The following is a 112,746-nucleotide window of genomic DNA, read 5'->3' on the forward strand; positions in this document are numbered from 1 at the left end:
TATATTTTTCTATAAGTAGGCTCTTTTCTATTCTGGTTTTGAGGCTCTCTCCCGCAACACCCTGATTTTATAGGCGTGCCTAACTGGAATAAACACCAATGGCTGAGATTTGAGAAGATTTGCATATTTAACGAGGTTCAGCTCCCACGTCAGTGCATGTGGGAACTGTTTTGAAAGCGTATGGAGAAATGGCAACCGGAATGATTTGTCCCACAGGGCATGTAAAACGTCTTTATCAAACATCCACAATAATTTATCCTCATCCACCCACGACTGGTTGGAATGTTAATTTGTATTACTTGGCCCGTCTGATCGGTGAATATAAGCGCAAACCGAGCATCACACACACGTGTGTATGTATAACACACAATTAATATATCTATATCAAACGATCAGTAACAATGCAATACTATCTCTCTCTCTCTCTCACACACACACACACACACACACACACACACACACACACACACACACACACACACACACACACACACACACACACACACACACACACACACACACACACACACACACACACACACACACACACACACAATCAATCAATCAACTTTATTTATATAGCGCTTTTACAATCACGATTGTGTCAAAGCAGCTTCACAGTGTCAAACAGGGTAATATTGCGACAAAATTAGATTTGGCTGTACAGCCGTACTGGAGAAAACAGTGATGTTATCAGCTTATTTTAATTTATCATATAGCGACAATGTTGGCAGATCAGTATTATAGTTTATAGAATTAAATAAGACCTAATTCATACATTTTATTTGTATAATAAGTTGAATAACTTTAATCATATTTTTAGTGTCCCCAACTGAGCAAGCCAAGCCAAAGGCGACAGTGGCAAGGAACCAAAACTCCATCGGGGCATGATGGAGAAAAATAAACCTTGGGAGAAACCAGACTCAGTCGGGGTGCCAGTTCTCCTCTGGCCTATTAACACACCGTGTAAGATTATTATTCTGGCAACCTTACAGGTCGGAAATCATATTAGATCGGATTATTCAAAATTTTCAGGGTATCACGGAAGAGACAGATTTATTTAGGATGGGGCGTCAATTACACAAGAGTATGAATACATGAAAGATCGGAATTATTGCGCCGAAGACGGGTTTTGAGCATGTCGTGCCAGTGAGGCAAATTCGGAGGAGACACCATTTGACACGGCTCAGCAGACACTCCAGGATGCGTTGGTCATGTCCAGGCAGGTCCACCATCCGATCCGGACAGGGCCCAGATCCGGGATAAACCTCGGGATAAACAGAGAGACTAACATTAGCGTAGATGTCACTCTTTTTATGATGTAACGAGTACATCAGGTGTTATGGGAAGTGTTCCCGGTTCCGGCTGACCTAGTTAATGCAGCCTAACAATCAGTCAATTGATCTGAATAATGAAAGTTAAAAATGTTCTATGTGTATGCCATAGTAAAGAGATGTGTTTTTAGTCTAGATTTAAACTGACAGAGTGTGTCTGCTTCCCGAACAATGCTAGGAAGACTATTCCACAATTTAGGAGCTAAATAGGAAAATGATCGACCGCCTGCAGTTGATTTAGATATTCTAGGTATTATCAACTGGCCAGAGTTTTGAGACCGCAATCGACGTGATGGGGTATAATGCGTTAAGAGCTCGCTTAAGTACCAGGGAGCTAAACTATTTAGTGCTTTGTAAGTAATAAGCAAGATTTTAAAATGTATGCGATGTTTAATAGGGAGCCAGTGCAGTGTTGACAGAACTGGACTAATATGATCATACTTCCTGGTTCTAGTAAGAACTCTAGCTGCTGCGTTTTGGACTAGCTGGAGTTTGTTTATTAAGCGAGCAGGGCAACCACCCAGTAGAGCATTACAATAATCTAGCCTTGAGCTCATGAACGCATGTACTAACTGTTCAGCATTTTGCATTGAAAGCATGTGCCGTAATTTAGATATATTTTTAAGATGATAGAATGCGGTTTTACAGATGCTAGAAACGTGGCTTTCAAATGAAAGATTGGTATCAAAGAGCACACCCAGGTTCCTCACTGACGACGAGGGCTTGACAGAGCAGTCATCAAGTGTTAGACAGTATTCTCGGTTACTACTTGTGGAGCTTTTCTGTCCAATAATTAAAAATTCAGTTTTATCTGAATTAAGTTGCAGAAAATTACTATTCATCCAATTTTTTATATCAGCTATGCATTCTGTTAATCTTGTGAATTGGTAGGTTTCATCCGGGCGTGAGGAAATATAGAGCTGAGTATCGTCAGCATAACAATGAAAACTAACGCCATGTTTCCTAATGATATCTCCCAGTGGTAGCATATACAGGGTGAAGAGCAGCAGTCCTAACACTGAGCCTTGCGGTACTCCATACTGAACTTGTGATCGGTGTGACATCTCTTCATTTACTGCTACAAACTGATAACGGTCAGATAAGTACGATTTAAACCATGCCAAAGCAGTTCCACTAACGCCAACATAATTTTCGATTCTATTCAGAAGAATATTGTGATCGATAGTATCAAATGCAGCGCTAAGATCGAGTAACACTAATAGAGAGATACAACCACGATCAGATGATAAGAGTAAATCATTTGTAACTCTAATTAGAGCAGTCTCAGTGCTATGATACGGTCTAAATCCTGACTGGAAATCCTCACATATACCATTTCTTTCTAAAAAAGAACATAATTGTGAAGACACGGCCTTTTCTAGTATTTTTGATAGAAACGGTAGATTCGAGATTGGCCTGTAATTGACTAATTCTTTAGGATCAAGTTGTGGTTTTTTAATAAGTGGTTTAATTATAGCCAACTTAAAAGTTTTCGGTACATATCCTAATGTCAAAGATGAATTAATGATATTAAGCAGAGGATCTATGACCTCTGGAAGTATCTCTTTTAATAGCCTAGTCGGTATAGGGTCAAGCATACATGTTGTTGATTTTGATGATTTTACAAGTTTAGCCAGTTCTTCTCCTCCTATAGCAGTGAATGAGTGTAATTTTTCCTCAGTGACCCTGCAGTGCTCTGTCTGAAGTGATACTGTAATAGACGGCTGCATGGTTATAATTTTATTCCTAATATTATCAATCTTACTAGTAAAGAAGTTCATAAAGTCATTACTGCTGTGTTGTTTACAAACATCAGAAGCTGAAGCTTTATTTTTTGATAATTTAGCCACTGTATCGAATAAATACTTAGGGTTGTGTTTGTTTTCTTCTAAAAGAGATGAGAAATAAGCAGATCTAGCAGTTTTTATGGCCTTTCTGTATGCAATCATGCTCTCTTTCCACAAATTGCGAAAAACCTCTAGTTTTGTTTTCTTCCAGCTGCGCTCCATTTTTCTGGCTGCTGTTTTAAGGGCCCGAGTGTGCTCGTTGTACCACGGCGTTGGATTATTTGCTTTAATCTTCTTTAAGCGCCGGGGAGCAACTATGTCTAAAGTGCTAGTAAAGAGAGAGTCAATAGTTTCTGTTGCAGCATCAAGTTCCTCTTGGCTATCTGTAATGCTGAGGAGATGGAACTGATGAGGAAGATTATGTACAAAGCAATCTTTAGTCACAGCGGTTATCGTCCTGCCATATTTGAAGCGAGGGGATGGCTTTGCAGCCTTAGGTAAATTAAGTATACATGATATTAGGTAATGATCTGAGATGTCATCGCTCTGCTGCAGAATTTTAACAGTATCAACATTTATTCCATGTGACATTATTAGATCTAAAGTATGATTAAGGCGATGAGTGGGTCCCGATACGTGTTGTCTAACTCCAATAGAGTTTAGAATGTCTCTAAATGCCAATCCCAATGCGTCTTTTTCATTGTCTACGTGGATATTAAAATCCCCAACAATTAGTACTTTATCTACAGCTAATACTAACTCTGATACAAAACCAGCAAATTCTTTGATAAAGTCTGTATTGTGCCCTGGTGGCCTGTATACAGTAGCCAACACAAATGTCAGAAGGGATTTATCATTTACACTACACAGCGTTACATAAAGCACCAAAACTTCAAAGGAATTATATTTGAAACTAGACTTCTGAGTAATACTGAAAATATTATTATAAATTACAGCCACACCTCCCCCTTTACCTTTCAGACGTGGCTCATGTTTGTAACAATAATCTCGGGGGGTGCACTCATTTAAAGTAATGTAATCATCAGGTTTTAGCCAGGTTTCTGTCAAACACAGCACATCTAAGTTATGATCTATAATCATATCATTGACAACAAGCGTTTTTGGCGAAAGGGATCGAATATTCAGCAACCCAAGCTTTATCAATTGTTCATCCGTATTATATCTGTTGTTTATTTGTTGGACATCAATTAAATTTTTACTGTTGAATGGTTTTGATGGTTTTTTGTATTTACTAATTCGGGGAACAGACACAGTCTCTATGTGATAATATCTAGGTGAAAGAGTCTCTATGTGCTGGGATTTAGCTGACTTTGGTGACGTGAGACAGCTAGCAGACGGTTGGTTTAGCCAGTTTGTCTGCTTCCTGACCTGGGCCCCAGTGAGTCAAGGTTTAGCTCTAAGACTATGTGCCAAATTACTAGAGAGAAGAGCAGCACCAGCCCAGGAGGGATGAATGCCGTCCATCTTCAACAGGTCAGGTCTGCCCCAAAAACTTTTCCAATTGTCTATGAACCCTATGTTATTTTGCAGACACCACTTAGACAACCAGCCATTGAGTGATGATAATCTGCTAACTATTTCATCACTCCTTTTCGCGGGGAGAGGTCCAGAGAAATATACGGCTTTTGACATCGTACTTGCGAGTTTACACACCTCTTTAATGTTAATTTTGGTGATCTCCGACTGGCGAAGTAGAACATCATTAGTGCCAACGTGAATAATAATCTTAGAGAATTTACGATTAGCTTTAGCCAGCACTTTTAAATTTGCTTTGATGTCAGGCGCTCTGGCTCCCGGTAAACATGTGACTATGGTGGCTGGTGTCTCTATTTTCACATTCCGTGTAATAGAATCGCCAATAACTAGGGCACTTTCAACAGGATCCTCAGTGGGTGCGTCACTGAGTGGGGAGAACCTGTTTGATGTTCTAATCGGAACGGAAGAGCGGTTTTTTGATCCGCGACTATGCTTTCTCATCGTCACCCAGCCCTGCTGCGCGGGCTCAGCCGGAACCAAACAATGAGTGTTCACTAAGCTAGTCGCATCCAAAGCAGTATCTAAAGCTGTTACATTCTCACTACTCTCACATAAAGCTTGGATGCGTGTCTCTAAATCTGAAATCTTCTCCGTCAGCCTGATTAATTCCTTACATTTATCACATGTGAAGCCCTGTTCGCCAACGGAGATAGATATGCTAAACATGTAGCATGCAGTGCAAGTGACAATGACAGGAGAAGAAGACATGGCTTACCGTATTTGTTGATGAATCCAAAACTTACCACAGTTGTCTGATGGAGTCTTTTTAGTAATCCAACTCACCACAGTTGTCTATAGAACTCAGAAAACAGGAGACCTGGATGCTGGGATGGAAAGCTACCAGGCTAGCGAAAAGCTAACGTGTGGTAGTGATTTAGATTAAAAGCTAGTAATGTCAAATTTAAATTGATAGGCTATATTAAACACTATATGGTGATGAGTAAGTTATATTTAGCAGTGTAAATTACAAAGAAAATATATCAAATAGAGATTCAAACACAGCTATACAGAGCTACAAACACTGTGGTGGCAGCAGCAGCAGGCAGACAGACAGGAGCAATCGATCAGGAACAATCAATCAGCCAGGAGCAATCAGGCGATGTTCAGACACGTTCAAGACACACACACACACACACACACACACACACACACACACACACACACACACACACACACACACACACACACACACACACACACACACACACACACACACACACACACACACACACACACACACACACACACACACACACACACACACACACACACACACATATATATATTCTGTATATATAAATGATGATGTTAAGGGTTGGCATAATCTGAAATCAATCGATTGCTGGGCCTGGAGTCAATAAAATCTTTTCTTTGCCTAACAAGGAAGTTTTCAGCTCTGATATTCTTATATTGCCATGACCAATTATATATATCAAAAGTTCAAGGGAAAGTTGATTTCTCAATTCATCATCCCTTTAAAACATAATGTTTAATATTTAATATTCACTCAAAACTTGCAAGTAAGTTCGAAGAGAAATTCAGAGGACAAAATGTATAATCTGGGTCACAGGAGGATAACACCAACAGGCCAAACTGCCATTAGGAAAAATAAGGATGTGAGTTGGTTTAAGGATGGGGGCATGCAGTAAAACCTGAGAATCTGTCAGTGATGGACTGAGCCTCTAGTCTATCTGTCATGCATGTTTGTGGAAACAATATTGATTTACGGGGTAAATCTGGATTGATGTTTGGTCTGGGACAGCAGAATGCAGGAATAATTGCGGGATAAACGGATCTCACTGAGCACTTAATGCAAAACATGCACTAGACGTGTCAGAACTTGTGTCTGCAGTGACTGTTTGTAAAGATGAATAACTACATTCATTTTGTGGATTTTATGGCAGATCCCCTTTTAAGAATTGTTTTTCAAGCCCCATCCTTATTTTGTAAGATGCCGCATAAAAACAGGATCATTTCCCGGTGGGGTCTTGCTTCACCATGAAGAGGTTTCTTTTGCAACATTCACCTGAATGTACACAATCTCTGGCTTAGCCAGGGTTGGCCCCCTAGATTGAAATCTGTTTGTGATCATCTACAGATGACATTGTTTCACAGAGGAAGTGCTTCCCGCCACAACATCTGATTTATGAACATTTGATACGATTTATTTCCGAGTCAAGCATATTATGCAGTTATTGGGAAACCCCAATAAAAGCTGCCCTCTTTCCTGGCTTTTTTCAATTAAAAAAAGCTTTTAAATGAAAGCAGAATATTCTGTTCCATTCTGAAAGCTCAGATCATTCTTATCTGCGTTATGGCATATAATGTGACTGTTTGATCTCTGAAAGGTTATTGAACCAAGATGTTATGACTTTGTTCTCACAATCAACAGATTGTCAATTTTCTTTTGAGTCTGTGTAATTGTCGTGAAGGGGGACACCTGGGAATGAGTGGGTCCCACTAAGGTCCTCTTAGCCTACTAATTGAGCCCATCCTTAAATGTCCCCATGCAGTGAATTTTTGTGAAGGTCATAATAGTTAGTTAATGCACAGTTAGACGTGCATTGCCATGCACTTTCAGATGCCAAGAAATAGGCAATACAACTTTATTTTATTTTTTATGCAACCAATTGTAATCTCATTTTACCAATATATTACCGTAAAATGGACATAGCTTGTTTGCACATAAATAATATGTGAGGCCATAAAAATATATCTAGAGTTGCAAAATGTCTAGGGATTGTTCATAGAATACAATGTTGATTTCAAACCACAACTGCAACGGAGAACCAGGGGCCAGAGTTTTATTTCAATTTTAGAAAATAAACCGGTGATTGCTCTCATACAAATCAACTGTTCCTTGTTTTTCACTGACATGTCTCTTAGAACTAATGCATCTTTGAGCCTACCTTCATCTGATACTCTAATTGCTGAATTCATGGCTTAAGCATATTTTGCATTTTTGAGCTGTTTTAACTGAAAGCAACTTGCATTGTTTTGTCTTGAGATGCACACATCATTTTTAAGGCACATTCGGTGCTTGAAGTGTGGGGGGAAAGTGCTGTATGTATTCCCTCAGTTGAAATCGTGTTCAGGGGCGATACGAGTATACTGCCAATGCAAGAAGTGTTGTTACACAAGAAAAAGTTAAATAAGTACTGCGTACCAGCTCGCTTCAAGCACTGGGCATTTAAATGTCCTAATTTCTGGTTTAAGCCCTGTCTGTGAATGAGGCTTTTACTCAAGTGTTTTAGAAATTGGTGACTTGTAACTTAATGGAGTCATTTTTGTTGTAAGGTATCTTTACTTTTATTCAAGTAAAAAAAAGAAAGAAAAAAAATATCTTCTTGGTATTCAGGTACTCTTTACAGGTACTCGATGTGTCCTTTCCAACACAATTTAAAATTATATATTGTGTTTGATAACATTCTATGATGGTAATGACTTGATTCATGACTTGAACATTTTTTGAATAAATGGCTAAATGGGTTTTTGCTATGGCTCATTTTATTGCTAGGGTTTTATGTATCCTAAAAAAAGAAGAAAAGGTTCTATTAGAGTATCGGCTTTATATATTTGGAACCCCTAAAGGGTCAATCAAAAGAACACTTTAGGGTTCTTTGTAACCAGGGGTTCATTCATTATCCTTTGTTTTGTCCTTTCCGGATTAAATATTTCAAATTATTAACAACATTTTTACTGCATTATTCAGTGTATTCAAATGCATTTTTGAATGCATGTGAATGATCACAAAATACAAGATATTGGGGTTAATTTTATTTTTATCTAATTATATGTAGTTAATCAATATCACACGAATAGTGCCATTTCAGTTTTTCTCCTCCAAAAATAATCAATTCCAATAATTTCACAACATTGCAGTTTTTAGTGTAGGCCTATTTTTTATCCAATAAATGCAGCCTTGGTGAGCATAAAAGACTTCTTTTAAAAACACTTAAAATCTTCCAGACCCTAAATTTTTGAACGTGTATTTCAACTCAAGCTCTTGGCTAAATGTAGTTGTTATTGATTGTGTTTAAAATGATGCCACAGTCGAGGCACACTTATAATTATATTGAAGAGTTTTGTGGCATTTCACCCTTTGTTAAGTTATATTAACTATAACCGGAAATAATTAAATTGCATATAGAGAGGTGGTCCAGATACTAACTACTTGGTGCAAGGATAACAACCTTATTCTTAACACACACACACAAGCAAAAAATAATAATAATAAAAATAAAAATAAAAAAAATACATCCCACAATGGTCTGTGTATTAATGGAGAGGAGGTAGAGAGAATCTGTTTCTGTGAGTTTATATTACTGAGGACCTGACCTGGAGCTTGAACACATGCATCATTATGAGAGCCTAGCAGAGACCGTTCTTCCTGAGGACCCTGAGACGCAACGCAACAAGCTTCCAGAGGCTGCTGATCAGCTTCTACCATTGCACAATAGAAAGTGTTCTATCATATTGCTGTACTCCAGATGCACTACTGCGGACAAAAAAGACCTGCAGCGGGTTGTGAAGACTGCTGAAAGGATTTTCTAGCCTAGAAATCTAGACGCACCCTAGCGGCAGCAAATCTAATCTGCCCACGAGTGTCGTCTAGCAACTCTCAATACAGCTCTGAGCTGTATTCGCCTAACTCTTGCCAGGCCAATCACATCGTGTATAGAGTCGGTGGGCGGGGCCATAATGGCGACGGCTGAGTTGCGTTTGCGTGCTTTTAGTAAACACAGAAACTGGCGAACAGCGGTCTTTCGAATCAGCTTTGACCGCGACTCTGGAAGACTTGGAGTTAAGCTTTTCTCTGAGAAAAGAACAAAGAACGGCACTGAAGTCTTTCTTAAAAAGGGAAGATGTGTTCGGAGTTTTGCTGACCGGATACGGCGAATGTTTAATCTATCAACGAGCTCTGCTTCACCTTCGTTGCTCTGGTTGGTTGTGTACCGTATACTATCGCATGCAGGGAGTTTGAAAGACAACCGTTTACCCCCCCCTTTGGATTGAGCCCTGTCAATGGTGAGTTTCCAGACCAAACATCTTGAACATCGTGGGTCTGGCTTGTCAGGCTAAGGATTTTCGGCTCCCCACTTCCAAACTTGAGTGACATCCATTCAAACCATCTCCTCACACGGGCCACAAACATCCAACAGGAAACCTCACACCCTGGAAACTCCAAGAATATACTAACAGGCTACAGAACAGTTTCTTCCCCAGAGCTGTGGACAAGCAGCAGAAGTCATAGCAACCTTCACCAACATTTAGTCCTTCTATAAACATGCACATAGACACATTTACACGCATGCACACTAACCGTAACATTTTTATTTTAACACTGCAAATCAGATTGCTCCAACAAAATTTTGTTGCATAAACATTTAAAATGACAATACAGATCTATTCTTATCTAAGCTTCACAAATGTATTAATATAATCATCTATTTTTACATAAAGTTACATTGATGTCATGGGTGCGTGCAGACAAGCTAAAATACAGTTCTAAACGTAGTTTACTCTCAAATACTTCACAGACAGGCAATCACACAACACACTTTAACATAATGACAAGACAAGAAGCGCAGCAGAAGAAACAACTTAAGTAGTGAACACAAACGAGGATGATAAATTACAAACAGCTGACACAAATGAACTAATGATGACCGTAAACAGATGAGCGGTGGGAATCTGAACAAAGAAACACTTGACAAATGAAAACAAACTGAAAGACCATGAACTAAACTAAACTAAACTAAACTAAACTAAACTAAACTAAACTAAACTAAACATAATGGTGAAAATTAAAAGTTAAACAAAAAAAAAACCTTAAAAGGCATTATAAAAAATAGCAAAAATGAGATAATATGGTAAGACATTTCCCATTTTAATATTACCTTCATACTGTGGAAAAAATAAAACAATTTACTACAAAGTGTGATTTGAAAAATAAACACCCTATTTTAAATTTGCATTGTTTTTATTAGATTACTTGCAAGGAAACAAAGTGCACTCCAGTCCCACTGCCAATATTTATTCATTTTAAAAACATTAATTTACTTTTAGTAAAATACTTACTCTTACGCCTCATTTACACCGCTCATGTGACCCAATTCCGATTTTTCCCTCTCATGTGGCACACATCAGATAGTACGTGAATGTGTAAGCAGGGAAAAAATGCATGAATTCCGATATCCTCAGATCAGAATCAGGCCTCACTCATATGTGGTAATAAATCTGATATGATTCGGATACGTGCCATGTAAGCGGTCAAATCGGATATTCCTCAGTAAATGCAAGTCATACATCATTGGAAAAGAGACGGAGACCAATGACGTCAACTCAGGTGGACACGAACTGCGATCACATGACACTAATGGCGCGATGGAAGACGACAGCAACATTTTGCTGACCTATTGAATAATCATTTAGTCTGCATCCATTGCATATCGTGCCATTTTACTTCCTTTTCCGGGTTTAGAACGTCTTGGGCTCTTTCGCCAGTGTATAGTGTAAATGCAAATATCTGATACAGGTCACTTTTAAAAGATGGTGTAAGCGGGTCATCAAAAAAAAAAAATGGATATAGTCACCAAATTGGAATTGTGCATCAAGACCTGCAGTGTAAATGTGGCCTTAGTTACAACTAACCAATACTTAACATCTTCAGCTCTTAGTTGCATTAGTAAGTTAACAAGCCTTTTATCTTAGGAGGAGTTGTCAGATTCAAACAGTTTTATGACAATGGCCTCATGTGGCTGCATTTTTATTGACCGTAGAGACACATGCCCGGATCGGTCAAGACCTGTGCTAATTACGAACATCCCATCTCCGGGTAGGCTGGGAGCCCAGTCTGGATCCAGAGTGTGAGGTTCAGAACCCAAATTAAACAAGACCAAGAAGTGAACACAACCCCATGAGCGCAGGTAAGCTAAAGGAGGTATGTCTGTAGAATTGAGGCCAGAGGATGACATGCTGCCATTGAAGGGGAGGAAGGTGAATCTGCCACAGTGCAGAGCCTCTTCACGAGCACGCGACTGAATCAGAGATTGGAAGAGGGCTAGCGGTTGATTCAGCTGTTTCTGTATTTTTGAACAGATGAATAGAAAAATGCCATTGATTCATTAAACATTCATACAGTTTTTAAACAAACTGATTCGAAAACTTCAAACTACCCTTACGAAACAAAAATATATTGCAGTATATTAGAAAATATCATGTAATACATTAGGCAATATATTCACATATATGGGATTTAATATTTATATTCTCCAATATATTGCAATATAATATATTACAGGAATATATAATATATTGTATAATACCATCATAATATATTATTCCATGTATTTACAATATTTTATAATATATTTCAAGTAATATATTGGTAAATATATTTTCCTTTCGTAAGGGTGTGATCACAGGAATGGTATGTTGGGGATGGTTTTGTCATCTCACCTGAATTGGACTGACCTCATCTCCATATTTGATGACGGGAGTCCCAGGTAAAGTCATGATCAGGACTAGAATGGCTCTCTGGAGCTCCCACGGGACTCCTCCACCCACCTGTGGTGCAAACATGACATTTCATTCAAAGCATACAGCCCAGCTGGCACCTTGATGTTAAATTGACATCAAATGGCCACTGGAAGGATTCTCAGAAACTTCAATTCAACCCAGATTGCATTAAAGTAAACATTTCTAGCATTTTTAAAAGCACTTTTAAAAGTAAACAGATTTTATGAATGTGACATTTTCAGACCTAGAAATCACAAGTCTCCGCTGATATTTCCAGGGTTTCCATTATTGTGGAACCCTGGACTTGATGTTTTTAAACTTTGATAATGACCATGTAGAAATCTAATTTCTCTCTGGGTGAAACGGTTTTCATAAATCAAACTCAAGAGGCTGTCAACAACAAGTCCTCGTGCGGGTTTGTCCTTGATGTCCTTTTTCTGTAATTCATTAATGCTGCTGATATCATTTTTGTCTTGGTCGTGTTTACCGTAAATTAAAGTGTTCCAGTTTGATGCGTCACAAAAAAATTAGACCCATATCATGTTTTTGGCAGATACAAACCCCTATTGTTTTTCCAACATTATCTTGCAGACAAATGATTTGCAAATCACAGATAAAACTAGCCAAGCTGGTATTAAGCTGGTTCAGGTGAAAAACCATTCCCTATCGCGATTGATTAGTATACTAACTGTATAGTAATATAATGGATGTTAAAACCATAAAATATAGAAATATTTAATCGGATCATTTTATAAGTCTTTTTTTGGATTTTGCCATTGATAAACTGTTAAAGGTTTCATGAACTGGCTTTTTTTTTTAATTATACTGTTGTGTTAGGTCAACTAATGATGTTCATGTCTATTTTCTACACTGGTTTTGAGGCTCTCTCCTGAACACTGGCTTTTGATGGGCATGCTGCACTGGAGACATGTGTAACCACTTCTGTTCGAACCCGGGTCCGCCGGCATGAGAGTCAGACGCTCTAACAAGGAGGCTAAATGCTGCAACCCCTAACGTCAGTCGCTAGAGCATCTCTTGAGGTCAGAGGAGTGAGGTTTACTCGCACAGCAACTACTACTAGCTGGCCTCTGTTACACATGGAAGTAAACACCCACAGCTAGGATTGGATAAGATTTTCATATTGTCGCTGTCCGATGAAAACCATGTATGTCCATTTTGCCGATTTTTAGACGGATTGAACGTCAGAACAAGAAAGGAATTTTACGAGATTCATCAGCCTTTGAATCAGGTAGTTGAGCTTTGCAAGCCCTGGCCCATACGTGTCTGAGTCCAGCATGCTAAAGCTAAGGTATGTTCTGTTTGACATGTACACATAAGCAAAATGATCTATAACAATTCAATACTATTACATATAAAAAACACGTTTTACTCACATAAATGTGTTGCACCATTCCTCCTATCGGATCCAATATAGAAGAAACAGCGCTGTGTTTTAATCTCAATGGCCCTCATTTATCAAAAGTGCGTACACCAAATTTCCAGCGTACACCTTGCGTACACCCAAACCCACGGTGACTTTGAGATTTATCAATATGGACGTTGGCGTACGGCACGCTCAAATCCTACGCCAGCTCAGGAGGTGGTGTACGCACGTTTGAGTTAGTGGGAAAATGCGCAGAAAAACAATTCCTAACACCACAAAACGCACTGACAAGATATGCTATATGATCCACTGTAAAAAACCACAACAACAACATTTAGTGTTTATTTTTGTGTAACATGAACGTCAATGTTTAATTTGTGTGACTTTACCAAAGTGTTTGATTTGTAGGCATATGTATTCCTCCAGTCGTGAGCCTGTGCGCTTTATCTGACGGTTCAGGCCCGTCTGGCCCGGCAGCTGCGCACGGACTGGGACTAAAATAATTCAGACTGACAAAATAATAAAAATGGCCTTCTTCTTTTAAATAATAATAAAATCAATAAAAACGGCATTTTCTTCTAAATAACAAGCGTCATTAAGAATAATAATCATAATAATAATAATAATAAGAATCTTACAAATTGTCATGTAATTATTAATGTGAATGAATCTTACTCCACATCACATCATCATCACTATTGTACACCCCAATACATGTGCCGTGATACGAAATTAAATGCTAATTGTTTCAAAACGTGCTGTAAAATAATGCAGTGATGGTAATTTATCATCCAAACAGCTATTTAAACTGCTGGAGTGCGCTTCTCAACCCCCACACTAACAGTAGCTACTCGTAATTTGGGTCCATATTTTGTTTTTGTGAGCGCCTTTATTCCCACTCTTTAAACTCCCAAATAAAACAATTTCGGGTTTTTTTCCACTTCCCTGGTGATGGTCTCGATGGGCGCATCTCAATCATCTCAATAGTTCAGTAGTCAGAGCACTGATCAGGGAGTCAGCCCATTGACTTATGTCCTAATCAGTGCCCTGACTAAGTGGACTAAAGAGATGATTGAGCGCGCCCGATCTCCACGTCGGAGAAGTTTCGTTTCTTTGCCGTCTTCTGTTTGTCCATGGCGTAAAATGAGGGCGTGGGGGAGGCGGAGACTTGAATATATAGGGGCGTGTTATTCTAATGACGATCGTTTTCAGCCGCGGAATTTATCAATGGCAAGTATTGCGTACACCTGAATTGCAGAGGTGCGCACAGTTTCATAAATCAGGCGGTGAGAGGAGTGTAAGCACAATCTTACACCCACATATACACCCGTTTCTACGCAAGATTGATAAATGAGGGCCAATATGTCTACAAATCCAGCGCCAAATAAAATTTGTTTACAAACGATCCTGCAGTGAAATGAAGCGAACACCATTTCTTCCCCACATTAGCTGGAACTTCATTAAAAATAAAGTTCAACCACACATTCCTAATATTATGATCCAAAGGAAGCTTATGCAGCGACTGTGTTCCTCCACAACCATGATAGCGCAATATCTTGCTATATTCTTCGGCATGTTTATTGCCTAGCGCAATCCGAACGGCTCCATGAGTCAGTGGGTGGGGTTAATGAACTACACATTCTTATTATCCTGTTGAGGCGGTGTTTCATCAGTCGATGACGTCAAGATGCGAACACAATATCTATAAAAGCTTTTCTTTGACTAACAAGGACGTTTTCAGCTCTGAAATTTACAGGATAGTCTTTTATTACCATGACCTTTTATATATTAAAAGCTCAAGGGAAAGTTGATTTCTCAATTCATCACCCCTTTAAAGTTCAGTGCAAAGTCGACTCACAGTCCAGCTCGGCCAGTGTCCCTGTGGCATCTGCAGGCTGGCCTCCATGGCCCCAGCCACCTCAGCAGCAGACAACAGATGGAGTGATGGGGGGATCAGTGATTTTGTAACCAGCTCCACCAGTGAACCATTAACAGTAATGTTGGACACCTTTAGTGCTGGAAGAGTGTTACTTGTTTGCCTCACCATCAATATTCTACAAGAATGAGATAACAAGAACTGATTTGTCACCATGACTTACGTAAAGCAAGTTTATGTAGCAAATTAATTAACCTGTTAACTGGCACTGTCCCAGTACGGGACACTTGGCACACTTTTTTGATTGCTTTTTTTCATATCACATATTTTGTAATCATCATAAATTAGGTATTATTCAAAAGCTTAAAAACCCCAAAATTCATCCTGTGGAAACCCTTTGAAACTGGACATTGCTTTACCATGAAAACACTTTAGAGTTCAATTTACTGCACTATTTTATAATCAAATCTTTTTCTAATCTTGGCAAAACACATTGTTGCACTGTAAAAAAAAAAATCTGTTTTTGTTGGTTTAACTTAAAAAAAGTAAGTAACCTGGTTGCCTTAAAATTTTGAGTTTATTGAAATTAAAAATTTGAGTTGATACAATGAAGGAAATTTGTTTAATAGATAGAAACTCAAAATATTATTGTATCTGAACCACATAAAAAACGTGATAAATCATGAAAATAGCACTATTTGGCATGTTTCAGAAATAAAACACACACAATTACCCAATATGCTTACAAAATCTTTTAATTATATTTTAATAAAGGTTGTCAAATCTCAAAAAATGTTCATTGTATTAACTCAAAATTTTAATTTCAATGAACTCAAAATTTTAAGGCAACCAGGTAACTTTTTTCTAAATAATTTTTTACAGTGTGGAAAGGGACTCAAGGGGCCCTATTTTAAGTGCATGGTCTGAAGTGCATGGAGCAGGTGTACTTAGGATGTGTCGGAATCCACTTTTGCTAGTTTAATGATGGAAAAGACGGTTGGTGCGCCTGGTGCATGGTACAAAACCTAGTCTTTTAAGAAGTCATGGGTGTGTTTTGGGTGAAATGTGCAACAAACCAATCAGAGTCTCATCGCCCATTCTCTTTAAAAGCCAGGTATGCATGAACCATGACGAATTCGCTATTTACACAGCGAAATTTGCGAGGGGAAAGACTGAACAATTCTCCAGAGAGGAATTATTATTATTAATATATAAATATATACAATATTTAATAATAATGTGTTTAATATGTTTAATATTTAATGATATCTAAAAATATTTGTGTGCTGTGTATGTAATAAGCAGAGTGTATGCATGTTGTGCACCCACCTATAGGCACATATTACTATCGTGCCCTTTAAATAACAGAAAAAATACTGCACTATTGACTTTAGATCAGGTTTCTGTTGGTCAATAGCGCAATTGATTTCAGTTGCCTCAAAATAGCAACGCACCAACAATGCACCTTATCACCCCTCGCTTTCAGACCAGCATGCCCATGGGCGAACAGGTGAGCATGACATAAAAAAATAAGTAATGGAATGTTGGCTTATTTTTGGTATATAGCTACCTCAATTTTGTGATATCAACTTCAAATTTGGAACCTGGTTAGACATCAAGCAAAGGGAGATAATTGCTTTTAAAGAAATCAATTTCTAAGGACTACAGCAAACGGCTGGTAGGGACTACAGACATTCCTCCAGGGTTGCTGCATCACTAGCCCCAATATTTACATAAACCCCTCCTCCGAGAATATTAAATAAGGGGGGGCGAGGCCATTTTTTATTGCTGTGGAGAAGAGTTGGTAAATGGACTGCATTGATATAGTGCTTTGACAGACCCATGGCTTTACATGGTGCCTCAGATTCCCCCATTCACTCTAGTCATGCAAGGCGTCGGGAGCAGCTGGGGTCAGGTGTCTTGCTCATGGACACCTTAACAATTGGGCAGATCGAACCGGGGATCGAACCAACAACTTTCCGATTTGTAGACAATCTACATGAACCACTAAGCCACTGCCGCCCCAGTTGTAGTGGTATAGTTAGTAGGCTGGAGTGTTGCCTGATTGGATTGTTGCACAATGCTGACGAAACTATGTTAATTTTCATCTGGATTGCAGGTCCACTATGTTCAGCCTTCCAAGGGACAGGGGAGTCCCTTGTAATTATTACCCAAATCTCACTCTCTGCACTGCACGGAGGAAAGCTTCCACAATCTTTATGAGTTCAATGCAGGATTTGCACAACAGCTTGTATGAAAAATAATGCAATTTTTAAAAACGAAGCATGAACACGTTACAGTGCACCCCACAAACACAATCAAGCCTTCGAAAGAATGTGTTTTACCACCCCTTTAAAGTCAACATAAAGGCCAGGTGTGTGCAAATCAACAGTATGATTTCAGCTGAAAAACGTTATACCTTTCGTCATCTTGTGAACTGAACTCCTGCATCAGCACGTTCCACTCCAGTAGGGTCTGTGAATCATACATGCACATTGATTTGTATGCAGGTACCGTGTATTGGCTTCTAACCACCTGCACTGCATAATCATCAAAAACCCACACTTTTTCCACAAAACAAGAAAAGTCTGTTTGTTTTCCGACAGTTTTACCTTTGCAGAGAAGGCTGCGTCTGTATCACAGATCCCAAACCCTGACACACCATACTCCAGCCAATACCTTAATGAGAACTGAGAGGGAAATAATATCACATGAGCAATAATGAACAAAAGGTAGACATAAATATTGACATTTTTGACAGTATTGACAATAATCCTTACCACATGAATCTTTTGTTCATCAAGTGGCAGACTAGCCACAATATCATAATTTCCACACCGGTATGGTATGCAAGTTCAAACCAGTTATAGCCTACTGGTATTAGCGCTGGTATGATGCTAGGTGATGCTAGCAGATCATTTCATTTAATTTGTAATATTTCGTTTACAAAAGGTTTAAACCAAAATTTAAAGACCTGTGTCAGAGACAGAACTGACATATTCATTTTTTCATTGAAAAAAAAAACATTTATATAGCTATATTTTGTGTTATATTACCTTGGCAGAAAAGGAATTAAGGCTGCTGTGATGGTGTTTCTACAGCTGAAGGAGTGATGACAAATTTGCCTCTCTTCTGACCAACATAATAATTTATCAATTTTTTTCTTTTGACATTGGAGCAAATGGAATACAAAAAATATATTTGCAGCACTATGGAGAGGATTTCTTTGATAAAATATGCACTATATTACATAATTATTATATGTTTTACTCAGATCATTAAAATAGTATAGCGTTATTATTATAAAAACAGCATTATATTAATTCTAGATGTTAATTTGAACCTTTAAATAATAATACCAGCTGACAGGGCTTAATTAATGTTTACAGTAAAAAGACTTTCCTCAAGAAAAATGTAGTTCTGTATCTATATTTATCCAAATGAATCAAGATCGGAAGCTAACCACAAGCTTACTAATTTAAAGGGATACTGTAGTTAATTTTTTGAGCTAATATTAGGCTTTTTCCTGAGGTAACTTTTGGTCCATATGTAAGGTTACGTGACATTGTTTTCCAGTTATTGACCTCTTTCCGCGGTTGAAACACTGATCGATACCTTCTAATGTGCATTTGTGTTTATTCACTATAATCTAGTAATGAAGAGGAAGAGATGATCGGCTCGCGTGCTGCGTGAGGTGCTACAGCTATCTGTCACGTCACATTTAAGAGCGGTTGAATTTCATAATTAAATTGACAGAATTTGAAAGACTTTGTTTCATATCAAAGTAACCTGCTCTGTCTTGTCTGTCAGTGTCCTCTTAGTTTTTTTATTTATTTATTTATTTTAAGAAAATGGATGCGTGACGTGAGAGTGTGGTTACATTGTCAATTGCGTAAGACTTTATGCTAAATGCGTGAGAGTTCGCACTTGGCAGCCAAAAAACTTGGCAGTTTTGCAAAAATGTAGGCTAGGCACGTATTTCCAATGTTGGAACAAAATAAGGCTGTTGCTGATATTGTCCCCCCCATAGTAAGAATAACATTCATTACCTGAATGTAGTCGGATGCACCAGACCAAACTTCAGTGTCATTACCCAACTCCTGCTCAAACAGGTCCAGCTCACAAAGGTCCAGCATCACTCTCACACCTAAACCATATGGAAAATCCTTTCAATCAGTTCATATTTTTGCACACAAAAATTCTACTTCAATTTGTTTTCACACTACCACTATTTCACAAGCATATTTGTAGTATTTATTTGCACACAGCTAAAATGTATGGCTGTTTTTGCATTAGATAACAAAGTTGTAAACCAAGCACACATTTCAAGTACAAAAACTTTTAACAAAATATTTTTTATACAAAATTGTTAGGTTTTAAACTGTATAAAAAGGAAATAATGTTTAACATCAAGACACTTCGTGCTTGTCAAATGTGGAACATGTCCGTAGTTTAAAGGATTAGTTCCCCCAAAAATGAAAATTCTGTCATAATCACTCACCCTCATGTCTCTACACCCATAAGACCTTTGTTCATCTTCGAAACACAAATGAAGATATTTTTTGTTGAAATCCGATGGCTCAGAAATAAGGCCTTCATTGACACCAATGTAATTTCCTTTCTCAAGACCCATAAAAGGCACTAAAGACGTTGTTAACAAGCCCATCTCCCTACAGTGGTTCTACAATATTTTTATGAAGCGACGAGAATAGTTTTTGTGCGGAAATAAAAAACCTAAATTATGACTTATATAGTGGGCCGTTTTCAAAACACAGCTTTGTAAAGCCTTAATTTGTAAATGTCTGAATTTGTGTTCTGAAGATGAAAAAAGGTCTTACGGGTGTCGAACGACATGATGGTGAGTAATTAATGACAGAATTTTCATTTTCGGGTGAACTCACCCTTTAAAATTTGATTAACTGTCTACACATGAGGGCTAAAGTGTTAAAAATCAACTGAGAAGCATCATTTATTTGAGCCACTTTAATATCTATGTTATTTTAATGCAATGTACAGCAGAACAAAGATATTTATACAGGTTTGGAACAACTTGAGGGTGATCAAATGATGACAGAAACTGACCCTTTAAGTGTTGAAATACATGGAATCAAATATATGAAACTAAACTAATATATGGCTAAACAGCACCATCTATTGAATGCCAAGATTATACAGTCCTGATCCAACTGCATGCAGAGACGATGTATAATGAAAACATTTAATTTTAATAATAGGGTGAATGCCAATAAAACTATAAAAATAAAATCAAGTAGACTTTTTAATAATGAAAATGCACATGCCTGCTTTCCGGCTTTCATTGATAAGCTGTGTGAATTGTGGAAGCGTGCCCAGACTTTTGTCAATCTCTGTCAGGTTGGGTGGGGAGCTGTTATGCCGGAAGAAGCCCTCCAGGATCACTGCCCCAACCCCCAGTGACTTAAGATACGGCAGCCGCTCGGACACCCCTGAATGTGAAACACACCGTCATGATGGTCTTCACTGCTGGAATTTAATCGCTGTTTACATGTCTTTGGCTACTATACAGTCCATTCTGTTTTGCTCACACTCAGTCACTGACATTTCACATGTACATACCATACTGTCTCTCTTACGAATTCACATTTAGTCTACAAATAAACATAGATAATAAAGTATGTGTATTTGGCATGTCCTAGGAGAGAGTGCTGCGTAATATCATTGCGCCGCTGCATCAATGGTACAGATTACAGAAGCAAAGTTCCTGGATTATTAGGCAGGAATGAGAGTGTAGTCCCTAGCTATATCAGTCTAGAAAATCGCAACTTTAAATTTTCTGTCGGTCTTAGTACACGATGTAACTATACACATCATACGTGTAAATAGGAAAATGTTGGTGTTATTTTTTGTATTTATTGAGCAGTAGGCTAGATGGAGCCGTTAACCTCGTTAACCTCCAGTCTTTGTGCTAAAATAGGCTAGCCGTGGGCAAGGGCGTAGATTTGGTTCGAACATTGGGGGGTTGAACATTGGTGTGCTATTTAAAAAAAAATAGCACACCTGCGTGTTATTTAAAAATAAATAAATTAATTAAAAAAAAAAAAAAAATATATATATATATATATATATATATATATATATATATATATATATATATATATATATATATATATATATATATATATTATGTGTATTGTTATTGGATAATTTCTATCTATCAATCTATCTATCTATCTATCTATCTATCTATCTATCTATCTATCTATCTATCTATCTATCTATCTATCTATCTATCTATCTATCTATCTATCTATCTATCTATCTATCTATCTATCTATCTCTCTGTCTCTCTCTCTCTCTCTCTCTATATATATATATATATATATATAGCCTAACTTTACAAAGCTGCTGTTTTTCTTTACCTGATCACCTGCTCCTCTCCCTCTGCTGACTTTTCTACCCTGCTGGTATATTTACCTCGAATCTGTTATAAAAACATGTTAAGAGATTATAGACCTCGTAATCATATGAAAATTGTGTATAAGCACTCATAAAATTCTAACAGTAGAGATTATAAAAAGAAAGAAATTAGGCTAAGTATTAAAACCGCCAGTAGGCGGCAGTGATTCACTGTTTAAATGAGTGAGCCACTGACTAAAATCGTTCATTCATCCAATTCGTTCAAAAGTCAGATTGATTTAGGAAGAAAACAAACACCGATGTGAATACTTTTGTCAGTGATAATTACAGACACTATTGAAAAAATGAACTAGAAAAACAGACAGCTGTTTTGGTAACTTTTACTGATAGTTATAGCTAAATACATTGAAATGGATGAGCTAAAGACATTGAAATGGATGAGCTAGCTAAATATATGATGTCATGTGTACTTAGATATTACACAATATTCTCATACCTCATTCTCAGTAGGCTACAAGCTTAATTTTTTTGCATCCCTCTCTGACAGGAATTAGTCCGCTGTGCAGCGTTTCTCTTCATTTTGGCTGCTCTCCCAAACATCACTCGCGTTGTTTTGGTGAAAGTGCGACTTGCTGGTTGGGCGTTACCAATCGGTTTAATGGAGGGGGAGTATTTTGTCTGATTTATTATGACAGTCATATTTGATTAGGAACAAAATTATTGTTACAAAATAAATTAATTCTACATATTTTTAATTTGATCTACTGGGATTTTAATGTTGAAATATGGGGGGGGGGGGTACCCCATCCCCCCCATAAACTACGCTCCTGGTGAGTGTGTCAGACAGAGTTATGGCGCGCATGGAGATGAGAATGGACTTATCTAACTCTGGGAGATACGGTAAATAAGCTAATATACCAAAAAGTCGGCGTGTTCCTTTACTGAATGAGACCTTATTGTAAAGTGTTACCTTATTTTCTCGCACACAAATGGCACATTTTCCTTTGAATGACCCCTGTATTTATTGTCTGATTTACTGTCCACTAGACATAGTCACAACATGTGTTAAATGTCCTGTAGTTTGTGGAGATACTTAAATGCGGGTGTAAACATGTGGATGTAATTTTATACTCCAGATGGATGGTGGATAAACGGCTTGAATGTTTTGTGTTGCAATCTACCGTTTTTGTAATTGCTGTAAATGATGTTTTTTTTTTACTTACTGCTGATACGGCTGACCTCTTCACTGTCTGCATCCATGAAGAGTGCTGGCTGCAGACGGTAAAACACATCCTTCTGCCACCATTGTAGTGAAGGAGACGCCATACGCGGGCTCTGAATGATTATTGCGACTGCAGTGCCAAGCATTATCAGCCAACCAATCCAGAAGCAAAGTACCAGACGAGAACGAAACCTCTTCCATTCTGGTCCTCCTGCACACTTCTCCAGTTCCTCTTTGTTCAGAGGTTTCCAGACGTACTGCTGGTGGTGAGTTTCTGGGATAAGGAGAGGTACAGTCTCTGAACCGTCCAAATCTGTGAATCGCCCTCTAGCTGATGCGCTGCCATAGCCTGGATCACCTTCGACCTTCAGTGTCATCTGGTCTCACTAGGAACCACTTGATGAAAAACAATTTGAACAAAACTGAGTTAAGCATGTGTGTTAGTGTAGCTGTATACCACAGCACCATATCTTATCTAATGTATGCCATCAAATTTAAAATACTTAGATTTTTGCAGCTGATGAGAATCTCTGAAACTATCACATATTTCGCATTAAACATACATATTTCACATACAAATCCAATGTCATAAAATATCTATTTTTTTAAAGGTGTGTCTAATCTTATTTCATGCATTCTAACCTATTTACTCTGTTAAAGAGTTGGATTCTCATGGCCAAAATTAAAATAAAACCAAAAAATGATGAGCCTGTATGAAGAAGTAGTTCTGTGCCAAATATATTCCTTCATTCCTTCAAGATTCATTTAAGTTTCTAAAAGTTTTTTTTTTTTCGACTTTTTTTTTTTGTGGCCCTGCATTACATTATAAAGGGCAGAATTCCTTGTATGGGCTTTTCTCCTGGATGAGTGTGTGCGCACATCAACCAGAGCGAGAGCAAGAGCATGTCCATCAACGTGCTTTGTTCGGGTTATGGAAGCCATGTGTTTCTTGGTTGTAAGAGAAAGATAACCTTGTTCACCAACAGTACGGTACGCCCATCAAAATTAAATGCATCGTCAATCCTTTTTCCAAAAACATGTTTGTCTTAATCCTGATTCACTATGGTAATAAGCATTTACACCTATCAGGCATAACATTATTATAATATTGTGTCGGTCCCCCTTGTGCTACCAAAACAGCCCCGACCTGTCGAGGCATGGACTGTCACCAAGATGTTAGCAGCAGATCCTTTAAGTCCTCTAAGTTAAAGTTAGTCCTGTAAATTATGAGATGGGGCCTCTATGGATCGGACTTGTTTGTTCAGCACATCCCACACATGCTAAATTTGATTGATATCTGGAGAATTTGGAGGCATAATCAACAGATTAAACTTCTTGTTTTGCTCTTCAATTCCTGAACCATTTCCCGGCAGAACATTACCCAAATTATCACACTGCCTCTGCCAGCTTGCCTTCTTCCCATAGTGCATCATGCCATGTATTCCCCAGGTAAGCAACGCACACGCACCCGGCCATCCACGTGATGTAAAAGAAAACATGATTCATCAGACCAGGCCACCTTTTTACATTGCTTGGTGGTCCAGTTCTGACGTCAAGTTCTCACGTGCCCACTGTTTGCACTTTCTGTGTGAGCAGGGGTGAGCATGGGCACCCTGACTGGTCTACTGATATGCAGCCCCTATACACAACAAACTGCAATGCACCGTGTATTCTGACACCTTTCTATCAAAACCAGCATTAATTTCTTCAGCAATTTGAGCTACATTAGCTCGTCTGTTTGTTTGGACCACACGGGCCAGCCTTCGCTCCCTATATGTGCATCAATGAGCCTTGGGCGCCCATGACCCTGCCGCCAGTTCACCATGGTTAGTCAAAACAAGCGAGGTTGACATAGAGCAGCTAAACCTCCGGGGAATCAACTGTTTTAAACAAACGGCAAACAGAGGACAGTCTGCTGGTAAAAAGAGAATGTGACAGAATTCACAATAACACAAGAACTGAGGGATTTGATTTGTTGTAAAAGCAACATGGGTGGAGATAGAGTTTTTATTACTCAACATTTGAGTATGGTATTTTATTGAACGGATAAATCTCTAAAAAAGTTAATTGTAAAGCATTATGTATTGTGACAGGGTATTTCATTATGTTTGTTGTAGCTGTGCTGGAATTATTTTCAAGCAAGTACTATATCTGTTAATGGGTAAAGCTACAGTAACGTATTCAGCTAGTCAGCTCGAGATCCTTTCCATCTAAACTGGTTAAGCCTATTAATGAATGTTTTATGCGCAGTAGGATAACTATATTCATCGGCACAATCACACAGAGCCAAAGCACAACCAAAACAAAGATCTTATGCAAAAAGCATTTCGTTTTTTAACTGCTGTACCTTCAACATTTGATAATGACTTAATTTGTGTTTGATCTGCATGGTTGTGACTTCAAGAGTGAGAAATGTTTATTTTACACAGAAAAACATAACTCAAAACAAATGTATGTAATATTAATTTTAGTAATAGTAATGTGTTATATCAGTGGTATATGTATAATGACTACATTCATATTTTAATAATCAAAAATATCATATGATTGACTGGTTCCCAAAGTTACGTTATTACAGTTAACTAAAACTAAAAGAAAAAAAAAATACTTTAAATAAAATAAACATTAACATTAAAATAACCATAAAAAATGCCAAAAACAAAAAATAAAGTTACAAAAACTTTAACTAAAATCAAAATGAACACATGAAAACATAAAAACTGACAGTAATACCTACTTCCAAATTATTTTAATAAAATGTTTTACTGGGAATAGTATTTTTTGCTTTGAGATGGTTACATTTTGCAACAGATTCATGTAGTACAGAACTGTAGTTATTAATGTGTGGTATTTTATGCTAAAACCTTAGTCTTCTAAGGTTAGTATTTAACTTTTTTTTTTTTTACAGTGTTAAAGAAAATGTTTACGCCTATTTCACATGGTTATTTACTAGTATTTCTTAGTAATGACAATGTAAGATTAATGCAGAGTCAGTAAAATGTCTCTAGGCCAAATATTTTACTGTTGTACTTACCGATTGGGATGATCTGGCCGAGTACAAGTTCTCTCTGACTTTGCGCAGTTCTGTTTGTTTCAGGCAGTTTATTGTTATAATAAACACACCTTTAGCATTGCCCAGGTTGTTGCAATGAGAAACCGGTTTCAGTGAGCTCAAGCATGACCTTCTTGTTTTTAACTCTCTTTAAACATTAAAGTATAACAGTAACACCAAAGATGAGGTTTAAGTAATTAGTATATAGGTGTCATGGTCCATAACACTTCAGTAACACATTCTACAGCAGAGTTTTTAAAATTACCTTTCGGACACAAAGTTCAGGATGGCCATCCCCTCCCATCCATCACTCACACAAGAAACTATTTCCATACTACAGAAAACTTAGACTAGAAAAGGAAGCTTCACTGTCATTATAAAGCTTGAAAGAGCCATGATATGTATTAATTTAACTCTGATTGTGTTCATCAGAAAGAAGAAAGGCTATGACTTGATGGTAATGATGGATTATTTTGATTTGACAGTGAACTAATCCTTAAAAGCATGTGATTTCTGAGAACACACAATTGCTCCGCCCCCCAAAATGCACAAACACGCAAGTAGTAGATGTCTCTTTATAATAGCTGAAGCGCTGAAAAATAATGCTTTGTGAAAATTAAGTTAGGATGACAAACAAACGACGAGGAAGCACAAAAAATGTACAGTAAACAAGGTTATTTACAAGCAAGAGTTGGTTGTTAGTCGCCAGCAGCTCTAGATAAACCTTGTCACTCAAACCTGTCCTGTTACTACAGCTAACATTACAACAACAGCATATCTTGGTTCTGTAAAACATCAAAAGCAATGTTACTCACGTATGGAGCAGAAACAACGCTACCTCTGTGTCCATTTTGAGACCTTCCCACACTGATCTCTCCAACACCGAAAAAAGGCTTTCTGATATTAACATTAAAGCTCTTGCCTGATCATAACTTTTCCTTTTCCAGATATTCCTCTTTTCTATTTTCTAATTATCTCAGCCGGGTCTCTTTCTACACTCTTTCTTTAAATCTCAATCTTGCTCTTTCTCCTTCCTCATCATGAGTGGACATGCCCCCTACTGCCGATTGGATACAAGTGTGTTGTGCTGCTTGGTCAGATCCACTTTAACAGCGTTTTACAAAAAAACAGTAAGTTACTGTAAATGTCATTAAAAATACCCATAATGCAGTGCATATTACAGTAGCTAACCGTAAATAATGTAAATGGTATTTTACTGGGCTTTTTTGCGGTAAGTAACTGTAAAATTGCGGTAAAGTCTAACAGTGCATCCTTTAAACCAAGATCCTGACTTCAGTTCATTAATTGCCATGGTAGTGGAGTTAGACTAGAAGAAATTGTGGGAGAGAGTTGCTATATGAGTTGCCAAAGCCTGGCTCCCTACAGAAGCTGAGCAGGTCCTCGCCAGGATGTGGCCTGAATGGGAAACCTTTTTTTTTTTTTTTTTTTGGAAAAACTTGAGTGTTATTAGAGGATGCTATAGGGAGGCAAGTAGTGGGTGTTTATTCCCAGGCCTGCATGGCTCCTAAAGTCAGAGTGCATAAATAGGGGCACTAGACTCTAATAAGAACCATCCTTTAAACCAAGATCCTGACTTGTTGCAGTCATTAACCATAGAAGTTGTTAGACTAGCAGAAATCGTCTGAGAGAGTTAATGCAACTATATCAAGTAACATGAACTAACAATGAACAGTTGCATTTGAATTAACGTTAACCAAGGTCAGTAAATACTGTAACAAATTTAGGCCTATTGCTCATTGGAGTCTAGTGCCCCCCATGATGCACTCTGACTTCAGGAGACATACAGGCCTGGGAGTAAACACCCACTACTGGCCTCCCTAAAGCATCCTCTAGTAACAATCAAATAAAAAATAAATTTAAAAAATGGTCTACCATTCATATCACATCATGGCCAGAACCCGCTTAGCCAGGCTTTGGCCATGGGATGCCACAGCAGAACAGATCTGTTCTGTTTTGATAAAATTGTTCTTACGGAGAAGCAGCAAATCCTGAGTGGCTCAAAATGTCCCTCAGAATGAGCTACCACCTGTATTGCATTACTCTAGCACCTCTCTCCCACAATTTCTGCTAGTCTAACTGCATTGCTGTGGCAATTAATATAAATTGTGTGCTCAAAGTCCGAACTTCTCCAACTTTTGCATATAGATCTCAACATTTTGAAGAAACATTCTCATAGCAATCATAACAATATAGACAGTTAGTGACAGAGAGTATGTGTACTTTAGTAAAAAATAAAATGAGACAAGTGAATTTATAGTTTAAAATATCCTTTATAAAGATGTACAGATGTTAGTTTTACTGCTGTGTACACGTTTGGTTGTGCAAGCCTATGTCCTCTGTAAGTACAGAATTTAACATCTATAAACAAATACAATAAAAATATTTATAATACAATTATACATTGAAGTATCTCAGATATGTTTGAAAATATTATGTCAATTTTGAAGTTAATTGTGAAACAACCCATAACTGCAATGTTACATATTTCAGTTGATTAAAAAAATTAACTGTAAATGTATATTTATTTAAAAGTGGTTTTTGTAGTGGATAGACAATTAAGTAAACCATTTATTATGTTTTAAATTAATTTCTGTGGCATTTTTAGCCACACTGGGATAAGTGTTTATTATTAATGATTCATCTCTGCACATAATTTTTTTTTTTAATTCATGTGCTCTTACAGTAGTAACAATAATTTATTAAGTCAATTACCGATGAAAAAAATCGACTCTCATTGTTTTTCTCATGTGAGAAGCCGTTTTAGCCACTTTAAGCCTGGATATAAGCTATGTCACAAAATGAAATGAAAGAAAAGACGGTTGCAACTTCCGTTTCATGCTGGCTTGTTGAATAGTCAAACGCGACAACAGTCGTTCAAACAATGTTGTGATTTCGAGGCAGGGAAATTCTATTTGTTTGACCAATGACAATGAAGGAAGTTTAAGAAACCTTTAAGTTCAAGAACCTTGTTCCAAACAATTATTCGCTTTGGCGGTGCCAGTGGTGCTGCTGCAATTATACACTTCACTTTTAAAAAGCGTGAAATGTTTATATTTTTCATTAGCACCTTTCCATGGTGTCAACGTTAAATGCTTTACCTTTAGGGTCTTTTGCACTGGGTAGTTTTGACTCTGAAACTAGCCACCAGGGCGGTCCCCCAAGAACTACATTTCCCCTAGGGCCAATAGTTATGAAAACATTTCTCTTGTGCGAAAGCCCCTTTTATGAATGCATTTGATAAATACACCTCTTCTTTTTATTTCTGTTTCTATGTGTACAATACACAACATTGATTTAAAAAAGGAACAATTTGGCTAAACAATTTGACCTCTGTAAAGCAGGTGGCACACAAATATTGTCCTCACATTAATTATTACGTCTACAGAGATTCAAGGCTTGATTCCATCTTCAGGGTAACGGCCACTAGGTGGAGTCATCAGAACCGCCAACATCCTTAAATGATGAAAGAGTATTTGAGAATATCAGCATTTTTATAATGTTGGGTAATTAATAGTTTATTCAGTGTAGTTTAAACACACACACACACACACACACACACACACACACACACACACACACACACACACACACACACACACACACACACACACACACACACACAAATAATATATATATATATTAATTTCAAACATACCATTGGCTCAAGAGGTCTAAAGGCTGCTGCATATTTCTGATATGCTGCAATTATACAATCTCTCCTGCAATAAAGAAAAAAGACAACAAAACAGAGATTGAGAAACACACACACACATCTCACTCCTACACTAAAAACCTTTACCAGAAGAACAAAAAGGGATAGTTTCTTAAAGGGATAGTTCACCCAAAAATGAAAATTCTGTCATCGATTAACCACCCTTATGTGGTTCCAAATCCATAACACTGTCATTCATCTCAATGAAAATGATACAATGACACAAATGGTTTCTGTTCCTCCATTAACAGTCTACGCAATTGAAACTTTAGTGCTTCAAAAAGTTCATTAAGTTTTTTATAAAACTAATCCAAAGGAATTGGAATGTTTATTGGCAGTTTAATTTCTGATGAGACACAATCACTTTATATAATGAACAGATTGAATTTAGGCTTTTTATTCACATATAAGCATTGATCAGCAAACATAAAAAGAAGCTCAACCGAACCTAATTGGTTCTTGCTGAAGCTCAAACGTGTAACATGAGAATGAACCTCATTGGTTCTTGTGGAAGCTCAAACTTGCTGCATTACACATGAATGAACCTCATTGGTTCTTGCTGAAGCTCAAACGTTCTGCATAACATGAGAATGAACCTGATTGGTCCTTGATGAAGCTCAAACGTTCAACAGAATGAACCTCATTGGTTCTTGCTGAAGCTCAAAAGTGCTGCATAACATGTGAATGAACCTCATTGGTTCTTGCTGAAGTTAAAACGTTCTGCGTAACACAAGAGAATGAGCCGCATTGGTTCTCGCACTTCAAGTGAACATGTTTGAGCTTCGGTTTACCATAACTGATCTGTGCATTGCTCAATGTTTATGTGAAAAAAGGATAAATTAAATATTTTCTTCAGGGTAAAACGCAAGGGTATATTGTGTTTTGACTAAACTGCTCAATTCATGCGAATTAGATTTATGATTTCTTTATGAACTTTTTGAAGTGTCATCCAAGTTGCATAGCTGTCAATAGAGGGACAGAAAGCTCTCAGATTTCAATAAAAAATATCTTCATTTGTGCTAGCTCTAGAAAAGACGAACGACACAGGTTTAAATCGACATAAGGGTGTTCCAAAAACAAGTACATACTGACAGAATTAAAAAAAAATTGAGTGAACAAGAAAAACAAGAAGAAAAACTCACTTAACTTTTTAAATAATTTTGCAGTGTATTATATATATTATATTATATATTACGGTACAGTAATACTCACTTGCATGAGATTCCTCCACCCGGTGGGAGACCCTGAATACCTTCAGATGCCAGGAATTTCATCACATAGAGCAGGTCAGGTTCTTCATCTCTAGATCTGATCACATGAATGATCTCTAGGTAATGTGAGAGAAAATACACTTTTATATAAATAGGTTTGACTTTGTATGTAGATGGTTATTTCATATAATCTAATTTGTGTTGTAAATGCATTAAAATTATTTATATCCAATGAATTGCTAAAATTACCTGCCACTTTTCGCTCAATGAGCTGCTCTAACTCTGCCTCCTGTTGCAGTGCCTCTGGTGTCACCTTGGGGGCGCCATCAAAGCAGATGATGATAATGCTGATGTTGTCTAAACTTCCCTGCAAGATTTGAAGACATTTAAGAATGTAAAACCCTTATGATATAACACAATATATAAAAAGGATATTAGAGTATATCAATAATACTACAACGCACTAATACATAAAGATATATGTACTGTATACATATAACATAATACATATACATGTTTACAGACAGCTGAAGTTAGATATCAACCAAAGGAACTCTTTGGCCTGATGCTGCTTTGTAACCATGGATATCCCTTAACCTGAAGTCTGAGTCACTCATAATCCCGCTCGCTCTCTCTTCTTGTCTTCCTTGTAATCATTCTATTTAAAGAACAGTATCTTCATAGAACAGGTCAAGCTGATTCAGTTATGCGCTCTATAAGCTACCTCGCCTCAACATGCGGCATCTCATTATGTGACATTACATAACCCAAGTGCCTGTAATCATTTTGAATAACAAAGCAGTCCTTATTTCAAATGTGACAGTAATTCTGGCAATTTAACATTAACTTAACATTAGACTTATTGGCGGACTCACCAGAGTTATTGACCTCATGGGCTAGTGACTAGCAAAATATAAAAGCACATTGATGCAGTGAATTCTCATAGATACATTTTGGTAGAATGATTAGTTTTTTATGGGCCATAGTATTTGGTTTTACAAAACCAGACGTCTGACTATTGGGATAAAGTCCATACTTTAAAGTTTAGCAGTGTACATTATTCTCACCAAGAATCACCAAATTGGACAGGGAGAAACATTTACAGTTTGTGTTGTTTTGAGGAAATGAAAGGAAAGGAAATTTAGGGGAAGGCAAACTTGAGATCAATGATACCACAATAATAGACCACAGGTAATGGATAAAGCAGTTGTACAACCCTGAATAAAAATTGTGAAAAATGTGTGTAGACTTTGTGATATAATACCTGTAGAAATATTGTGTAATTTTAAAAAGAAGCTTTAGGAGAGCCATTTTGATTGAACCTTTCATTTAAAGGGATAGTTCACCCCAAAATTACAGTAATTTACTCACCCTCAAGTTGTACCAAACCTGTATGAATTTCTTTCTTCTGCTGAAAACAAAAGTTACCAACAGTTGATGGGCACCATTACCATGTGGCCCATCAAATATTTTGTTACAGATATTCTTCAAAATATCTTCTTTTGTGTTCAGCAACAAAAAGAAATTTGAGAGTGATTTTTCTAAAGAAAATCCAAAGGACCTTTATATTCACCATAATGAACATTTTATAATAGAAAGGTTCCATGGATGTTATACATTCTTTATGGAACATTGATGCCAAAAATAACCTTTGTTTTTAAGAATGCATTTTCAATGTAGTCTAATGCGGTCAACAATAAAGCGTACTATTGTTTGAAATGTTTTTCCTATCAATTACAAACTTCCTCAGAACCTAGTATAGGTACCTTGTTAAAAATAAAAACCAAAAAAATAAAACAAATTGGCCATTAGGGCAACTCAATGGGATCCTCTCATTGCTTTTACCAACCTTATAGAGGCAGAGGTCAATGACCTGAGCGCAGATCTCCCTCAGATCATCGCAGACCCGCATGCGGTTGCGCTCAAACGCACACAGCTCCTCATTACCGATGGCGTCCCAGACACCATCACATGCCACTACCAGGAACTCATCTCCTGGCGTTCGCTCCAGCTCATACACCTCTGGTTCAGGCGACACCAGCTGTTCAGTCGGAGCCCTCCATTCCACCTCCTTAAAGTCGAAGTCGCCAAGGGCGCGGGACACGGCCAGGGAACCGTTGATTCGCTGCAGGGTGACGGAGCCACCGGCGTTCTGGATGCGCTCTTTCTCGCGTGGGTTGAAGGGTTTGTGGTCCTCCGTGTAGAAGACCACCTGGCCATCACGGCAAAGGAAGGTCCGCGAATCGCCGCAGTTGATGAAGTAGATGTTTCGTGGAGAGATCATGACAGCAGCTGCTGTAGATCCACTGTGGTCCCAGCTCTCATTGCGGGCCAGGGAGTGCATGTGGCGGTCGATTTCAAGGAAGCCATCTCTGATGCCTTCTTTGACATGTTCTATATCCTCCTCCACCGTCACACACCCTGATTATGCAAGACAGGGTCAAGCACAGTAATATTTGAACAATGTACTTTTATCTGCCCAGTGCCTTCCACCCTAATTTAGCAAAGCTTGTTAAAATCAAAACATTTGTTACATTTCTTTTTTTAACGTTTTTTTTTTTTTTTTAAATTTCCAAAAATATAAAGGCTACAATATATGTAAAATTGGATTGGCTTATTATTTTGCCCTATTTTTGCATATTAATATGACTTTTATAACTACGTTTAAAATATTTTAAATCTTGAAAAAAGGAAGAAAAAAAAAACATTTTTGATTAACATAGTAGGCTACTCAACTTTAAAAGACAACTAAGGCACTTTATTGTTGTATGTTTGCCCCATTTCTCTTAGAAATCTTAATTTTCACCCAGTATCAACAAACTGCTAATTTTTGTTTTGTTTTATAAATATTATAATAAAATGAATCATGCTGGACATTTTTTTCCTCCAATTTTCAATGTTCTAATGTAGTGGTGCTGAAAGTATTACTATTAAGACACTATTATTACCTCATACACTGGCTTACAAGATATTAAGTTTTTATTTTATTTTTATTTTTATAAAATATCTTTAATACATGTGTATTTGGGCTTACCCCACTAGCAGATTTGTCATGTTTTACATAAAAAAATATTGGTTACACTTTATTTTAAGGTGTCTTAAGAAATTAACAACATTCACTTTACCATAGGGTTTGGTTTAGTTGCAATTATAATTTAAAATGTAATTATGCATAACACTAGTAGTATTACAAGTGACGTGAGTGTTGCCAAAATATCTTGCAGAGTGTTGTATTTCAAGAAAATGTATATAGATTTTTACCTTGAATTGCAAACTCCTATAATGTGGTGGCAGTCATATTTTCATCTTTAAATATAAATTCTAATTGAAATTTCTAAAAAAAAAAAAAACATCATCACTAACTCTTTGCATCTACAAATTTCATCCCTTAACTTCAGTATGATAATCTAAGTAAAATTGGTGAGTACCTGTGTCGAGAATAAAATCCAGCAGGTGTCTGGAGCAATAATGAGCCACTGTTCTCCCTGCATGTCCATCGAACACGGCAAAATAGCTCCAGTCTGGCAAGGCATCAGTCATCTCTGGCAAACAGGTGTGGGAATCCTCCATCTGGGCACGCCAGCCCTGCATACTTGCCATGGCATAGTTAATGCCCCATTTTGAACCCCCTTCTGCCATATCTTTCGCCAAAATGGGCCTTTCTAGGTAGGGTCTACCTATATCCTCTTCATTTTCAAAGTAGTCATCATCCGATCCAGACTCCCGTCGCCCACCCTTGAAGAAGAAGGTTACCATCTTCTCGGTTTCCTTCACCAGCTGGCGCAGGAATGAGGGCACCTCCATGTTGCTGGCCCGCCTTGCAGTTCTCATGGCCACACGAATCCTCCGCTTCAGTCTCCGACTGTTCCGTAAACTCCTCTTCCTGGTGTTCCGAAGCCGATCCAGTGCCTCTCGTTGAGTTTGAGCCAAAATAGGAGGGCCAATAACTGGACAAACAGTGTGTTAATTCGTTTAGGGTACTAAATATGTTGTCATTAATGTAATAGCACTCTCCTCTCACTTGTTCCCAATGAAAACCTTTGGACTGCACTAATGATATGAAGTCTTATGAATTCTGGGTGTGTTGATTACTTTTGCCAAGCTGTGTTCTCTCTCTAGCCCAGTTCTGATTGGCTAATCTATTTATGTTCACTCATCCTCAGACACCACACAGTGTTCTATCTTTCCCTTCATCCATCGTCTGTACGCCCTGCCCTCATGTAATCCTTACTACGTAATTTGCCTGGATTAGCTTGCGTCTAGATGAACTGCAGCGTTTCACAGTGAGCATCCAATCAGGATGAGTTTGATTTCCACATACAATATTGAAAATTAGCATTGCTGGCACATGCTCAGGTTATTGATTTTCTTTTTTAATAGTGTGTATGTGGAATATGTCGTAAAATGCATTTACTGCACAACCTGTTCATGGTGTTGCCCTCTTACATAATGTAATCACTTAGTCATTCAACTTTTCGCATGAGTTAATCCAGGTTTAGATGCTGTCATAAACATGTGTCTGAAACACTCCTAATCCACTGCATTTCACTGCTATAAATTGTTTGAAAGAATAAAAGGGCAGTCTGAATTATTGTAAAGCTGGTTAGCATGTCTTTTAATGTAATTTTCCTTATGAGCAGTAGGAACTGGCCTAATTTGGAAAGCCTAATTCTTGGAAGGCTTGCAGATTACCTGTATTTAAGGAGCGTAGGTGTGTGACGTTTGGATTTGAGCCATTCATACACAGTGAGTGATTAAAGTGAGCAAGTACATTGCACAGCCTTGACATTAAAACCTGCATAATAACTATAACTATAATTAGATAACTGGCACGTACTTTCCTTTAGAAATATTCTTATGCATTATTGAAAAGAGTGATATGGTATGTCAGAACAGCTTTGATTAGGTTATATGCTTCATTGAAGCTTATTGTATATGTATTATGAGTAGAGATCGACTAAGCGAGTGTACCTGCATCTGATATTCTTCTTTAGGTCAATCTTATATTTATTTATATTTAAAAAAAGGTGAGGAAAGCGACTTCTTTCTTAAATCTTTCTAAAATTTGTGATCACAACCATGACCGGTGGGTGGCAGTGGCTCAGTGGTTCATGTAGGTTGTCTACAAACCGAAAGGTTGGTGGTTCGGTCCCCGGTTCCACCTGATCAAGTGTCGAAGCCTTGAGCAAGACACCTAACCCCAGCTGCTGCTGACGAGCTACATGGCTGACATCGCCATCGGTGTATGAATGGGTGAATGTGAGGCAAAAATGTAAAGCGCTTTGGATGGCCATAGGGTCTGTTAAAAGTGCTATATAAATGCAGTCCATTTACCATTAAATGGGTTAAGGGGAATTCCCATGACAGCGCTAGTCAATGCATTTGTTGGTTGTGTATTACAAGGTGTTGTTTAAAGTAAAAATATAGCCCTTGTTTACAACCTTGTTTCAGTCCTTTCAATATAAAAGTTTTAGTGGCTGCCTCCTAAAGTCTTCTGAGATGCATTCATTTGATCATTTTTTGAAGGCATGCAGCATAAATGTATCCTTCCATGCCTTTGATATGGTAAATGGACTGCATTTATATAGCGCTTTCAACAGACCTATGACCATTCAAAACACTTTACGTATTACATCACATTCACCCATTCATACACTGATGGCGATGTCAGCCATCATCCAGCTCATTGGGAGCAGCTGGGGTTGGGTGTCTAGCTCATGGACACCTTGACACTTGGTCAGGTGGAGCCGAGGATCGAACTACCAACCTTCCAATTTGTAGAAAACCTACATGAACCACTGAGCCACTGCCACCCCTAAATGCCACCCCTTATATCCTGTGTGCTCCATTCTGTGACAGAGCTTATTTTTAAAATAAAGCTGGTGTCTGAATGTTGTGGATGGTGGTCAGTTTGTGTGTAAGTGTATGTTTTCGACAAATGTTACGTTTTCCACTTCTGTCACGCTCAGTTCATCCTTATGCCTGGCTCACACTACAGGAGTTTTAAAATCCTATCCGATTGTAAAGTCTGGTTGCAGCACACACTTCAGGAGAATCTTTGCAGATTTTCTTCCCTCAAGTCTTAAACATGCTCACACTACAAGATTTGGAACTTCAGGAGCATCACACACTACAAAATATTATTAAGATTATCGTGCTAGAGGAAGTGCGTCACGTGATCTACGCAGCAGATCGTAAGCGGGAAAACAAAATGGATAGGCCTACTGTAGCATGAAAACTTGCTGTATCAATAATGATCATTGTTGTGAGAAAAACCAAAAGTGTAAGAACAAACCAGTGTGGATTAGACAGTGGTCGGGCAGACGGGCTCAACATGGATTGTCAGCTCTTCAGTGAGAAATGGAGGTAATTTTATTGACCTTATGTGATCCTGTTGTTCTGGCGCTCGTTGTGTATAGCTGTGTGTGTGTGTGTGTGTGTGTGTGTGTGTGTGTGCTCGTTGTGTATAGCTGTGTGTGTGTGTGTGTGCAATGTATTTTTCCCCTCGGGGCTTGTCGTATAAAGGTGGTGCATGCACACTTGTACTGGAGTGTAGCGGGTTTTTCAGGCTGGTTATTTCGTGTGTGACTGAGAATAAAGTGAAGGAACGTTCAGACGACTGTCATTTATTGTTTTCTTATTTCTGAGTATTTTAGGCGAACCCTGCACGAGCGCTAGGTCACACTAGTGTGCTACAATGTTTACCATTATAATGTTTACTGCTGCCTAGTTCAAAAGCGATCGTCACCTGTTACAGTGTAATAGATTTGTGCTGTCAAATGAAAAGCAATATTCATTCTCTCTCTCTCTCTCTCTCTCTCTCTCTCTCTCTCTCTCTCTCTCTCTCTCTCTCTCTCTCTGAGCTACAGCAAACTACGGCAACTCAACTCGCGGTCGCCATTTCGAAATGTCTGTCTTGTCGTAGACTTGCTTCCTATTGGCTATTGTGACAGTACTGGCATCATAACAATCTTGCTCATTCTGATAAATATCAAACATGTTTGATATGATCGGGGCGAGCCTGATTTGTGTGACAGCAGATCGGGAGGTGTAAGATTTGATCTGTGAACACCTCACATTACCAGAATAATCTGCGCCGATCATCGGAACCGATCGAGTCCTGGAAAAGATTTTTTCTCTCGGGAGGGGAAAATCGGGCATAAATCGGCCTAAAACTCCTGTAGTGTGAGCCAGGCATAATACTACATTACCCAGAAAAATCTCTCCAGATATTTAGGGTGTGTTCACACTTGGCAGGTTTGTTCCAATTAAAACAAACTCTGGTGTGATTTATACTAGAAAACATTTGGTTTTAAGTTATATTACATAATGTTTAAATCGTATAAGTTAAATACTTCAAAAATACAGTCGATCATAAAAAGCCTTTCATTTTAGTTTGATTAGTATTGGTTTCTCTGTATGTAAACCAGTGTGGGCTGCTGTACAGTTTCTGTTCAGTAGCAGATCAACCCGATCACACATAAATGCGTATAAATAGTACGAGTGTGCAATGTCGTGGAATGTATACGCCAAAACTCATTTTGGCGTGCATATGATAAGCTGTTTTTCGCGTGCATATGATACGCACTTTATGGCGTATATATGACACGCGCTTGGGTAGGTTTAGGGTGGTGGGGCGTATATATGACACGCGCTTGGGTAGGTTTAGGGAGGTGGGGCATATATATGACACGCTCTTGGGTAGGTTTAGGGTGGTGGGGTAGGATGGTTCGTATGTATAATAAACCTACCCAAGCGCGTGTCATATATACGCCATAAAATGCGTATCATATGCACGCGAAAAACAGCGTGCCATAGACACGCCAAAATGAGTTTTGGCGTATACATTCCACGACATTGCACACTCGTACTATTTATACGCATTTTTGTGAGAATACCCTGAGCAGATATAGGCCACATTTCTCATTTTCTAGAATACCGCACAACCCATGAGGTTTGCAACCATTAAAGGGTTAGTTCACCCACAAATGAAAATTCTGTCTTTACTTACTCACCTTAACGACATAAAAACATTGTTAATGTAGCCCATGTGGCTACAGTGGTTCAACCTTAATGTTATGAAGCCATGAGAATACTTTTGTGTGCAAAAAACTAAGAAAATAATGACTTTATTCAACAATTTCCTCTTGCTTGTGTCAGACTCTTATGCTGTTGACGTAGAGTAAACTTTTTTTTGGCAGAAAGACTTGTGCGCATGTGTCGTGATGCTCACACAAACAGCATTGGCCAATGGTAAACCAGCGTTCTTTAATACCTTTCTGGGCCTTGAAATTAAATTGGTGTCTATGGAGGGATCAGAGAGCTCTCGTATTTAATCAAAAATATCTATATTTGTGTTCCGAAGATGAATAAAGTTTGTACAGGCTGGGAAGACATGACAGAGTAATTGAATAAATTTTCATTTTTGGGTTAACTAACCTTTTAAGGTAAGTGTTCATTTATTACTAATAGTAGCTGATTAAAAATATTACTATTAATAATATATATATAGTTATTTTATTTTATTTTTTATTATAAAGTTACTTAAATGTTATAAAATTACTTAAATGTATTATTTATTTAAAATAACTGCATTCATTAATTTAAATTATTTCATTTAAAATGCTGATTTCTTACTCTTAAAATGTGCTACTTAAAAAATCGAGTCATTTTTGAGGGAGCAACATGTTCATCATAGTTAAATTCAAGCAGATAGACATAAAGAGGATGTTGATCTGAGATGGCAGAGATGAGCTACACACATGGATGCACTCATACTGACTCATACACACACACACACACACACACACACACACACACACACACACACACACACACACACACACACACACACACACACACACACACACACACACACACACACACACACACACACACATCTAACCTCTATTGGCTGCAGCAGAGAATGAACATGGGAGGGGCTGTCTGATGAAGAGAAGGGAGGGTGAGAGAAAGAGAAACAGCAGTGCACTAAAGGAGGGAGGGGTGCATGAGGAACACAGAGCGTGAGGAAGGTGAAAAGAGAGGGAGCGATTCAGCAGAGGAGAGAGGGGACTCCAGACTGGATGGGCCCAGCGGTGCCTTGATGGAGCATGGGTCAGGTTTTAGGGTTCTCCCACTGCAGTAAGTCCTTCCTTTATTCCCCATGTGTCTGTATTTCGCTCTGTATAGCTGCTCATATTCTCTTGCTTTGTGTCTGATGCATCATCTTGGTTGTGTGTCGGCTTCAGCTCTCATTCACCCGGCTGTTTTGCTGGATTCTGCTGATGTTGCAGTGTGCAATAGCTCTGTACATGTGTACGCAGCATCTGCATGAGACTTGTGCTGTTTACAAATGCGTTTGAAGGATGAACAATGGGTGGGGGGATGGAATATTGTTGGTATTAGCAATAATATGGCAGGATTTGATGTAACAATTGTTACAATTGGGTTGTGTTCATTTTACAATTTGGCTTGTATGTAAACAATGATTACTATTGATTACAGCTAATTATATAAAAATGTTGTTTTATCAATAATAATAGTTTGTCATATCTATTCCTTTTGATGGGGATATTTGAAGGGAATTGGTGAATTTTCTAAAATTGGTTATATTGTGCAACAAAAATACAGTATGGTAGAACTTCAGCGCTGGAAAGATGAATCTGTATTTAAACTGGGTCATTAATGTAGTAGAAATGTGAAATTATTTTTGAATTTGGTGCCTTCTAGACTGAGAAAAGACCAAAAATGTATTTTTGTCTCATGGGGATGAAAGACTACAATTCCCAGAATGCTTCGCTGCCCTGTGAGGCCATTCCCAAAACCACCGCTACTGGATTACAGTGACTGGGTTAGAGAACAGACACTACAATTAAATACTGAACGTGTCTGTTCAATATAACGATCGAGTTGCCGCGTGAGTCTCATAGCACTAACTCAGATTAGGAGTCAGATTACATTTAACGTCATAAATGAGCTGATGAGCTCTGGTGATGAGAGCTGAGGTAATTGTGACCACATTCGCGGCATACATTCAAAACGCGTGTTCAGTCTGGCGCGTTTCAGTTCATGCCTTTGGAAGCTTAACTTTCATAGAAATTAATTTGAGAAGTTAAAACCCTTACATTGCTTAGCATCCGTTTAAATTAATGCCTGCAGCTGTGAGCTGTGCTGTGAGTGAGATCTCCATCCCCATGTGCGGGTTGAAAACAACATGTGGAAATAGCTCCCTATGCTGGCTGTAGTCTTTAGCCTCACACGTCACGGAAGGAACGGCAGGGTTTCTACTGATACAAAGCCATATGCTAATCGCTGAAGGAACCCTTTAACTATCAAACTACCAAAGCTTAGAAGAAATCGAAAATTAAAAAATGTACTATATGACTCAATGATGATTATTTGAATGGTCCTGCAATATAAGCATCATAACAAATTGTACATATATTTATATGGCACTAAGCAGACCAGGCATAAAACGCAACACTTATTTTGACATAATATCTTAACAAGGGAGCTGGCAAAACAAAGGAATCCTCTCAATTCAAGATCTGAACAAAGCTCTGTTGCTTGGTTTGTTTCACTCATCCCAATATGAAATGGAAGCTCAGAGGCTTTTATCACAGGTCTCTTTTATGGCTGTCCATAATATTCAAATATAAATGAGCTGGCTAAGCCTTGTTCACTTTGCAGTATATTCTCTGCAAGAACTGCCCACTTAAAAGAAAGTTCTTTCTGACCAATATGAAAAGCAGCCAAACAAAATGCTACTGTGTTTTGGCTTATCTGAAATAGTCTGTGTGGACTTTGTAATCAGAAATTCTGTCTGTTGTCATAAAGCAGAATGCACATCTTTGCTTAGTGCTATCTATGATCAGCACGGTACAGAAATATTACAAACAGTTCCTTGCTCATATTAGTGATGTGGATGTATTAGTGAATGGATGATGGTTTTCTACCAAAACTATGGCACAGTATTTTTCTACATTCCTTTTTTTTTTTGTGAGTGAGAAACCTTACGCTAGCTTATTAAGGGTGCGTTCACACTTGTAGTTTGGTTTGTTTGGTTCGGACCAAAAAACAAAAACAAAACATATAGTCCTGGTCTGCTTAGCGTTCACACTGGCATTTTTAACAGCGAAACTAAAGTTGCTGAACCAAAGGCATAGGGATACGGTTACAACCTGATTGGTTGTGATGGAGCTTGCTTACCAAACATTGAAAACAATGCTGTGTGCTGAATTAAACGCGATCATTTTATCCACATGGTTTTATTTTTACCAGCTGAGACCTCACGGAGAGCTCATAAAATGTTCAAAACATTCAAAACAGCAGCAGGATTTCCTCTGTTGCAGAAACGAAGATCTGCTGCAAAACAGACGGCAGTTCAGTCGTCTGGATGGCCAACACAGGTACTTTGATGATTTTTCTAGCATTTTCGAAACATGCTCGTCGGACCAAATATTGATGAGGACCTTTACCTCCTCTTTGCTCCATGTTTGCCCTCTACTCATTCTGGATCAAGCCTGCAGTCTCCCTCTCATTTACTGAAGCTTTCGCGCCTCGATCGCCCCCCGGTGACCGGTCCCAGTATAGCCGCCCCTCTGTGCTTTCTAATGGACGCGAGGCAAACTAAATAATAAAATTACACTTCAAATATTTTTTCCCCAAAGTTAGTTTATGTCATTGAAGGCAGTTATCATCACGATGATTTCATTTCAAGTGTTCGTTTTTAAAATAAGTTTAGTTTTAGTTAGTTATCTGACGCTTTAAAAACAGGGAGTGTGACGTCATGATTGACAGCTGAGACTGACGGCTTCTCTGAGTGAAGTTGTCACTGAAGCACTAACGGACTTTTTTTGGAATTTTTGGGAGCAGATTGGTGCTTTAGCTTTAATTTCCATAACTGTTTATTTCACACCAACATAATTAATTGTTCTGCATCTGCGAGAGTGTGGGCAGGCTTTTGATTTCGCAGCTGTCCTTCCTGCTCTACTTCCTGCGCTCTACTGGCTCTACTGCGCAACTCCGGTCCCGAAATCGCTACTGCGCAGACTCTGTCCCAAGATGTTAGCGCCGTGCACCCCCGCCTGAAAGCTTCAAATATGGCAAGCGGAAACGGATGATGTCGAGTCGTCCATATTTTTTTACGGTCTATGTTCTGGATACACCGATCTTTCCGCGTCATCAAATCAGCTGATTGTAGCATCACAGCTTGTGACATTACGTCCTGTTTTTGGTTTGTTTGGTCCGTGTTGCATTCATATATCAATCGAACCGCACCAGAGTTGGTTTGGAAGCAGACCGAGACCCATCTTTTAGCTTGTTAAGTTCGCACCAGGGTTCAGATGGCAGCGTTCACATTATGTTCAAATGAACAGCACTTACTGAGCAATCGCACCAGGGTTCGTTTTAATCCAACCGAACATGACGCAAAGTGACACTTTGACATCGTCCTGTTTTTGGTCTTTGATCCATGTTGCATTCATATATCATTCTAAGAGTTGGTTTGGAAGTTGACAGAGACCCATCTTTTCAGTGGTTTTCACACTAGCAGAAATCACACCAGAGTTTGTTTTAATTGGAACAAACCTGCCAAGTGTGAACACCCCAAAGTGGGAACGCACCCTAAAACTAGATAGTCTAGGAACTTTGCTCTTCACCGTGGAAGCAAGCTATTTCATGTGAATGTGCGAGACTAGGTGAATAACTAATAACAGCTATAACTTAAATAACATGATAACAAATACCAGTTTTCAATATCGAGCATGAGCTGTTTTTAAAATAAATGGAAGCGACTGACACCGGATCCCTTGCACAAGGTGAAAACTGTTGCAACCTGTCTGCAATTTAATTCAAATATATTTTTAAAGTTTCAGATATCAGAGAGTCTGGGGATATCACACAGTGGGATATGGCTAGGTAGAAGCTATTTTGAGTTTACAACTATACTTCAATATAACAACAATTCAGCTTAAGTAAGCTTTAATTATTTTATGCTATTGAAGTAGTTCCACATAAATTAGGCCTAGCTTACTAAAAGCCAAAACGTTGACAAAGAAAAACGTTCCAAGCAAGCGTATAAAGCGCTGACTTCTGGATGTTTTTTACCAGTTTTTTCAGGGATTAGCATGGCTCTGTGGAATACTTGATTCTGATTGGTCAATTGCGCCATCAGTGGTATGTTATGCCCCGTTCCAGGCAGATTTTTGAGCCAGTAAGTTACTTCACACCACGACTCATGACTTTGTAGTGTTCCAGGCAAAGTCACGCCAAATTGCCTGAGCGGTATTGTGGTAGCTAGATGTAAACAAAGCATGCTGGATCGTATGGGGCTTATGCTCATTTTTTTTGCAGGCGTGACGTCAGGACTCGTAACTAGGAGTACAACTGATCTAGTATGAGTTCACGGGTGTGAAGCCACAGGTTTGACTGCCGTTCCAGTGCACTTTCACGGGTCAAAGGTTGGAAAAACACGGGTTAAGGGTTGACTGGAATGCAGCTTTATTCCCCGATAACAACCAGTAAAAATTGATAACACAGACTCTTTCAGGGAACTGTCACTGAAGTTGGCGCTTTATGCTTGCTAGGAACGATTTTTCTTCAAGTTTTGCGTTTGGTGAACTAATAAAATATTAAAACTCAAATCAAATTTTGTGTAGAACTATTTCATTATGTCATCCGAGTATCTCGCTCTTTTGTTTCATACAAACGCAGATTTTTTTTGTACACTGTAATGGATAACAAACAGCTAAAATTGTACAGTTTCATATCAAATATCGAATCACTATCTATTATCCTCATAATTATTTATGTGCCGCAATACGGTGTAATAAGTAGTAATAATAATGTACAGTTTCCTTTAAATGTCTGTCTAGTCTGAACTTGCCACTTGCTAGCAACTGCATTATTTGCGGAAGCTTTACGTTTAAAGTCCTAATGAAATATTTCAACTCAAGTCAATATTTTGTCTAATTTCTAATTTTATGTGTCTAGTAACAGTGCAATAAGTGGGATAATGTACATCCAGCCGGTTGTTATCGGGAAAAAAAACAGCTTCAGAGCAAAGACTATTACTGATCGGGGTTTATTTTGTGATAGCAACCAACTGGATGTACATTATCCCTTACATAACATAACGCTCTTATATCTTTAAATAGGACAAAAAATTACAAGTGACAATTGCCTTTGTGAAGAAAACAAAAACCCTTGTTATAGCAACACTGGTGGCCGTTAAGTAAACTGCAGCTAGCAACTTATTGCTTGTGCATGTGCACATAACTTACAAGAGGCTGATCGTGATTCAAGGTCCCAGTATTCATGGAAAGTTCTTTTTCGTTCTTTGCTTACAAGTAAAAAGACATTGGAAATACCTTTGCATCGATTTCTAGACAGAGCAATGTTTTAGATGAATATGTAAATATGTGCTGCATGCTTTCCTGTCAATAACAAAATAAACACACAACAAAAAATAACAGCAGTGAAAATATAGTAGTTAAGAAAGCAAGTGATCATAGCCATGTGGATATATTTACACTTGCTCTGGGAATGTGAGACTAGTTTAAATCTTTTCTTTGTATGACACTTGACATTGTAAGCATTCGTTTCATGTGTCGAACGGAAGAGAGGCTCTCAGGAGTGCATGTAGACAATACATCATTTTGATTTTCCAGAGTCCTTCACATAAAAATCAATCTACAGGCTTTCATAGACAACCTAGGTCACGGATTTTAAGTTTCATTACAAGCTGCTCAAACGTTGGCAATAAAAAAAAGGATTGATTGATGAATATTCTTACATAAAGACCCTGTAAATTGAGCATCATATTTCTATCTCGTTTCAGAGGAATTTGGAACAGTGAACTCAACACCTGACTCCACTCCTTCCTGCTCAGATGGTAATATTTTCTTATACTGTGTATAGTGCCCTCCACTAATATTGTCTCCCTTAGTAAACATAAGCAAAGGTGGCTGTGTAAATAAATCTGCATTGTTTATCTTTTTGATCTTTCATAAATAAATCAAAAAATCAAAAAATTCTAAACTTTTAATGAAGTAAAATGATTGAAATTGGGGTAAAAACAATTATGAAATGTTTTTCTTAAGTTCACGTTGGCTACAATTATAGGCTCCCAATTATTGCTACGTCCTTGTCTCAAGATCACAGCTTTGAGTATTCTTCTATAATGCCTGAGTTTGGAGAACACCTGACAAGAGATCAGAAACCATTCCTTCATACAGAATCTCTCCAGATCCTTCATATTCCCAACTCCATGTTGGCGCTTCTTCTCTTGACAGTGTTTTTTGATGTTTGTTTTTTTGCGGGATAATTTTCCTGATGGTAGAATGAACCACAGCCCAAGATTTATAGCAGAGGCCATCATGTTCAGATTTTTAATCTGTTGGTATTTGCTAGAATCCATGATACCATGTATCTGAACAAGATTCCCAGGACCTCCAGCAAAAACAGTCCCACAATATTAAAGATCCGTATATTTAACCGTGGACATTGGGTACTTTTATCCCTGTTTGGACCAAACCCATCTGGTGGGTTTGCTGTCAAAAAGCTAGGGTTTTTTGTGTGTTTTGTTTTGTTTTGCTTTCTTTTTATTTTATTTTATCTGACCATAGAGCTATGACCCTTTTGAAGTTCCAGTCATGTCTGACAACTGAATATGCTGGAGTCTATTTTTGGATGAGCAAGGAGTTTTTTTGCTGTTTTTTTACTTTACTATCCCAAAGTTTGCTATATTTTTTTATGCTGTTTGATATTTTTTTAGGCTTTCTGACCACAACACTCAACTAATCTCTGCAATTCACCATCCTTGGAGAGTCATTGTCCACTCAAACTCTCCTCCTCACTGTGCATTAGTACGATATAGACACATGTCCTCTTTCAGGCAGATTTGTAACATCTTTAGTTTATTGGAACTTCTTAACTATTGCCCTGAAGGTGGAAATGGGAATTTTCAATGATTTAGCTTTTCTTACAGACACTTTCTATTTTGTGAAGCTCAACAATCTTTTGCTGCACATCAGAACTCTATTCTTTGAATTTACTTGTGATGAATGATTAGGGGAATTTGGCCTTTTTGTTTCCTCATATTTATACTCATGTGGAAAGCCATGGCTGAACAATTTCATTCCCCTAGTTACTCTGGTGTGCTAAAAAATAAAATAAAAAAAAATGGAAATATGATTGGAAATATACTTTAGAGATATTTTACTCATAAGAATTTCTAGGGGTGCCATTAATTGTTGCCAACATGCATTTAAGAAAAAGAGATTATATAATAATATGCTAATATTTACCAAGGGTGCTAATACTAGTAGAGGGCACTGTAGGCTACGTAAATATATGAGTTCTTCAGTTAATTTTGTATGTTTTCCTGATATCCACATCTGTTATAGCCTCTGATAACCCTTGAGACTATTGTATACGCACTTATAAACATACGCCATTTTTGCTCAGGTGGAAATGAGGAGTCTGACTTCCCTGAACTGCAGACAGCCAGGGAATGGTCCGATGATGAGGAAGGCCTTGAGGATGATGACGCATGTCTCAGCAGCTCATCCGTATGGGGCACACCGCGTCAGAACTCCTTTGAGCTCACCTTCTCCTACATTGCCTTCTCCGAGAGCGATGGCTCATCACGGAGAGACTCAGGGCGCCGCAGGACTGGGGGGAGGGGCAGCCGTGGCTCACTGCACCGCACGGATACTCTGGAGAGCCAGGTACATCCAGACTCCCCTGCTGTGGAGTGGGACCCTCATGCCTTCTTGACTGTGGAAGGGGAGGGAGACATGGAGGAGGAGAGCCTGACGTGGACGTTACAGCCACAGAGTCACAGGGTGGAGGAGTTTCAGGATAAAAACAGAGAGACATTGGAAACAACGGAGGAGATCTCAGGCATCCAAAAACACATCGAAACATGCAGCCCTCAAAATGAGCAAATAATAGGTGCTCATAAAAACTGCCATTTTCTGCAAACTGAATAAATGTGTGTTTGCATGTGTGCACCATAGTCAAAGTAAACACTGAAGGAGCCTTAAAGGGATAGTTCACCCAAAAAGGAAATATTCGTCATTATTTACTTACCCTAAAGTTGTGTCAAACCCGTATGAGTTTCTATCTTCTGTTGAACACAAAAGAAGATAATTTAAAGAATGCTGGTAACTGCACAGTTGATGGCACCCATTGACTTCCATAGTAGGAAAAAAATACTGTGGAAGTCAATGGGTGCCATCAACTGTCCGGTTAACCGCATTCTTTAAAAAGTCTTCTTTTGTGTTCAACAGAAGAAATAAGCTCATACGGGTTTGACACAACTTGAGGGTGAGTAAATAACAACAAATATTAATTTGTTTAGGTGAACTATCCCTTTAAAGGGACCTGATCCATAATGACCAGAATATGATAGAGACCCAGGAGGTGGGCCCTTTGGTCTTTTGCCAGTATTTAAAACACCCAGAGAACCCTATGAATTATATATTGGGTAAAGACTATACCATTTATATCACTATATATATATATCAGTGCACTAAAAGCACTCAAAATAATTTAGGAACAGTCAAGCAATGCCCTATAAACAACTAAGAACACCCTAGAATCATGGTGGTGAGTTTTGCATGGCCATATACCATAAAAACAAACCAAAACTTTAACATAAAGGAGACTTTCTGTCTGTCAGATGACACATACGTTGTTTTTTTGTTTTGTTTATTGAAATATGAATAATGTCAGATTATACATATAAAATAAACTAATCAGTATAAAATATAAATACAAATAAATGAAAAAATATATAAGATTATGTCAAATAATAATTAAAAATAGGTACAGTGTATATAACTTATTGACCTTTTGCAATGAATCAGTGTGTTATACATATAAATTCATGGTGATTAACTGTGGATTATTCCGGCAGTACCACAGCTTCATGGGTCAGACCCTTCTGTTGCCACGGAAACCACAGCCACCCTGCAGATGGTGGACCCATCACACACAACACCTCCTGCCATTGGACGAAACACTCAGGAAGAACAGATCTGTAAGCAGTGGTGCTCTACTCTCAACTTATCGGAGGGGCCAACAATTCGCATCCAGATAGCAGGTTAGAAATCTCTATAATCAATGATCTGCTCTCCAAGACATGACTTAATTGTCATATTCTTTAGAGCCTGGTAATTTTCTGACAGCACTTCGTTAGTCAATATGTCAATATGTGAAACAGATCCGAGAGATATGGTTTCTCTTGTTCACAAGAAGCACAGGCTTCCTACACGTGAATACAAATGCTTGTGTATTATTGGAGATTACAGTTTCCATCTCCATGGTTACACACTCCAGGGGCTGCTACCATAATGGGCTGATACTACGGAGTGGATTCCTGGCCAGTCTGTCTTCGTTATTGCACACAGACCAGAACATGCAGAGTCATGCTGTCTGTATGCACTATACGCCTCAGAGCCATTATGGTTTGCATGTACTTCCCACATGGTGGTTAGAAGGGTGGTGGCAGAATGGATTATCATGTGCTGTTGTGTAACAAAGTATATTGACTATAAGGAGCCATTTGTGTCCAAAACAGACATTACACACAGTATTCATGTTACAGAAATGGACATCATGCGGAACAACAGATTTTCATTTTCACAATGTCAAAAGCATGTTATCATTCATAAGCAGAGCTGAGCTGCATAGCAGGACTAATAGAGGACGAGTAGATGCACATTAAAAAAATATTATCTGCAATAAATGTATTTATCAAAACACTGAGTCTCAAATTAACCATATATCTGTACACTGCAGAAAGAAAAAAAACTGGTAAAAAAAAAAAAAAAAAAAATTATATATATATATATATATATGCGTTTTAGTATTTCTGCATTGGCAAACTTTCTAACTTGTTTAAAGGTAAACACAATCTGCAAAGACACAAAAACTCTAATATTCAGGAGACGGTATATGAAAACAAATATTCATGTTTTTATGCAGTGTTACTTCTCAAGTAAATGTATCAAGGATTTTAGGAATTCTTACTGGAAAAAAGTAAAAAGGATAGTTCTTTCATGACAACTCTGAGTGTTTGGCATTGTAATGTACATGACAATGTTAATATGTTTAGAGTTGGCAGAATAAATCTGCTATGCTGCTGCTGCTCTACTATATAGCACACGTTAATTACTCGTGGCAGATCTATGCAGGTGGAGCTGAGAAAGGTGAAGGGTTTTGAAAGTGTGCTGAAAAGTGCTACAGCAAACGGTGACCAAGTACTGGAAAGTTGAACCATGAGCTCATTGGCTGCTAATACAGAAGGAACCAATCAGCTGTTATTAAGGCCGGGATGCACCATTCATGATGTGAATTTCGCCATCGCACTGCTGGATTTTTGTAACCACGTGTACTTTGTATGCAGTTTTGTTGCAGTATTTACATGAGTTGCAACTCGTGGCGAGAGATTGCTCAAAACTGCATGCGACGAATGCATGTGTACGAGTCAAAAGAAGTATACTATGCAATGCTGTGCATCCGCATACACGTAAAAAACAAAGTATACTTTCAGCTTTAAGGACATATCATCTTACACCATCAAGAGTTTCATGACAGAACTTTGTATTTCTCTAAAAAATGTAATTCTCACTACTTAGTAACTTAGTTACTTAGTTACACGTTACTCTAATCTGACTACTTTTTTCCAATAACAAATAATCTAACACATTAATATTTCCAAACCAGTATTCAACTTAAAATGTCAGGAGATACATTGTTGACATTACTGTTAAATATGCACTTCCAATAAAGTAAGTGTTGGCAAAAACGGTTGTCTTTTGTATGTTGAGGCAGCAGGGGTGTTGTCGGCAACTGCTGAATGTAACTAATAAAGTAACTTGTAATCTTACTTAGTTACTTTTAAAATAAAGTAATCTGTAAAGTAACTACGTTTTTATCTGTAAAGTAACTAAGTAACTAAGTAACTAACTTTTAAAATAAAGCAATCTGTAAAGTAACTAAGTTACTTTTTAAAGGAGTAATCAGTAATCAGATTACTTTTTCAAAGGAACCGTGGCAACACTGGCTATAAATAGAGTTCTATAGAAGAAAGAAGATCACACAGGTTTGAAACAACATTTTTTTTTTGCAGTATAAATAATATAAAAGCCTGTTTCCAAACGTTTTGTGCATAAATCATCAAGTTCATACTTCCAAAATTAAGAATAAAATTTAGAACCACGCACTTTAAACAGACTCCAGGCTTGTGGTATCCATAACATGAAAAACTTTCTGATAAGCATCCTTCCTGTTATGGGTGTTGTTTAACCAGTAAGCAAATGAAAATGTAGAAAGAAGAAAGGGAAATGAGGATAGGACAAAGAATGAATTAATATTTTTCATTAAAGTGGTTGATGCCTAAAGTCTAATGTTACTTATTAAGAGCATGTTATAGATTTACAGTGGTATTGCTTCACATCGTTATAGTCTAAACTGATCTCAGATTGATGTATAGTATGTATAATATATTTGTGAGAGAGTGTATTTGTATCCTTCCTACTATGTCAGTTTTACTGCCTCTGTCTTCTTTAATGGGGCGGGCACAATTGTGCCGATTTATTTTTGGGTCGATGGGCCAGGGGGGACTGCTGACAGTGCAGGCCCAGCCAAAAACAGCTTGAGGGGTTTTTAGAGAAGAACAGGGACAGAGACACAGGCCAGAGAGGGATCAGCCCATGAAGACTCCAAAATGACTAGTAAAGGTAAGGGACTGGGAAATACACACACCTGATCCTTTCAGAATATGAATGTCAGCATAGAGAAATAGAGAAATGTAAGCTGTGTGCACTTAGAGACTGGAGTTAGGTGAACTTTTATTCCTGTTTGAACCACATAGCAAAGAGTTGGAAGTTTAATTATGTGCTGTAATTTCAGTCAGGTTGATTGTTTTTATGTTTTTTAATTATGAACTGAGAGATATGTGTGGTATTTCATGATATTGGAACTTGTGTGTTTGTGTATGAGAATGGACTACTTTTGGATTCATTAATTCATTACATGTGGAATTGTGTTTTATGTATGTATAATATTCATTTGAGGGGCATGATGGTGATAGGTGGGTGTAATACTTTTTTACTTAGTAACCCTAACACTATACTTGATTCTAATTGGCCAGTTGCAGCTTTCAGTAGTCAAATATTTTGTACAATGACTGCTAAACCTTAACCATTGAAAGCAACAGTTTTTACTATATAACTGTGCTACTTTCTTATATTTTTTTGTATCACTCTGTGGCAACTTTCTTAAAAAGTCTTAAATTTTTACAAACATTTATTTATTTGGTAAATAGTGTAATAATAAGTGGGATAATGATGTCAGCCACAAAATAAAACCCTTCAGGATGATATGGTCACTTTTTCTGGATTTAGATTTAATGATAATGATTTATAAACATGATATTGTAGCTAACATTACTGAGATTTTGAAAATATATATTTCATTCAGTTTGAAAGTAAACAATTGGCTCTTTTTTAGAAAGTAGAATGTTTAAAATGTCATCAGCTTCAGTTGTTTGTTTACAGATACTGCCTGAGCAGACAAGCTAAAGCTAACCACATCAAGTAAGTCAGTAAGGCCACCTGGCATAACAATACACAGTTGTGTCTAAAGCTAGGGGCTTCTTACACATTACGTTGATGTTATAAATAGTACATCCACCTGCTGCTAGGTCCACCATTCAATCGCACGACAGACATGAATGGTATTAGAACTGTGAGGTAATTCTGAATGGATTAGCCACAGCATTAGCCTGTGAGCTGTTGCTTTGCTTATACGAGTCCCATTAGATAATTTACAAAGAGTTTTCCCAGTGTATAAAACTGACTTTAAAACTGAGTGATTGCGATTAAAAAGCTGTTCTCATTACTGAGATTCTAGGAGAGTAAGTTATAATGGTTTTTTTTGGAGCCCTGAGACTACTGATAGGCAATGGGATACAGGTTGAGTGTTGTCAGCAGGTGCTTTAAGAGACCACTTTAAATTCTTAGTTTCTCTTCCTTCCTACACTGACTAAAAATAGCCAAGGTCAGCCCAAAAGGCTCCTTGCAGTTTGTCTCCCTGTCATCAATAACTTAAACCTACCCACTCATTTAGCCTTGACTTTTCTATATTTTCTTATAAGATGTTTTGATTCACATGTATCTACATTGTATCCTTAGAGTGCTTGCTAAGCATAACTGTACTGATAGCCTATTCATCTTTGTAACCTTCTGTTTTGGTATTCGTTTAAAAAATAGAGTTCTAAACAAAGATTTGGGAGGAGCTACTGTAGTTAATCTAATCTCACCAATCATTACACAAGAATTTAGCCTATAAAAAGCTGCTTACCTCACTACCGTGTCACTCCATGTCCTGCATTATATCTGTCTATTTATTACTAGATAACAATTTTAAGTTATTCACAATTTTTTTTTTAAAGAAGTGTATACTTTAGGATTTAAGATTCTGTTCCGCAAACATTTGTCTCCATCCCTTTGTCTCGAGTGCAACAATTGGGTTCAGGAAGTAAAAATTCCATTCACTTTATCCATAGGGGAATTGATTTTTTTTTGATAACTTATAAAAGCTGAGTTCCATAATTTGCCAAACTAAGACACGCTTCTGGGACAACATCATTTGGTCTTGTTCATCCACTCAAGGCTCTATCTCTAACCTTAAATGATAGGTTAATACGGATGTTAAGCATTTAGCCTAATCTTAAGATCTGATTGGTTGATCTGAATGTTTCAGGGATGTTTATCCAAAAACACGTCCTAATTGGGTAAATCACATTAGGCTTCTTATCCATTTTAAGTGATCACAACCCCCCAATCCTAAGTATTAAACTTTGACATCTCCTACCCACACTGTTTGTGATACAGTCTGGGATGATACCTCTAATCATGTGCCTTGTTGAGGAGAGGCATGCTATTATAAGTGACACTGGAGAAGTACATTGGAATATTTTGAGAACACTGGAGGACTAAAATGTCATAGAGACGTACAATGTTTAAGAATCCACAAAGCAACACCCAGGAAACCACCCACAGTCCCCTAGCGTCCACCCAAATCTAATTTCATCTGCTTTTGTTTGTCAACCACAGTCTTTGGGAAACCATTGGTAGTCTAGTCTTGTAGTTTTAAACCCCAAACCTTTCTCTACCTCTATGTAGTAATGGACCTGATCTACTGGAAGGATATGGAGCGGACAGGGATGGTGTTCACAGGGCTGGTGGTGGGGCTGCTGTCTCTGTTCCAGCTGAGCATCATCACTGTGTTGTCCACTCTCTCCCTGGCCATCATCTGCTTCACCATCTCAGTCAGAATCTACTACAAACTGCTGCATGTGCTCCAGCTGGGAGATGGAGCACATCCCTTCCAGTGAGTCTCTGATCTCTTCTCCAGTCTACTTCACTTTTTAAAGACTTGATTCTAGATTCTAGTGACAGTGGCCCGTGCACACACTATGAACAGAGCATTTGGTTTTAGTATAGTATTATGCGGTGGTCAACAAATGTCCTTTTCATTTTGTCAAGATGATTTTCTTTTCTGATTTTAAACATTATCAGACAATGTGATGTACCTTATACAATTTTAAAAATATTGTTTTATATGATGGCCTTTAATAAAGTAACAGGGCTGACAGTCTAGTTTAATTTGAAATTAAAAGCCTTTAGTGTTGGAGGAAACACCTTCAAATTACTTTTCTTTAAAGTAACGTAATGGATTACTTTTAAATTTACTACAAAATAGTTTACGCACTTTTTCAAAAAAACTTTTTTCCCCATTTATTCCCCTCTCCTGTCACCATGTTGAGAGAAAACGTCTCGGTTACGTATGTAACCCTAGTTCCCTGAGGGAACGAGACGCTGCGTCGAAACGCTGTGAGAACGCCTCTGCGTTAATGCGTCGTGAAGCGCCTGTAGAACCATTCCATCGGAAAAAAGATCGATCGTCGCCGACGTGATGACGTCGCCGACGTGATGACGTCATCAACCGGAGACTATAAAAGGTCCGCGAACACAAACAGGAACTAGCTTCTGATAAAGCCTGAAGTAAGTGATCACGGACACGCCGGGAGTATGGCAGAGCGACGCAGCGTCTCGTTCCCTCAGGGAACTAGGGTTACATACGTAACCGAGACGTTCCCTTTCGGGGAACTCGAGCTGCGTCGAAACGCTGTGAGAACGCTTATACCCACATCGCCATAGGACCAAGTGTCTCGTATGTGTGAAGCCGAAGCGCACACGGTTACGAGAGTACCTGTGCCCCAACTGTAGATGCCAGGTCTAGTTCATAGAACCTGACGAAAGTTAAAGGAGACGACCATCCGGCCGCGTTTACAAATATCGTGGAGGGACGCCCCCGACAAAAGTGCTTAAGAAGCAGCCATACCCCTGGTTGAATGCGTCCGGACAGCCAGTGGAGACTGCTGCCCGGCCGCCTCATAAGCAAGTGAGATGGCCTCGACCACTCACTTGCTCATCCTCTGCTTAGATACTGGGGCCCCTTCTTAGGGGGCCCGAAACAGACAAACAGCTGATCAGTTTTCCTCCACAGCTTTTTGGCAGCTCTGTGGACATAGTATCTAGTGCTCTAACAGGGCACAGCAGATTAATCTTCCTGGTCTGACGTCGTGAAAGGAGGAGGACAGAATGCTTAAAGAGTAATGGGGCCCCGTGGGCTCGAGGAACCTTGGGGACATAACCCGGCCTGGGATGAGAAAACCCCGGCACAAACTCTAGACATGAGTGCATAACAGGCCTCAACCTTAAAGTGCCACGGAGGAAACGTGTAATCAGAGGGTGTCTTCCCAAGACACTCCACCCAAAGGGACGTGGACGGCACCCAAGGCCGCCACGTACGCCTCTATTGTGGAGGGGGTCAACCCTGCCGAGAACCTTGCCTGCAGAAACTCCAGCACTGTACCAACCGGGCAGTTAACTGGGTCCCACTGGCGTTCTCTGCACCATGCTGAGAAAAGTTTCCCTTTCAGAGCGTACAGTTTCCTCGTGGACGGAGCTCTGGAGTGAAGGATGGTCTCTACGACCTCGGCCGAGAGACCTTCCTCTATGAGCCTAGCCCCCTCAGAGGCCAGGCCCACGGTTACCACATCTCTGGGCGTGGGTGCAGGAATCTCCCGCCCGCCTGAGAGAGTAGATCCCTCCTGGTCGGAATCTCCATCGGAGAGCCTTCCAGAAAAGATATCAGGTCCGAAAACCATACTCGGGTCGGCCAATACGGAGCCACTAGGAGTACCTGGGCCCCGTCCCGGCGTACCCTCTCCAGAACTCCTGGAAGCAAGACAATCGGGGGGAAGGCGTACAGAGGTAGCCTCGGCCACCCCTGTACCATGGCATCCAACCCCAGGGGCTGGATGGGTCAGAGAAACCACTGCGGGCAGTGCAGAACTCTCCGCCGAAGCAAATAGCTCCCATATACCTTCCATAGGAGCTCCACCACTTCTGGGTGGAGTCTCCATTCCCCGGGCCTCGGCCCCTGCCTCGACAGGCTGTCTGCTTCCTGATTCAGGACCCCCGGGATATATACTGCTCTGACTGACAGCAATTTCCCTTGGGCCCACAGGAGGATCCGATGTGCCAATTGTCCACCGGACGGGACCTCAGACCCCCCTGGTGATTTATATAGACGACCACCGATGTGTTGTCTGCACATGGTGGCCCCTTGAGGTCGGGCAGGAACTGTTTCAATGCAAGAAACACTGCGAGCATCTCTAGCCGATTTACGTGCCAGTGCCGCTGATGTTCCTGCCATAGACCCTGGGATGAGCGACCACTCATGGTCGCCCCCCCAGCCCGTGAGAGAGGCATCTGTCGTTAGCGTTACGCGACGAACATGAGCCCCCAACACGGGACCCTGAGCGGGTTTTTCCACATGACCAGAGCACGTAGGCATCGCCGCGTGACTTTGATCGTGCGGAGCGGATTTCCCCTCGGGGAGAACCCTTTTGTTTTGAGCCACCACTGCAGTGGCCTCATGTACAGTAGGCCAAAAGATATCACGTTGGACGCTGCTGCCATGAGACCTAACAGTTTCTGGAACCGTTTCACAGTGACGGCTCGGCCTAGCTTCTGTTCTTTGGCGGCTGCCAGGATCGATGCTATGCGTGTTGGCGATAATTGCGCCCGCATAATTACCGAGTCCCAGCTCACACCTAGAAAAGTGGTTCTCTGAGCCGGAGAAAGCACACTCTTCTTGGCGTTCAGCCTCCACCCCAGTTTCGACATATGGGCGAGAACAGCATCTCGATGCTGAACCGCCATCTGCTCTGTATTCGCTAGAATCAGCCAGTCGTCGATATAGTTCAGTATGCGGATGCCCTGTAGACGCAGCGGCGCCAGAGCTGCATCCACACACTTGGTGAACGTGCGGGGTGACAGTGCTAGACCGAAGGGAAGTACACGATATTGGTATGCCCCTCCCCCGAAGGCAAACCTCAGGAACTTCCTGTGATGTGGAAAGATGGAGACATGAAAATACGCATCTTTGAGGTCTATGGTAACAAACCATTCCTCCGATTTGACCTGCGCTACAATCTGTCTGAGTGTAAGCATCTTGAATTTGAGCTTGGCCACCGAGCGATTCAATAGCCGCAGATCTAATATCGGGCGTAAGCCCCCATCCTTCTTCGGCACGATGAAGTAACGGCTATAAAAGCCAGACTCCCTGCTGGGAGGGGGAACCCTCACTATAGCCCCTTTTTGCAGGAGTGTCTCTACTTCCTGTGCCATTACCAGAGCCTGCTCCGGGCCCACCTCTGTAGGTAGGACACCGCAGAAAGGAGGTGGCCGACTTCTGAACTGAATGGCGTACCCCTTTTCTATTATCTGCAGGACCCACTGAGATATATTCGATAGACGTTTCCACTCGTCTAGAAAATCTACTAAGGGAACCAGCCTCTCGAGGCTGGCCTCTGGTGTATTTTGAGCAACAAGCACAGTGCCCTGAAGCGGCGGACCGGCAGGGAACGACTGACTTGACTGCTCGGGAGCCCCCCGAAGGGGGAGCGGACCACCCTCGAGTGGCCCGCGGGGACCGTCTGCGCCCCGGCATTGCGGCGGGGTTGGCAGCGCGGCCCCCAGAGGGCGCTGCAGGACAACGGGTACCGTAGGCAGAGGTAAACACCGTTTCCCTTCGGAGGGGACTACCCTCAGCGTCCTTTTGTTTCCCCTGCCCTCCGAGGAGGGGGCGGACCACCCTCAGGTGGCCCGCGGAGACCCTCTGCGCCCCGACATTGCGGCGGGGTTGGCAGCGCGGCCCCTTGAGGGTACCGAAGGAAGACGGGTACCGTATGCTGAGGTAAGCACCGTCTTCCCACGGAGGGGAAACTAAGGGAACCAGCCTCTCGAGGCTGGCCTCTGGTGTAATTCGAGCAGCGAGTGCAGTGCCCTGAAACGGCGAACCGGCAGGGAACACCTGACCTGACTGCTCGCATGCCCTCCGAGGAGGGGGCGGACCACCCCCAGGTGGCCCGCGGAGACCCTCTGCGCCCTGACATTGCGGCGGGGTTAGCAGCGCGGCCCCCTGTGGGCACCGAAGGAAGACGGGTACCGTGTGCTGAGGTAAGCACCGATTTCCTTCGGAGGGGAAATGCCAGGGACGATGCAGCTGAAGGCGAGAGATAGCTCGCAAGCGTCTCTTCGATCTTCGGCATCGCCCCATAACCATAGTGTCTCAGCCCAAATATATTACTATATGCAGATGTATGTGGGCTGAACACTCTATATGATACCGCTTGTTTCCTCCATGACCTAGACACCTCGGTGTGCAGGTCAGGGAAGAATGGCAGGACGTTGATGCATTGCACGAGAGGGCAGGAATCGCTCATCTAATTTCGTTCTCTCTGATTTCGATGGGATTCAGATCTATCAGCCAGCCAGTCATTTCTTATTTTTATATTTAACCTGGCCACAGCTCTCGTGAGAACCTCAACTCACTAGCGGGTGACTGAAGTGGCGAGTCTTCAGTCGCGATGCTCTCAACGTCCACCTCCTCAGAGCTGGATAGTTGGAGCACCGGTGCCCCGCCCAGGGAGGAAGAGACCGCAGAGCGGGCTTCCAAACCCCGAGACGAGACACTGGACGATACAGGTGAGGGCTGAGATAAGGCTGGGCCCGTCTCAAACCCCTCTGTAAAGTCCACTTTTTTTTTTTTTTTTTTTTTACTCGCATGGGACTGAAGTGGCGAATCTTCAGTCGCGATGCTCTCAACGTCCACCTCCTCGGAGCTGGATAGTTGGAGCACCGGCGGCTCTCTCGGGAGGGAAGAAACCGCAATGCGTGCTTCCAAGCCCCGAGAAGAACCGCTGGATGGAGCAGGTGAGGGCAGAGATAAGGCAGTGCCCGTCTCAAACCCCTCTGCAACATCCCATTGTGAACCCCACGACTGCAGCCTCCGCTCTGCCTCGGCAGCAGCGGGACCAGAGCCGCGGGGAACACGAGCCGAGGCACCCTCCTCGAAGAGTGCCCGGCGGGAGCGCAGCGTTCTCAGTGGCATACGCTCACAGTGCTCGCAAGCAGCCCCCTCGAGGGCTGCCTGGGCATGCTGCGCTCCCAAGCATGCAACACAGAGAAGATGTGTGTCCCTGCCCGAGATGTAGCGTGGGCAGGGAGGAACACACTTTCTGAAATTGCTGCTTTCACTCGCCATTTCTATCTATTTTATTTTCTCTTTTTTCTGTTAATATATGAAATATTTAACAAAAGGGTGGAAAATCTCTGATAATAGACAGACAAAAACACCAAATAGACAGACAGGTTCACACAGATCGCTTACTGAAGGCACAGAAGCTAGTTCCTGTTTGTGTTCGCGGACCTTTTATAGTCTCCGGTTGATGACGTCATCACGTCGGCGACGTCATCACGTCGGCGACGATCGATCTTTTTTCCGATGGAATGGTTCTACAGGCGCTTCACGACGCATTAACGCAGAGGCGTTCTCACAGCGTTTCGACGCAGCTCGAGTTCCCCGAAAGGGAACAAGAAAAAGTGCTTTACCATTCTAAATGTTCACATGCATTTACATTTCATTTGCACAAAAACAGATTCAGTATTCCACAAAATGAATAGTGTAATGCAAACTCAGAATATTGTGTAAACCTCCAATAATTTGAATGTTCAAATGTTAAATAAAACATACTGTACTGTATATACTTTATATATTTAACCTCATTTTCACTTTCCAGTTTCTATGCTGATGACATTCGATAATGCAATTCAGCAATACTAAGCAGAAATGACTTTGGATAAACATCACATTTGTGTTTCATTTTTTGTATTAATTGCAATTAGTTACTTTTTATTAGTTTACTTTTTTTAAATTAATGCATTCATTTTAAAAGTAACTTTCCCCAACACTGCAAGCCTTGTGTTCAAAGATCATGACATTCCAAAGTGCTTATTAGGAAAAGTGCTAATATTTCTACAGTACAAAAAATTGTTAAGATTGTTCCCTACTGATAAAATAAAATATTATAAAATATACTGATACAAATAAGATACATTTACTTTTGCTTGCAGTGTTCACTAGATATATTTACATGTTTTTCACACATGACCAATGACATCATTTCCATTGACCAAAATTTTTGCCTCTAATGAAGTTCGTCAAAAGTCATTGGGAGTTGTTTTATTTTTGATTTAATACAAAAGTTTTAATTCTGTCCAAAATAGAATTTTAGCCCTATTGTATAGGATATATAAAATGCTAGCCATGAGATTAGCCTTAGAAAAAAATAAGACATTTTGTTACAAAAATGTATACAAGATAAATTCCACCACAGAATACTATATTAATCAGGGGATATGAGATGTCATGGAAATTGCACGGAAATTGCATTATTCATTATTATATAAAAATTACAGTATTCTTCTGTGATGCACGTTTATGGACATTATTAGAAAACAAATTAAATGAATAAATTAGGGAGAGTGTGAAAAGTTTATTTTCATATGGACAAAAGAGAAACTGTGAAACTTTTGAAGAAGAAACTATGGCCTCTAATTCAGTTAAATGCATCATCTTGATGCCAAAATGTTAATTTGACATCTGTGTTTTCAATGAGTGTACGGCTGTGTCTCTCTGCATTGATGTGTTGCAGGTCATATCTAGACTTGGACATCGGTTTAAGTGGGGAAGAAGCTCAGAGCTACGTGCAGAGGGCTATTCTGTTGTCCTTCTCTGCGGTGGACACTCTGAGGAACCTCATCTTTGTGGGCAACCTATTTAACTCCCTCAAGGTACAGCCCTGGAATTCATGGTTTTGTATAAAATGTATTTGTCTTAACACCCATACCCTAATCTGTACCCCATACCCTAAACGATTATATTCCACGTTCATGAAAAGAGTCATCAGTCTCAAATTCTCTCTCTCTCTCTCTCTCTCTCTCTCTCTCTCTCTCTCTCTCTCTGAGAACATCTCTCTTTCAGAAAGATTCACATGGCTTGTACACATTCACATTTCTCGTTTTATGTTCTGTAGTTCCTGTCATAAAATATTTTTGTCCTATTTTCTTCTCTTCTCCACTTCTATTTATTAAATTCTCATTTATTTTTTTTAGTTTTTTGGTCTCCTCTTATATTCAGTCCTTGAATGTGACTTTTTTTTCCTTCATCCTCAAGAGAAATGCATTTTAATGAGTGAGAAACAAAATGTTGAAAAATATATCATATTTCATAGGAATATGTGTTTTTAGGCTATTGACCTGTAGTATCGTCTCAACAGGAAGAAACCAACTATTTGTTCTTGCTTGTTCATTTACATGACTATACATTAAATAATAATTACAAAATAACATACCTAATTGTTTCTCTTTCCATGAAATTCATAAATCCAGAACTGTAGCCATTAAAAAAGGTCCTTTACAGAGGACAAAATATATTTTCATTATTTCAGGCCTCTCAGCTGTGCACTTAACAGCTGTCACTCTAAATAAAACTCAAGAATTACCACATTAAATACTTCTGACAGTGTTTTAGGGTGTATTTTCAGGCATATCTTGACATGGCGTGTCTCCCAGACATTATGGCACAGAATTACAGAATCCATGATAATATTTTGCATATTGAGAGAAAACTATGAATTGTAAATTGCTGTTGTGTTTTTATGCTACTTTTATGGTTTTACATCTGGAGATTAGTGACTAAACATTAAATAAAGTAAATATATAGAGCTGCAACATTGATGTTGATATCATTTATTTAAGGAAGAATTTGATGATAAATGTTTGAGTTCATATTGAGATCTCTAATGGAGTTCCTTTGATTGCAGACTTTGGTATCTTGCCTATCTGAGCGTAGTTTGAGTTATTGTTGATGTGTCTTCTGATAGCTAACTGAGACACATATGAGATTACCAGGGTTTTTTCCTCATGTGGAAAAAATTAAATCCACATGTATTAGAGGACAAGTCCTATAAAAGTGATCTGACTTGGTCTTTTAGACACATCTAAACTGACCAATTCAGCCTAGCACTGCAGAGTCTTCAGCTGAAACTCTCAACGATCCTCAAGTTTCGTGGTGTCACAGAGTCACAGTATGACCTGTGTGGAATGTGACATGGGAGGACACATGTGGTCTTATGTAGTACGAGACGAGAGGATACAAGAGGTTCTTGTCCTGAGTGCGGTTTCCAGTTTCAGACTTGGTGACTAGAAACTCCTGACTGAGAGATATAAGAGGAAACATTTTCTCTTCTCTACTAGAAGCGCAGTGTTAGATACACTGAAAAAAAATTCAGGTATCCAGTTGAAACATTTCAAGTGACTGATCACATCAAACATTTTTAGTTGGCATCAAACATTTTAATTTTATTAGTAATTTAATTTCTGTGAATTAAACTGGATCAATTGGGCCAACTGAAAAATTTAGATGCAATCAGTCACTAGAAAATGTTCAATTGGAGACTTTTTTTTTTTTTTTTTTTTACAGTGTAACAATCATGCTGTGGATGTCATGTTTGAACAGAATGCTGAAGTGGTGGAATCAAATTTGTGTTTTCTATATTAACTGTTTATAAATGGTTGTTGTTATTCCCAGTTCTTGTTGCTGATGTATCTGGTCACGTTCCTGGGAAATCTCTGCAATGGCCTTACCTTGCTCATCATCGGTATGAAATCCATATTTACAACTTTACAACTTTTAAATTTGAGTTATGTTGTGTAACTTGCAGTCAGTTTACATAAACTATGAAATTTCAAAGTTTGAAGACCACAATGCTTTTTTTGCTTACAAAAATTGAACAATGGGACCTGATTTACTAAAGAGGGCAAATTAGCATGAGACCGCAATGGGTCGCAAAGCACAGTGGGAGTGAAAAGTTTGAAAGTTTTGCAAGTGATCTACGGACAATGCGCAAATTAAAGAACACAGCAACAGCAACTCATTTCCATAATGAACAACACAATACCAGATATCAAATGCATGTCAAGCACGAAATGTTTTAAGACTTAAGTTTTTTTGAAACCTGAGGTTCTTTTTGTAAAACATTGCTTGTAACGTGTTTGAATATGCAAAATGTATCTAATGTTTTATTGTATTGTTATCTAATGCAATGACATTCCGCTTAGGCTTAATTTGGCTTAATTGTCTAAATATGTTCTCAGGTCACTGTATATCCTCGGTCCTGTAATTTGTAATGTAATATCCTGGAAGTTATGCCGGGTTCAGACTACACAATATTTTTGCCTGTTACGCTAGTCATTGTATCAGATTATGCGATTTTGATTCCTAAATTCTTGTCGTGTTGCCGACAAAAAAAACACACGTCAAAACGCCTTTCCACTAGATCCGACACTCGCATATGATTCTCGCATTTCACCCCCTGGCAGCAGTTGCATGAAACGTTGAAAAACGTTGTGAAGCAACCGTTACCCCTGGCTAATATTGATTTAAAAATGTCTTGATGTCAGAAAAACCCAGAGAACTTTTTTTAGCCAATAGTAAAAAAAAAAAGCCAATTCATCATGTTGCTAAATCGCCTCCGCTATCTTTTTTTTACTCTATCGTGGTAGTTACTTGAGGAAACATCATAAAGGCAGGAGTACGGCCATTAAATCTTTCCTCATTTGCACCAATAGAGGGTATGCATTGACGCCACTTTCCCGTCGGAGCACGCCCCTTCAGCTTTGACTGAGTGGCAGAAGAGAGGCTGCATGACTGGATTTAACAGGGGAAAAAACGACTAAAACAAACGGTTATCAGTTTAAACCAAGCCTGCAGTGCCCCTCTCTGAAGCTATCGCGCCTCGATCGTCCCCCGGTGACCGGTCCCAGTATAGTTGCCCCTCTGTTTTCCAATGGCCACGAGGCAAACCAAATAATAAAATTACACTTCAAATATTTTTTCCCCAAAGTTAGTTTATGTCATTGAAGGCAGTTATCATCACGACATCATTTCATTTCAAGTGTTCGTTTTTAAAATAAGTTGAGTTTTAGTTAGTTATCTGATGCTATAAAAACGGGGGGTGTGACGTCATGATTGACAGCTGAGATCGACGTCTTCTCTGAGTGAAGTTGTCACTGCAGGCACTAACAGACTTTTTTCGGGATTTTTGGGAGCAGATTGGAGCTTTAGCTTTAATTTCTACATTTCCATAACTGTTTATTTCACACCAACATAATTAATTGTTCTGCATCTGTAAGAGTGTGGGCGGGCTTTTGATATCGTGACTATACTTCCTGCTCGACTTCCTTCTCTCTACTGCGCAACTCCGGTCACGAAATCGCTACTGCGCAGACTCGGTCCCAAGATGTTCCATGGATATTGACATGGAGCCAGGAATCATGTTTTTATGGCATTTATATGAGCCTAATTTCGATCAGTGTTGGGTGTAACTAGTCAAGTAATTAGTTACTGTTATTTAATTACTTTTCCCTTGAAAAATTAAAGTAAGGGATTACTCTTAGTTTTTGTGTAATTTAATTACAGTTACTTCATATTTAATTGAAATAAATACAGTTAAATGATACAATAGTGGAATTAATATAACAACTTTGAAATGCATGTTTTTATCTATCCTTCTCACTTGTAAAACTATGGTCAGTTAATAAGAATAATTGATGTAGTTTTATATTTTGTATTTGAATGAATTAAAAGAGCCATTTCATGTCTATCCTTGAATCACTTAACTTGTCGATGTTGATATAAGATTTATAAAGTAATTAGTAATAAGTAATTAAATACTTTTTGGAGAGAGTAATTTGTACAGTAATCTAATTACACTATTGAAGATGTAATTAGTAATTAGTGACTTTTAATTCTTTTTTTAGAATAACTTACCCAATACATAGATTTCGATACATAAATATTTATCACAGTCTGTCACTCATTCAATGAACGTGATCTCACAAAGTTGGTATAATTATCAGTGAAGCTGACTACACAATGAATCTATTTTTTACATAATGTCTACACCTTGTTAGAGAGGATTTGTGCATGTGCAGAACTCAGCACTGGACAAAAACTCGAGCGGTGTGTGGATTCTAACTTCATCCTTTGTGATTCGCCATTGCGTTCTAAAAATCAACGATCATGTCTATGATTGGCTACATTACTCACCGAAGCGAAAACATGTTGGGCATGGTTTTGTGTGTTTTTCACGGTATTCACGCTGTGAACCAATGCTGACTCAGTCTTTTTGCCACTCAGGGGGCATAACCCCAGTCACTCCGGCCGATGGTGACGCCACGTGCATACAAATATATAGTCTATAATATTATCTTTCTTTCGTATTGGCATGTTTGAAAACCGTGTACAGAAGAGCTTCTGTGCTCCTATTGGGATAAAATGATTGATTCTTGCATCCCAACATCCATTGTAATTTACAAATCCCCACAACACCCTGCGTCAAATGGTTCATGCCAAAATCTGCCTAAAATCGTGTAGTCTGAACCGAGCATTATATTAGTGGTGCTTTATGAGAAGTTAATGCTAAATGTGTTTCTAACTAGTTGTTTTGTCATCATGTGGTGTCCAGGTGTGATTGCCGTCTTCTCTGTCCCTCTGTTTTACACAAGGCACCAGGTAACACAATCTCTGTGGGCTACAACAACAGTGGCATCTCATGCATATTCATGTATTTCTTTAGTCAGAGCATTTTCATATTCAAAAAAGCCTGCATCTATATAATAATGTACATCCACCTTTTACTGGAGCAAATGATGAGTGCTGCCATAATAGATTTTATTTTCGTTTGGATGCTGTCCTTTTCCGGTCTCCATAAGGCCCTTGTTAAAATGGGGTAAAAGAGTGACTGAATGAATTAAACAGAAACTTTTTGAACATTACCAAAAATTCAAATAAGCACAAGGATAAGTTGGGCTGTTGTTGACTGTCACAGCAACAGCAATAAACTGAAGAAATTCCTGGATGTGTTTTGAGAAAGGACAAGGACAACATGACAGACATAGTATGTCCAGATTACATTCATACTACACACATTTATACTATATAGAACATGCTATGGGACAGAGTTGATCATTGAATCATTTTTGACATTTAGTAGGAAAATGTGTGAATTTTAGCATTTTGCTAAAGTCAAGGAGTGAGCAGTCTTGCTAAAATAAATTCGCCAAATATATGTATTTATTGCCAAATAAATTCAAAAAGTAACTAAATATGTTGATATGTGCTTTTTGGAGAGAGAAAAAAAGTCCCAGGGTTGTCTGAAAACCTTTTGCTAAATCTAGGAACAAAATTGCTAAGTTGCTGAGCGTGACTTCCGTGTTCAGAAAAAAGGTGGAAAATAAGAAACATTTTGTACAAAAGTCACAGATGTTAATTCCATGATGTGCGGTGACATCAGGCATTGAGGTTTTAATTAGGCAGTTATTTGCACCCGGAGTAGATCTGGATCCTCTATAATGAAATCTGAAAATGATTTTAGTGGATCTCCTACCTCCCACCTTCAGACTTTTATATATAATTTTATATCTGTGTTTCTTAAAATTGTATAGTATAATGCTAAAATACTGAAACCTCATATACAAAGTCATACAATAGCTGTTTTTCACAGATTACATTATATTCCTATTCTCCATATCTATAATATTTAATCTTCCTTACATTCAATTAGGGTTATTTATTATTGCTTATTGTGATCAATTACATTGTGTTTCCATCTGTTAAATTGGGTGCAATGTAACTTCACACAGCATATTTGCAAATATATATATTTTTAATTGGTTCAGAGAAACACTCTGTTTACGTAAGTTTCTATATTATATTATATTTGTATATTATTTTAATTTATAATTAATTGTAACAAACTGGCACATTAAACTTTACAGCCATGTGACACATTTATATATAAGGAGTGATGGCTTATGTGCAATGATATGAAAATAAAACAATATATTGACTTCTAAAGACACTTTTTGTAATGTTTGTTACAATAATATAATAATATACAATATAATATAATAATATAAATTATAATCAAGTTGAGTACCCACAATTATTAAATCAATAATTGCAACAGGCTTAGTGGAATTTCTCAGCAAATATTGATATATAAAGCTACTTGCAGCATATAATGCAATTAATTTGAAGGGGTTTTTTTTTTACTGATAGACAGCCCTAATGTTAACACATCTATTGCAGCTCATGTCACTGTCTTCTTACAGGACAAAGTGGACAGCTGCATTGTAGCAGTACATGCCCGTATTGACAACATAAAAGACTTGTGAGTATAGCGCCATCTACTGTGCACTGTAATGTATAGTTTCCTTTCATATCAGTGTTTCAATGAGACTCATGATATTGTGCAGTTAATTGGCTAGATCTGATTTCCATCAGCCAATAAACAAACATTGTTTTTTTTTTTTACTTATTATTATTATTATTATTTATGATAGAGCAAAAATGAGACCCTACTTTAATTGTATTTTTGTCTGTTGAACAGCCTTCATCGCCTGACCCAGGGTGGCGGACCACCCCTGGATCCCACCCCTGGTGGAGCTAAACCCAAAGCCCATTGAGACATCTCACAGAGGAGGAAAAACTACACACAGTCACTCAAAAATGTCTTAATTAGCAGTTTGTGCTCAGAGTCCCGCCTCTGCAGCAGTGGGGGAGGGGCTAAGGACACAGGGCCTTAAATGGGAGGAAATACGGTTTAAGGAGGGAGGACCATGCAAAGAACAATCTTGGATGAAAATCGAATCAAGAAATTTTAATAAGTTAAAGACATGTTTTCATTTCCACATTTCAGTACGAGTGCGAGTGTATGGATGAAAGACTAAGATCGCTAAGATACTTGCGCCACCCATACAATAACGGGAGAGTTATCTGAATAAAACATGGATGACTTCAGTGAAGTAACAGCAGTGAAAATGAGAATCCAGACTGACTGTAGTTCGCCTGGCAGAAACATAAAGCAGGACCAGTTTCCCGATGGGGTTTTTACTTCTGACAGTCTCAAAATCGCATTGTGTTTGTTTGTGTGTGTGTGTGTGCGTGTGTGGGCAGCTTAAGCCTGTTAAAGTACCTAAGAGCTATTAAAACCACAATGTTATTTTCTTTTCCAATGTTGTTTCCTTGGTGTTATTTGAGTGTAAGTTTGATTCCACATGAAAGAAAGTCCCTCCTTCCACTGTCACAGGGTTTGCTACATTAAGGGTCAAAAGATGATGAATAATGAAACAATATTTAATGAACACAAAGAGCAAGATTACAAAATACATATAATGTTACCACAAGACAAAGGACACAGCAATTTCTATAGTCGTGGCTCCTAAAGTGGTCCTACGCCGTACAGTGAGAGCTTCAAAGATGGACGTTGTCACGGTCTTGTGACCAAAGAGAGCATGCAATCATTTTCTGACAGTATCGCCAGTTAAATTAACTTATGTCTCAAAGCACCTAACATTAAAATATTAATGACTAATACACTTACAGAGTTCTTACTTGGACCCCCTGACTGCTTTCAGTATTGGCATAAAGCCGTGAAAACAGCATACACTCCTTGTTTTGTTTCAGGAGGAACTGTGAAAGATGGCTGCTGTTTGTTTGTGGCGCTCGGTAGCTGTGTGTCTACAACTTTACATAGCCGTACGGAACGTGCTGATGACGTGTGATGTGTGCGCAGAGGCATGCATATATGTGACCCTGGACCACTAAACCAGTCATAAGGCACAAGGGTATATTTGTGGCAATAGCCAACAATACATTGTATGGGTCCAAATTATCGATTATCTAAGATATTAAGATGTTCCAGGAAGATATTTTGTAAATTTCATACCATAAAAATATAAAAATTGTATTATTAGTAGTAATATGCATTGCTAAGGACTTCATTTGGTCAACTTTAAAGGTATTTTCTTAATATTTAGATTTTGTACACCCTTAGATTACATATTTTCAAATAGTTGTATCTCTTCCAAATATTGTCCTATCCTATCAAAACATACATCAATGGAAATCTTGTTTATTCAGCTTTCGGATTTAAAAAAAAACCCTTATGACTGGTTTTGTGGTCCAGGGTCACATATGTTGACAGTTGGACATCCTATCATTCAGACCCATTTTTTTTTGGTCCTTTTTTGAGACTTTCACAGAAGATATATGTACATGTTTTAATATTTAGATTACTTCTATTATTGGTTGCTATCAGGATGTGAAGAGAGTTTTGACTAGCATAAAAAATTGCCTACCCAGCCTTTACGATTTTGGGACTGTATCCGTCATGCAGTTACAGGGACTGAGGCTTTCAAACTTAAAACAAAATAAAACAAACATGTCATAAACGTATGACTTACCACATGACTCATGTGAAAAATTAGCCTGTTGCAAGGAAACAAGTAGTCATATAGTTACATTTTGCGGTAATGTGATTAGTTTTTTAGACTTAAAGCACACATATTGCATACACCTATCAGACATATTGATACAAGTTATAAGGTTTGATTTCATGCACATATGATTTGTTTAGCATTTTAGCAAAGGGAAAAAATATCCCTTTGAATAAATGTACAGCTCTGATTCAATACATTAACACATTTTTTCTTCATTACTTAACTTGAACAAGTAATAATAAAATCAGATTAGAATAATATAATCATGTAAAGAGTTTATTTAGATGAAGGTCACTACTGACTGCTGCATTTAGTACTCTACCCAGATACGTGCTGTCTTTTTTCAACCCCTGCCTTTCAGGCCCCAAAAAACTTTTCAAAGCTTATTACGGGATAACAGGCTCTACCTTAAAGTGTAATGAGACCATTTATACAGTAGGTACACTATATTGCCAAAGGTGTTGGGACACTTGCCTTTACATGCACATGGACTTTAAGGACATTTCATTCTTAATCCATAGGGTCTGAGTTGTCCCACCCTTTGTAGCTATAATAGCTTCAACTATGTTGGACGAGAAGCCCTGGCTTGCAGTCTCCACTCTAAATCATCCCAAAGGTGTTTTATCAGGTTGAGGACAGGCCAGTCAAGTTCCTCCACACCAAACGTGCTCATCCATGTCTTTATGGACCTTGCTTTGTTCACTGGTGTGCAGACATGTTGGAACAGGAAGGGGCCATCCCAAAACTGTTCCCACAAAGTTGGGAGCATGAAATTGTCCAAAATGTCGTAGCATGCTGAAGCATTAAGGGTTCCTTTCACTGGAACTAAGGGGCCAAGCCCAACCCCTGAAAAACAACCCCACATCATAACCCCCCTTGCACCAAACTTTACACTTGGGATGATGGGGAGGTTGAGTCGCCGCGGTGCTCGCGGGGGCACAGAGGTGCGATCGAAAAGGGCACGTTAACTTTCTATGGGGCAGGGGATCCCCCCGTGCACGGCACCGCTCTTGGCAACCACCAAACTCAGACTCATCGATTGGATTGCCAGACAGAGAAGTGTGATAACTCACTCCAGAGAATACATCTCCACTGCTCAGTGACAGCATGTTTTACACCACTGCATCCCATGCTTTACATTGCACTTGGTGATGTAAGGCTTGGATGCAGCTCCTCAGCCATGAAAACCCATTCCATGAAGCTCTACGCACTGATCTTGAACCAATCTGAAGGCCACATGAAGTTTGGTGGTCTAGGTATTGACTCTGATTTTATGTGGCCTACCACTTTGTGACTGAGTTGCTGTTTTTCCCAATTGCTTCCACTTTGTTATAATACCACTAACTTGACCACAGAATATTTAATAGTGAGGAAATTTCACAAATTGACTTATTGCACAGATGGCAACACACTTGAATTAACTGAGCTCCTGATGACATTTCACAAATATTTGTAGAAGCAGTCTGCATGCCTAGGTTCTTGATTTTATACACCTGTGGTGATGGGAGTGATTGGAACACCTGAATTTAATGATTTAAAGGGATGTCCCAATACTTTTTGCAATATAGTGTATGAAGGCAAAAAAAAATCCAAATTCAATGGTGACATTACTATGCTATATAGTTTTATTTTAGTAAAGCATAGTAGGCTATATATTAAATAACAAGTATAATGTCATGAAACATGATATACTAAAATAACAAAACAAAAAAATGGCAACAATATTGTTTGTCAGTTAAGTGGCATTACTTGGTTTCATGCATATATAGGCTACATGCATTACTCAAATTTGCATGCATTACTTACATAACTTAAATAGTTAATGTTGACCACTAGCTGGCAGAAAAGATCAGTTTAAACCCTTTCGCCTAAAGGAGAAGAGTCAGGGGATCAATCAAATGTAAAATAAAGGCACATTATTATTCAATTCTGCTACTAAAGTTTAATTCTAATTATCATTCAAATGTTCTGTAAATACTAATCGCACATTTACCTTAAAAAGATATTGTTATATATTATGTTTTTATGACTTTTTTCATAAACATTCATGTTAAACGTTCACTGACCCCCTATATTGCACATTTTCCTCTGAAATTTATATTTAAAATAAAACATGTCAAAGGAAAGAAAATGCATTAAAAAAACATTTCCTCCAACCCAAAATATAACGCACCAAAACTAACTTTTAGTTAAATGTGTAGCCTAGTTGCTTGCTTGCATACACCGATGTACTGGCATTACAGCAAAAGTGAGAAAGTGTTATATAAGCTAAAACAGTGGTAAAACTGGGTAACTTTTTTATTTAAACGTACACATGTAGTTACTATAGTAATTATTATATTATTACATGTAAGTAATCCTAATATTAACCCTAACCCTAACATGTAAGTACATGTAGTTAAATATTATTAATCAGTCCTTAAATATATAATCACAATGTATATGGACACCTTAAAATAAAGGGTATTACTTTATTTTAGTGTCATTGTTACATATGTTACATGTAGTAACTATAGTAATAACTATATATGCATAATTAACATGTACATGTAAATCCAAATAACCCTAAACCAAACCAAATCCTAATCCTAACCTTATAGTAGGTGCATGTAGTTATGCAATATCACTCAAAATGTCTTTAAATGTAGCATACACTTACAGTACACTTAAAGTGTAACCAAATAAAGTGTAGCCAAAACTGGAAATGTACTCAATGTAAAAAAAATCAAGAACAATCCATACCCTATTAATAGTTTATTGTTGTCTTTTTAACGCACACTTGCCATTGTTTCTAGTGAGACGCATCATGAATAGGCTAGCCTGTGCTCAAGCAGCCATGTGAAGAGGGAGGAGCTAGTCAAACCAAAGCTTACTATAAAAGCTGCCTCACTCGCTCCTTACCCAGCTGTTGTAGAGTGTGAGACGTCCGTGTTTTTACGTGGAGATATTGAGTAATTGGGACTTATAAAAAATTGACGGTTTATGTGCACAGCGGCGGATCAAGCGCATTTACGCAGTGCTCATAGCGCCCAGTTGTTTATAAAGTGCTCTTATTGATGTGTTTTTCTCGGGTCACTCCATTAGGAGTGCGCGATCCACCTGCAGTCCGGCCGAGCAGCGCGTCTGAACGCACATGGATTACAGTCACCTGATGGCGCCTCCGGTGCCTCCACACAAACCCCGATCCCCCCTGCCTGCGCATTGCCAGGGGCGGCTATTGAAGTGCGTGTTTCTCGGGGACGGAGCTGTGGGGAAAACCAGCCTGATTGTCAGCTACACAACCAATGGATACCCAACAAAATACGTCCCGACGGCGTTTGACGATTTCTCAGGTGAGTCTTAAATGCGTAATTGGGCCATAAAGTCATTTTTGGTGACTTTAAGTGGATCTATGAAGACAGTCTCATCATACAGGTGTTTTAGCAGAGTAACCACAAATGCAGTTTATCACATTACCTATGAACAAGTCAGACTTTTAACCTTAATTTAGATTGCCTAGTCCCAAAAATGCATGTCTGAACTGTTTCAGGGAAAATGATTTGCACCGACATATCTTAAAATATGTCAGTCAGTGCCATTGTTTTATGATGCACATTAGTAATGTTATTATCTAAGCATTGTTTATAAAGCTTCGTAAATGTTCTAATTGAACTAAAGAAACCAGTTGTTTGTGAAACCAGTTCAATGTGTATAGTTTCAACTCATTTACACCTAACACGCTTTTTGTAGTTTTATAGTTGTAGTTTAAAATGGAAACATAAATAGTTGAAAATTTGACCACCAAGTTCAAGAATGACGTCATGCACAGTCCCTTGCATTTCAGACAATTTTTAATGGATATTAATGCAGTGCTTTTAAAATCATGTTGTACATAACAAATTAAATTCAAAGATTGCTTTACATAGAAATGTTTCATATATTTTGAATGGACCTGAAACAAAAGCCTGTCACTGTTCAGTGCCCACAAGCATGTCTTTGTAATTATAAAGCCCTTGCGCAATAATGCCTGGACTAAAAAATCTGGCCCCTAAAATCAAGTCCGGTCCACTAGTTTCCTCTGAGCAGATATTGTGTGCTGCCCCAGTGGTGATGTCACCCTCAAACTCCTGGAACCAGATCAGAAATCTGTGCACTGATTTGAGAACAGTTACGCAATTCAACAGGTGGCACTTTGAGGGGGAAGGAGCTGAATTTAAGGCAGATCATATGACAGGGATTTGGAGACAATTGCACAATGGGTGCTTGAAGCAGAACACTTTGAAGTGACAAATCATCACCAGGACCTCGGTGTTACTGTGTTTTATGAGATCACTTAACCGTGGCATCATGGAATGAACATTCTCATAGATTACCCAAATTACATAATATGGGCTGTTGATCTATACCAGGGGTGTTCAAACATGGTCCTGGAGAGTTAAGCTCCAACTTGCCTCAACACACCTTCATGGAACTTTCTAGTATGCCTTGTAGGACCTTGATTAGTTGGTCTAGGTGTGTTTAATTAGGGTTGGAGCTAAACTTTGCAGGACAGTGCAGGATTGGACACCCTTCATCTATACCATGTTTATGAGGGTGTATAATAATAAATAACAATAATTTTAATGTATTTATTATTATTATTATTATTATTATTATTATTATTATTATTATTATTATATTGTTGTATTAGGATTTTTTATTACAGACTGACATTTGAAAATAATATGATTTAAAATTATTTAAAATTATTACATTTAAAATGATAAAAATATAATATAAAATAATAATAACAATAATTATAGCTATTATTATTATTATTATTATTATTAAGTTCAATAATAACAACAACATTTAAATAGACTTTGAAATGTATAACATTTAAATAAAATATTAAGATTTATTATAGTTATATATAGTCTCTATAGTTTTTAGGGTTATATAAAGGGCTCCATAAAGAGTGCTTTCAAATCGATTAATCATGATTAATCGTATTCAGAATAAAAGTTTGTGTTTACATAATCTATGTGTGTGTATCTGTGTATAATTATTATGTATATTTGAAAACACACACATGTATATGTTTAAGAAATATTTGCATGTATATACTGTATATATATAAAAAAATCTGTGTGTATATACATATGTATTTCTATACACATGCACATCCATAATATATTTAGTATAAAGTTTATTATTTATATTAATGTATAAGGAAAAGTGTGTATCTTAGCACTGTATTTAATTTAAATACTTAAGATGCTTTGTAACTTAAGTCCATAATGTCCATTGATGTTGTATTTGTTTACAGTGATGGGTGACTAAATGGAAAAAAGGTGTGTGTTTGTGTGTGTGTGCGTGTTTGGTTTGGCAGTAGAATAACACACTTTGTCCCCTTTTTCTCCAGCGGTCGTACAAGTGGATGGCCAACCAGTGAGACTGCAGCTTTGTGACACTGCTGGACAGGTAAGAACTTCAGTGCCTCACCTGTGTCCTAGTCTCACGTCATGACTGTCCGCGGCTCATTACATCATTGGTGCGGTCCATTCCTTTTGAATCCAAACCAAAGAGAAACAGCAACTAACTAGACATTTTTGTTTGGGGTTGATAAGGGCATTTCTGTCACTCTCTGAAAGCAGGATTTGGAAATTGGATGACAAAGTAATTGCGCAACAAAATCCAAGCAATTAGAAAAGATTGGCAGGGGTGCCATTCTGTGAGGAAATCATAAAGGGAGTGAAAAGAACAATCCTTAAGCTATTGGCACTTTAGTTATTGGATCTCCTTCTCGGTTTCTGAGCCACACAGGCTTGGACAGGGTACCGTGTGTATCCAATAGTTTTGTCTCCAAGTGATATTTTAGATGCCTAACTTTTTTTTAGTGCTTATTGTTGTGTAACTGCCTTCCCATATCACTAATTTGAAAAGGCAGTTGGCTCTACGTTCATTCTGATTGGAACATTGGAATATTAGATTGCTTCATTGAAAGATTTTGTTTAGGCTTTCAACCTCAGAAACTGACACTCCTTTGTCATGCCTTACATGGGTTAACAAATAAATGACTCTGCCCTCTTAGTACACAACCTATAAATCTCTTTACTCAACCATACAGAGGCAAGCTCAGGCAAACACGGGAAGATAAGAATTCACTTCCCAGTTATAGTACGCCAGACTTTCATATAGTTTTTAAAGCAATAGAACAAATGCACTTTGCCCAAAGTATAGAAACAAAAGCTACAGTAGTATCACAAAAGTTTATTGCTTTCCATTGCTCCACCTGTTTAGATGTACTTCCATTATGATGTGCAGGTGTCCACGTAAACAAAAGAAAATATATTTGATAATGATATGTTGCCTTTTTATGTGCTAAAATTTTTTCACTCAATTTAAATTCTGACCTCCCATTTACTCAACCTCATGTCGTTCCAAACCAGTAAGATTTCATCAAATGTATTTTTGATGAAATCTAAAAAAAAATCTGTACCACTTTGACACTTCAAAAAGTTTGTAAAACTGGATTAGTTTATGTGTTCTCCTGGAAAACTAGATTAGAATGATTTGAGCGGTTTAGTCAAAATTTTCTGAAGAGACTTGCTCACATTTTAATGAACAGATTAAATTTAGGCTTCACATATAAATATTGATCAATGAACATTGTATTATGAGAAGGAACCTCATTGGTTCTTGCTGAAGCTCAAACGTGCTGTGTAACACAAGAAGGAACCTCATTGGTTCTTGCTGAAGCTCAAACGTGCTGCGTAACACAAGAAGGAACCTTATTGGTTCTTGCTGAAGCTCAAACGTGCTGTGTAACACAAGAAGGAACCTCATTGGTTCTTGTTGAAGCTCAAACGTGCTGTGTAACACAAGAAGGAACCTCATTGGTTCTTGCTGAAGCTCAAACGTGCTGTGTAACACAAGAAGGAACCTCACTGGTTCTTGCTGAAGCTCAAACGTGCTGTGTAACACAAGAAGGAACCTCACTGGTTTTTGTTGAAGCTCAAACGTGCTGTGTAACACAAGAAGGAACCTCATTGGTTCTTGTTGAAGCTCAAACGTGCTGTGTAACACAAGAAGGAACCTCATTGGTTCTTGTTGAAGCTCAAACGTGCTGTGTAACACAAGAAGGAACCTCATTGGTTCTTGTTGAAGCTCAAATGTGCTGTGTAACACAAGAAGGAACCTCACTGGTTCTTGCTGTAGTTCAAACACGTGTAACAAACGAGAATGAGCCTTATTAGTTCTTGTACGTCAAGCTTGTACTTCTGTTTATCATAACTGATGTGTGAGTTGATGAATATTTATATGTGAATAAAAGCCTAAATTCAATCTGTTCATCATATAAAAAGATCAAGTCGCTTCAGAAAATTTGCAGTAAACCACTCATTCAAATGCATTCCTTTTATGATCTCTTTATTATATCTTTATGAACAGAATGACATTTTTTAAATATATAAATATAACAGAATACATTCCTATTATTACTATAGTAAAAAAATTGAAATTGTACAGTATCATGCTATACTTATCAAGGCAGTAAATTGATTACTGTAATTACCCTGTCACTATGCCTATTGCATTTTTTAAATTAAAAGTTCATTCGAATGAACAATATTTTAAATATATATATATATATATATATATATATATATATATATATATATATATATATATATATATATATATATATATAAATGTATATTGTATTTGTGTGTTTGTGTATATATACATAAATACACATACATACATAATATATTTCCTATAAAGCTTATTATTTCTATCAATGTTCAAGGAAACGTGTCTCTTAGCAAACATAACACATTAAATGATTCAATTGTAATTTAAGTCCATGAAGTCCATTGAAGTTTGTTTACAGTGTTAGGGGACTAAATAGAAACAGGTGTGTGTGTGCTGGCAGTAAAATTACTAATTCCCCCTCCCCCCTTTTCTTTTTCTCCAGCGGTCTTACAGGTTGATGGTCAACCAGTGTACAAAGTTCATTAAAATGAACAATATTTTATTGGTATAATAGATTTCATATTCTGTGTGAGCGTGTGTGTATTTTGTAACCAAAAAGTAGATGCAGCAAAGGCATTAAAAAAGTTTGGCGCTCTTACCTATCAATCTTAATTGTTGACTGTTCTCAAAGATTTGAGAGGCCTTGCTCTCCAATAGCTCTGCAGATTTATACCTTAAATTCATTTATACAGCATAAACGGGACAGGGTGTGCCAGAGTTTAAAACTTTGGCCAAGTTTAAAAGATTAAAGCGTGCACTGCGTGTTCCACATGCAATGTTCTTTGTGAGCGCCAACCTATAATTTCACTTAATTGCTTCAGGGAATTATAAAACACCAGAAGAGCTAGTTAAAGGATTTTATTATTTGAAATAACAATTTGGAATCCCACAAATGATTTTTGGGAAGGTTCACAAGGCCTTGCATTACTAAACCCTCTAAACATCAGTAATGATACACGGTTTAGTGATACATAAAGTGATAGGCCTTCTGTCTGGGCATTGGATTTACCTTTCTCTTTCTCTTCTACCCCAGGATGAATTTGATAAGTTGCGTCACTTCTGCTACACTCGGACTGACGTACTCCTGCTGTGCTTCAGCGTTGTCAGCCCCGCTTCCTTCCAGAACATTTGGGAGAAATGGGTCCCGGAGATCCGACGGCGTTGTCCGCTCACACCTGTGCTGCTGGTGGGCACCCAGTGTGACCTGCGACAAGATGTCAAGGTCCTCATAGACCTGGCACGGCGGCGAGAGCGACCCGTCCCGGAAGAGGACGCCCGCGCCCTGGCGGACAAAATAGGAGCGGTAGCCTACGTCGAATGCTCCTCGCTCACGCAGAAAAACCTGAAGGATGTGTTTGACGCCGCCATCTCGGTGGGGCTCCGACACTCCGACAGAAGAGCCAGACGAGAGCGGAAGGTCCACAGTACTGCTGATAAAATGAAAATGCTCTCAAAGTCGTGGTGGAAGAAATATATCTGCATACAGTAGCAAAGCTGAAGCCAATCTTCTGAGGCATGAACAATGTGATAGACATTGGTAGCTAGCTTGACGCTCCTCAAGTGGATGTTGGCCAACGAATCAAAAAAGAACAGGATTGCTGCTGTAAGGACGATGAATGGCGGCAGAAGGTGCAGCTTGTTCGCCAGATACAGTATGAAGGAAGTTCTGTATGCAAGGCCGTCACAAAAAATCCTGGGATTTTCTGCTCTGGCGCCATTTAGTTGGTGAGGAGGATCTTATTAGGGGTATTATTTTGGGGTATCGCATTAAAAAAGCTGGATGGAAATGCCAAGATTTGCATAAAACCTTAAAATGGCCATTACAAAATGTATGTGCTCAATAAAAACATTTTGTTATTACTATTATTTGGTAAGAAACTAATTTACCAAATAAATTCCTGGATGTGCAACAAAAAAACGGATCATGTGATTGGTCTGCTGGTTAGCCAAGTTATCCAGTCTCATTGCATACCATCTCAAATATTGTTTTAGTCATTCTGAAATGCCTGAGCCAGACTATGCCATCAAAATTATTCAGAGAACTGCCTCACAAGATAGCATTCCCTAAAACCAGGCAATCAAACACAACATAATATGACAGCGTTCTGCGCACTCTAATTTATTATGTTAAAAAAAGTCACATTTGCAGCAACTTTTTATCCTTTTATTACTGATACTTTGCGGCAGTTTCCCAGGAAATTTTGTTCTCTTGAACACATGGGATGGAAGCTGTGTTTCGTTCGCAAATGTTTTATGCGATACTCCATTGTTTGCACATGTTTAATAAACAACTTTGGATGGAAACATGGCAAGTGAGACCCTTCACCTCAGAGCCTAGGGAAACGTTCCCAGTCATGCCTTGGCGACAACAAAGGGTTCCCTCACTGTGAACACTCTTAATGGCTCAACTGGATAGTGAAGAACACTGTTGACCTCTTCCACAGCCAAAACTGATTATGGTTTTATAAATCATCTACTGCTTTTGTTTTTGTAACCAAATAAAGTGCCACAGTTTATATTTATTCACCCATGTCTTCTACCTGATAAATGCATGTAATGATGCTAGCATGCTAACACTGGTGATCAAGCTCCTTTTTGTTTGTTTAACCTCCATGTCTGAGGTCACAAAGAGTTTTATAGCAGTCCTGTGGCCGCTCCGCGGTTTACACCCTCTCTAAATGGTCGTTATATCACATAAGTCTGTAACTGAACCGACTTCACGTTTTCAGGACCAATTTCAGTACACGTTTTCATTGTTGATATTGTCCAAAATGGAGTGTAACTGCAACTCTTCTGTCCTTGTTAACACAACTTTGCCTTTGCGGTGGATGTGTACTTGTGTACTCTTAGTCACAGAAAGGTGGACATATCATGCATAACCCATTAACTTTGTATATACAATGCATTGCAGTTGTGATCCCTATTGCAGTCTTTTCATTTGACTTGGTCTACACTGTCGTGCCATGGGTTATGTGTTCTCCTGATCAATCAATGACATGTTGAATTTGCTTCTCATTATTCAGAAGCCCAATCGGTCAGATCTGTCATAAACTACAGAGCACAACAGAAGGTTTTAGGAAGTAAAAATCCCCCCACCCACCCAATCATCAATTTTCAAAAATTGTACTGTGTAGCTCATTCTATCATTTTCATTACATTTTATTAATTAGAATTGTCTTCTTCTTTGTACTGACATGTTTGGTTCATAGCTTTTTTTATTTGTTTTTTATTTTTATATTTTAATTTCTTACCCTTATGAAAGTTATCCATGGTTTTACTACAAATAAAACCAAAAACCTATGGTTAATATTGTTGGTAACCCCAACTTAATCATGATTCTGCTAACCTTACCTGCTAATCTAACCATAGTTTAACCATGGTATTAATAGTAAAACCATGGTTATACAAATGGTAACCAATAGACCAAAACAACATGGTTACAACACTTTTACTATAATAAAACCATGATTAATTTTCATAAAGGGTATTTTGAGAAAATGGATGGGGAAGATACTTCCAGAATCAAAACTGCCTACAGAGTACTCGGTCACTGTTGCTCTCAATGCAACCACACAACAGGAGGTGTCGTCTGTTTTTCATGTACTTTATTGCCAACGCAATAACATTATCAGGGTAATCTACTTTAAGAGCTGTACATTTTATGATTGCATTTAAATTTCTTTGTAACTATAAACACTCCTGTTTATGGTACAGTGTGTATGTGTGTTCCGGTTGCTGACTGCTACCCATGATTTTCATGGAAAATAAATGTGACATAAACTGAAACTTGAATGTGTGTCTGTTACATCTTCTGACCTACAACAACAGGAGCATGTATTAAATGGTCAATTTTGCTTTCATGTTGACTTTAGCATGCAATACCACCTCACTGATAGCTTTGATAGCATACACTATGCAGTAATCACATGTCTGTCACAGAGAGACCATTAGAAATAATTTAAGATCATCTTTGTCCAAACATCTTTAGAAGACTAAATAAAAAGTGTAAAGAGTGAGATAAATCTATAGGTTAGCTCCCTAAAGAAAGGTGAAAATAGCAAACGCACATCCTCAGACAGAATACAAATTCTCACAACATGTTAATAAAGTAGTAACGCAGAGCAGTGTCATGTGTAACGGAGGCCAGCTAGTAGAAGTTGCTGTGCGAGTAAACCTCACTCCTCTGACCTCAAGAGACGCTCTAGCGACTGACGCTAGAGGTTGCAGCCTTTAGCCTCCTTGTTAGAGCGTCCGACTCTCATGCCGGCGGACCCGGGTTCGAGTCCCGGTCCGAACAGAAGGGATTACATTGGTGCCGTGACCCGGATGGGAGTGAGGTTTAGGGGGGTGAGTGTAACGGAGGCCAGCTAGTAGAAGTTGCTGTGCGAGTAAACCTCACTCCTCTGACCTCAAGAGACGCTCTAGCGACTGATGCTAGAGGTTGCAGCCTTTAGCCTCCTTGTTAGAGCGTCCGACTCTCATGCCGGTGGACCCGGGTTCGAGTCCCGGTCCGAACAGAAGGGGTTACATTGGTGCCGTGACCCGGATGGGAGTGAGGTTTAGGGGGGTGAGTGTAACAGAGGCCAGCTAGTAGTAGTTGCTGTGCGAGTAAACCTCACTCCTCTGACCTCAAGAGAGGCTCTAGCGACTGATGCTAGAGGTTGCAGCCTTTAGCCTCCTTGTTAGAGCGTCCGACTCTCATGCCGGTGGACCCGGGTTCGAGTCCCGGTCCGAACAGAAGGGGTTACACATGCATTTGGAATGAGATACACTTTCATGCAGCCTGCAGAAACATGAAAGTGTACATTTGTAAGGTTACAGCTGTCATTCACATGCTAAAACTAAATATTCAGTTTAGATCCCACTGTCTTTATGCTAATGCTAATGATTGTAGCTAATGCTAGTTCCAATGTTTATAACTTTTATTATGACTAAGTTTTTTTACTATTAAAGTTTAGTTGTTTCTTTTGGTTTGGTTTTAAATGTGTTTAGCCTATAACAGAATTATTTAACTTGAAGGTGTAGTTTTCATAACTTTACCAGTGCGGGTCACATGGGCCACAGGAGAATTAATGCTAAAAGGGAACTTGCACAGTACGGATACATTTCTGAGTATAATTATGTCTGCAACAGCTTCATAGTAACCCATCATTTAGAGGCTTTGTTTTGTCTCACAGAAAAGCCAACTGCACAGACAACAGTTTCAGTGAATGCAGTCTGTGCCTAGCTTAGCATACGTAGCATTTCACTCAGGAAAACAACAGTTACTCTCAAACCATAATTTGCACTTTTACAATACATAACAGCCAGTTTGATACAGTAGTGCTCAAATGGTCTTGTAGTTGAAAGAAGATATTGCACTTCAAACAATAAAAGATGATTTTATTATTTTTGATATATATCCCTTATTGACTGTCTAAGAAATACACACGCAGTGTGGTCATAATAAACAACAAAAGGACATGATGTAGTTAAAATCATTCAAATACAGAGATTTCTATACGACAACTTTCGCAATACATTTAAAATGAACATAGCAGACCTAAATACATCATGTGACTTTGGTGTGACCAATGCTTTGGGGTTTTAACCCTTTTCATTTGTCTTATGTAATTTCCGGGAACATTTAGTTATCTGAATGCCTGAACCAGATCCTGATATGGACTTTGGATTTAGATTTGAATTATGACGACTTGATGTCGCAGTTGGATTCTGTCGCTGTGGTCACAATGACAGTAATTTGGTCCCAGAGATGACAATTTGGTCCCAATTTCAACAGCACAATAGTGCAAGTCATTTCTGCTTGTCGATGTGATTTGTTCTGAAAGATGTGTGGAACTTTGCACAGCCTGAAGTCCCTTGTAATGTGTGTGTGACGCAATGTTTTCGGGCCCCTTTAGCAGGAGGGCTGATAGGATTAAAACCCACGGCATTGTGGTCTGATTTGGAGCACTGTTACTGACACAAATCTGCTTTTAATGTACGTCTGAAGGCTTGAGGGCACATTGCTTAAGATAAATTAAATCTCATTACACACATAGTGATGGTTTCTAAATACCACAGTGTTGTTTTCTGAAGGTTGAATCATTTCCTGCCATAATTAGTGGTGTTTTCTATAAGCATCTTAAGGGTTTAGAACAAAAAAATATTAAAGTTCGCTGTCATCACCCTTAGAAAAATGTTTTATTCAAGTGTGCCATTAGTATACTTCTTTGAAATAAAAATTAAAAAAAATAAGAAAGTATACTTATATAAGTCTCTGGGTTTAGAAATAGACCAATTTAGTCCCAAGTTGTACTGAAATTGTACACTTATAAGTATACTACAAGTACACTGATGTTAGTATACTTACTACATAAAATATGCTTAAAAATATATTTGAATTTAAGTATAAGTTAAGTATAATTTAAAAAAATAATCTTGAAGTATAAGGGAATTTCCTCACTCTCATGTCTTTCCAAACTCGTTTCTCTTTGCTCGCTGAGGCAGAAATCTTTAAACTCATCCTTTCCAAACACCCTACTAACTGTCCTCTTGATCTTATACCCACTCACCTCCTTCAGACCATTTCTTCTTCACTCCTGCTCTCACTCACATTGTCAACACTTCTCTTCACACAGAGACCTTTCCCACAGCATTTAAGCAGGCTCGGGTAACCGCACTGCTTAAGAAACCCTCTATGAATCCAGTTATTTTAGAAAACTACAGACCGGTATCTCTTCTGCCCTTCCTTGCAAAGACTTTTGAGCAAGTTGTGTTCAACCAACTCTCTATGTTTCTTGAACAGAACAGCCTCCAGGATATCAACCAATCCGGCTTCAAAAGCGGCCACTCGACAGAGACTGCCCTACTCTCGGTTACTAAAGCACTGAGACTGGCAAAAGCAGCTTCCAACTCCTCAGTACTCATCTTGCTAGATCTGTCTTCTGCTTTTGACACAGTTAACCACCAGATCCTCCTGTCAACTCTTAAGAAGATGGTCATCTTAGGAACTGCTCTCCAGTGGTTCAGGTCTTACCTCTCAGTCCTACAGGGTGTCGTGGAGAGGTGAAGTGTCTAAGTCACATCATCTAGCTACTGGAGTTCCCCAGGGCTCAGTGCTTGGACCACTTCTCTTCTCCATCTACATGTCATCATTAGGTTCTGTCATTCAGAAACACGGCTTCTCCTATCACTGCTATGTTGATGACACTCAACTCTACTTCTCATTTCAACCAGATGATCCTACAGGCAGTGTTCGTATCGCTGCCTGTCTGACAGACATTTCTGACTGGATGAAGAAACATCACCTTCAACTCAATCTGGCAAAGACAGAATTACTTGTGGTCTTAACCCACCCAGCACTTCATCAAAATTTCTCCATTCAGCTCGGTTCATCAACCATAACTCCATCCAGGACAGCCAGGAACCTTGGAGTTGTGACTGATGACCAGTTAAACTTCACAGACCACATTACTGCAACAGCCAGGTCCTGCAGATTTGTCTTATACAACATTAGGAAGATTAGACCCTTCCTATCAGAACAGGCCGCACAACTCCTGGTCTAAGCTCTTGTTCTCTCCAGACTGGACTATTGTAATGCTCTTTTAGCTGGGTTTCCAGCATGCACTATCAAACCCTTGCAACTGATCCAGAATGCAGCGGCGAGAGTGGTCTTTAATGAGCCGAAGAGAGCGCATGTTACGCCTCTCTTCATCAGACTGCCCGGGCTGCCAATGGCCGCTCGCATCAAATTTAAAGATGGCCTAGAATGAGTTGAAACAATATGTACAATTGTTCTCTGATATCTACATAAAGGGTATGTGGCTTATTTAAGGGCAAAAATTATCCAGATAGTTTTACAGGTCCATTTAGTACCCTATAAATTGTCCCTAGGATGTAATGCTCTGTTTTTGCCTTATTTGGAAGAGCCATGAATATTAAAATTAGAGCTCTGCTCTGATTGGCTTATTTCAGCAGCTCACAGTACACTGCAGTTCAGTTGTTTAGCGAAGCGGCTCGTGAGTCCTGACCGTAATGACAGAACACTGACCGACTGAATGACACTTTAAGCAGAACATCTCAAATGGAGATTGATAAAATACAGCCAACTTGTTTATTGGTGTTTTCAGATAATCCACGCACGAGAGAAAGCTCACGTGCATGTGGTTGCCATATTGTACATGTATAGGTAAAACACCGGATAGTATAGATGTTCTTTTCACAGAAAAAATCTGTTTAGGGGATTTAAATTACTGAAATCGGGCAACCGCACGAACGCTCTTCCAAACCAAAACCAGTGATTTTAGACTTGTCTTTTTCAGTGGCGCCACCAGGGGGTGGCCAGGGGTGGCCACGGCCACCCCTGGCGAACCCCTGGCCACCCCAGTGGCCACCCCACTGGCCATGGCGTAGGTTTGGGGGGGACGCTAGGTACTAGTCCAATCAACATTTAGAATAAGCAAAATGACGCGTCCCGTATCAAACCAATAAGGACGCGATGCACAAGATTGCGTTTTAGCGGCGCTTTGCTGCCATAGCGACGGAGTCTCGAGAACATGCGCTGGAAGCTTGCGCGTTTTTTTAAAAACATGTCGAGCGCGCGTCCACAGTTTGAACGCAAGAGGATTTCCTGATATAGGGCTGAATAGAAAAAAAGGTATCATGAGTGGGTCTGTCCAGTAACTCACGATGAACCCAAGACAAACTGCACCCTTTGCAGAGAAGCATTTCAGTGTCTCAGACTGTCTGACTTAAAGCATGCAATGACAGACACATCCGTGAACTAAAGGTAAAGTTAGGCCTATTGTTTTTTCAATGGATAATCTAATATAATATTCCATACATTATCAGAGCTTGGTAGACTTATTTTTCTAGACATTAGAATGGTTAATTAATAGATTATAGCCTAATTAATGTTATCAATTTATCATTTAGCAGTTTGATATTTAAAAAATATTTAGATTAAAATGGGACAAATAATTACATAATAATATAGTCACAATAGTAAATTAATAAAGAGGATTAAACATTTTTGAATTTCAGAATTGTCAGTAAAGTGGTTACTGGTTCAGAATGACTGCTTAAAGAGACAGTGCACCCAAAAATGAAAAATCTGTCATAATTTCATCACCCTCAAGTTGTTCCAAACCTGTGTGTATTTCTTTATGTAGAACACATATGAAGACACATTCCTAGCATGGAAGTCAATGTTGCCCCCAAAGCAAACATTTGGTTACAAACGTTGTTCAGAATATCTTCTTTTATGTTCAACAGAACGAAGAAACTCGTACAGGTTTGGAACATCATGAGGGAGAGTAAATGATGACAGAAATGTCTTTTTTGGGTGAACTATTCCTTTAAAGTACACCAATACAGGCTACTAAAGAGATCTTTAGAAATAAATTAAATAATCAAAAGTAAAATAATTTAAAATGTGTTCTGTTGCAAGTTTACATACATGATTCCATGTTTATTGTTGAGCTGCTGTCATTGTTTCATTGTCACTCTTATCACTCTTTAATTGCCAAGTTCATAAATTATTTTCAAAAACGGATTCAAAACTGATTTGGAAAAAAAAAACATACACACAAAATAACTTATTTTCATTATAAAAAGTGATGGACTGGATATTTTTTGACCTTTTATCACAGTCTTGGACATGTTAAAGATTAGTAACAACACTGGCTCTGATGCATTGTTAGTTTGTGTGCAGCGTCAGATTTACATTTTTTTAATCCCTCATTTATATGCAGTTATTATACTCTATACAAATGCCAGAAACTAAGCTTCTTCTTTTTTTCTTCAGCACAGGCCTATCTAAAGGGTTAATGGTGCCACCTGGTTATCAACTGTAAAAATTACACATTTTACCTCTTCCCAACAGGGAATACCATCAACAATCAAGAATGCATGATTATATGGTGTCATGGCTTTCCAATAATTTTGTTGTGGCTATAATGGAAGTCAATGGGGCAAAAACAGCCATGAACAGTAAATGAGGGAAAAAAAATCTGATCCTGTACAAAAACTAACAATGCATCAAAGCTAAAGTTGTTACTAATCTTTGACATGCCCAAGACTTTTATATATGTATTTTATATTTAAAATAAGTCATTTTGTGTGTATGTTTTTTTTTTTTTTCAAAATCCGTTTTGAAAATCATTTATGAACTTGGAAAATAAAGAGTATTATTATTTTGGTACTGGATAATTTGAACTGAAGAGCCTCATAAATTAATAGACTTATTAATAAACTTTTCGCGCGCGCTCCCATACAGACAGCAACAGGTCAGCTCATGGCTGTCAGTCAACAATTTCAAAAGAAGTTAACGTTAGAAGACGAAAACTACTGGTAAGTAAATAAGTCAAAAAATATTTTTTAGTAAAAGACGACGGGGAATTATGTGTCGTGACGTGCTACAGGCCGGTTTACCACACCAGTAGAATAAAATTCTGAAATTATCGTTTCTAGTTTTGGTGTGCCACCCCAAGATTTTAAGTGGCCCCATCTGGCCACCCCTATGAAACATTTCTGGAGGCGCCACTGGTCTTTTTCCGTCACAATGCCTTTTTCCATTAGTCATAATGTAGGCTACGCAGTGACTGTGATGTACTCTGAAATACAAGCATGCAAAATCATCATGGAAAAGGTGACGTTTGCTAGAAGGATCAGATTAACGACCTGTAAGTAAAGTATCTACGGTTGTATTATGTAATACAAAATAATATTACCCTTTGTCATTAGACACACTATTTAGTTTTGTATGGTACTTGGAGTTTCCTGTGGTTACTGTACTAGCATCTTGCGTCATCTAGTCTCTCTAAGAAACTTTCAATTTAATCAGAAATTGTTTAAACAGACAATAAGTGGATAAATCACTACTTACTGCTTGCAGGAATATAGTCGCCCCTTTCTTCAGTTTAAGACGCTGAGTGAAGTAAAAAGTCGCAAAGGCGAAGAGGAGATGGTGTTTTTATTATTCTGAGTGAGTTACTTTATTAAACAGATAAATTGCCATGTAGCTCTCTAAAAGAGTTCATTGTAATGCATTATCTATTGTGAAGGGTCATTTCATGATGGTTGTTGTAGCTGTGCTGTCAAGGAAGTACTGAGCTGGAGATCATTTCCATCTCTGGTCATATCTCTTAAATCAAGTAGTGAAGTTTTATGAGCAGGACAACTATTCATCCACACATCACACAGAGCCGAAGCACAACAATGTTCTGACGCAAAATGCAGGCAGTTTTGTTTTTTAACTGCTAAACTTATGTAGTGTACCTTTAACCAATGAATGCCAAATAAAGACTTAAAGAGACACATAAAAATTTACTTTTTACTTTGTGTCATTAAATGTCTTTAATAGTTACGTTTTAGACGACAAAAGATGACAATATGCAGAACATTAGCATCCATAGTATTTATTTGGACAAACATATTCGCTCAATTTCTTGAGAAAAAGTAAAAATCTAGTTTTGATTTGTCATTGCCTTTGAGAAGATTTTTGAAACTAAGCCAGCCTTGAGTGTTTTTATAGTGACTTAATTCTGATATGATCGTTTGATAACCCCTGATAAATTGCTTCAGAGTTTCATTGGCAGGAGCTTTTGACTTCCTGCCATATAGGCTACAAGAGGCCATAAAAACCCATCAGTCTTTGGCACGCAGCCTCACACATGCAGGCACAATGTCTTTGTGTCTCACATGAGGCTGCTTTTCCCTGTCCTTTGTCAACACGGCCAGAGAGAGCTTCACATTTAACTTGCATATAGTCAAATGGTCAACGCAGAGCCACAGTCAGGAAACCTCAATGACGTTTCTCTGCAGGGGCGGTGGATTAGTTTTATTTTTGTTTTTTTATCCTTCTGTTCTGTATAAAGATATAAATGACAAAATGCTTTTTTTATTTTCTGAAGAAATAAAATAAAATAAAATAAAATAAAATAAAATAAAATAAAATAAAATAAAATAAAATAAAATAAAATAAAATAAAATAAAATAAAATAAAATAAAATAAAATAAAATAAAATAAAATAAATAAAATAAAATAAAATAAAATAAGGTTGCATTCACATTAACACTGACTACATTAGTTAACATGAATTAAATGTTATAAAATTGAATAAAATTTGATTTAATCTTATGTTATTTCTATTAAATAATAATGGAGAGAAATGAAAATAGATGCTGATGAGACAATTGTTGACGTACAGTAAAAGTACAAAGCTGTAAAATGGACGTGGATCACATAACTTATTTGCTTTAAGTTTGATGAGAAATGATTGAGGTCATATTTAGAACTCCAACTTTTTATTGCAGTCTTTGGTATCTTAAATATTATTGTCTCTTCTGAAACTTCTGAAATAAGAACATGTGAAATTGTCTGGCGTATTTTTCTCAGGAGAAACACCTGAGAAGCATTTTTTTCAGTTTCGAATTACTGTTTGGGAGAAAAAAATTAAATATTGATACAAAGCCCCGAAAGGGACTTTGGAAATGGTGATGGAAAATGTATGACGTCGAAGGAATTCGTTTTTTTTTTAAACACAAACACAAAAGTTTTGAAGCAAGCGCAACAGCATTGGAAAACAAATCCCCTCCCATGTAATTTTGTTCCATCACCATGTCCCTTTAGGGTTTTCCTATATTGAATAGAATTGATTTATGTGTTTTTATTTTTGGATAACATGCAGCATACCTAGACTAAGGCTTCTGATTGGCTCAGTCAAGACACATATAGTTAATATGCAGGAGTCTAGTATTACTTCACGTCTTTCCTCTCTCTCTCTCTCTCTCTCTCTCTCTCTCTCTCTCTCTCTCTCTCTCTCTCTCTCTCTCTCTCTCTCTCTCTCTCTCAGTTTTGTTATTTTTCTTTCTCCATTGTTTGAGAATGCTAGGCTGTCTTTGATCTCCCACGTGATGACTGATAGCACCTCAGCCCCTGCAAAGACATTCTCCTCTGTTTGTGAATTAGATAGTCAGGCAACAGGACTGCCTTTGTTGCACAAACCAAACCATTGATCATGTGTTGGTGTATTCTGAAACATGCAAACTAAACATTGACCAGCCACAAGTACCTTTTTTATCATGCCCCTTTCACCCGAAGTGTGCTGTCACATGCTGGTTCATTCACAAAAGATATAGGCCATGCTAAACTGATGAAAGAGTTACTAGGGATCTTGCGGTTTCAGTGAATCATTGGGGATCTCCCAGGTTTCAATGGGTAAATGTTGACAGCTCAACACTGGAACGGAAAAAAATGGTCAGGCACAATCTGCACTTGCAATTACTCAGAAATTCATGGAAATAGCAACCCGAAGACCATTATTGCGAGTGGGTCTGGACCTCTGTGTCCTTAGCCGGAATTGTCCAGTTTAATGCAGGATTAGCTGTTCTAGATCAAAACACAGCTGGGTGGTTTATGACATGTTCAGAACAGAGTGGACTTTTTTGTTACCTAAACATAGACGTCTCCTTACGTGCGGCTCTTCATGCTGTTCTCAGAACTGGGTTTTATCTGTTTCTGAGATTACACCGAAGTGCTTGACTTCACTCTTCACATCGTAACAAGACGCAGATTAAACAAACTGTTGGCACCGGCAACAGGTACAAACTTGTAACCTTCTGAGAGCCTTCCCCAGTGAAGTCCTTGTTTTTCATATTTTGTTTAAAACACATTCTCTGTTGAACTGTGAATTACATAATCTTCTCATAAAACTTTATAAGTAAAATAAACCAAAATGGTGTCATCATAAAAAACAATAACATTTAATTTATTATTATTATTATTATTATGCACTAATATGCATTAATTTATGCTTAATTAATGCACATATAATCATGAGTTAATGTATTACTAATGGTGAACTAACCCATTTATTAGAGGGGGGGTGAAACACTCAGTTTCAGTCAATCTCATGTCAATCTTGAGTACCTATAGAGTAGTATTGCATCCTTCATATCTCCGAAAGTCTTTAGTTTTATTATATTTATGAAAGAAATATGGGCTGTACCGAGTCTTTCCGGAAAAAACCGAGTGCCTGGAGGCATATAGAGTGGGTGGAGCTAAAGAATGACGAGCGCGCAAAGCGATGACGTCCTCAAGCGTGGAGGAACCCCATAGCTATCGAGCTCAGCTAATAGATATATGATCCAGGCTGAAATAAATTGAACAGGAGAAACAGCAACAGCAGGACGTCCGTCTCTGTGGTATGTACTGTATTTAGTGGCCTGTCAACATTTGTGTGTGTTTACTCGCAGTTTATGATGACATGATTCGGTTTATGGACTATTGTATGTGACTAAACATTAGCAGTAGCAAGCAAAATGGTTTTGCACGTCAGACTAGTGTAACGTTATACAAACAATGGAGTCCGTTAGCACATTTGAATGACGAAGCACGCGATCGTATCGTTTACTGATGTTTACTCATGCGACGGTAGCCAACAGCAGAGACATTTGAAGCATATTTACTCACCGGCTGCTTCCAACGCAGGACCGAACCTTGGACTGCTCCGTCAAAAACACACTTCTTTGGTATGATTTGGTGAAATCCTGACAGCAGTGACTTGCTGTGCTGAAGCGTTGAAGTCGCTTGATGTCACAGATAGGAATAAAGTGGAGCGCGGTGGGAGTGTATGGGCGTGCATTTCCTCTCTCGCTCTAGTCACACGCGCGCACACCCTACCGGGAGAAGAGCCCGTACGGCCCATACAAGGACCTTCCACTCTAGTAACGTCAAGCCGACCCATACTCGAAAAAAACTCTCAGAAACTTGTGAGAAACCGGAAGGAGTATTTTTGACACAGAAATACTCCATCAAACGTCCAACATTAGTTTTTTAAAACTTTGTCTATGTTTAGGATGGGAATCCAAGTCTTTAACAGTGTAAAAAGCTTAGTATGCATGAAACAGCATTTCACCCCCCCTTTAATGATTACTGCATCAGCAACTAATGAACATTCTACAATTAATAGATTAAGTAATCATCCAGTTGTTATTAGTTAAATGTGTCATAATATATTAATTCCTTAATAACATATTATATGAACTAATAATGTAAATTAATGTGTGAATTACCACAAGGGGTCAAGGCCATACTCACGAAGGCAAAGGAGAACTTGGAACAGGAAACTTTTAATTGAAATACCACAGGAACATCCAGACACACCACTTTACATGAACGACGACGGACAAACACAGAGGGGAAACTGAGAACTAAATACACAGGGCTAAACAAGGTAATTGACAAGACACAGGTGATGGGTATAACTTAGACAGACTGGGGAGAAACTAGGTCACGGGGGCTGAACTCAAAACAAAGAACACAGCAGACAGGTATACATGTAACATGCATTTCAACTTCCAGTTGTCTGCTTATCATTATGTTATGCCTTTACCTGTTGGGGCACATGGCTATGTTGAATTAGTTAATAGTCATGTGACAATTAGTTAATAGTCATAATGATACCGTTATAAATCATTAGCTGATGATTAATTAAAGCAGACAACTGGAAGTTGAAATACATATCTTTGACCCCTTGTGATAATTAACACATTCATTTACATTATTAGATAATATGTTATCAAGGAATTAATAAATTATGACACATTTAAATAACAATTTAATGATTACTTAATCTATTAGTCATGTGGAATGCGACAGGCGAAGCACTGCTACTTGGGCGCAAAGATATCACGCAACACATTGAGGTCGCTCAACAGCCGGAGGACGTGAGGATGAGAGCCGTGATATCTCTGCGCCCAAGTAGCAGTGCTTCGCCTTTGCTTCCCCATAATATAGTCCCAAGTCAATATCTGCCTAGGAAATGGCCTAGTCTTAATCTGCATCGCTATGTGTACTCGTTGTGAATACGTGGGCCACAAGAAGTAATTGTGTGTGGGGGGTGGAATGGGGGGGATAGGTTACTTTTACTCGGGACATGCTAGCTGGCAACATAGGCAACATTATGCTAAGCTAATTATGCCTGCATATCTAAATGTAGGAAAGAAGTTGAAAAAGCCCTATTTTTAAAAATGGTGGAGTGTTCCTTTAAGTGTCAGTCTAGAGTTGATTCACGACACTAAGAATATTCTTAAATACATTTACATTAAATGGTGAAATTCCTAAATGGTGAAATTCAACACACATTTGGCAATAAAGAATTTTCAAGACAATACATTATAAACATTTGAAATGAAAGATAATAATGTTTTCCACCACGTTTTCCACACAAGTTTTAAACTGGTGTGCTGTTAACTGACCTGCCTATATAGCCTAGATTTCATGATATAATCAGCCACCATGGATTCCAAAAAAAAAAAAAGCCAAACTGCAGGAGGAAGAAACGATCGCAAATGCTTCCTCAATTAGTCGAAAAGATAAAATGTTTTTAAAAGGCAAGTTCAGTCCAACATTATCCAGCACTGACAAAGATTATGCCTGCTGTGTCCAAACGATACCATTTGATTAACTGCTCATTGTCAAACATTTCAAAAACATTCTTCCTATTGACCTCTTCTAAAAAATTTGCGCACGTCTCTGTCTCATCAGTGCCATCACAAGCCCCTACTGGCAACTCATGACCACTCGAAAGACCTCTTAGAGTTAATAAATTTGAAAACTTGCTTTTATACTTAAGTTTGAAAGTAGGAGTACATTTCATGAATTCTCAGCACTTAAGACTAAAATGTTTTTTTTCTTAAAATGATGATCTAGTGAATGAACGACAAATGAAACACAAAGCGCCTTCCTTGTGCCATCCCTCTTTTGATGCTAATGTGCTTGTCACTCTGTAAGGGCTTTAATTGGCTGTAGCCAGCAGCTCAGGTATGTAGTGAGCTCACACAGAGGCCTTGTTTGCTCATATAGGTCAAATGGTAGGTGAACTGTGGTGGTGATTGATGAGGAACTCAATCCATGGCTGTTAAGTCCAATTGTGCTTCTGTGTGTATAGTGTCTCAAATCTTCCATAGTACCCTCCGCCATGATGTTGCCCAACACGTTGTTGCCGTAGCACACATCACCCCTCAAATGAGCTAGATAATCGTTTCCACTTTCAGCCCTTAAAGCTGCGGAAGCCATTAGCACTGTCTGCTTGAGGCTCAGCAGCCTCACTAGGAGTCGCCGGCAAGTGACCCAGGTCTATAACTAGTGTCCTAGCCTTTTAAAACTTAAGAGAGAAGGGCGCTAACCTTTAACCTGCCTGCCTCACCCCCCACGACCAGAGCTCCCCCCGCTCCCGGACAGGATGTGCCCTCACCGGTAGCATGGTTGGAGGCCCTTGGACAGAGACACTGTCCAGACAGCATGTCTGCTTTAAACATCAAGACTTCGTTAAGGAAAATCAACAGTTTTTTTAGAGAGGGGCTTTATGCTTAGAGAGAGGCAGTTCATAAACTTGCTATGAACAGAAGATGTGTGAGGTAAAAGAAGATTTATTATGGATTAAATATTCATAATGTTTATGTATCAGTAATGTGCCACTTATTAATCTATAAATTATTTCAAAAATGCAATTCATGCATGCATTAACCTGAACAGACTATGAGGAACATTTCAAATCCCTAAAAAAAAAAAAAAAAAAAAAAAAAAAAAATATATATATATATATATATATATATATATATATATATATATATATATATATATATATATATATATATATATATATATATATATATATATATATATATATATTTTTTTTTTTTTTTTTTTTTTTTTAAGGATGACTGTCCAGATATCATAATACAGTCAATAAAGGAAATTGAAAGAATGTTATTTACATATGTTATTTTAGATCGTATCATTGATATACTATTAAAGTTGTTGTTTTTTTCATTTAGCTTTTTTTGAAGGCTTGGTTGTGTTTCTGGGGTGCAGTTGGGGTGTGTTCACGCTTCAATGTAAATATTTTTTATTTTTTAAATGCATTATTTTTCACATAATTTAGCTTTATTCTACACTACTGTCCCTGCGTCCCAATTCGCATACTATCCATACTAAATAGTACTGGAAAATATAATAAGTATGTCCCAAATCGTAGTATGCTGAAAAGAGTATTTCAAAGATACCTGGATGGTTTACTATTTCCAGTCAGAATTTGAAGTGCGATCGACCACTGATCTATATAAATGATTCCTTGCATCCCAATTCGCATAGCCTACTATCCATCCTAAATAGTATTCAAAAATAGGATTAGTATGTCCCAAATTGTAGTGAAAAGAGTATTCCAAAGATACCTGGATGGTTTACTATATCCAGTCAGAATTCAAACTGTGGATCAACACACATTCTGATATTGCCGACAACCCATAACGAATTGGACGAGAATTTGTTTAGAACTATAAATGTGGATAATAAGTATAAAAAAACTTAAGTGTATTCAGTGTTGTCCACATTATATTACACCTGCAGCAGCACTGTGAACTTTTGTAAAGACACGTTTGGCCATTGACTTTTAAATGCATCATTATTATATTTAAACTGCAACCACACAAGGAGAGTGTCTGCATTATAGACCCACACATGGCAAATCGACATGCTACTATATTTCTCTCCGATACGGTAGAAAATGAAGTTTGTTAACAATGACAAAGTACTTCACTACTTCTGCCACACACTCAAAAGTATGTACTTTTTCTTCACAAAAAAGAGTACATACTTTTAGGATGTAGTATAAGCAGGCGAATTGGGACACATTTTGTTGGTGCGTTCAAGTTGTTGTACAGATCGTATTTATGAGTTAAACGCACATGAACACAACCACAAAGTCATAAATATCAGTGGGAAGTTCGGGATATATTTAAGGCACGATCTGTAGGAGTTTGGGGCATGTCAGTGAGAAACATGGCAGAATCAATGGATGCAACGTCTATAGTTGAATAACAGATATTTAGCAACAAAGTAACAATACAACAAAGTAAGCTAGTATTGTAAAGTAACAATTAGCCTAATTGTAATAAGGTTTGTAGATGGGAAGGAAGGAGGCGGGAACCGGCAAACGTTCAAAAACTTTAATTTAAAATAAATAAACAAAACGAAAGTAAAGTAAAACCGCGGGCAGCCCCTCACGGACGACTGCCCACCAACACCTAATAAAACGTAAACAAAACAACATAAATCCAGGCATGGTCCTCTCTCGTCTTCCGCTGTCTTGGCTCCTCCTTTTATGCTCCCGTCACTTGGCCACGAGACGAGACCGGTGTGTCACGCAGCTGGTACTCATTACCACTCGTCACCGGCCCGCTCTCACGGTCCCTCGCCCCGCTGCTTGCCACATCACACTAATATATAATGATAGAGTTTACATTGGCTTCATAGATTAATTAAAAATGAAAAAGATCAAAACTCACCTGATGCGCATTCTTTGTTCGTTATTTTCTATAAGCAGTGTTAACAAACTCGTATTTTCGTGAAATTCATTAAAAGAAGGTACACCGCCATCTTGCTCCGACCAAAGAGACTTGAACGCATATGATGTCGTAAACACAACTTCTCACCTCGTGAATACTAGCATCCCAGGAGGACTTGAACGCACCATGTGTCCCTTCTTGTAAAAACGGTCTGACGATTTCCTAGTTCTATGTTGCCCCTCCCTCAGAAATACGCAATGGGCTCAGATGGTTGCCTGGGCCAGTGTGTTGTGATTCGCTAACCTGCACGTTGTCCGGAAACGTCACCTTACCATTACGAGTAGTTGCATGTGCTCAGGTGTATTGTAAACAATGGCGTCAATATGCCTTATCAATTTGAGCAAGAATTAGCCCCAGATCATTTTAGTTAAGAGGATTGATGAGAACCTGCACAAGCTGTTACAGGACATTTCAGAATGGAATGCTTCTTAATTGTTGTGTCTCATACTTTTAGATACACTGTTATTTGTAAATGCTTGAAGAGATTATTTGGATTACAGACTGCGGATTTATTGTGATCGCTACTGACTGTAGAGCACCGTTTGTTTTGTATTTAAAGAACGAGTGTAGCCAAATATCTGTCGCCAGAACTATGAGCACATTACAAAGACTAATCCATGGCTTTACTACAGTAAAGAACCATGTTTGGCTGTCTACACTGGGCGCGAGAAAGTGCCGGTAGCAAAGCATTTGTCCATCGTGTTAATACGTCATAAATAGAATGAAGCATCATTTTACTGTCGAAGATACAGTGTAGACAGCATCACTGGTTATAATGGGTTCTATTGTCACAGTGTCAGTCCAGTGTAGGAAGGTCGAACAAAGAGGACCTGCAATGACAGCGTTTTCAATGGCACGGCAGCAACACCACTACATAACTCTTCCTCTTCTCTAACACAGCCCAACATGGCCTCACCACATTTGTTGCATGTTCCCGAGGGCAGGATACTCAGAAAATAAAAGAAAATATCTCCTTTTGCAGTGAACTTTGAGTATCGAAACTTTGCAGATGTTTTTTGTTTAAACAGCAACATTACACAACTAAACAGCAACTAAAGTTAAAAAAGTGAAATGTTAAGATATATAAAAAGTATAAAAGTATACATATATACATATATATACTTTGAGTGTACAATAAATCTGATAGGTTAAACATTTTTGGTTATTACATAATTTCTATATGCTTGTTTTTTCATAGTTCTGTTCAAATGTTTGACTGGAAGTGTAACAGCTGTACATTGATGTTCTGTGGTTTGGTTTCTGGATATGGTGGACAGTTTGTATTATTGTTCTGCTGTCTCTTGTCCCAGTGCACACACTCATTCTCTCCCCCGCTCTTGAACCCTCCCACGTTCAGTTTCGCCTTTGAATGCTGCTTGTCATTGCCAGTACGGAACATGAACAAAATCTCTTGTTCTCTTTGTTTGTCCATTATGCAACTGGTCGCTGTGAATCCATATAATTCTTTTGCTTTTAACTGCTCTCTTCTCTGACTGTTGACAGAGACATTAGTACAGAGAGAGAGTGAGAGAGAGCTCTTCCATTCTAAGAGTGGGTGTATGTGTTCACATCAAATAACTCTACATTGCATTGTGCTCAGTGCTCTAAATGTACACTTTATCTTTAATTTACTATTGCACTTACAGAGCATTCTTTAAATAGTTTCCAATAATTAGTTATTAATAACTCATTAGTTTAAATAATTTAAAAGCGAACTTTTTTAAAGTCTTAATTTTATCTTTGGGTTCTACTAAAATAGATTTTCATGCTTGAATGTTCAGAAAACAATATTTTTTCCACATATTTTGCAGCACTTCTTGTACCTGTCTGTCAGTAACATCATGTTTAGTTCCTGTCCCAATAAAGCCCCTCCTTCTGAAAAGCACAGTGTGCTGTGATTGATTGGCTGGACCAGTGTGTTGTGATTGGTCAAACGCTTCCAGCGTGTTTCAGAAATGTCCCCTTACCAAAACCGTGAGTTTCTAATGCAACTCAACCAGGCCTCTTTCCATTAACATATGCCTTGGGCAGGAATTATTTAAATAAAGAATATTTTGACATGTTCATTCCCAGAAGAATCAAGGAATTTCAGGGAGTTTAGAAACAATGCTTACTGTAATATAGAATAACTCCCGTTTCCCCTGCTCAAACAGCAACAGTACACTCTAAAGTATGTTGAAAATATAATAGCATTATAGGACCCCTTTAATGCATTAGGAGCCGGGGGGTGAAAACTTTTTGAATTTGACAATCAAGATAAATTGTACATAATTTGTCTTGCCGGAAACACATAAGTATGTTCTGTTGCTTCTGAAGGGCATTACTAAATTAAACCAAATAAGAAAAATGTGGACACCATTATCCTGTTTAAAACTTTTCACCCCCGCTCTTAAAGCATCAGTGAATGTTTGAACTGTTTTTAATAGTTGTGTTTAAGCTACTCGATGGTCCTTAGTGCGAAAAGATGGATCTCAAAATCATACAGTCACTGCTTGAAAGGGATTCAAATATGCACAAGATGCTGGAAACCTGACGAGTTTGTAGGACCTGGAGGATTTTTCTGAAGAACAAAACTAGCGACTCAAGAACAACCATCACAAAACAAAACAAAAAACAGCCCATCCCGGAAATGATGCGTTATTAAGAATCAAGAAACTTTTTTTTAAAGATACTGAGCTCAGTCAGTCTCTCGCTCATTCAGTCTTTGGCTCAGCACCAGTCAACACGCTAGCAGATATGAATTTTTTAATTTGGCATTTGGCAGTTGATCACTGAATGTTCTAATCACATATATGGGATCGTACACTCTAGGGACCACCCTAGAATGATCACATGTGATCGTATATACTTGCAAAAGGGTTAATATAAATTTAGCAATTTGTTTGTCTTGTGGATGTATATGTAAACATCTTTTATATCTTCTTCAGGACAGTACTAAATAAAAAATAACATGCATTTTGTATGATCCCTCTTATTTTGTTAAAATTATTCACATTTTCATAGATTCTGCATGGGATGTGTAAACTTTTGAGCAAGATACAAGTTTCTATTGTTGTTGTTTTGTAATTTGGAGTTGAGTTTCTCTTTCTCATTACCCAAACTATTTGTTTTAGGCTGGTCTCTTTTGGAGGATTACTTTCTTTTCTTTTCTTTTTCGTAGAGAATAACGATCAGGTTATAAGGGTCGGGCACAGGGTCAGAGGAGGATCAGCTCTACAGAGAGATGAGGGGGAGGGAGACAGACAGACAGACAGACAGACAGACAGACAGACAGACAGACAGACAGACAGACAGACAGACAGACAGACAGACAGACAGAGTTTATCTAATGAAGCAGAGAAAAGCCATTATATACAGTGGATGAAGGTTTTACTCTGTCTGAAGTGTCCAAATCTGTCATTACTGACTCATCTGTCTTTCTTGATTTGCAAACGAGTATATATTATAAAAGGATGCAGTGACTATAAAGTAGAAGCATACTTTATGGCTAATAATTGTGACTTTATATCTTGTAACAAATGTTTAGGTTTTGGACTGTTCCTTACACAAATAATTTGTATGGCTTCAGAAGACTTGGAATATAATGAGCATATATAAAGACATATGGACCAATTTAATAGCTTTTGGGGAGTTTGACAGTGCCTCATAACTATGTGGTTTCATATGTAAAAGAGCAGCATGAACATTCTTCAAAATATGTGTAAGGTGTAGTTCACCTCAAATGTGAACGATCTTTTGTGAAAAGAAGTGTGCTTTATTTGATAAAAGGCAAATTAAGTGTACTTAAAGTGAATATCCTTTCATAACTTTTTAAAAAGTGTGCTTTGTAATAAATTAAATAAACTTTGTCAAATTAAAAGCTTTAATTTAATTACATTTTAGATCATAAAGTATATTTTAAATCAGTGTTTTAATAATTTTTGATGGGCTTTTAAGTACATATATTTTTATGTGTTGCACTATGTAAAGTGCATACAGTAAATGTTTAGTTATACACTATGTAAAGTATATACAGTAAATGTTTAGTTATACACTATGTAAAGTACATACAGTAAATGTTTAGTTATACACTATGTAAAGTATATACAGTAAATGTTAAGTTATATATTTAGTTATATATATATATATATACCATTTTAAAATTATACAATTTTAAACCTATAAGTTTTCTATAATTGAAATTAACATGCAAATAAATTGCATTAAGTTCATCTTATTTTTGTAATAAGTACTCTAAAAAAAGGTGCATCTTTTTCACATGGCTTTCCACAAAAGAAAGTTTCATTATTGTGTAAACCATTCCTTTAACTTCAGTGTTTTAAAAAAACATGTAAGTTAATTATATATAATGACAGATAATGATGTTTAAAGTCTCTCTAAACCAAAATTGTGTTTTTGTGCTTTCTCCTCATATAAACCAGAGCAAAATATTTATGATTATAAGTTTCACTTTGTTCTTTATTGTTCAAATAAAAGACTAAATTTCAACACACACATAATGAGGAAAAAAAGTATTTTCTTTAATGTTTCTTAGGATTTCTTGCAGGCGGCATTGAAAACACACTTAGGACAAGAACACAAATCCTGACAACATAGATGTAATCAGAGGAGGAATATTTTCCCCTCATTCAGTTTGATAATTGTGCTCATTAGTGTGGAACTTCCACATGCGAGCATGTCTGGTGACCTTGGCCTCTGAATTGTAAAACAGAGCACTCTTATGAACAACCGGCCCCTCTGTCGGGAAACATGCGCTAGTGTGTATCTCTATGTACGTATGCGAGTGGGCTCATCGATACTCCATCTGACGTCAAACCAAACAATTACTAAGTGTCCACCTCACCACTCTCCTAAAAGTGCTAAATCTCAGGTCACCATCGGGCCTGAGCGATTTGACACGCACGCTGCTGTTTTGAGATCCAAAGCGCTTGAAGTTCAAGTACAGCAGGCGTTAAGTCAAATGAAAATGGCAGCGTCCTGACAGCAGCTGCAGTTAAAAAGATTCAGGGTGGCCTGATTCCTCCTCCTGCCGCTGCTGAGATCTCCAGCTGTCTGTGGCTGTCTGTTAGTTTTCTTTATATTACAGGCACAAACAGAGCTACAACTTTTGCCACTCATTCTGACCTGCCACTTTTAGTAATGTTTTCTAAAATATAATCATAAAAGCAATTAATGACTTGCCATTGAATTATTATAAGATAAGGCACACCCGAGGTGGTAATGTGATCACGGCGCTAACCACAATTTATTGCTCAGAAGTTGTATTTTAAGGCAGAGTTTTTGTCCTTAATACACTTTTGTGTGTAGGAGTAATAGCGGAGCTGTACGTTTATCTGCTCCAAGAACAGCATTGTTATTACCTCGCTATAATAAATGTTGTGTATAGCTTTTATGTTGCTAAACTATTTTACTGATGAAATCGTCAGAGAAGTGCTGACCACAGATTTCTGTGGGAGTGTGTGTCTGTAGTATGTGTGTTGGCGGAAATCATTGTGATATGAGTGATATGAAGCTGTAATGCAGGCAAGAAGTGCACGGGACTATTTTAGCTGTGCGTTTCCTAGAAAATAATTGTGTCTTAGAACATTTGTCAACTAATCTGATTCAAGCATTTAGTAGCCCAGTAGTATAAATTATATTATCTGACAGTCTATCGATTTTTGTTGATCTTGATAATGATTTTTTAAAATTATATTATATTAGTTTTTTATGATACTATTTTGAAAAAAAATTTTTGTTGTTATATTACAAACCCAAATCCCAAAAAGTTGGGACACTGTACAAATTGTGAATAAAAAAGGAATGCAATAATTTACAAATCTCATAGACTTATATTTTATTCAAAATATAATATATATAACATAAAAGGTTGAAAGTGAGACATTTTGAAATGTCATGCCAAATATTGGCTCATTTTGGATTTAAAGGTGTGGGGGGGGGGGGGGGGAAATGCTGTTTCATGCATACTGAGCTTGGATTCCCATCCTAAACGTGACCAAAGTTTCAATCGGAAAACGGACGTTGGACGTTTGATGGACTATTTCTGTTTCAAAAATACTCCTTCCGGTTTCTCACAAGTTGCGGAGAGTTTTTTTCGAGTACGGGTCGGCTTGACGTCTACGGATCGGAATGTCCTTGTATGGGCCGTACAGGCTCTTTTCCCGGAAAGGTGCGCACACGCCTGACTAGAGCGAGAATGCAAATGCATGCCCATAAACACTGCACTCAAGGTGCAGATCCACTTGTCCGTGCAACACTTCTGTCGCGCTGCACTCCACTTTATTCCTATGGGTAACATCAAGCGACTTTAACGCGCCCGCATAGCATTCCAGGAAGGCAGCGCTGCATTTGAACCGATTTGAGCGCAGAAATGACAGGAAGCGGCACAACATCACGCGTCAGTCGTGACGCAAAAGTTGATCCACGGTCACTGCTGTCACAGGACTTCACGAAATCAACAATGTTACCAAAGAAGTGTGTTTTTGATGGAGCGGTCCCAGCGATAAAGGTTCGGTCCTGCTTTGGAAGCAGGAGGTGAGTAAAACTGCTTCAAATGTCTATGTTGTTGGCTATCGTCGCGTAAGTAAACATCAGTAAACAACACGATCGTGTACAGTAATTTATCAATGGAGCATGCGATGTATGGTGTGTGTTTAAATACATTTGTTTTGCTGACCAATATAGGTGTCAGTTTGTTTATTGTAAAACCACCCAAACATAAACCTAGGGGACGTTCACACAAAGCGTGCTGTTTCAGTCAAATGCGTTACTCCATTGTTGTTCTATGTATAACACTAGTCTGACGTGCAAAACGTTTCGTCTTGCTACTGCTAAGGTTTAGTCGCATACAATAGTCCATAAACCAAATCATGTCATCATAAACCACGAGTAAAGGCACACAAATGTTGACAGGCCACTAAATACAGTCCATACCACAGAGACGGACATCCTGATGTTGCTGCTTCTCCTGTTCAATTTATTTCAGCCTCCGGATCTGATTCTGGATCATATATGTATTAGTTGAATCTGATTGATAGCCATGGATTATTTAGGGTAACGTTTTCTTTTCCACGCATGAGGATGTCGCAGCTTTCATCAGCTCTCATGCAATAGCTGGGCGCGCTCATGATTCTTTAGCTCCGCCCACACGATACGCCTCCATCCGCTCTGTTTTTTTTCGAAAAGACTCGGTACAGCCTATCTTTCTTTTATAAATATAATAAAACTAAAGACTTTTCGGAGATATGAAGGATGCAATACTATAGGTACTTAAGATTGACATGAGATTGACTGAAACTCAATGTCCCCCCTTTAATGAAATTGAATGACATTTTTTTTGTTCAATTGGCAACATGATTGGTATAAAAAGAGCCTCTCAGAGTGGCAGTGTATCTCAGAAGTCAAGATGGGCAGAGGATCACTGACTCCCCCAATGCTGCGACAAAAAATATTGGACCAATATCAGAAAGGAGTTTCTCAGGGAAAAATTGCAAAGAGTTTGAAGTTATCATCATCTACAGTGTATAATATCATCCAAAGATGTAAAGAACCTGGAACACTCTCTGTGTGTAAGGGTCAAGGCCGCAAAACCATACTGGATGCCCGTGATTTTCAGGCCCTTAGACGGCACTGCATCACATTAAAGGAATGCTACTGAAATGGAAATCACAACATTGGCTTAGGAATACTTCCCAAGAACATTGTCATGAACACAATCCACTGTGCCATTTGCCATGGCCAGCTTAAACTCTATAGGTCAAAAAAGAAGCCATATCTAAACATGATCCGGAAGCGCAGATGTTTTCTTTGTGCCAAGGGTCATTTAAAATGGACTGTGGCAAAGTGGAAAACTGTTCTGTGGTCAGACAAATAAAAATTTGAAGTTCTTTTTGGAAAACTGATATGCCATGTCATCCGGACTAAAGAGGACAAGGACATCCCAAGTTGTTATCTGCGCTCAGTTCAGAAGCCTGCATCTCTGATGGTATGGGGCTGCATGAGTGCGTGTGGCATGGGCAGCTTACACATTTGGAAAGGCACTATCAATGCTGAAAGATTATCCAAGTTCTAGAACAACATGCTCCCATCCAGACATCATCTCTTTCAGGGAAGACCTTACATTTTCCAACATGGCAATGCCAGACCACATTCTGCATCAAGTACAACATCATGGCTGCGTAGAAGAAGGATCCGGGTACTGAAATGGCCAGCAGTCCAGATCTTTCACCCATAGAAAACATTTGTCACATCATAAAGAGGAAGATGCGACAAAGGAGACCTAAGACAGCTGAGCAACTAGAAGCCTGCATTAGACAAGAATGCAAATTGTCTCCTCAGTTTGCAGGCTGTTATAAAGATGTTTTTTTCGAATTTGGTTTGCATATTATATGATATTAATTATATTATATTATATTATATTATATTATATTATATTATATTATATTATATTATATTATATTATATTATATTATATTATATTATATTATATTATATTATATTATATTAATCAACAGTTATTTATTTATAAGTTAAAAGCAGATTTTTACAAATTAGGAAAATTCATATGCAATTTAACATAAAGAAGCCAACAATATTTCCTGTGAAACTAAAAGTGCATTAATATGTATATAATGCATGAAATGTACTTTTTTTATTTTTTTATTTTTTTATTTTTTTACAAAAAGAGGGACAAGTCAAAATTCTTTTTTAAGGAATCTCCACGAAAAAATCTACGTGAAGATAAAGGTGGATTGCTTCATAACTTTGCATGTCACAGCCTGAGTCACAACCTCACCGAATCTAAACCCTGTGTTATTTTAATATAGTTGCATAACAAAGCATGAGCCTCTACCTGCACATAATGAAATTATGATCTATTATACACCCAATATTATGTGTGTAAATCCTCATGGAAGATTTGACATCTTAATCATTCTTGAGGCTTGGCCGTTCTGAAATGAGCTGGTTTTGTGTTCCGGGTTTCATTTTGCCCAGTGACTGAGTATATACAATACTTGAGCAGATGTCAGGGACAAACTATATTTAAACATCTTTTCTTTCTTTTGAAATGGCTGTATCTATGTGCTGAAATAGCTTATCCAACAATAGAGGCACTTGTGAGATACCACATTTATAGGTTATTTTTAATAATCTGCCTTTCTGCTATGGAAATATCTGCATTGATTCATTCAACACTTTAAAAAAAGTGTTGCTTTTTATGGTACAAGTGGTCGTCACTGGGGTGGTGACATTAAGGGTACATTTTTGTACCTCTAAGTAGAGGAAAACAATGGTATAATTGTACCCTAAGGAGCAATTGTGTACCTTTAAAGGTACAGTTATGTACTATTCTCGGTACTATTCCCCAAGGAACAAAATTTTACCTCCACTCTACCTTTTTTTCTGAGAGTGAATAGGACTGAGCCATTCTAATGCCATTGCTTTTCTATAGGCTACAATGAAACTGATTTTTACCATGATTTTGACCATGATAAAGAAGATAAAATCACTGTAATGTAAAAAAGAATTATGTGTTAAAGCATGAGAGTTGACACATAATTTAAATTCTTCTTAAATAAATAGTTGGAATTAAAAAAATAAATTCTTCTTAGAAAAAACAGTTGGAAGAAACAGACAAAATGGCTCAGGAACGTAAAGTAGTATACTTGCCACTTGTTATGGTATTTTTATTTGTGACACAAGGGTCTGAATATTTTTGGGACCGCTGTAAGTGACACGTGTAACATGCAAACATTAACAGGTAAAAAAATGAAAGGACCGCTTGACACTTAAATAGGCAGACACAAATGGAGGCCAGACAGAAGTATAGACTCCACAGAGTCCACACACAAATTTAGACACATGTAAAAACAAACAAGACTCTGAAGATAGAAAGTCTTGCCAACAGTCACAAATCATTCACACCACACCCCAAATTTGGATGCTCAGACATCTGTAGTAATAATTGCACTCTTTCTTTCACTCAAAGTCTCTCTGACTCAGGAACACACAGTCCTAACCAAATCCAAGCCGCTAATACTAGAAAACAGTGTGTACTAATCAAATGTAAATACATTGCTAAAGCACAGAGTAAACAAAATTCATTGTTCTTTAAACAAATAATTGATAATAATTCGATTTTAATAGCACCACCATGGCTGATTCTCACAAATTGTTGTACAATGTTTCATCTAGACACCCTGTATACATATTTGCCAGATTTCCTAATGAGCCCTCATTCACAATTTAAATTACTAGCTGCTGAAATTTGGGTAATGCTTTATTTTGATGGTCGCCTTTAGACATTCTGTGGGTTATAAGGAACGTTGCAACTACATGTCAACTAACTCTCATTACAGTATAAGTAGAGTATTAGTAGACTGTCTACTTATCTATAATACTTATCTACTTATCTGTCTATAATTTATCTGCTAACACTTTATTTCAATGGTCCCTCAAAAAACATTCTTCTTAGAACATAGCCGTGTTTCCACCACGGGAATTTTCCCCAGGAACTAGGGACTTTGGAGTGGTACTCTGTGTGTTTCGACCGCAGGAACCGGGGTTTAAATAAAGTTCCAGGTAAAGATTTCCCCCTTAAAACGGTGCTGTTTGCGAGGTAGTACTTTTTCAAAGTTCTGAAACTTTTCGTGGGGGGACTTCCGTTAATTAATTGCTCAACCAATCAGCATGGTCAGCGGACTTCCGGCCGCTGACCATGCTGATTGGTTGAGCAATTAATTCAACCTAAAATTCTGTTGCGGTGTGTGCAGTAAGAGTCTTTTACTATTCAAATTAACAATGGAGTTTAAAAAATACGACCGATGGATCAACGTTGAGGTTCAGGTTTTATTAGATTTATTTGTGGAGGACGAAATCAAGTGGGAACCTGAAAGACTTATGTGCAGTCTTACATAACCGGACTAATATTCACGGTACATTAGACCGCAATGGAAACACAGACAGCAGCAGGTCTGAGGGAAAAAGAGTTCCTGGAAAAAAAGTACTGGGGACAAATTGTTCTGGACAATTTTGGTGGAAACGGGGCTTAAGTAACTTTGCAAATACAGGTCGACTTAGTCTACTAACCCTTTATAACCCCTACCCTACCAGTCTACTTACCCTACTGTGTTTCCACTACAGGAACTTTTCTCAGGAAAATAGGCACTTTGGGGTGGTACTTTGTGTGTTTTGACCACAGGAACCATTAAACTCTGGGTAAAAATGTCCCCCTCAAAATGTCCCTGCTGCAGAACTTTTTCAAAAGTTCAGGAACTTTCAGGGGTGGGACTTAGGAGCTAAATATGCTGACTGGTTGAGTTCATACAGCATTTTGATTGCATTTTATTTCAAACTAAAAGTCGACTCAACAATAACGTTTAAAAAATATTACTGATGGACTGAATACTTCACCAAATCTTCGAAAGCTTCGAAAGTATGTTTTTCTGTCGTCTCCGGGTGTATTCATATGTAAATTATGTAAACTTATTTTGTCCATTAGATTGAAAGATCTGAAAAAGCCCATACATTTACCTGCCCATAGACCCTCCCTTAAAGAAATCAGGACAGAAGTGGCTGAAAGTGGACAAAAGAGACAAAAGGGACAAAAGTGTAAGTGTCTCCCTTGCCTACTTGAGATCCGATCGACTAAAATGGATCCAGGTGTAAACAAGGTGTTTGACACCTTTTTTGGCATGAGGGTCTCTTGATTCAAAAGGGCAGAACATTTTAGATAAAGACGTAGCTCTTAAATCTCTTACATTTGAGTCTAGCATTCCTCTCACGTCTCTGACCTGATGTCTTACTCTTCTCCACAACTTCTCCTCTACTATTAGCTGAGACTGTTCCAGACAGGACAGCACTTTACAGAATGGAGCAGATGTTTCTTTATGACCCCTTGACTCATGGGCCCCATCGGCTGCCAGCTGAGGAGTGACATCATTCAGGGATCTAGGCCCTGTTGATGGAAACCCCCTTTTCCTTGGACACTTTGTCGAGTTTGAGATTTGGGGGAAGGGAAACTTCCTAACTCTTGGCCACAGAAACAGATACTCGCCATGAAGGTAATCTGTCAGGCCTTGTGATAAATATCTGTGCCGCAGAATCAATCCACAGCACTTTGAAGCTATAGCTGTGTGAGAAATGGTGGAAGAGGGTAGTGAAAGGGCGGGATATGGGATTAGTTTCAGCTGATAGCCTTGACTTTGCCCCATTAAACTGCTAAACAATCAGTTGGCTTCAAAGAGCAACAGCACCCTTTCTTTATGGCCTGCTGTGGAAGTGGAGGCCTTGGACTTCCATCACCCTGATTGCAGGAGGCCTTTGCAGTGCAGTACAGTTTCGATTGAATTGTTTGGGTTCCAGCGATAAGAGGTTGAATATAATCCCAACGAGTTAAGTTACAAATAAGTTTCTATCTCCGTTCACATTTTATTGTGCTGTTTGGAGTTCTTTCATTACAACAGGAGTTCCTGTAAAATAAGACGTGAATTATAATGTGTAGTTTTCGGATAAACATAGACACACTCAGTTGAACAGGTCGTATTTGATTACCACAAGCAAATCTCATAAACATAAGGAAGACAAGTGTGTGGCCGAGAAGTGCGAAGGTGTGGTGGTGGGAGAAGAGGTGTGAGGTACCACAAAACTAGTGTGAGCATAAACATTGCACTTCAACACTTGTTCTGTCGGCGGGAGGCCGAGATCACTTCTTAACACACAGAGTTGTTATTATTAGTGGTGCTTGCTAAGGCAGTCATCCCTGTTTCTATTTCCAAACTGCATAGATTGTGCTGCAGACATGAACGTTACAACAAACTGAAGAACTTGCTGAGGAGATTTTTGACTGGAAGTTAATTTAAAAAAAAAAAGTCCAATAAACTTACATTGATGGAAGGAACTGAGCCATATTTTGGAATGAGAATATCGTAGAGGTTTGGGGGTGGACTCCTTTGAATGCAGAAAGCTACCACCTACAATCCCCAAGGATACCCTTGCAACCCCATAAACCATTCGATAAATGGACAGCAAGTATGATTCTCTGATCTGTTAGGAGAAAAAACTTGGCCAAATACTTGATTGACCAAAACAATATCCTTAATAACAGCAACCAAGGAAGAGAAGCAGCTTCTCTGGTCTGAGGTCAGTGTTGTTTTTGGCAGATCACTGCAGGCTCTCGGATTTCAGTAGGACATCTGCTGCAGTACACACCATTAGAGACCCGCTAACCTCCTGTACAGTAAACCCTCCTGAACACCAAGTCTCTAACCTTCTGAGATTAGCTGAATTTGCAATCAGGTTCACACTTTGGTTTAGTATATAAAACAAAACTTGGTCTGATCACCGAGACCCTTCTTGGATGTGATCTCTGATAACCACAGATTGTTAAGCTTGTAAAAATTCAGAAGAAGTTCAAATAATAGCAGAGATTGCATTCACGGGGTAAACACACCATAACAATCATATTATGGATTCCTTGCTTTTTTTTCTTTATGCTGTTAGCCCTTCACTTTAAAAAAAAAATTCAGGCCCCAATTGAAAATGTTCTAATGGCTGATCACATCTAAATTTTTCATTTATCCAAATTGAATTTCTGTGAATTTGTGCAATTTAATTCACAAAAATTAAATTTGGCCAACTAAAACATTTATCCGTCTTTCGGATGAGATGTTAAACCAAGGTCCTGACTCTCTGTGGTCATTAAAAATTCCAGGATGTCCTTCGATAAAGAGTAGAGGTGTAACCCCGGCATCCTGGCCAAATTTGCCCATTGGCCTCTGTCAATCATGGGCTCCTAATCTTCCCCCTATCCTGATTGGCTTCATCACTCTCCTCTCCGCCATAAGCTGGTGTGTTGAGCGTTCTGGCGCAATATGGCTGCCGTCGCATTATCCAGGTGGATGCTGCACATTGGTGGGGGTTGAGGAGATTCCCCCTTCTACGTAAAGCGCTTTGAGTGCCTAGAAAAGCGCTATATAAATGTAACGAATTTAGATGTGATCAGTCACTAGAAAAATTTCAATTACGGCCTGCATTTTTTTTTCACAGTGTTGGCTGTGTAGATGGTGAAAACAGTCAACATTGATGTATAGCTTAAACAGTAGAGCATAGTTCTAACAATAAAAAGGGTCATGAGTTCATTTCATAGTATAAACTGATACAAAATTAGTTCTTTCCCAACACTCTCCCAATGGTTCATGTCTAACCTTGCACTGCCCTATCAAAACAGGCAAAACAACTGATACAATATACACCCTGAATGCAGTATTGTTTTAGATAAAAGTGTCTGCATCATGACTGGTAGAGACATGGAATATCTTCACCGGTGCTTGCCAATGATTTAAAATATAACTTTTAAGTGCTCAGAGCATAAAATATCCTACAGCTTATCCAGCAGCACACAAATAAATTATATATCATTATATATATGCAGCTTATTGAGTAAAGATTCGCAATTATGTTTTAGACCTTACCTGGAGGTTGATAAGAAAAGTGGAAAATTCATAAAGCCTTATTTTAAATAGGGACCAAGCAGACTCTTATGACTTTGAGCACCTATAGCAAAGCCGTTTTAACCACTCATAGCACCCTAGCATTGTGGTTGTACAATGATAAAAAAAACCAAATCTATGTTTAGTATGTAAAAATATGAATAAAAATCTATCCACAGGAGGTCACGTCAGTCTAACTTTTGTGCCGGGCCCAAGCCCGGATAAATAGAGAGGGTTGTGTCAGGAAGGCCATCCGACATAAACTTTTTGATAAATTCATTATGCGAATCACGAATATGACTTCTCAAGAGGAAGACCAAAGAGGAGGTTTATGGATGTAGTGAAGGAGGACATGAAGGTAGTCGTTCTGAGAGAAGAGGATACAGAGGATAGGACTAGATGGAGGCAGATGATTCGCTGTGGCGACCTCTGAAGGGAACAGCCGAAAGAAGAAGACAAACATGAATAAAAATCAAGTGTCTATCCAATTACTACCTTGGGTAATGCATTGAGTCTCACACTAGTTGTCCATAGTCAGAAATCATCCCCCTCACTTCTCTCCCATGTCAATTAATCAACAGCTTTTCGCTGTAGGCACACACATGTACAGGCACAAAAGCATACAAACACACACACACACACACACACACACACACACACACACACACACACACACACACACACACACACACACACACACACACACACACACACACACACACACACACACACACACACTAATTCCTGGGTTTCTATGAATGGTACACACTGAACCCGCTGTCTTTCCCTCTCTCTCTTTGAAGTGTGTGTTGAACTGAGCAGGTAAGTGGGGCTGGGTAACTCGATCTCCCCTCTTCCCTCCCAGGGGCTTTTTTTTTTACCGCACCCACACACGGCTTCCATTGTTCGACAGCACGGATATTTCCACATCCCACTGTTTCCTGGGCCCCTCCGCTACCTGCCGGCACATTCCTGCATCCTGCCGTCAGCTTTCCCAGGCATCTCAGCATCTGATGAGACCACAAACATGGGACTGCCTCTATTGTTCCCATGCAGACACATCTAAACATGTTTGGGGAACTTTATTTTAGGAGGTCTTAATGCCTCATAACAATGATATAGGAATGTCTGGGGCTTCCCTAAAGGTCCCCTTTTACTAATTACTGGACATGTCCAATGGAAATGAACACAAGAAGTCTAATCATGCAAGTAATTTGGTGTATCGTATAATATCAATATGGTAGTATCATAGTATATAAAATGTACCATGCAAACAAAAGCCATCCTTTCTTGCTTGGAGTAACCCACTTTTAGCCAAAATAACCTTGAATATGGTTATATGTTTTTTTTTCTCCAAAATATTAAGTATGATATTCCATCATGTAAGCAAAGTCAGCAGTGATTAAAAGGTGTTTGGTTTCATTACTTTGAAATTGATGACTAGTCTATCCTTGGGCT

At 38.5% G+C, this 112,746-nt stretch overlaps 4 protein-coding genes across 10 annotated transcripts; 2 read left to right on the top strand and 2 right to left on the bottom strand.

Annotated features, from left to right (window-relative positions):
- Positions 1–10,455: 10,455 nt before the first annotated feature.
- On the bottom strand, positions 10,456–26,535 carry si:dkey-202g17.3 (amino acid transporter heavy chain SLC3A2). Of its 4 annotated transcripts, none has more exons than XM_067450959.1 (9): positions 26,395–26,535; positions 23,079–23,473; positions 20,760–20,924; positions 19,509–19,606; positions 18,072–18,149; positions 17,879–17,934; positions 15,442–15,637; positions 12,140–12,247; positions 10,456–11,763 (listed from the first exon to the last, which is right to left on the bottom strand). In XM_067450959.1, exons 2-9 carry the CDS (start codon positions 23,452–23,454, stop codon positions 11,389–11,391), a joined length of 1,452 nt encoding a protein of 483 aa, XP_067307060.1. In that variant the 5' UTR covers positions 23,455–23,473; positions 26,395–26,535; the 3' UTR covers positions 10,456–11,388. The 4 variants fall into 4 exon arrangements, with proteins under 4 accessions (XP_067307060.1, XP_067307061.1, XP_067307059.1 ...); XM_067450960.1 differs by lacking the exon at positions 26,395–26,535 and adding an exon at positions 26,112–26,375 and having other exon boundaries at positions 12,155–12,247; XM_067450958.1 differs by lacking the exon at positions 26,395–26,535 and adding an exon at positions 26,112–26,373.
- A 1,927-nt stretch (positions 26,536–28,462) lies between these two features.
- On the bottom strand, positions 28,463–35,116 carry ppm1na (protein phosphatase, Mg2+/Mn2+ dependent, 1Na (putative)). Of its 2 annotated transcripts, XM_067451785.1 has the most exons (6): positions 34,502–35,116; positions 32,923–33,494; positions 31,323–31,440; positions 31,075–31,189; positions 29,806–29,869; positions 28,463–29,603 (listed from the first exon to the last, which is right to left on the bottom strand). In XM_067451785.1, the coding sequence occupies exons 1-6, from the start codon at positions 34,902–34,904 to the stop codon at positions 29,574–29,576; spliced, it is 1,302 nt and encodes a 433-aa protein (XP_067307886.1). In that variant the 5' UTR covers positions 34,905–35,116; the 3' UTR covers positions 28,463–29,573. The 2 variants fall into 2 exon arrangements, with proteins under 2 accessions (XP_067307886.1, XP_067307887.1); XM_067451786.1 differs by lacking the exon at positions 29,806–29,869 and having other exon boundaries at positions 28,463–29,556; positions 31,115–31,189.
- A 4,941-nt stretch (positions 35,117–40,057) lies between these two features.
- Positions 40,058–68,647, top strand: rtn2a (reticulon 2a). 3 transcript variants are annotated; one of them, XM_067450962.1, is made up of 10 exons: positions 40,058–40,217; positions 45,916–45,969; positions 47,544–48,032; positions 49,000–49,185; positions 54,275–54,482; positions 61,222–61,360; positions 63,159–63,228; positions 66,097–66,143; positions 67,745–67,803; positions 68,023–68,647. In XM_067450962.1, the coding sequence occupies exons 1-10, from the start codon at positions 40,187–40,189 to the stop codon at positions 68,096–68,098; spliced, it is 1,359 nt and encodes a 452-aa protein (XP_067307063.1). In that variant the 5' UTR covers positions 40,058–40,186; the 3' UTR covers positions 68,099–68,647. The 3 variants fall into 3 exon arrangements, with proteins under 3 accessions (XP_067307063.1, XP_067307064.1, XP_067307065.1); XM_067450964.1 differs by lacking the exons at positions 40,058–40,217; positions 45,916–45,969; positions 47,544–48,032; positions 49,000–49,185 and adding exons at positions 51,484–51,826; positions 52,646–52,684; XM_067450963.1 differs by lacking the exons at positions 40,058–40,217; positions 45,916–45,969; positions 47,544–48,032; positions 49,000–49,185 and adding an exon at positions 51,478–51,826.
- Positions 68,648–72,801: 4,154 nt separating this feature from the next.
- rhoub (ras homolog family member Ub) lies at positions 72,802–81,193 on the top strand. The gene is made up of 3 exons (XM_067450966.1): positions 72,802–73,245; positions 75,297–75,355; positions 78,441–81,193. The coding sequence occupies exons 1-3, from the start codon at positions 73,047–73,049 to the stop codon at positions 78,894–78,896; spliced, it is 714 nt and encodes a 237-aa protein (XP_067307067.1). The 5' UTR covers positions 72,802–73,046; the 3' UTR covers positions 78,897–81,193.
- The last annotated feature ends 31,553 nt before the right edge of the window (positions 81,194–112,746 follow it).

Source organism: Pseudorasbora parva, chromosome 8 (genome assembly GCF_024679245.1).
Source record: "Pseudorasbora parva isolate DD20220531a chromosome 8, ASM2467924v1, whole genome shotgun sequence".
Classification (NCBI taxonomy): domain Eukaryota; kingdom Metazoa; phylum Chordata; class Actinopteri; order Cypriniformes; family Gobionidae; genus Pseudorasbora; species Pseudorasbora parva.

Bases quoted from the DNA above. Each gene is read 5' to 3' on its own strand.
- si:dkey-202g17.3 (XM_067450959.1), bottom strand. From the start codon at position 23,454: ATGACACTGAAGGTCGAAGGTGATCCAGGCTATGGCAGCGCATCAGCT. The intron at 20,925-23,078 runs GTAAGTAAAAAA...TTTCACATTCAG, and splicing joins AGAGGTCAGCCGTATCAGCA to GGGTGTCCGAGCGGCTGCCG. The intron at 15,638-17,878 runs GTATAACGTTTT...TCATTCTTGTAG, and splicing joins AGTTCACAAGATGACGAAAG to AATATTGATGGTGAGGCAAA.
- rtn2a (XM_067450962.1), top strand. From the start codon at position 40,187: ATGGGTCAGGTTTTAGGGTTCTCCCACTGCA. The intron at 45,970-47,543 runs GTAATATTTTCT...ATTTTTGCTCAG, and splicing joins CACTCCTTCCTGCTCAGATG to GTGGAAATGAGGAGTCTGAC. The intron at 63,229-66,096 runs GTATGAAATCCA...TGTGGTGTCCAG, and splicing joins CCTTACCTTGCTCATCATCG to GTGTGATTGCCGTCTTCTCT.
- ppm1na (XM_067451785.1), bottom strand. From the start codon at position 34,904: ATGAGAACTGCAAGGCGGGCCAGCAACATGGAGGTGCCCTCATTCCTG. The intron at 31,441-32,922 runs GTTGGTAAAAGC...CAAATCTTGCAG, and splicing joins TTGACCTCTGCCTCTATAAG to GGAAGTTTAGACAACATCAG. The intron at 31,190-31,322 runs GTAATTTTAGCA...CACATTACCTAG, and splicing joins CATTGAGCGAAAAGTGGCAG to AGATCATTCATGTGATCAGA.
- rhoub (XM_067450966.1), top strand. From the start codon at position 73,047: ATGGATTACAGTCACCTGATGGCGCCTCCGGTGCCTCCACACAAACCC. The intron at 73,246-75,296 runs GTGAGTCTTAAA...CTTTTTCTCCAG, and splicing joins GGCGTTTGACGATTTCTCAG to CGGTCGTACAAGTGGATGGC. The intron at 75,356-78,440 runs GTAAGAACTTCA...CTTCTACCCCAG, and splicing joins TTTGTGACACTGCTGGACAG to GATGAATTTGATAAGTTGCG.